At 42.2% G+C, this 144,179-nt stretch overlaps 4 protein-coding genes, 1 long non-coding RNA gene and 2 other non-coding genes across 9 annotated transcripts; 2 read left to right on the forward strand and 5 right to left on the reverse strand.

The window, feature by feature from the left end:
* Positions 1 to 521: 521 nt before the first annotated feature.
* On the reverse strand, positions 522 to 794 carry LOC101140615 (non-histone chromosomal protein HMG-17). Its single transcript, XM_055363610.1, has one exon. It carries the CDS (start codon positions 792 to 794, stop codon positions 522 to 524), a length of 273 nt encoding a protein of 90 aa, XP_055219585.1.
* A 35,481-nt stretch (positions 795 to 36,275) lies between these two features.
* On the reverse strand, positions 36,276 to 36,382 carry LOC115930997 (U6 spliceosomal RNA). Its single transcript, XR_004067572.1, has one exon. It is a non-coding gene; the product is annotated as a U6 spliceosomal RNA (small nuclear RNA).
* A 6,263-nt stretch (positions 36,383 to 42,645) lies between these two features.
* GATM (glycine amidinotransferase) lies at positions 42,646 to 60,339 on the reverse strand. Its single transcript, XM_019011035.3, has 9 exons — positions 59,891 to 60,339; positions 58,107 to 58,325; positions 50,850 to 51,045; positions 49,593 to 49,783; positions 47,897 to 48,034; positions 47,572 to 47,736; positions 46,323 to 46,386; positions 45,425 to 45,541; positions 42,646 to 43,743 (listed from the first exon to the last, which is right to left on the reverse strand). The coding sequence occupies exons 1-9, from the start codon at positions 60,116 to 60,118 to the stop codon at positions 43,631 to 43,633; spliced, it is 1,431 nt and encodes a 476-aa protein (XP_018866580.1). The 5' UTR covers positions 60,119 to 60,339; the 3' UTR covers positions 42,646 to 43,630.
* Positions 60,340 to 61,827: 1,488 nt separating this feature from the next.
* LOC134757243 (uncharacterized) lies at positions 61,828 to 83,903 on the reverse strand. Its single transcript, XR_010130980.1, has 4 exons — positions 83,453 to 83,903; positions 81,064 to 81,113; positions 78,442 to 78,602; positions 61,828 to 62,056 (listed from the first exon to the last, which is right to left on the reverse strand). It is a non-coding gene; the product is annotated as an uncharacterized lncRNA (long non-coding RNA).
* On the forward strand, positions 83,846 to 103,642 carry AFG2B (AFG2 AAA ATPase homolog B). 2 transcript variants are annotated; one of them, XM_019011351.3, is made up of 8 exons: positions 83,846 to 85,030; positions 87,241 to 87,426; positions 92,602 to 92,760; positions 96,786 to 96,995; positions 97,813 to 98,005; positions 99,496 to 99,626; positions 100,781 to 100,906; positions 103,263 to 103,642. In XM_019011351.3, the coding sequence occupies exons 1-8, from the start codon at positions 83,942 to 83,944 to the stop codon at positions 103,428 to 103,430; spliced, it is 2,262 nt and encodes a 753-aa protein (XP_018866896.2). In that variant the 5' UTR covers positions 83,846 to 83,941; the 3' UTR covers positions 103,431 to 103,642. The 2 variants fall into 2 exon arrangements, with proteins under 2 accessions (XP_018866896.2, XP_055219586.2); XM_055363611.2 differs by lacking the exons at positions 100,781 to 100,906; positions 103,263 to 103,642 and having other exon boundaries at positions 83,927 to 85,030; positions 97,813 to 98,035; positions 99,496 to 99,627.
* Positions 103,643 to 112,690: 9,048 nt separating this feature from the next.
* C16H15orf48 (chromosome 16 C15orf48 homolog) lies at positions 112,691 to 115,579 on the forward strand. 2 transcript variants are annotated; one of them, XM_004056123.3, is made up of 5 exons: positions 112,691 to 112,882; positions 112,997 to 113,059; positions 113,228 to 113,313; positions 114,305 to 114,365; positions 115,187 to 115,579. In XM_004056123.3, the coding sequence occupies exons 2-5, from the start codon at positions 113,024 to 113,026 to the stop codon at positions 115,253 to 115,255; spliced, it is 252 nt and encodes an 83-aa protein (XP_004056171.1). In that variant the 5' UTR covers positions 112,691 to 112,882; positions 112,997 to 113,023; the 3' UTR covers positions 115,256 to 115,579. The 2 variants fall into 2 exon arrangements, with proteins under 2 accessions (XP_004056171.1, XP_018866384.1); XM_019010839.2 differs by having other exon boundaries at positions 112,798 to 113,059.
* A 13,105-nt stretch (positions 115,580 to 128,684) lies between these two features.
* On the reverse strand, positions 128,685 to 128,746 carry LOC115930865 (U7 small nuclear RNA). The gene has a single exon (XR_004067459.1). It is a non-coding gene; the product is annotated as a U7 small nuclear RNA (small nuclear RNA).
* Between the last annotated feature and the right edge of the window lie 15,433 nt (positions 128,747 to 144,179).

The following is a 144,179-nucleotide window of genomic DNA, read 5'->3' on the forward strand; positions in this document are numbered from 1 at the left end:
AGAGGTGATGAAGCTAGAGATCACAAGATCTGTAACTTCCTCAGTTGCTCCTATAGATAATTTACTATTGTGGAACCTGAAATTGGTCTTTGAGATGTTTTTCAGACTTTTGCATTCTGGCAACTAACTGAGTCCACCTGGACCCATGACTCATACCAAGGAACTAACTGAATCAGTCCTGTGACTCCCCACTCAGAGACTGACTCAACAAGTAAAGACTGTTTTGGACACACCTGTGATTACATCTTCAACTAATCAGCAGCACTCATTCCCTAGCCCCTGCCTGCCAAATTATCCTTAAAAACCCTAGCTTCCAAGCTTTCAGGGAGATGGATTTGAGAAATGTTTCCTGTCTGCCCACTGAGCTGCCTTGCAATAATTGAACTCTTTCTCTACTGCAACACTGCTGTTTCAGCGTATGGGCTTTTCTGTGCAGCAGGCAAGAATAATCCATTGGGATGTATCAGTATTTCAAACTGTACAGTCACCAGAAGTACAGATTTATCAAAAATGCATACACTTCACTTGGCATCTCCAGCACCTTCAGCTTTCTGTGCCTTCTCTGTTCTGGCATCTCCATTTCCTGCAGGTTTATTCACCTCTTTGTCAGAGTTGGCTCTTCCTTTTTCCCCTTTGGATACTTTCTCTCCCTTCTTTATAGGGGCCTTTTTAGGCTTCAGCTGTGGCTTTGGCAGAGCAGGCTTACCAGACAACTTTGTGGATCTTCCCTGTAGTTTGTCCTTTATCTTGGCCTTATCTTCTTTAGCATCCCCTTCAGCCTTTCTCTTGGGCATGGTGGCAATGGTGGCTGCACACAGGTGCTGGCTGCAGGGATGCAGCAGTGCATGGAGATACGGTGGCACACGGGCTTTGGTCAGCCTAGGGGGTCGTTCTCACCTCTTCTTCTTCACAGTGCTCCTATAATTAATGCTTTTTGCTTTTGAGATGGAGTCTCACTCTGTTGCCCAGGCTGGAGTGCAGTGGTGTGATCTCAGCTTACTGCAACCTCCGCCTCCTGGGTTTGAGCGATTCTCCTGCCTCAGCCTCCCCAGTAGCTGGGACTACAGGCATGCACCACCATGCTCAGCTAATTTGTATTTTTTAGTAGAAATGGGATTTTACCATGTTGGCCAGGCTGGTTTTGAACTTCTGACCTCATGTAATCCGCCCACTTCAGCCTCCCAAAGTGTCGAGATTACAGGCGTAAGCCACTGGGCCTGGCCTGACGGTCTTCTTAATTTCGACTAAACAATTATATTGACAAGACAATTGTAAGGGAGAAAAAATGCTTCCTTCTACCCTTCCAGATTCTGTGACTGCCTGAGAATTAAATTGAGAGGCAGATTAACAGAACAACAGTTTTAATTACATACATATTCATCGGAGTTTCACAAAAATATGAAACTCAAGGAAGCAGCCAGATGATTGAGATTTACATATCATCCTGAGCTACAGAAAGAAATAGGGGTTTAGAGACTTCTGTTGAGAGTGAAGCAAATCATGGGAAAGGGAGAGGAGGAAATGTGTGGTAAATAAAGTTTGCCTTATGCAGATAAGTCTCTCAGGTACAGAGAGTAGCTCTCTTCCTTGTATAGACATTTTTACTAATGAAAATTTCCTTTATAAATGTAAATTTCCTTTACAAAAGGGGAAATTTAGACTTTATTTTGGATAGTTGAGGAGGAGGTAAAGAGCTTTCCTGGAGTCGGCAGGTTCTCATTTGCCTTTAGCTCAGAATAATCAATATGCCAAAATGGCATATTTGGGGCTGGCGTATTCTTAACTTCTTCACTACCATAGGCTTCACTTGGCATCAGGTTCTCTTAGAAGGATATAGAATAGGAACCACAGCTTGCCAGAAGGCAGTGTCAGCTGTGGCTCAGCCAAGACAGTAGTCCTAGCAGCTTTCCGTGTAGCTGTCCACATAGCCATCTAGCAGAGTTGTCAAGTACAATACGGATGTCCAGTTCAGTTTGAATTTTAAATAAAATATATAGACTATATATACATATATACACTATATATATGTGTATAGTATAGTATATACTATATAGTGTATATATACACTATATATACTATATAGTATATATGTATACTATATATATATACTCTCTTTCTCTCTGTATCTCTTTCTCTCTCTCCCCCACCCCATATAACATACATATACACACTATATATATGTATATAATATTTATATACATGTAATCCCAGCTACTTGGGAGGGAGTATATAGTATATATATACACTCCCTATAATATATATACTTCCTATATATATGCTCCCTATATATATAGAACTATAGTGAGTACATATACACACACACACACACACACATACTACACACTCCTTCTCAAGTAGCTGGGGCTACAGGTATATGAATGCCATATACATATTTATAGTGTGTGTGTGTGTGTGTGTGTGTGTGTGTTATATGGGGTGGGAGAGAGACAGAGAAAGAGAGACAGGGTCTTGCTCAATTGCTCAGGCTGGAATGCAGTGGCAGGATCATGGCTCACTGCTGCCTCGAACTGCTGGGTTCAAGCAATTCTCCCACTTCAGCCTTCTGAGTAACTTGTAATACAGGTGTGCACCACCACACCCAGTTAATTTTTTAAAAATTTTTTGGAGATGGGATCTTGCTATGTTGGCTGGTCTTGAATTCCTGGCCTCAAACAATCTTCCCACCTTGGCCCCTCGAAGTATTGGGATTACAATTTGAGCTACAGCACTTAGCCAAATATTTTTTCAGTGTAAGTATGTTCCAGGTATTGCATGGGACCTGTGTTATTTATTTATTTATTGAGAGACAGTGACTATGTTGCCCAGGCTGGGGTGCAGTGGCTATTCACAGGTTTGAACGTAGCTCACTGCAACTTCAAACTCCTGGGCGCAAGTGATCCTCCTAGCTCAGCCTCCAGACTAGCTGGAACTTGTGAAGGGAAATTAAATTTGGGGACCCCAAACTCATTTAGCCAAGGGAAAAGTGAAGCTGGGAACTGGGTTACACAAACCTGCTTGCCCCTTTTTGTTCCTAAATAAGATGGCTACAAGATGAAAAGCTACACGCCTCCCCTACATTTTGTCCACAAGGAAATTTCTGGTGAGCTGTTAAAACTTCACCATGGCAATGCAAATTGATAGCTTATCTTTACAGGTGCAGTCACCCAGCCCGTCAGACACAAATGCATATCTGATTATTCCCCTACCCCGTTTTGTCTGTGTTATCTTGTGTAAAATGCAGATTCCCCACATTTTTCCTCTGCCCCTTTCATTTATGTGAAAACTGTGTGCTTCTCAATATCCCGCCCTTTCCCCTTTAAATTTAGAGCCATCAAAATCATCTTCAGAAAAAGGCATAGACCTGTCTCCCGGGCCTGTCCTTAACTTTGGCAAATAAATCTCCTAAAATGATTGAGACTTGTCTTGTCATTTTCCTAGACTGATAGACTACAGGCACGCGTCACCCCATCTGGCTGGACCTGTATCTTTATTCACTAAATCTGGCATTTCTAAACCAGAAGATACTTTCTTTGGCTTCCAAGTGACATCTCAGATGCAAGAAGACAAGATCCACATTGAATGGGTGTGAGACTACCCATTTAAAAATCTAATGCCTCGGCCAGGCAGGATGGCTCACACCTGTAATCCCAGCACTTTGGGAGGCCTGGGCAGGTGGATCACGAGGTCAGGAGATAGAGACCATCCTGGCTAACACGGTGAAACCCCATCTCTACTAAAAATACAAAACATTAGCTAGGCATGGTGGCAGGTGCCTGTAGTCCCAGCTACTCGGGAGGCTGGGGCAGGAGAATGGCGTAAGTAAACCAGGGAGGCGGAGCTTGCAGTAAGCCTAGATCACGCCACTGCACTCCAGCCTGGGCGACAGCGAGACTCAGTCTCAAAAATAATAATAATAATAATAATGCCTCACATTAGCTACTATGTCTCTCTCTTTTATTTATTTATTTATTTATTTTTTTAAGACAGGGTCTAGCTCTGTCACCAAGGCTGGAGTGTAGGGGTGTGATCATGGCTCCCTGCAGCCTCAACCTCCCGGGCTCAAGTGATCCTCCCACCCCAGCCTCCCGAGTAGCTGGGACTACAGGCATACGCCACCACACCCAGCTAATTTTTGTATTTTATGTAGAGATGGGGCTTCACCGTGCTGCCCAGGCTGGTCTCGAACACCTGGCCTCAAGCGATGCTCCCATCTCAGCCTCCCAAAGTGCTGGGATTACAGGGGTGAGCCACCATGCCCGGCCAGCAACTATGTCTTATAAGAACTTCACAGACAGTTTTAGAGTCCTTCCAAGGGACATATTTGTTACAAGAGACACAGTACTGAGGGAATCTCAAACTAAAACCTCTTAACAGAAATGTATAGTTTAACTAGCTCAGATACAGTTTACCAATCAGGGTCATTTTACCATAAGTAGGTTGTCAAGCAACAAAAGTGACATAGCTTCTTTCTCCTTCTCCTTCTCCTACTACAACCGACCCTTGAACAACACAGGTTTGAACTGCCTGGGTCCACTTATATATGAACTTTTTTCTGCGTTTGCCACCCCTGAGACAGCAAGACTAACCCCTTCTCTCCCTCTTCTTCCTCAGTCTACTGAACATGAAGATGATGAGGTGAAGACCTTTATAATGATCTACTTCCACTTAATAAAAATATATTTTCTCTTCCTTATGATTTTAATAATGTTTTTCTTTTTTCTAGCTTTCCTTATTGTATAAATACAATTGTATATAATACATATAACATATAATACGTATAACATATAAAATATGCTAATCAACGGTTTATGTTATTGGTAAGGTTTCTCATCAAGTAGTTAAGTTCCTGAGAAGTAAAAAATTATACTTAGATTTTCAACTGTGTTGGGAGGTCAGCACCTCTAACCCCCAGCTTGTTCAAGGGGGAACTGTATTACTATGATCTATTTTTTACCCATAGAACATGTCTGACACCAAATATGTGGGTTTTTTTTTTCCCATGCCAACCATCAAATTCTCCTTCTCTCCAGAAACCAACTGGGTGTCCAATAATTCAATTCAATTCAATTCTGACACTAGTTACCTGGTGTTAGTATCAGATGGCACAGTTGAAAGGGCCCAGTCCCACAAGACTGCCCACAAGACTTCAGATGCCAATCACAAGCTGAGCCTCCCATACTTCTGCCTTAATGGCTATAAACTAGGGGTTTCCACAACCCTCTCCTCAGGTTCAATAATTTGCTAGAATGGCTTGTAGAACTCAGGAAATCATTACACCGACATTTAGCAGTTTACTTATAAATGATATTATAAAGGTTACAGATGAACAGGCAGAGGACAAGGTGTGAAACAGGGGAGATGTGCAGAGCTCCAGTGCCCTCCCTGGGCACCCCACTCTCTCGGTGTAGCAGATCCATTGTCCCATGTGCACAGCAAGTCAGTAGGCAGAGACACCAGGGTGCAGCAGAGAAAGAGGTTTAATTGTAGGGTCTCCGAACTAGGAGATGGGAGGAAACCTCAACTCCATCTCCCCAAGCAATCTGGGGCTAGAGATTTTGTGGGCTTTTTTTTTTTTTTTTTTGCGATGGAGTTTTGCTTGTGTCGCCCAGGCTGGAGTGCAATGGCGCCATCTTGGCTCATTGCAACCTCTGCCTCCCAGGTTCAAGCAATTCTCCCGCCTCAGCCTCCGGAGTAGCTGGGATTACAGACTCCTGCCACCATGCCCAGCTAATTTTTGTATTTTTAGTAGAGACAGGGGGTTTCACCATGTTGGCCAGGCTGGTCTTGAACTCCTAACTTCAGGTGATCCACTCACCTGGACCTCCCAAAGTTTACAGGCGTGAGCCACCGTGCCCGGCCTGGGGCTAGAGATTTTAAGGGTTTTGGAGTGGGCTGAAGTGTGAAGATCATTGATTGGTTGAAGAGTGCATGGTAAAGTCATGGGACAGAAAGATGAAGAAGCTGTATTCTCATGCTGATTCCATTTCTCTGTGGGAGTCTTCACACTGGTTGGTGTCAGCTGTTTCACTGGAGTTTGGGATCTGAAAACATCTTGGGCAACCTTCAAACAAAAGCCATATGATTCTAACGGCGGTGATCCTGTCTATAGGAATAATGGGGGTGCAAATGGGCAGTATCTAGTGCTATTGACTTTCAGCAACAAGGAAATGAGCCAAAGTGCAGCCTGATTAAGGCTTAATTATAACGAAATTTCTGCCCAGAACTCAGCATGAAATCCTTGTCAACCCTGTGGGGATGGCTTCATCAGCCGCTCAATGTGTTTTCCAACTCAGAAGCTCTCTGAAGCCCTTTGTTTAGGGTTTTTATGGAGGCTCTATTACATAGGCATGATTGCTTAAATCATGGGCCATTGGTGATTTACTCAATCCAGCTTTTCTCTCCCTCCTTCAGGGTTGAGTAGGGCTGAAAATTCCAATCCTCTATAATCACATGTTTGGTTCCTCTGGCAACCAGTGCCCATCCTGAAGCTATCTATGGGCTTCCAGCCACCAGTCATCTAATTAACATAATTCATGTACACTCGAAAAGAGCTTGTTGAAAATAACAAAAGATGCTCCTGTCACCTCGATTGCTCAGAAAATTCAAAGAGTTTTTAGAAGCTCTGCGCCTGGAACCAGGGATAAAAACCAGCGATTTTAACAAAAGACGCTCCTGTCACTCCTATCACTCGGGAAGTTACAAGAATTTTAGAATCTCTGTACCAGAAACTGGGGGGCTGAAGACCAAATATGTATTTCTTACTATATCACAGTATCACAGTCCTTATCAGGTTGCCAGTGGAAAAGATGTAGAAAGTTAGCCAAAAGTCAAATTTTCATGTAGGAGAGAAAAGGTTTTGCTAACACTTCACCCACAAGCTTCTTTATCAACAAAGTAACTCATCACTGAAACCTGTATGCTGTATTTATATTTTCAGTATACATTAGTTGGCCAAAATTTAGGTATAAAAGTAGGGATAGCAACAAAAAAAGAAATCATTTCTTCACTTCTTTTTTTTTTTTTTTTTTGAGACGGAGTCTCGCTCTGTTGCCCAGGCTGGGGTGCAGTGGTACAATCTCGGCTCACTGCAACCTCCGCCTCCTGGGTTCAAGCAATTCTCCTGCCTCAGCCTCCCAAGTAGCTGAGATTACAGGCATGCACCACCACGCCCAGCTAAGTTTTGTATTTTTAGTAGAGATGGCCATGTTGGCCAGGCTGATCTTGAACTCCTGACCTTGTGATCCGCCTGCCTTGGCCTCCCAAAGTGCAGGGATTACAGGTGTGAGCCACCATGCCTGGCCGAGAAATCACTTCTGTACCAGAGCAGTTTAAATGGATGTGCCTGGCAACCTACTGTAAACCAAAAATAAAACTCTAAGCCCCCTCAACCATCTGAATGGACCCCTCTTCTTGGCCAAGGGCATTCCAAAGTTGACCTGAGAAACTATTCCGGCCATAATGGGAAGTGGGTGTTGGACGTGCCTCATCCTACCCTCCTCCCTTTTGGAATTACTGATAGAATGGACTCTTTAAGTCTGATAAGAAACATTTACAATCTATTCTCTCTGAAGCCTGCTACCTGGAGGCTTCACCTACATGATAAAGCCTTGGTCTCCACAACCCCTTATCTTAACCCAGATATTTCTTTCTATTGATTCTAAGTCTTTAGACAATAACTAAACTCTTTCAGAGAAAGAAAAGACAAAAGAAATAATTCAACAATATTACAAAGAAATGAAGGGCATGAATTCCCAATTTCAAGGGACCCATTGAGAACCCAGCATAACAGGCAAAATAAAGATACACACCAAAGCACATTATTATTAAATTTCAGAACATTGGAGACAGAAAGGACCTAATAGAGAGGAAAATAAAATCACTGGAAAGGATAAAGAATCGGAATGGTATCTGACTTCTCAACAGCGACTCTGGTAGTAGAGGTCAATAAAGAAATGTTTTTTAAAACAAAAATGTTTTTAAGTTCACATTTTATTTAGGTTGAAATAAGCTGTACAAAATTGGTATTTCTGACCAAAAATAACAGCCATATTTTCTATCATATTTATAGATAAACCACAAAACATTTCTTGTAGTCAGTTTTTCAGGTTTTGATTTTAATATAGATAAGGAAGTAGACATAGTTATGAAAAAAGAAGAGAACAGACACATCAGCTGTCTGTATGCAGGGCTTCTGATTCTGTCTTGACCATGAAACTAAAGTGTTCCACATACACCTGATGAAAAGCTTATGACACAGGAAGACATCAGCTCAACAAAGGAATGCAAATAGCAACAAGCAGAAGGAGAACAATGATGCCAGACTCTTCCATTCAAACTTGTTCTTTTAGGATCACTTGATAAAGATCAGACCTACAATGCCACCCTTGTTGGGTGAGCTCAGTGCTTCTCTCACTCTCTGGTAATTCCCATAACTGTGCATTAAAGGGTTTTTTTTGTTTTTGTTTTTGTTTTTGTTTTCTTTTGTTTTTGAGACTCTGTCGCCAGGCTGGAGTGCAGTGGTGTGATCTCGGCTCACTGCAACCTCTGCCTCCTGGGTTCAAGCGATTCTCCTGCCTCACCCTCCCTGGTAGCTGGGACTACAGGCATGTGCCACCACGCCCAGCTAATTTTTGTATTTTTAGCAGAGACGGGGTTTCACCATGTTGGCCAGGATGGTCTCAATCTCTTGACCTTGTGATCGGCCCGCCTTGGCCTCCCAAAGTGCTGGGATTACAGGCATGAGCCACTGTGCCTGGCCACGTTAAAGGTTTTTAACAGTATACTTAAAAGTCCTACTAGTGAAAGGTGAGTTGTAAGATTCACTGTGACATTTTATGAAACGTATTCTTTCCTCCTACACCTACCCAAAATTTATTCCTTCAAAGTACTGATAACTAACTTAACTTCAAAGTACTGGATCCACAGTGATACTAAATGCTGTGTCTGAAATGATTTTAAAACAATTCTACCAGCCTAAGCAACAGGGCAAAAACCCATGTCTACAAAATGTACAAAAATTAGCCAGGAATGGTAGCGCATGCCTGTAGTCCCAGCTACTTAGGAGGCTGAGGTGGGAGGATCGCTTGAGCCTGGGAGATTGAGGCTGCAGTGAGCCCTGACTGTGCCATTGCACTCCAGCCTGGGTGACAGAGCAAGACCCTGTCAAAAAATAAAAAAATAAAATAAATAAATAACAATTCCAGAGTGCCAGCACCAGAGAGTATGCAGAAATGGAATTCGGCGCTTGTACATCTTCCATTTTTTCCCATAGAAGAAAACTTATTTAAAACATCCTTTTAGGGTCGGGGGTGGTGGCTCACATCTACAATCCTAGCACTTTGGGAGGTTGAGGTGGGCGGATCACTTGAGGTCAAGAGTTCGGGCCCAGCCTGTCCAACATAGTGAAACTGCATCTCTACTAAAACTACAAAAAACTAGCTGGGCATGGTGGTGCGGGCCTGTAATCCCAGCTTCTGGGGACACTGAGGCAGGAGAATCACTTGAACCTGGGAGGCGGAGGCTGCAGTGAGCCGAGATTACGCCACTGCACTCCAGGTTGGCCAACAGAGACTCTGTCTCAAAACAAACAAACAAAAAATTAAATTAAATAAGCATCATTTGAGGTATTCTTACTGATTTCTGAATCACCTGTAGGAAGTTCTTACTTGCTGTATAGTTTGATATGTGCACCTACAGTTAAATCCAGATCATGTTTTATATCAAAATTTATGTTAAGTAAAACCAAGTTATTTAACCTTTGGTCTGTCAAAGTTTTCCTCAGCTATAATTTGAGATGCTTTCATTTATTTTCATAGTGCTCATTCTCAATCTTCATTATAGGAAGAATACACAGAACTTTCAACAATGTGTACACATTAGGGAGTTTTACTGATGTCAGGCAGACAGAGGGCTTCAAAAATGCCAGTGGAAGCTCTGCCTCTTTCTGTCTGTGTTTCTACTTGATTCTCCAACAATGAAATTGGCTGAGAGCATGTTCAGATTGGCTCAGTCACTTCAGTTAAAGTCAGCTTAGTGTGTCTCCGATGTGTCGAATTTGAGCTGTCCCATGACAGAAGGTGCCAGAGATCAGCATTTGCAAGCTATGAGACCCTGTTCTGAGAATAAATCTTCAAGTTCCAGAGTAATGCGCTGCACTGTTGGAACACAAAGATTCCTTATAGTAACTCTCAGAGGTTAGTTGAGATTCTAGGTTACCTTGCTGAGCTCTGCAGAATTTCCCAGAGACTTTTATTTGAATATCAAGATTGGTTACCAAATTCATGCCTTCCCCAAATTCATGATAAGTTTTAATATTTTCCAATACTTCATTAGTGATACGATACCACCATGAAGCTGCTGGCTGCAAAGAAAACATCAGAGATTTTCCCCTAGAGATTTTTTTCCCAAAGCCTCTTGTAAGATAAGACATTTTTAAGAACAATTATAAAAATGAAATCAAGGCCGGGAGTGATGGCGCTCACCTGTAATCCTAGCACTTTGGGAGGCCAATGTGGGAGGATCACTTGAGCCCAGGGGTTTGAGAGCAGCCTGGCCAATCATAGTGAGACTCTGCCTCTATTAATTAAAAAAAAAAGAAAGAAATTAAAATACATTAATGCACTGCAGAATACAAATGCTCAGCCAGCTATACAGTTATGTCATCTGAGACTTGTCTCACTATTTATATATTTATATCTCTAAACATAAAACAAATGCTGGCAGGAGATCCAGTAAAATTTCAAAAGCATCATGTCTATCTGTCCATTGAGAATGAAAAATTGCCTTCAGTTCACTATTCCTTTCTTTGTTGTTCTGAGAAAGGACAGAAATTACATAGTCAAGTTCTAAAAGCAGTTGTGGTGAAGAATGAATAAAAGAACAAACTTCCTCAATCCTTCATAATACAACAGATATCCCCATAATAGGCACTGATTTTGCCAACCACATATTTAATTTTTAATTTTTTAATTTTAATTTTTTATTTGTTGAGACAGTCTCGATCTGTTGCCCAGGCTAGAGTGCAGTGGCACAATCTTGGCTTACGGCAACCTCCGCCTCCTGAGTTCAAGTGGTTCTCCTGTCTCAGCCTCCCCAGTAGCTGGGATTACAGGCGATTGCTACCACACCCAGCTAATTTTTATATTTTCACGCCCAGCGGGGTTTCACCATGTTCACCAGGTTGGTCTCGAACTTCTGACCTTAAGTGATCCTCCCGCCTCGGTCCCCCAAAGTGTGGGATTACAAGCGTAAGCCACCATGCCTGGCCTGCCAACCACATATTTAAGGTACAGGAAGAGCAGAATGTGTAGATAGTTTGGGGATATTTCAGTTAAAAATCTTGAAGCAGCAACCTCCATTTTTGAAGAAAATCTATTGGCCATGATGTACATCTGGCCACAACAGCACTCCACATTTAGCCCCACTTCTCGATTTTTGTAGTGTGAGATCACACAACCAAAATGTCTGCTTCAGCTTCACAAGGAAGACGCTCACATATTTCTCTGTCGGGTAAGAGACTCATCAATAAACCTCTCCACCCCGGGCTGGTGTTCCTTCTCTGCTATGTCCACCACAGCATCAGTGATCACAGAAAAGAAGTATGATCCCTCACTTCCTGGGGCTTTCTTCCCAAAAGCAGCTCTCACAGATCTCTAGCAGCTGTTCCTGCTGTTTTCCAACAGAACAGCTGGAAAGACGCTGTTGCCTCAAAGGGTTTTCTCAGGACCTTGTCACCAGAATTTATGTGGTACCTTAGCAGTGTTTGAAAGATATCAGGAGTAAAGAGATATTCCCAGATTTAATCAAACTCATGTGCATCCAGAGGTAGGTTTTGTTTTCTCAAAAGAATAAACATTTAAATAAAGATTTTTGGTATTATTTGTTTTTCTTCTCTTCAGGGATTAAAAGTAAAATGTTTTCACCTTGTTCCTCACTCTCTTTTACTGCATTGAGCTTCTGAGTCTTGCTGTCGTGTGTTTCTTTATGTTTTTGTTCCTGTTCAGAAGTTTTATCAATATTTTTTGTTTTAATTTTTTTTCAGTGTCCTGATTTCATCTTCACTTAATTCTTTTTGATTGACTACTACACTGGAGTGTTTTTTTATTCATCTGAACAAGATATTACAAGTTCCTTTAAATAGATGACATTTGAAAAGCATAAATTGGCTTCTCTGCCCACCCTCACCCTTCAACTATCAGTGTATCCTCATTCTTCTTGGATGCAGGACAAGAGTTCGGGTACGAGTTATAATACAGGTGGGCTGTCTGCTGGGGCGCACCCGGTCCAGCCTCCTCAGGCTGAGCCGGTATGCAAGCCAGACTTGGCTGGGGCGGACCAAGTGGGTGGGGTGCCTCCAGCAGCAGGTAGCGTGGCCAACGGAGGTCCAGGCTGGGGAGTGGTACGTCGCTGGCCGGAGATCCCGGCTGGCAAAGTGACCAAGAAAAAAATATTGTGTCAATATCATCTGGAGGTAAGAAAATATTACACATTCACAGACGCATAAAAGTATATCCAGACCCAGATAGAAAGCTTACAGTTTTAATTTTAAAATTTTAACCAGTTATATTTCATCCAAGCAGAAATACAAAAATCACTGAAGCAATTCTCCCCCAATTGAGTACAAATTCTTAATAGATTTGATTCAAAAAATACAAAATAGACAAACAGGAAAAAAGGAACAAACTGCTGTTTTTCACCTTCAGAGACAAGATTTCTATAAACCATTTAATTAGTTAATAAAGACCACCAAAAAATAAAAATAAAAAACAAAAAGCATAACTTGTTTTTGAAAAAAGGCATAAACATTTTCAATTGAATTAATTGACTCCAACTTTCTTTTCTGAGATTTTTAGCCTTCTTTGTGTGCTCTTAGATTTTTAGTCAGTCCCTGTTCTAGTTATCTATTGCTGCAAAACAAACCACACTTCTATACCTAGCAACATGAACACAACAATTTTATTATCCTTATAGAATTCAGATAGGGCATGGTGTGGATGTTTTGTCTCTGCTCCATGATTTCCAGGGCCTCAGCTGGGACGACTCAAATGCTGAGGGGTGGCTTGAAAGGCTGGAAATGGAACCATCTGGAACCTTCTTCACTCACAGATCCGGTGCCTGGGCTGGGATGACACGAAGGCTAGGCTTAGCTGTGGCTGCTGACCACAGAACTTGCATATGGCCTCTCTCTATGGCTTGAGCTTCCTGCAGAATGTTGGCCAAGCTCCAAGAGGGAGCTTCCCAAGAGAGAAGGTTCCCAGAGATCCAGGCAAAAGCTGCACGGCCTTTTATAGCCTAGTCTCAGAAGTCACAAAGCATCTCTTCTTCCACACTCTGCTGCAGGGATCAGCAAACTATGGCCCAATGCCAAATCCATCTGCGATGTCTTTTTTTAAAATAAAGTTTTGTCTGGGTGTGATGGCTCATGCCTGTAATCCCAGCACTTTGGGAGGCTGAGGTGGGCAGATTACGAGGTTAGGAGTTCAAGACCAGCCTGGCCAACATGGTGAAACCCTGCCTCTACTAAAAATACAAAAATTAGCTAGGCATGGTGGCATGTGCCTGTAATCCCAGCTACTCAGGAGGCTGAGGCAGGAGAATCACTTGAACCTGGGAGGCAGAGGTTGCAGTGAGCCGAGATCGCACCACTGCACTTTAGCCTGGGCCACAGAGTGAGACTCCATCTCAAAAACAAGAAATAACAATAAAATAAAAAAATAAAGTTTTATGGGAACATAGCATGTTTAATCATTTATGTACTTTCATACTACAATGGCAGAGTGAATTAGTTGCAGTAGAAATCGTATAGTTTGCAGTCTAAAATGTTTGCTGTCTGGCTCTTTACAGAAATAGTTTGCAGAGCCCTGCTCTATTGGTTAAAGCAATCACAAGCCTGCTCAGTGCCAAGGGGAAGGAATAGACCCCACCCTTGGTGGGAGGTGTGTCAAAAAATGTGCAGTCATTAAAAAAAAAAAAAAGAATCACCACACTTCCTGTTTGCCTCATATTTTTATTCTTGTTTGGTTTTTTAATTCTGTAAGCTACTTATAAGAGCTCTTCTAACTATTTGAATGTACGCTAAAGTCATTTTGGTTAAGAGAAAGTTAAAAAATGGAAGTCAATTATGTTATTTCAAGTTATAGTCTTTTGAAACTTCCCAATGTCAGCTCCTTTAGGTAAATATTTGGTTAATAATTCTTCCAAAGAAAGGTTAGAAAGGTTAACTTTTGTTCAGAGTTAAAGGACAAAGAAGACCTTTATTTTAGTTCCTTAAAAAAAAAACAGTTCCTTAAAAAAAAAAAAGAAAAGAAAAAAAGGGCTGGGCACGGTGTCTCACGCCTGTAATCCCAGCACTTTGGGAGGCTGAGGTGGGCAGATCACGAGGTCAGGAGTTTGAGACCAGCCTGACAGACATGGTGAAACCCCGTCTCTACTAAAAATAGAAAAATTAGCTGGTCAAGGTGGCACGCTCCTGTAATCCCAGCTACTCGGGAGGCTGAGGCAGAAGAATCACTTAAATCCAGGAGGCGGAGGTTGCAGTGAGCTGAGATCAAGCCACTGCACTTCAGCCTGGGTGACAGAGCGAGACTCTGTCTCAAAAAAAAAAAAAAAAAAAAAAGTAAATGGTAAATAGTAAACACTTGTTGAAACAGTTAAGCCTCTCACTTGGTCAACAAGTTTCAGGTTATATAAATCATTCCCTATTGATGAATATTTTTATTTTTATTTATTTATTTATTTTTGGTTATATATATATTTTTTATTTTATTTATTTATTTTTTTTTATTGATCATTTTTGGGTGTTTCTCGCAGAGGGAGATTTGGCAGGGTCATAGGACAGTAGTGGAGGGAAGGTCAGCAGACAAACAAGTGAACAAAGGTCTCTGGTTTTCCTAGGCAGAGTGTTTGTGTCCCTGGGTACTTGAGATTAGGGAGTGGTGATGACTCTTAATGAGCATGCTGCCTTCAAGCAGCTGTTTAACAAAGCACATCTTGCACCGCCCTTAATCCATTTAACCCTGAGTGGATACAGCACATGTTTCAGAGAGCACAGGGTTGGGGGTAAGGTCATAGATCAACAGGATCCCAAGGCAGAAGAATTTTTCTTAGTACAGAACAAAATGAAAAGTCTCCCATATCTACTTCTTTCTACACAGACACAGCAACCTTCTGATTTCTCAATCTTTTCCCCACCTTGCCCCCTTTTCTATTCCACAAAACCGCCATTGTCATCACGGCCCGTTCTCAATGAGCTGTTGGGTACACCTCCTAGACGGGGTGGTGGCCGGGCAGAGGGGATCCTCACTTCCCAGTAGGGCGGCCGGGCAGAGGCGCCCCTCATCTCCCGGACGGGGCAGCTGGCCAGGCGGGGGGCTGACCCCCCCACCTCCCTCCCAGACGGGGCGGCTTGCCGGGCGGGGGGCTGACCCCCCACCTCCCTCCCCGATGGGGTGGCTGGCCGGGCGGGGGGCTGACCCCCCCACCTCCCTCCCGGACGGGGCGGCTAGCCGGGCGGGGGGCTGACCCCCCACCTCCCTCCCGGACGGGGTGGCTGGCCGGGCAGAGGGGCTCCTCACTTCCCAGTAGGGCGGCCGGGCAGAGGCGCCCCTCATCTCCCGGACGGGGCAGCTGGCCGGGCGGGGGGCTGACCCCCCCACCTCCCTCCCGGACAGGGCGGCTGGCCGGGCAGAGGGGCTCCTCACTTCCCAGTAGGGGCGGCCGGGGCGGCTGGCCGGGTGGGGGGCTGACCCCCCCACCTCCCTCCCGGCCGGAGCGGCTGGCCGGGTGGGGGGCTGACCCCCCCACCTCCCTCCCGGACGGGGCGGCTGGCCGGGCAGGGGGCTGACCCCCCACCTCCCTCCCGGACGGGCGGCTGGCCGGGCAGGGGGGCTGACTCCCCCCACCTCCCTCCCGGACGGGGCAGCTGGCCTGGCGGGGGCTGACCCCCACCTCCCTCCCAGACGGGGTGGCTGCCGGGCGGAGACGCTCCTCACTTCCCAGACAGGGTGGCAGCCAGGCGGAGGGTCTCCTCACTTCTCAGACGGGGCGGGCGGGCAGAGACGCTCTTCACCTCCCAGACGGGGTCGCGGCCGGGCAGAGGCGCTCCCCACATCTCAGACGATGGGCGGCGGGGCAGAGGCGCTCCCCACATCTCAGACGATGGGCGGCCAGGCAGAGACGCTCCTCACTTCCTAGATGGGATGGCAGCCGGGAAGAGGCACTCCTCACTTCCCAGGTGGGATGGCGGCCGGGCAGAGACGCTCCTCACTTTCCAGACTGGGCAGCCAGGCAGAGGGGCTCCTCACGTCCCAGACGATGGGCGGCCAGGCAGAGACGCTCCTCACTTCCCAGACAGGGTGGCAGCCGGGCAGAGGCTGCAATCTCTGCACTTTGCGGGGCCAAGGCAGGCCGCTGGGAGGTGGAGGTTGTAGCGAGCCGAGATCACGCCACTGCACTCCAGCCTGGGCGCCATTGAGCACTGAGTTAAGGAGACTCCGTCTGCAATCCCGGCACCTTGGGAGGCCGAGGCTGGCGGATCACTCGCGGTTAGGAGCTGGAGACCAGCCCGGCCAACACAGCGAAACCCCATCTCCGCCAAAAAAATTCGAAAACCAGTCAGGCGTGGCGGCGCGCGCCTGCAATCCCAGGCACTCGGCAGGCTGAGGCAGGAGAATCAGGCAGGGAGGTTGCAGTGAGCCTAGATGGCAGCAGCACAGTCCAGCTTTGGCTCGGCATGAGAGGGAGCCCGTGGAAGGGGGAGAGGGAGGGGGAGGGGGAGGGGGAGGGGGATTTTTATTTAAACATGCTATATTGGTACTATTTTAATTAAATCCCCAATTTCCTCATCTGTACAGTGAAGGAGTTGAGTAGGCAGTGGTTTTTAACCCTGGTTACATATTTATATCATGGGAGCCGAGACCCCATCCTAGATAATCAAATAAGACCTCTGGAGATGGGGCCACCACAGATTTTAAAACCTCCTCAAATGATTTTAATATACAGCCGGAGCAGAGAAATATGTGGCTAGGTGACTGTAGGCTCTTTCCAGAGGGTAAAATTCTGTGAATGTAAGGGCGATGTGAAAGTGGGAAATTTTCCCATATTTGCTGCTTATACTACTAAGAAAATTATTTGGAATGACCGTTTGTATGTTTTAATACAGTAACCAGCATGACTTCAACATCTCATGGTCATTTGAACTACCTGAGTTAGCCAGAACCTAAGTCAAATGTTTCAATTTTCACATATCTTTTGACCTACAAATTATTTCTGTCATTCTATACTATATGTTTACTCTGAAATAGACCTTGTGTTTTATTTGTTCGTTAATGAACTGCTACTATGGCATCATTTTCGGCATGACATTGACATGTGTCTGTAAATACGTATTAACATTGTGTTTCTCGAACAAGTGTGCCCTTACATCACTTGGGGAATCTTGTTAAAATTAAAATTCTTATTCAGTAGATCTAGGGTGAGAATCTGGCCTAAGAATCTGCATTCTTTTTTTCCCTTATCATTACCTACAGAGGATCTGCATTTCTAACAAGCTCCTAAATTACCTTGATGCTATCTGTCTACCATCCATGCACTACAGCTTGCGCAGCAAGGCATTAACAGATCCATCCAGACTGATGTAACTCAGAACTGCAAGTCAGCCTCAGCATTAATTGAGGAAAAGAATAGGGTCACAGGAAAAAGAAGGGGTGCTAGAGTCATTAAAAATTTTTATGCTTTGCATAATGGCACCGCTTTTTTTATTTTTTAAAAGAAATAACCCATTGAGAAAACTATAGAACTTTGTCACTGGTTCTTTCCATAGGTTTCATCAATTATTTTCTTTGGCCGTGTGACACCTGTCGTCTACAGTATAGGCTCATGCACTGGATATTTCTAAAGGCAGATTTAGCAGCTGAGAGCCCATTTCATTAGTATGGTATAGTGGGAAAATGCACTGGACTGGATTTTAGAAGACCTGAGTTCTTGTCTTTATCACTTTTTGATTGTGTGACCTTGGGCAGGTCACTTAATCTCATTGAGCCTCAGTCTTGTCTTTAAAGCTAGGCTAGTAATCCCTGTCTACCATACAAAGTATTAAGAAGAGCAAATAAGATAGCTGTGAAAGTGCTTTGTAAATTACAAAGTCACTTAGACGTGTAAGTTATTATCATTATTGTCCATGTGGTACTGACTGAAGGCCTACGTGTAAAAACACATTGGCTTTTGATGCTGTTAACCCTCAACTTCCTTTATCAGTAGAAGGAGGATTAGTAAGAATTAGATGATGAATAAGCCACATGGAATCTTTCTCTGGGTTCAAAGAATGAAAGAATCAAAGAATGAAAAGATGGAGTCTTAAGAGTCAGAGAAAGGCAGGGCTTGGTGGCTTATGCCTGTAATCCCAGCACTTTGAAGAGGCTGAGGCAGGCAGATCATCTGAGGTCAGGAGTTCGAGACCAGCCTGGCCAACATGGCGAAACCCTGTCTCTACTAAAAATACAAAAAAATGAACTGGACATGGTGGCATGAACTTGTAGTCCCAGCTACTCAGGAGGCTGAGGCATAAGAAACGCTTAAACCCAGGAGGTGGAAGTTGCAGTGAGCCGAGATTGCACCACTGCACTCCAGCCTGGGTGACAGAGCAAGACTGTCTCAAAAAAAAAAAAAAAAAAAAAAAAAAGAATTCTGGGGAGAAATGGTTAATTCAAATTTCCTTATTCATGTGTATTATATACTTGACCATTGTTTCCTTTCCAATTCCTTGTCTGGCATTGGAAAACACCAGTAATGTTGATGGGAAGGTCTATGCAACTGCTTGTGAATAAAAGCCAATTTTGAATTTAAAAAAAAACAGAAGAAAAAACCAGGTTTCTCTGATCCTTTCACATAACTCAGTGTAGAGGAATAGTTAATACCATGTCTTTCCTTCACTCTGTAGAATGCTTGCTGTAGACTGGTAATTTACTATCATGGTTATTGAGCAAACAAAGAGGCTTGGCTTTCATTACAATAGAGGAAGAAAAATATTGGTGTAGAAAGAAACATATTTGGCCAGGAGCAGTGACTTATGCCTGTAATTCTAGTACTTTGGGAGTCTGAGGTGGGAGGATCACTTAAGCCCAGGAGTTGGAAACCAACCTGGGCAACATGGTGAAACCCTGCCTTTACAAAATATACAAAAAATTAGCTGGGCATGGCGGTGCGTGCCTGTAGTTCCAGCTACTCAGGAAGCTAACGCGGGAGATCACTTGAGCCTAGGAGGTTAAGGCTGCAGTGAGCTGTGATCGCGCCGCTGTACTTCAGCCTGGGTGACAGAGTGAGACACTGTCTCAGAAAAACAAAAGGAAAGAAAAAAACTGATTTAGCTTTTGTGGTTGGATAAAAAGTCTACATGATGAGATAGCTAGTGAGTCCATAAATCATCTCAGGGTGGTAGTCTGCAAGTGGGAAATTGAGTTAACTCTCTTGTGGGTATGGCAAATAGCTTTTTAAAATTTATTTATTTATTTTTTGAGACAGAGTCTCGCTCCGTCGCCCAGGCTGGAGTGCAGTGGCGCGATTTCAGCTCACTGCAAGCTCCGCCTCCCGGGTTCACTCCATTCTCCTGCCTCAGACTCCGAGTAGCTGGGACTACAGGCGCCCACCACCACGCCCGGCTAAATTTTTTTTTGTATTTTTAGTAGAGACGGGGTTTCACCGTGTTAGCCAGGATGGTCTCGATCTCCTGACCTCGTGATCCGCCCGCCTCGGCCTCCCAAACTGCTGGGATTACAGACGTGAGCCACCGCGCCCGGCCGCCAACTTTTTTTTATTAGTTAACCTCAGATATTTTCATAAACACGTTTCAGAGTCCCCCAGACTCTGTTCTGGATGAATATAGAAAGTTTTTTGATAAGTTTCTTGTAAGAAATTTCCACAATGGCAGAAATTCATCCCTACTGTTCAGTTCACCTGAGGCCGGTGATCCACTACCTGATTTTCCAAATTCAGGTTCCACACTAAAATAACTTGCTCCCTCTATCTCTGGGGTTGTTTCATGAGCAGAGCAGACAGTATTCTTCAATCTGTGGTTAACCACATCCTGACCCTGATAATCTTTCTTGTTAGCAGACAGAGATGCCTCTACTGACCTGTGCATACATTGCAGACTGATACTCTCTGAAATCAACCCATGATGGCTGGTGACTTTGCTATCATTGCAGGAAGTGTGATGGGTGCTTTGTGTATTTTGTGATAAGAACGACTTGTTAAGCTTTGAGTGAAAGCCAGAGCCTCAGACACCGTTCCACTAAGAAAACTTTAGACTTCTAATATAACATATCAGGCATGTGATATGGTTATTTACCTGTCTTTTCCAGAGTATTGAATCTGGAACACGTATGTAGGAATTTCCTTACCAGTTTTAGTTTTAACAAGCCCTTTTTTTTTTTTTTTTTTTTTTTTAGAGGTAGGGTCTTACTTTGTTGCCCAGGCTGGAGTGCAGCATTGTAATCATGGCTAACTGCAGCCTCAAATTCCTGGGCTCAGGTGATCCTTCCACTTCAGCCTCCCAAGTAGCTAGGACTGCAGGCATATGTCACCACATCTGGCTTTTTTCTTTTCTTTTCTTGTAGAGACTTGATACGTTACCTCGGCTGGTCTCTAACTCCTGGCCTCAAGCAATCCTTCAGCTTCTGCTTCCCCAAGTATTGGGATTACAGGTGTGAGCCATTGTGCCCAGCCTTAATAAGCACTTTGACCCTTTGGGGAAGACCAAGGTAAAAGCATGAGAACCCCAGGAGAATTTCCTATTGAATTTCTAGAAATAAGTACCCTAATTATGGTGTAATTTTCATCTAATCTAATTTATCCCTGGGAACGTTGCCTGAGTATGACCAGCTATTCTTAAGGAAGCCTAACTTTCTAGTACAGTGTATTCCAGAAGCCACCATCATAAGGATGTTAGAAAACCCCTTCAGTATCCTTGGCCTGCCATTCAGTCCTAATTTTAGGTGGAGGCTGGGGAGTGCTAGTCTGTCCTCAAGCTTGAGGTTGGCTCAGGGATCTCTTAAACCTTCAGAGTAGACCCAGGGGATTGGCCTTTCGTTAAGAGGTTCTGTTTGGTCTTGTGTTAGCTATTAAAGAGAATTCCAGGGTGACAGTATATCGGGTACTCTAGGTTACCCGAGCATTTTTTTCCTTTAAAGAATTCCAGAGCATTCAGTTTGGCTCAGAATATTTGGAGCTTAATTAAAGCAAAAGCAGACCTTTCCTGGGGTAGCCGTGGGCTAGAATAGTTTTACCCCATCTCCACCTCTGTCATCCTGCAGTCTCCTGAAGATTCACTGAGGTCCAATGTGGGTTACCCAAGGACTTATGTACGTTCCAAGGATGACGAAAGATACAGAGCCAGCTGTAGCAGTGCTTATCTTTAATTCCACTAATTAAATTTTACTCACGCCGTGGCTCATGCCTGTAATCCCAGCACTTTGGGAAGCCAAGGTGGGTGGATCACCTGAGGTCAGCAGTTCAAGACCAGTCTGGCTAACGTGGTGAAACCCCGTCTCTACTAAAAATACAAAAAATTAGCCGGGCATGGTGGCGTGCGCCTGTAATCCCAGCTACTGGGGAGGCTGAGGCAGGAGTATTGCTTGAACCTGGGAGGCAGAGGTTGCAGTGAGCCCAGATCGCGCCATTGCACTACAGCCTGGGCGACAAGAGTGAAACTCTATCTCAAAAAAAAAAAAAAAATTTTACTCTACCCAAATGAACAGAATAAACAAGCATCACTGTGCACCATTTGTGAGGTCAATATTCCCATTGCCTAAAATAAAACTTCACTCTTGCTTGATATGCTGACACTAGGAGGGATATGACAAGGCTCAGATATACTGGTAGGGGATACTTCAAGAAAACATATTGAAATAATGTCTTTTAAATTCTATAAAATAAAATAAAGCTTGTCCATTTTTTTCTGTTCTTATATTTATTGAGCTCAATCCCAGTTTATTTACAGAAGTTGTCTCAGACATAGTAGTGGGTGCCAGAGCATTCCCACCAACCAGGAATTCCATGTATATATGGATGTATTTATCTTCTCCCTTACCCACTGTACCTTAGAACCAACCAAGAATTTCAGCATAATAAACCGATCTTTATCACACTGTCCTTGCAGATTGACTTCAGCCTTTAAACTGACTGTATTTGGAGCCCTTACCTTATCAAAACGGATTTACCTAGAAGTGGAAGAGTCCAAATTAAGGATAAAAAGTCAGCCAATGGTAAAGGAATATAGTAGCTTCCACATCCCACTTCACATTTGCATCCCATTATAATAAAATGGTTCTTTTTTGACACAGCCCCTCTGACATTTTGACATACTCTTCTTTGGGTAGAGTCCTCTCTTTCTATTATTCCTAGAATAATCTTCATTTTTGTCAGATAATGGGCCCTGAATTTTACTACATTTTTTTTTTTTTTTTTTTGAGACGGAGTCTCACTCTGTCGCCCAGGCTGGAGTGCAGTGGCACGATCTCGGCTTACTGCAAGCTCCGCCTCCCGGGTTCAGGCCATTCTCCTGCCTGAGCCTCCCGAGTAGCTGGGACTACAGGTGCCTGCAACTACGCCCAGCTAATTTTTTGTAATTTTAGTAGAGACAGGGTTTCACCACATTAGCCAGGATGGTCTCGATCTCCTGACCTTGTGATCCACCCGCCTCGACCTCCCAAAGTGCTAGGATTACAGCGTGAGCTACCGCGCCCAGCAATTCTACTACTTTTTCCCAACTTTTACTGTATAGGGTATTGCAGGGTTTTCTAGCTGAGTTGTTTGTAAGCCCGTTGACTCTTAACAGTTTTCAGAAAATGTGCAATAAAAATAATTTCTAACACTAACAATAGCAAGGCACAGAACCTCCTGGAAGCTGCAACCAATGCAGCATCAACCCTGTCCTCCAGCAGCTGAGATACTGGGGACTGAATTTCTCTGAATAAGCTTGTCATCCATCAGCATCTGTCTCATTATAAGAATAAACATCTCTCTGGAGTAGAAGAATGGGCAGGAAATGAATAACAGTACTTTTCTATAAGTAGTCTACCTGCAGAAGCATACAAAGGTGCATCTATACCAGCCTGTGTTAAGAGTAAAATATGGAAGAGAACAACATAATCCCCTCCAATGTGGCATAGAAGCCACACAGGATTGTTTCGATGTGAAGACAGATCTCAGGGTTTCTTTCTGCCCTGATATTTCTGAAGCCTATGTTGTTAAAATTAGCTTTCTTAGTCTCTTTTTCACTATTGCTATTGTCTCATTAAAGTAGCTTGTTTGTAAGAGTCTTGCAGAGTCCACAAAAGCCTAAAATTGCTTTAGCACAAATAAATATAGAAGTTATAGTAAAATCTAGAAAACTACCTGGTGTATTGTAATTTCTTAAGCTGTAAGTAATTATTAGTAACGAAGGATTTATGGGATTCGAGAAGATGGAATCTCACAAATGCCAAACCAACTGTTTGATTTCACAGACAAGATTGATGGCAACTGGGAAGTTAAATTTTAATGATAGTGAGTAATTTTATTCTTCCATATTTTAGCAAAGCTTCTATAAAAAGGCTTACTAATTTGAATTTTAATTCTTTTCCTTGTTTCAGTCCTGCTGAAGGTGATAATGAGTGCCAAAATTTTCACAAGTAAGTAGAGGGCAAAGAGAAAGAAAAAAGGAAATTGCCACAGCCCTGATAGCCAGCTCTTTAGAACTGATAATACATTCCTTTCCTAGTCAATCCATTCCTTCCCAGAGAATTGGGGATTCTATTGGCTCCAAAAGCATCACATGATAATTTTCAAATTTATAGGGTAAGAAAAGATCAGTTTCCCTAGACTGCCAATAAAGGACAGAGTTGCTATTCTTATCTCTGGTCGTTTCCCATCCCTTAATCTGTGTTTTTCTTAAGTATTTTGCATACAATTAAGATGATAGAGAGGCTTTGGGTGAGAAGAACAAAACTTCTCACTTATATTTTCTCTTTTTCAGGTAAGAACAGAAGTCATCACAACCTTTGTTCTCTGTAGATTCGCCAATCTGTACTCCATTGGGATCATGTTAGAAGACCTCGGTGAATACATGATCAAACTCCCTACTTCTCTTTTCTCCTTTTAAACCTCTGTAGGAATACAAACAATTTTAGAAATGAGAATATTTAGTTATGGAAAAAGTGAAGACCTTGGTGGGAAGTTTGTTTCTATAGAATGAAAAGCATGAATTCTAAATTTATAAAAATTAGTAGGAACCGGAGCTGGATGCAGTGGCTCACGCCTGTAATCCCAGCACTTTGGGAAGCTGAGGTGGGTGGATCACATGAGGTCGGGAGCTCGAGACCAGCCTGACCAACGTGGAGAAACCCCATCTCTACTTAAAATACAAAATTAGCTGGGCGTGGTGGCATATGCCTGTAATACCAGCTACTTGGGAGGCTGAGGCAGGAGAATGGCTTGAAACCAGGAGGCAGAGGTTGTGGTGAGCAAGATCATGCCCGTGCACTCCACCCTGGGCAACGAGAAAAAAACTCCGTCTCAAAAAAAAAACAAAAACAAAAACAAAAAATTAGTAGGAACCAGGGAAATAGAAATAGGAACAGTGTGAATTCCCTATAAACTTCGTAATCAGATGAGTATAAGATTTGTAATGGAAAGGTGGAACAAAAGGATGTTTCTTAAGAATACGTGTTATTCTTCATTGAAAGTTTTTGTTTGTTTGTTTGTTTGTTTGTTTTTTGGTTTTTGTTCTGAGACAGGGTCTCCCTCTGTTACCCAGGCTGGAGTGCAGTGGTGCAATCTCAGCTCACTGCAACCTCCACCTCCTGGGTTCAAGCAATTCTCCCACCTCAGCCTCCTTTGTAGCTGGGACTACAGGCATGTGCCACCAAGCCCAGCTAACATTTTTGTATTTTTAGTAGAGAGGGGTTTCACCATGTTGGCCAGAGTGGTCTCAAACTCCTGACCTCAGGTGACCTGCCTGCCTCTGCCTCACAAAGTGCTGGGATTACAGGGGTGAGCCACTGCACCCAGCCGATTGAAAGTTTTAAGTTATGGACCCTTTAAGTTAAGGAAGATTGACAATCAGAAGACAAACAAGTAAGGAAGAGATAGGAGTTAGATGTTCGGAAGGAATACAACAGGTTTGGACTTTTGCTATCTCATGATAGGTTTTGGCTTAGATTTGCAAAGCTAGCATTCCAAAAGTTGTTTCATTTCCACCTAGGTATTACTTAATCTACCATTAGATGCCATTCTCACAGATAATGGTTAACTGGGTCAAAGATTGGCATGCTTTTGATTTTCTTTTTCAAATAATATTCTGCTAAAGAAGCTAAACATAATTAATTCCTAGAATTATCTCTAAATTGAATTATACACATTAGAAGTGCTTTCAAAGAATATATACTTAGTTATAATTAATTACATCCTATACTTATTCTCAAATACTATAATCATTGCTTATTCTACTGTTATCCTGCTTACTTCATTTTATCTAAAAATTATTTTAGATGGAGTCTTGCTCTGTCTCCCAGGCTGGAGTGCAGTGGTGCAATCCCAGCTCGCTGCAACCTCCACCTCCCAGGTTCAAGTGATTCTCTTACCTCAGGCTCGCGAGTAGCTGGGATTACAGGTGCATGCTACCGTGCCCAGCTAATTTTTGTATTTTTAGTAGAGATAGGGTTTTGCCATATTGGCCAGGCTGGTTTCAAACTCCTGACCTCAGATGACTCACCCGCCTAAGCCTCACAAAGTGCTGAGATTACAGGCGTGAGCCACTGTGCCTGGCCCATTTTATCCAAATCTTAAGGAGAGGAAAATTTTCAAATTTACCGAGGACTATTCATGAATTTGGTCTTCTAAGGGCCCAAGCCAGAGTTCTGGGATCTTCAGCAGCTTTGTCAGGTATCAAAACCTCTCATTTCTTTCATTGAGGCTTTAACAGTGCCAGGCTGGTATCTGCTAAGCTTGAATAAGCTTTAGGGAACCTTCTCAGTGCACCTGATTATGTCCCTGAGTCTCAGAGATTTTTTGCTTCCTGAGCTGAAGAAGAAATAGAGGAACACTCCTTCTTGACTACCTTGATTTTAATCTTATGTGTCAACTTGGCTAGGCTAAGGTGCATGGTTGTTTGGTCAAACACCAGTCTAGATGTTGCTGTGAAGGTATTTTCAAAATAAATCAGTAGACTTTGAATGAAGCAGATCATCCTCCATAATGTGAGCAGATCTCATCCAATCCACTGAAGGCCTTAGGAGAAAAGACTGAGGTTTCCTGAAGAAGAAATTCTCTTAAGACTGCAACATAGAAACCCTGCCAGAGTTGCCAGGTGCAGTGGCGTAGGCCTGTAATCCCAGCACTTTGGGAGGCCAAGGTGGGTGGATCACCTGAGGTCAGGAGTTTGAGACCAGCCTGGCCAACATGGTGAAACCCCATCTGTATTAAAAATAAAACAGTATCCAGGCGTGGTGGCAGGCCCCTGTAATCCCAGCTACTCGGGAGACTGAGGCAGGAGAATTGCTTGAATTAGGGTGGTGGAGGTTGCAGTGAGCCAAGATCATGCCACTGCACTCCAGCCTGGGTGACAGAGTGAGACTCTGTCTCCCCAACCCCCACCAAAAAAAAAAAAAAGAAAGAAAAAAAAATGAAACCCTGCCAGAGTTCCTAGCCTGCCCGGTCTGCCCAGTCTGCCCTATAGACTTTGGACTCAAGCCTGCAAGCCTCACCTCTTACCTGAATTTTCAGTCTGCTGACCTGCTCTGCAAATTTTAGACTTGCCAGCTCCCAGAATTACATGGGCCACTTCCTGAAAATCTCTCTCTCTCTCTCTCTCTCGCTCTCTTTCTCTCTCTCTCTCTCTATATATATATACACACACACATACATACAATGTGTAGGTAGATGGATAGATCTCCTATTGGTTCTGTTATTCTGGAGATCTGTGACTAATACAACTTTTCTAATAAGAAAGTTATTCCTCTGTCTTTACTTTCCGCATTTTTTCTATTTGGGACTAGCATTTCTAATTTGCATCAAATACTTGTATTTATTTACAAGCATTCCTTCATGAGCTCATGAAGCTCTCATATATTTCTGTTGTGCTGCTTCTTATTTTTATTGGAGAACCTTATCATCCATTTATTTTCGTAAAAAGAGAACATTTCAAAATTACATTCAATAGAAAGTAATGTTATAGCAGAAATACAAAGTGAAATCTCCATACTTTGTTAAAAAATTTTTTCAGATGGAACTCTTAAAAACATTTTAAGTCCTTGAGTGTATCTACTGGATAATATTCATTTCCTTTTTTTTAATATAGTTAAGTATATTTAGTGGATTATGGGTGGAGAAGAAGGATATTTGAATATTTAAGACACAAAAGACAAGATTGATACCAAGACTGACAACACAGAACAAATGCCAATTTACAGGAGAGAAGGTAGAGATGTTAATAGTGATAAATTAAGAATCCTTTGGAACTTTTTCATGATAGGCTGGTAGTATATAGAATACATGACTACCTTAAGTTCCTTTCTCCTAATCTCTCTTGTTGCCTGTAGCTTCAAAAGTGTCCCACTGGGAGAGTGACTTTTCCAAGACTGTCATGGGTATCTTTCTCACTGGGGCTTGTGCCTCCCAATGCTTGTGTGGCAGGTAGGTGCTTCTTTGAGTCTTGGTGACAGAAACACATAGAAATATGATTTAGTCCTTTAAGGAATGAAAAGGAACCCATCCAGTTTTCAAGGGGGAAAAAAGTTCAAAACAATCAGAAACTTTTTTTTTTTTTTTTTTTGTACCCAAAGCAAAACTTACTCAGGCTTTTTGGAGCAGGGTAAAAAAAAAGAAAAGAAAAGAAAAGAAAAGTAGACAATATGCTTCTTATCTTTGAAGAAATTACAGACAGGTAGATGGGTTAATTTTAAAAAGGAGAAGACACATGCTACTATTTAAAGAAGCCCCAGAAAGACTTAAACTTGAAATCTACGCAGTGGCAGCAGCTTTCCTCATTACCCTCATTCTTAGGCATCTTCTATGTCCCCAGAGGAATTGAAGTCAACTGTTTTTTTATTCAGTACAGTGTCCAGCAGCAACTACGACAACTATGTGGGCTGCAAAGAATTTTTCCAGAGGTGGGTGTCTCCAGGGCCACAGAGTTCCCTCTCAGCACTTTATAGGGGAAGTTATTCTCTACTCTACACTTGAAAGTAGAGAAGAAAAGAAACACGTGTGAAAGTATTTGGAAGTGCATAAGTGGTGTGTGTAAAGGGGAATGTCATGTTCAGCCTTGTGTTTTTACTTCCTTCTTCCTACTGGAACCCGTTTGAGTCTTTGTTACCCAGTTAGTAGAAGATGTAGATCTGAGTAGAAGCTTTCTTGTTTGTCAAAAGAGCATTACCACTAGTGGTTGAGAGGATGGCATTTCCAGAGAGAAAGAGGGGGCAGCAGCCCTTTTGCAACTTTTAAACACCGATGAGAATTCTGGCCCTTTGTCTTTAAGCATTATATTAAGCAGACTTTGACGTTTTTCTTTGAGCATTTTACTCAACATTACTAACCCCTTTTCCTTCTCTGTTCCCTGGGAAAACATGGACTACCATGCAAAAGCTCCTACCAAATGCTGTGGCATCTTCAATCACAGTTCCTGCCCACCACAAGCAGGTCAAGTCCCTGAGCCACACACCTGAATTGATAAATCTTCTACAGAAGCATAGATTGGGCATCCTTTGCTTATCTCCAGCTTCTCTGCATTGCACCGTTTTGCTACATACCATGGGAATGACTCAACCTTTTGCACGCTCAAGTACCTGGCTTTGAGCAGTTACCTTTCCTAAGTGAAAAGTGAGCATCTGAAAAGAGATCACTTGCTTTAGAAATATATTAAAGATGCCTGTTGTGGGGTGGCGGGAGGGGGGAGGGACAGCATTAGGAGATATACCTAATGAAAATGACCAGTTAATGGGTGCAGCACACCAACATGGCACATGTATACATACGTAACAAACCTGCACGTTGTGCACATGTACCCTAGAACTTAAAGTATAATGAAAAAAAAGAAATATATTAAAGATGGGTTTCCCTATAAAGAATGACTCCAAAACATGAGAGATGGTCCATCTGAATAAATCCTTAAGTGAAATAAAGACCATGATAGACATTACTGATGCTGGTATACTTTGGACAAATGAATCTGGGGAACAGAAGAAACTACATGGACCTGGGTGCAGAGGCTCATACCTGTAATCCCAGCACTTTGGGAGGCCGAAGCAGGTGGATCAGGAGTTCGAGGCCAGGAGTTCGAGATCAGCCTGCCCAACATGGTGAAACCTCGTCTCCACTAAAAATGCAAAAAATGAGCCGGGTGTGGTGGCGTGTGCCTGTAGTCGTGGCTGCTCAGGAGGCTGAGGCACAAGAATCGCTTGAACCCAGGAGGTGGAGGCTGCAGTGAGCCAAAATCATGCCACTGTACTCTAGCCTAGGGTGGCAGAGTGAGACTCTATGTCAACAAACAAACAAACAAACAAAACAGAAGAAGAAACTACAAGGAGACTGGGAGTCTTTATTAGGAGAAAGGAAATTTAGTTTACCTGTAACTAGAAATGGAGCTTAGAATTGTATTTATGGGCTAAGACAGTGACATGTACCCAGGTATGGGAGAAACTTCAAAGCCTTGCTGACCTTTGGCCATACATACAAGCAGGTGTTCTCTCTTACAAGAGCCCCTTTCAAATCCTAGGCACATTTTAGTCACACAACTGCAAACTCAAAATTAATTTGCCTCAGTTCTAGTGGTGTTCAGGTCCAGTGGTCAGGTGGTGGGTGAAGACTGCAATTTTAAATAAAATGGTTAGGGAAGGACTTGCATTTAAGCAAAGACCTGAAGGAGGCAGGGGAACAACTCATGGAGATAGCTGGGGACAAGGCTTCCAGAAGAAAAGCAAGAGCAAAGGTCTGACAGTGAAAGTCTGTCTAGGGTGTTCTGGGGCCAGCGAGGAGGCCTGTGAGGCTGGAATGAAGTGAGGAAGGGAGGTAGAGGAGCTGGAGCTGGGGTGGCAGTGGGGCCCAGGTTGTGTGGAACTTCTGTAAGCACACAGGCTTCCCCTGAGTGAGTTGGGAGGGAGAGGAGTGACATGACTTGACTTTTGTTTTAACGGGATCATTCTAGCTGCTGATGAGAACAGACTAAAAGGGAACAAGGGTAGAAGCAAGGAGATCAGGACGAGGTGTTTTCAGTAAGCCAGGAGAGAGATGACAGTAGCTGGCACCAGGACAGGAGCAACCGAGGTGGCAAGAAGTGGTACGATTCTGAATATATTTCAAAGGTAGATGGATCTGCTGGTGGATTAAATATGAAGTGTGAGAGAAAGAGAGGAGGCACAGATGAGTCCAAGGTTGTCAGCCCGAGCCATTGGAGGGATGGGATTACCTTAACTAAACAGAGGAAGACTCGGGGAGAGGCAGGTCTTGGGAGAAGCATCAGAAGTTCAGTTTGGGATGTGCCCAGCAGAGACATTGAATAGGCAGCTGAATACATGAGTGTAGACAAGTCAGGACTGCAGCTATAAATTTGGGAGTCATATACATGGAAATGAAAGCCACAAGACTGAATGAGTTTCCCAAGAAAGAAAATATAGGCAGAATCTAAGGGAAAGAGCCAGACTGAGCCCTGGAGCACTCCAATGGTTAAAGTCAGTAGGAACCAGCCAAGGAGATGGAGAAATAGCAGCCATTGAGGAAAGAGGAAAGCCAGGTGAGAGGGGTATTATGAAAACCAGAGGAAGGTCGGGCACAGTGGCTCTCACCTGTAATCCCAGCACTTTGGGAGGCTGAGGCGGGCTGATCACCTGAGGTCAGGAGTTTGAGACCAGCCTGACCAACATGGAGAAACCCCATCTCTACCAAAGATACAAAATTAACCGGGCGTAGTGGTGCATGTCTGTAATCTCAGCTACTCAGGAGGCTGAGGCAGGAGAATCACTTGAACCCGGGAGGCAGAGGTTGCAGTGAGCGGAGATCGCACCATTGCACTCCAGCCTGGGTGACAAGAGAAACTCCGTCAAAAAAAAAAAAAGGAAAGAAAGAAAGAGAGAGAGAGAAGGAAGGAAAGAAAAGAAAGAAAGAAAGAAAGAAAGAAAGAAAGAAAGAAAAAAAAAGAAAACCAGAGGAAGAAAATGTTTTACAGGGGAAAAAGGGGACCCACTGTTGAACAGTGCTGATGAGTCAAGTAAGAATGAGGGATAATTGCCTGGGATTTTGCAATGTGGGGAACATTAGTAATTGTAACAAGGGCAGTTTATGTAGAGAGCTGGGGGTAGAAGCCTGAATGAGTGGGCTCAGGAGGGAATGGGATTAGAAGAACTACAGACAGGGAGGATAGATGACTATTTTGAAGAGTTCTTCTGCAGAGAGTGCAAGAATAAAGCAGTAGCTACAGGTGAAAGTGAGGTGAAGAGAGGGTTTTTTTCTTTTTTTAAAGTGGGTGAAATAATCCTGCATTTGCACACTAATGGAAATGTCTAATAGAGAGAAAAAATGTTGATGCATCAGAGAAGCAGAGAATAGCTGGAGGAATTCTTTTCTCAGCACGTCTCATAGAACTGAAGACATTCTAACCTATGCCAAAGTTTGTTCCTATCCTATGCACAGTGAAATGTCAGCAATTCTGGTCAAGGAAATAGTTTCTGCAGGGGCAGAAGTGGAAAGAGTTTCCGAGGTCCTTTGGAAAGCCACACCCCTGTATCTTGGAGCCTGAGGGCAGGGTTTGTGTGGACAGAAGTGCTAACCCAAGGGTCTCAGCTTTGACTCGAAGATAAATTCTTCTGGGCATTCGCATGAATCCCACCCAAGCAACCTTTCTGTACAATATAGCTTATAATAAGACCTCGCTAAAACAGATTTTACCATTTGTGATTATTGGAAGAGACAAAAATCAAAGTTTCCCCTTTTACCTCAGAGACAATTGTTTCCATAGAAAATTAAGGCTGTTTACAAAATTACATGGGAAATTTTACTTCGTTTTGTACAAGGCTTCAGACATTATCTTCAGTGTGATTGCAAATAATAAATTCCAATTTAAGGAGATACCTGGGGTAAGCCTGTGCTTTCTTATACCAAATCAAAAATTTTTTTCTCCATTTCACTGAGGTTCTGTAGTAGGCAATGCTGTCTTAGCATGTTTTGAATTATTATAGCATAGTACTAGAAAATAATAAAACTGCCTTTTCTATAAAAATATCCTATCAGTCTGATTTTTAAATAAGTGAGAAAAATTTCTCTCCTTAGGTATGGTTTGGAGAAATTTTAAATGGTTGATACCTTCCTAAGCACTCCTTAAAAAAAGAAAACCAATTCAATCAGGACTTTTCAATATTTTCCACTGAATTACCCCTAATAGCAGAGGACAGCAAACACATACTCTGGAGAATATGGGGTGTGGCCAAAGAGGCCAAGGAAATCACAAAATTTCTTTGAAGTCTCCTTTTTAAATATTAAAATTCATATGAATTTTTCATTTTATACCATACTAATGCAAAGTGTAAAATACACATTAAAATATGTTTTAAATTATCATTCAGAGGGAAAAGTGTTCTACTTGTCTCACTGGTTCAATGAAGAAGCTGCTTTTCATCGATTCTGTCCATGTCAGAAAACTGGGCTGAACTGAAAGCAGCTAACACCAGATTCATCATTTAGACAACCTGTCTTCTCTGTCTTGGAGAAGTTTTGAACTCAGTGACTCTAGAACCCAGACCTACAAAAACATATTGATAAAATTGCAACAGTTTTTCACTGCTTTATGTGCTATGAAAAGGTAAAACTAGGAAATATTCTTAGAACGCTGCTGGAGAGAAAGTTATGGTGCAATATTTTCAGGTTCCTGTGAAAGAAAATTTCAATAGTTGCATCATCCTACTTACAAGCAAAATAACCTACCTCATATGATGGGGTCTCCAGTCCGGTTACCCTCTCACTGTTTCAGGAACATTCATAAGAGCTGGAATGTGGTACCTTTTTCGTCAGCACTTCTTTTAAAATGGTCTGAGGCTACTTACTAAATCAGAACCTCTGGGTGCAGGGCACTAGAATCTGCATTTTAGCAAGCCTTCCAGGTGGTTCTGGTGCACATTACATGTTTAAACATTTTCTGGAAGAACATAAAATGAAAGAAATCAATTTCAGTGTAAAAAGAATCAGAAGAAACAATAGAGAAGAAAATTGGGACAATTTTATGACTTTCTCCAGCAATGATTATCTGATCAGGCAGAGAGTTAGTTCTTGCTGAGGGTTGTAGCGAACAAGTTAATTTCCTTCCCAGCATCCATTTCCCCCTTCTCCCTCCCAAAAGAATGTAATTTTCTTCATCCCTCTTTCCTGCATCAACATGCCCCAAGTGAATGCCACCCTCCCAATTCCAAAGGTAGTTCGGATAAATCCCATCCTAAATGCCAATGACTGGTCAGGAATGGGCAGATGACCCAAGTGGCCAACAAAATATGATAGGAGTCCTGTTAAGGAGATTCTAGGGAAAGTTTCTGCTTCTATGAAAGAGCTACACAGAAAAAAGTAACACTAGGTTATGATCCCAGGAACTGCTGCCTTCATCTTGCTGTCAGCCTAAGGATAAGCCAACAATGAGGGAGGCTTTCCATCCAGAAAGATGGAAAAAAACTTGGTCATAAGGTAGTTGAATTTCCTTACTGCTAAACTTCCTATCGTGTGCAATAAGTTTTCTTGTTTAACCTACTTTAAGTAAAGCTTCCATTACGTGCAACCAAAAGGAACCCAAATCATGCGGGGGTTATTCAGGGTTGATGTTTTAAAAATGAAAATTTGAATATGGCGTGGCAAAGTGGGTGTGACCACAGAAGGAAATGACAACCAGGCTTGAATGGAAGTTTACTGTACTCACAGGCCCAGAGAGGGGTCACCACATACCACAGAGGTCCACAAGGGAATCGTCAAGTTTTGGTCATGTGACGGAAGACAGGAGCTGGGGGAAGCTTAGACATGAGTCTTTGTTGAGGTTTCCTTGGGAAAGGCAAGGCAGAGCAGAGAAAGCAGCTTGGGATTGACTAGTTTGAATAATTCTGACCAGCTCTGGGCTGTAGGAGTGGTCTGCAGTTGCCTGGTTTAGAGCAGGGGAAATATTGGTTTGGTGTCTGGGAGATCGATAAGGAGATGGCAGGGCTATGGACTTGGGATTAGTTGGTTTGTATATGAAAAATGTGCTCCTAGCCAAGCCCTTTGCTATCTCTAAGAATTAGCAAGCCCTGAAAGGGGCAGTCTTTCTCTGGCCAGCAAGATGTCAAAACATCATGAAATACAGAAAATAAAAAACACAATTAATACAACTGGATATCTTCAAAACAAATAATGGCGGTTAAAAGCGTAAGATTCCAGAGTGTTAGTAAGGGTTCTTCAACTGTAAAAAGAGTCCATTTAAACCAAAGGAGTAGAGTTCTAGGGAGACATGATTGTCTGAGAAGCACATTTATCAGAGCTAACCAAGCAAAAAGGGGAGGTGAGAGATGAAGACAGGGAAGATCAGAGGCATTTCCGGCAAAGGGAAAATGTGTAAAATCCCTGGGGCAGAAGAGAGCATGGCTCTGGGATAGCCAGGGTGGAGGGAAGCCAGGGAAAGTGGCAATGAGACAGGCTGGAGGCGGGCGGGCGCAAGGCCATGTGGGGCCGTGTAGTCCATTGTAAGGATTTGGGACTTTGTTTTAGAGAAAAATGAGAATTCCACTGAAAGACTTTGCGGAGATGGGGAGAAGAGGAGACCAGATTTCCGTACTGAAATCTGCAGTACTGAAATCTGCAGCAGGTCAGTCTGGCTGCTGAGGCTTGAGGAAGCTGTGGCAATGGTTCAGGTGAGAGATATTGGTAGCTTGGACTAGAATGGAGGCAGCGAGGACGAAAAAAATAAGTAGGTTGTTGATTAATTTGTTCTAAGCTGAAGGTGTACATTTGGCAGATTTCCTATAGATCGTAATGAAATCATGGGTAGTAAAGTGAGGGAAGGATCTAGTGAAGAATGAGAAAGAAATAGGGCCTTGAAAAGAGCCCTAAGGAAGCCGAAGACTTTCGAGTCCTTTAGACTCCAGGGCTTGGTAAACCTATCCTGTAAAGGATCAGATAGTAAATATTTTAGGCTTTGTAGCCAAGAATCAGAATCAAGATATTATGTGGGTACTTATATAACAGAGAGGAAAAAGAAGCCATAAAGCTGTTATCGACAAAATTCAAAATATAATAAAAATTGAGGACAACCTTTTTATAATATAGTTCTACCAATGAGAAAAATGAAATTGTATTTTGGGGGAATGATAGTTTTGCTTAATTGGCGTTCAGTGTTAGTGTTCCCTATTATCAAAATAAATTGTAAATGTTCATCTATTAATGTGATGAGATTTTACATCTTTATATATTTCAAATATCTTTTCACACAGACACATAATGCCAAATGCTGATATCAATTCAGGAACGTATAATTTTTTTTTTTTTTTTTTGAGATGGAGTCTCGCTCTATCTCCCAGAGTGCAGTGGCGCGATCTCGGCTCACTGCAAGCTCCGCCTCCTGGGTTCATGCCATTCTCCTGCCTCAGCCTCCCGGTAGCTGGGACCACAGGCGACCGCCACTACACCCGGCTAATTTTTTTGTATTTTTAGTAGAGACGGAGTTTCATCGTGTTAGCCAGGATGGTTTTGATCTCCTGACCTTGTGATCCGCCCGCCTTGGTCTTCCAAAGTGCTGGGATTACAGGCGTGAGCCACCACGCCTGGCCCAGGAACATATAATTTAAATTGAGCATATTCATTGTTTGGAAAGGTATTTATAGAATTGTATTAGATTCTTCTTTTGACAGTTGGTTTTTAGCATGTCATTGCCAATAAATCACTTTCTTTCTTTTCTTTTTTTTTTTTTTTTGAGCCAGAGTCTCGCTCTGTCACCCAGGCTGGAGTGCTGTGGTGCGATCTCGGCTCACTACAACCTCTGCCTCCCAGGTTCTAGCGATTCTCCTGCCTCAGCCTCCCGAGTAGCTGGAACTACAGACACCTGCCACCACGTCCGGCTAATTTTTGTGTTTTTTAGTAGAGACGGCGTTTCGCCATATTGGCCAGGATGGTCTCAAACTCCTGACCTCATGATCTGCCTGCCTCGGCCTCCCAAAATGTTGGGATTAGAGGCGTGAGCCACCACGCCTGGCCTACACTTTCTTTTTCTAATTTTAAAACAATTTTTTAAATTATTTTAAAAAATTTAAATTAAAAATGTCGGAGGCTTCAGGAATTTGCGTGTCATCCTTGCACAGGAGCCATGCTAATCTTCTCTGTATCATTCCAATTTTAATACACGTGCTGCCAAAGCAAGCACTGATAAATCACTTTCCTAAACCACACAGTTAAATGTACTTTGAAATTACCTTTGTTCTTGCATTGAGTTCAGAAAAACTCTGCTGGAATGGTCATTTGAGTTCAGAAAATATATCTGTTGCAAATGGAGACTGGAGATCTTGCTTTTTGTTTTCAGTTTTGACAGCCTGGGAAGTAGGTTAAGTAATTTCATATTACTTGTGATTGAGACATGAGCCATCTAAATGACTTTACCATAAGTTTTGAATATAAGCACTGTTTTGCCTCATAATTTTAGATTGAATTTATTAAGAAACATCCAGTCTGTAGCAAAAGCTAATTCTAAAGTAATTAACAGTGGTTGCGGGCAGTTCTTCTATTTGAAAAAAACTTCAATCCTAGCCCCAAGCTCAAAAGATTGCAATAAAACCTTACCATTGCTGAACCATTGACTGCTGTGGGGGGCGTGGGGCAAGTCAGGATATTCACACAATTCTTCAGTTCCCGCTAAAGACTCAGTATTGATTCCTTGAACAATCCACAACTGAGCAGAATCAGTAACCCATGTTGATTCACCAAGATCGAAGGAAAACCACTCCACATCATTTGTGTTAATTGATTATTGTCGCTCCCATTGTCCTCAACTCGGAGAGCAACCCTGCATGCCAAAGGCTAATACTAATTTTAAGCAGTTTGTTTCTTCTGGACACATTTCTTCAGCAACCAAACATGATTTAATTAACTAGCCATTAGTAAATGGCTTTCCTTGATTAGCTAACAAATGAGCCAGTTGGGATTCTTACCTACAAAAAGGTTGAAGACTTTTTTTTTCATTTTTTTATTTTTGTGAAGACATTTTGCTGTAATGAGATATTTCATTTTAAATTTTCTATTTCTTTCTGACTGTTGCCTTCCTGTAAGTTGGAAATCTTGTGATGAGTACTTCTGGTATTGTCAACATGTATTCTTTCAGCACAGCTATAATGTCATTGTACAATGTTTTGCCGTTTAATTTAATCAGAATAATCCACACTCCACTGTGCCTTAGAAGTATGACAGTAACATTTACTTTTCTTTTCTGTTTTGACATGATGGGTATAGACTGGTAATAAAAAAATAAAATATCACAGGTACAGTGACACATGAGACACTTGAAACCCTGTCAAGTGATAACTGTGTCACTGTGATTTGTGGCATGCCAAGACACATTGCGAAGTAGTGATAGCACCCTACAGTGTCTCTATCACAACTACTCAATCTGCCATTGGAGCACAAAAGTAGACATGGACAATATGCAAATGAATACATGTGGCTGTGTTCCAAAAAAACATTATTTATGGACACTGAAATTTGAAATTCATGTCATTTTCATGCATCACGAAATATTATTTTTCTTTTCATTTGTTTCAACTATTAGAATATGTAAAAAAAAAACATTTTTAGCTTGAAGGACCTGTTAAAAACAGATGGCAGTCCAGATTTGACTGCAGGCCATAATTTGGTGAATGGAAGATTGTTTCAAGATAAAGCCTAGAAAACAGCCACTGGGCCAGGCATGGTGGCTCACGCCTGTAATCCCAGCACTTTGGGAGGCTGAGGCGGGCGGATCACCTGAGATCAGGAGTTTGAGACCAGCCGGGCCAACATGGTGAAACTCCAACTCCACTAAAAATGCAAAAAATTAGCCGGGCATGATGGCATGTGCCTGTAATCCCAGCTACTCAGGAGGCTGAGGCAGCAGAATAAGCTTGAACCCAGGGGGAGGAGATGGCAGTGAGCCGGGATCAAGCCACTGCACTCCAGCCTGGGCTGTAAGAATGAGACTCTGCTTCAAAAAAAAAAAAAAAAAAAAAAAAAAAAAGACAGTCACTGCAACTATCAGTTATTTGTTGAACTCAGAGGAAGCAGTTGGACAATGTGAGAAAAACTGCAGATATAAGTGGATCAAGTAGTGAATTGAAGGTGAGAGAACAAATATGGAAAGTATAAGCCATCTTTTTGTGAAATATGGCTCTAAAAAGGAGGAAAGAAATGATGTAATTTAAGAGAAGACTTTTGGTTAAAATAGGTGCGACTTGATCATGAGCACTTAATCTCCATTTCTTCTTTCTTTTTTAATAAGGAAAATAATACCTATCTTGATGTTTCTTAGAACAGTCAAATGAGATAAAGAATGTTTTAAAGGCACTAGCATGATGCCTAGCATATAGTAGGTTCTCAAGAGTTAATTAATAAATATTCATATATACTTATTATTTGCTTTGTGAAAAACAAGTTTATTGCTTCCCATGTAGCTTTGTTATTTAGTTCTCAAACTATTTTTTCTTTAATCAAGGTTGTATTCCCTTACTGAGGTGCTTTGAAAGTTGTTAAATAAATCAGAAGTTAACTGATCGATCAAGATACTATACTGCAATTTTAATAATTTGGATTTTGTAACTTCCTCAACTTTCCTCCTGCTAGACTGAATTGTAATCTTTTTAGTCTGTCTTCACATGGGAGCCACTTCATCCTTTCGATCATTTTCATTGCCTTTTAAAAATCATACTAAAATTATACAAATAATTATATAAACGAATCATACAAATCATACACTAAGTTGGCATAATAGTGGGCTTATATTTATTCTTATTACTTTTTTAATATAACTTTTTTTCTGTAGGGCATACAGAGTTACCACATAACCCAGAAATTCCACTCCTAGGTATATACCCCAAGAGAAGTGAAAACATATGCCTACGCAGAAACTTGTATGTAAGTGTTCACAGCAGCCTTATCATAATAGCCCCAAAGTGGAAATAACCTAAATATTCAGCAACTGATGAATAGATAAATAAAATGTGTATATCTATACAGTGGGATTTCATTTGGCCATAAGAATACATGAGGTACTGATACGAGCTACAGAACGAAGGAAACTTGAAAATATTTTGCTAAGCGATAGAAGCTCATCACAAAAGACCACTTATTGAATGATTCCATTTACATGAAATGTCCAGAACAGACAAAATGACAGGGACAGAAAGTAGGTTATTGGTTGCCTAGGACTTGGGGGTACAGGCGAGAAATGGAGTGACTACTATACTAATAGGTATGAGGTTTCACTGTAGCCTGATGCTTTATAGTCTGTGTCTGATGATCTGGTATCTGGAGTCCCTGTGGATGTGTCTTTTGAATGTTGTTTTGCTAGAGGGATATTTTCTCCTCCTGCATCTGTCTGTATTTGACTGTGTGGAGGACTCTGTATTTGAGATTTTATAGTCAGAAATAATTTGAAGCCTAGATGAATGTTACATTTTTTCAGGTATCGTCTTTTTTTTTTTCTTTTTTCTTTTTTTTTTTTTTGAGCAGGAATGAAAGTTTATTAAAAAGCTTTAGAGCAGGAATGAAAACAAAGTAAAGTACACTTGGAAGAGGGCCAAGTGGACATCTTGGAGGTCAAGTGCAATCAGGTATCATCCAATCCTAGGCTAGAGGTTTTCTGGGCTACCTGAAAAATTTGAATGGCAGCTGGACAGCGGACCACAAGGGCCGGTTTACTTCCACTTCACCTCTAGTTCCTGGGTACAGTCAGTGCCGTGTCAAGCCACATTGGAACCTGAGGCAAAAGAAACATCAGTAATACTGATCTTGTCTTCATTTAACATTTTGATATTTTGTTCATCATGGATTTTTTCATTAATTTTGATGCTTAAAAAATACTGCATTATTATTATCTGGATTACCGAGGTTTTTTTGGTCCCCCTAAATTTTGTGGACATGGTGAGTACTTCACTGGCCTCACACTACTTCCAGCCTTGGTATCTGCCTTGGGATTTGTACACCCTGGGCAGTTTGAAGAGAGCAGTTGTGGGTCCCTCCAACTTCCTATAAAATCCCATGAAGGTCTCCTCCTTTATGATACCATTTATAATTAACTATAAGACTTCCACAGGATTAGGGGCCAAAACATCACATTCAGTAGGCTTATCAGATTACTTTTCATCCTCAAAGTAATGGGTTAATAGAAAATTGGAAGGAATAAAACCACGTGCTCATGCCTGTAAATCCCAGCACTTTGGGAGGCTGGGGCGGGTAGATCACATGAGGTAAAATTAATATTTTAGAAGCTAATAAAACTTATAATATTGATATTAACAATCAAATATATTGGGATATTGAACTAAATTCCCTTCAGCATATTATCCCTATGGAGCAGGATTGGCCTGAAGCATATTTTGACTTCAGCAACAATAATTATTGTTTGTAATCACTCAACAGATACATACTACACACTGCTACAGATCAGGTAGGCAAATGAATTGTTGTAAAGTTAGTTCAAATATATGAGAAAGCTTATGATAGAATTTTTGGTTGGTTGAGCTATCTGTATAAGTCCAAACCAACTGGTTATTAAAAATGTGTGGAATCTGTATGTACATTTTGATTATCTATTCGATTATATGATATTGCAAAGCAAGTGGTAGCTCTCAAACTAGGAGTGATCATTTTGTCATGATAAGGCCTTGATCATGGATCAGGGATGTAGACTGCACTGTGGATTGTTTTGAGCATGACTGTTTTCTGAGGGGGAAAGCTCCCTCCCACACACACAGAGCGGTGGTGGTGCTGGAGTTACAAGAAAGATAATTGATGTAGCAAATTCTGAAAAAAGAGAAAGATTAGGATCAAAGGACAGTTGTGTGGATTAGAGTTGGTGAGAAGGTTCACCTCTTTTTCTGTAGCAGCGAGAGAAGACCCTTTATACATGGTTGAGAAGCAAATGCATGCAATAAGATGAAGGCCTGATTTTTTTCTCTGGAAGCTTAGGTAGCATAGTAGTCCCTTCATCCAAAGTTTCACTTTCAGCAGTTTCAGTTACCAGTGGTCAACCATGGTCCAAAAATATTAAATAGAAAAATGCAGAAATAAATAATTCGTAAGTTTTAAATTGCACACTGTTCTGAGCTGCGTGATGAAATCTTGCACTGGCCCACTCCACTCCCTCCACCTGGGATGTGAATCCTCCCGTGTCCAGCGTATCACACTGTATATACCACCCGCCCTTCAGTCATTTAGTAGCCACCTCATTATCAGACCACAGTCCTTGTATTCAAGTAACCTTCTTTTACTTAATAATGACTCAAGTGCAAGTCTTAATGCTGGCAATTCGGACATACCAAAGTAAAGCCTAAGTGGCTTTCTTTAAGGGAAAGGTGGAAGTTCTCAACAAGAAAAGAAAAAGTTGTATGTTGAGGTTGCTGAGATCCATGGTAAGAACGAATCTCCTATCTGTGAAGTTGTGATAAAGGAAAAAGAAATGCATGCTAGTTTTGCTGTCACACTACACATGGCAAAAGTTATGGTCACAGAGCATTGATAAGTGCTTAGTTAAGGTGGAAAAGGCATTACATTTTTGTTTGCAAGACATGAAGAGAAAACATGTTCCTGACTGACAGCCATGTGTTGCACCAGATTAACTTAATTAAACTTTATCATAGGTCTGCATGTATAAGAAAAGGCATAGTATATATAGGGTTTGGTACTACCCATAGTTTCAGGCATTCACCGGGGGTCTTGGAACATATTCCCTGAGGATAAGGGAGAACTACTTACTGTAAAGGAAAGGAGAAAGAAACTTAACCAGAATATGCAAATGTGTATAAATCTACAGGGGATTGTAAACTGAAGGAACTAATGCCTGATGGTCTCTCTCTCCTTTGTGAAAAATGAAACAATATGATCAGCTAAGAAAATGTAGTGAAGGTTTGGAATAGCTACTGAGGAGGACGCAAAGAACTGTGCAGCTGAATTGTCGGGTAGTATTTAGGCCTGCAAATATATACCCTAATGTGCACCAATCCACACAACTGGATAGATTTCTCAAGCAGAACTCAGTCCATGTGTAGGACTAACAGGTGTTTCTGTAATGGATGTAAAAGGAACATCAGGATGCAAAGGAGTTCAAGGCATTAGTAAGGGTACGGTTGAAACCTGTGATTCGTTTCAAAGTACACATTCTATGCAGATTTTTCAAGAAAAAAACATGCAGCAACTTAAGAACAGAGACTCTTCCCTTCCGGGGCCTAGGATTACTCCTTATACTCAGAAGATATTCAGATATTTTTGAATGAGTGAATTAATTAATTAACAAACAAAAATCTGACTTTGCTAAACATTTCTGAATGTAAGTATTAGGTTTACTTTTGTGATGAACATGTTGATTATTTTAGAGAATTAGAATTCTGTACCAAGAGCCACATTCCTATAATTTACTTATACTAAAATGACCAGACCAATGCCAAATTCAATCTGGAACACAAGAGTTTATTAGAATAAAAATACACATATAGTATCAACACTAAAATTATTTCACATCGCATTTAGGTTTTACCTCCATTAGTTTTTTTTAATGCTTATAAAGTCTATGCTCTAAATAATTTGCACATTTGTAAACAAATCTTAGATGACCAAAGATGCAGTGTATCTATCAGATATTGAATATCAAAACTTAAGGATGGGAACTGATAGCGAAATCCAATTACACTAAACATTCCTGTAAATTTTTGGAAAGAGGAAAAGATTAAAATAATTCACTTGAAATGAGGTAAGATGTATATGAAAAGGTTTTTAGTAGCATATATCACAATGTTGAGATGAGAATATTAAAAACATTCATGGAAAATTCACTTTGATGTTTTGCATAGTGTAGGTTATTTTTTAAAAAACAAAAAATTAAAAATTACCCAAATTCCTTATTAGAAAAAGAGACAATTACCTGGTTCTACTTAGGATCTGTGTATGTTCTAAGTCTTTCTCTCCTTTAGAAAAAAAGAGATAATCTGATTCTATTTAGGATCTGTGTACATTCTAAGTCTTTCTCTCATTTGGAGAAAAACATTCTCAAGTCTATAGAAGAGGAAAAAAAATTAAGATTAGGACCAACATTTCAAGCTGCCTTTTGGAAAGAAAATTAAAAACAGAGGTAGATGGTTAATTATTAGTGGCCAAGTTACTCAGGTGACTAATTTTTTCTTGGTACACATTCACCAAAATTTTATACTTGAAGCCAAATAGTAAATAACTTTAGGAGTAGAGAGTAATACCTAGCAGAAGTTATTTTCTTTATGTCAAAGAAAAGTAATAGAAGCAAACCAGGCTTACGACCCCTGTTAAGGAGATGATTGTTTAAAGCACTACAGTTCATGCACTTTTTAAAGCAGGAGAATGAACCTTGCCCCTAAGCTTCTTAGGTGTATCTGAGGCCAGCCACAAGCTCCATCAGGCCTGTTCAGTCCAAGTAGGACTGTAGGGTGCCTCGGCGCCGGACATCGCAGGTCCAGCAATGGAAGCCTCCTCCCAGGGAATTGGCATTACGAATGTTAACTTTAATGGTAGTGATACCTGCATTGAAAGAGAGATGAGGTCAGTTAGATGGACTAACATGACAATTCTCATAGAGAAAGTAGGCCTACAGACTTGGAGGAGTCCTGTGGTTCTAATCCTTAAGGATACCCAACCCAGAATAGTATTTTCTCTTCCAATTTTATTTTCACCAACTATATTTCATCTGCTAATATAAAATCTTCTCCAAAAAGTCAACAGAGAACTCTGAAGTTTTGTTCTATTGACTATTCACAAGTCAATAGACTGAGCAGATGTACCTACCAAATGTTCAAAATGGTCAAGTACTAAAATCTCAAGGCCTTTTAGAATTATACATTAACTACTTTGTCAGACTGTTTCTAATTTTACCATGTTAATTTAGTAGGCAAAGCAAAATTTAGCTGACCTAAAAAGTTGACTTTACATATTCACATATAAGGAGAGTTTATCTGATACAGATTAACTTCACCAGGCCACCATAAGGAAACAATGGAACAGAGCTGGTGTTTTAATATCTGGGTTTGTATGGTTATACAGGTACCAAAGCAAATCCAACAATCAGTTTAATCTGGTACCATCTGTAATGACAAGGCTATGATGTGCATGGCCTATTTAACCAATGGTATTTAGGAAGAATCTGTTGTGTTAGATATAGTGGAGTTTTAAAAAGAAAATCTATTATTCTTCCTCAAGGAGCTCATTATTTTGAGAGGAGGATAGGCTACAAAGTCACTAAAGGGTCCATTGGTATAGCCAGGGAGAGGAAGGTGGCATGAGCCATTCAGAAAGACTTTCCTAGTCGCGCATGGTAGCTCACACCCATAATCCCAATGCTATGGGAGGCATAGGTGGGTGGATCACTTGAGGTCAGGAGTTCGAGACCAGCCTGGCCAAGCCCCTCTCTACTAAAAATACAAAATTAGCCAGGCATGGTGGTGCATGCTTGTAATCCCAGCTACTCAGGAGGCTGCGGCAGGAGAATCGCTTGAACCCAGAAAGTGTAGGTTGCAGTGAGCCGAGGTCACGCCACTACACTACAGCCTGGGCGACACAGCTCTGTCTCAAAATACACACACACACCCCTTTATAATAGCTCATATGAAAATCCTTTCCCTTCAACATTTTTCTCAATAATACTAGAATCATTGGTCTAAATTTTGAATATCAGGATAAGTAAACTCCTACTTAAGTAAAACCTGGTCCTGCTCTTCAGTTCAAAACTGAATGATTTACTGATACACTTTCTTGCATTTCGCTACTTTGTTAACTATGCTTATCACACATAAAAGTCACTTCTGCATCCGTACCCTTTTGAGTCCTTTGAAATATGTGATGACAGGACACTTTTAAAGGACCCACAATGATTTCTTATTTGAAGAAGGGCTGAACAAGCTATCTGCTCACCTGAAAAGGGGTGGTTTTCTGCACATGGGCACCAAAACGTTGCCTAAGTCATATAAGATTTATAAACTTATTGTTAAGGGGATGTCTCAGGAGCTCAGGATGCATCTCCAACTTGTTGGGGCTACGTGTGTTGAAAATAAAAATACTGACTTTCTGTGAAATAATAACTTGGTGCCTCTAAAAGGAATCAAAATTGAATTAGACAAACCATTTATCAAACCCAGCATGTCATTTCTTTAGTTCTTCTCATTTAATGTTTTCATGTATGACAACATGTTTCATTTGTTGTACATACCCAGCTTTTCAAACATCTTTTGAATTGGAACTTCATTGGCATCCACCATAACACGTTTTTCATCTAGCATTAAGACATTCATGGAAAGCCATTTGGATGACATCCAGAGTGGATGATCTAAAAACAGCAACAACTGTTAAACCATGTCCGCTATCATTTTTGTTTAAAGCAAGGATTTATAAGTGAAGAATATTAAAGTGACAGCTCAATTCTTTCAGTAGTTCACTTTCCATGTGAACATTTATTTTAATCTTAAAACAATTTATCTATAAATGGTATGAATCAATCTGTACTCATTATACATTTGAATTTCACCCTGTTTTCTTTTAAAAGTCATATCTTGGCTGGGCATGGTATAATCCTAGCACTTTGGGAGGCTGAGGCAGGAGGATTCCTTGAGCCTAGGAGTTTGAAACTATTGCCCAGAGATGGTGTCTCACTGGGGAACACAGCAAGACATCATCTCTACAAATAAAAAAAAAAACTTGCTGGGCATAGTGGCCTGCATTTGTAGTCCCAGCTACTTAGGAAGCTGGAGTGGAAAGATCACTTGAGCCCAGGAGTCTTGAGGCTGCAGTGAGCTGTGACTGCACAACTGCACTCAAGCCTGGGTGACAAAGCAAGACACTGTCTCAAAAAAAAAAAAAAAAAGTCATATCTTGCTTTACGTGATGTTGTTTTATTCTGTCTTCTCCTTACTTCATTTTCGATGGATGAAAAAGTTGCAAACACAAGTCCCAGCCTTATTCTGATGCTCACGGTCCCAAGCACCACTTCACACCTTACTGAGGAAACACATTCTCTAAGCTGCTAACATTTGGGCTGCTCTCTATAGGAGAAAGATCCTTGGTCACTAAAGTAATTATTTTAGTCTATCAGTGTATGAAAGTAAACATACCGTCTGGGATGATTGGTGTTGGAGGAGTAATGATAGTCCATCCTGCTTTCTTGAAAAGATCAATCTGTAAGACCGAAAAAACCCCCCAAAACCGTTAAATCTACATATACTATTATTATTCTTAGTCTCTAATAGCCCTTATCAGTAATAATTCTTTTTGAGAAGCTGTCTTCTCAGCTTCCAAAATAAAGAAATTAAAATTTCTAAACATTTGGGTGATTTTGTCTGAATCCTAATTAAAAATGTACATAAAATCCCCAGATTAAAGTTAAAAAGTAACAGAAATGTTACAGCTTTTAAAGATAGTCTTAACTTTTCTCAGGTTTCAGAGACTTAAAAAACCAAAGATACTGTCCTTAAGAAATTCTCATTTTAAAAATTGAAAAATTTCCTATTTAGTTACAAGAAAACAAAAATGTGACTACATCAAACCCACAGTCCTTCTACTTCTTGCCCATCATTTTGTATCTAGGACCATGGTATAAAGACAGTTGTTAGCTATGCATTCTCAAAGAACCATATTGTCCTTAGCGACCTTTTACAACTTAGCCGTCCCTGTGTTCACATACCCACTTACTATACGAATAAATGATAATAAAATGAAATGAATAAGTAGTCATGGTCATCGGGTCTAAAAATAAAAAACAGAAATGAATAGTGACACAGTATAACAGTGGTTTTTAAAAGTTGTACTGCAGCCTTGCAAGTAACAGAAAATCACTCATCACCTAACTGGAAGTAGGCGGCTATGGACAGAAAGTAGGAGGCTGCAGGTGAAGGGGACAGACCAGCTGCAGTGCAGTGGCTTCGCTTTTCCCTACAGAGCAGGGTTGGCCAAAGGGAGGCTACCCCACTGTAGAGGGAATACAACCATTGCCCAGTGGCATTGCCCTGGCCATGCAAGGATGATCTTGTCCAAAATTCGCTGCTGTGGAACCACTGTTGCAAGTTGTAACACCATCGTTTGATAAAAATACACACATATGCACAAACTTGAGGCTTTGACAACAGCAAGTGGCCAAAGTCTGATGATCCCATACTAATTATTGTGTCAACTATGTATATTTCTGCATGGTGGACATCTTGTAATAAGCCATAAGGAATCCAATGTTTGATCATAATAATGTTGAGTACTGCTGAATCTGTCATTTAGAACCATTAGGAACCATGGAAGTGCTTAAAATAAAAGTGGCAATTATTTTAGTTACTAGATTCTGTTGCTTTTCCAGAGTCCCAAGAAATCTCTTACCTGGTGACATGGTCGGTCAGGGTTGGAAAGCACAATACCAGGTCCAATGATGTTGAAGGTAGCATCAATATGCATGGGATTGGGATCTTTAAAGGAGATGATATGCACTCTGTAGTCTGGAGCAAGATGCCTACGCATCCATTCAATGCCTAGGTAGTTTGTAACCTGAAAACAAAAGAAAGACATACGATCGATAAATATTTGGTTCTATGTCTAGAAAACTAAAAATATTCAATGTGAAAAAAATTTAGGATGAAAATATTTTAATTTGGAAGTAAAGAATACAATAATATAGTGTGAAATTTCAGAGGTAGCCTGCGTTCACCTGGCTTCTCTGTGCAAAAATATCTCTTCCAGCTCGAATGAAGTCAGCAGCATCAAAGCATGGCTCAAACTCAGTTGTCACAAATTTTCCCTGAGCAGCCAATTTGTGTCTGTCTTCTACAGAGTGGATGGGATAATCCTAATTGGAACAAGAATGAACACACACAATGCACTGGATCATGAGAAAATTATTTATAAGGCATACAGTACTAAGAAAATTAGTTTAACATCATTTCCCAAAATATTACTACTCAGTTCTAGACTAAAACATGCCTGGGAAAGAAGCGGGTCCATGATAAATAAACCAAAACAACAATAAAACAAGAAACTAGCATTAAGTAATTTCCTGATACAACAGTCCTCCTTTACCCATGATTTCACTTTCCATGGTTTCAGTTACCTGCAGTCAACCATCGTCCCAAAACATTAAGATATTTTGAGAGAAACAGAGAGACCACATTCACCTAACTTTTAGTAAAGTATATTTATATAATTGTTCCATTTTATTATTCATTATTGTTGTTAGTCTCTTACTGTGCCTAATTTGTAAATTAAACTTTATCATAGGTATGTATATATGTACAGGAAAAAACAAAATACATAGAGTTCAGTATCAGCATCCACTGAGAGTCTGGAACATATCCCCTGAGGATGAAGGGGCACTATGTACTTAGAAAAAAATGGTACACACCAGGTGAGATGGCTCATGCCTGTAATCCCAGCACTTTGGGAGGCCAAGGCAGGTGGATTACCTGAGGTCAGGAGTTCGAGACCAGCCTGGCCAACATGGTGAAACCCCATTTCTACTAAAAATACAAAAATTAGGCATGGTGGCATGCACCTGTAATCCCAGCTACCCAGGAGGCTGAGGCAGGAAAATTGCTGGAACCCGGGAGGCAGAGGTTGCAGTGAGCCAAGATCACGCCACTGCACTCCAGTCTGGGTGACAGAGCAAGACTCCATCTCAAAAAAAAAAAAAAAAAGTGATACAGAGGCAGTAACTGATTCTGAGAATATTCCATGAACCGTACGGAAAGTAAACAGGATGAAGTCATTCTGTTCTTTTAGAAAAGGAATTTGGTCCCGAGCCTAACTCATACCATAAAATGAGATGCCATGTTTCCCCTGCCAAATTTGATTGGGAGTGGCAAAACTAATTCATTATTTATTTCTGTCTTTAAACCCAGAAGCTATTTTGATTTTTAAATTTTTTTCTATAAAAGATCAAATGGTAACTGATTTAATAAGGGACATACATTTCATTTTACTGTGAATTTGAACTGTAGATCAGGTTCTTTTTCTAGAAGAAGAAAGTGAACTTCAGTCTAGTGACTTTTCTGGTTCCACTAATGAACAGTGGTACACCTGTAGGCAAGTTTTTCCCCATCTAATGGAATGATACTACAGTATGATTAGGGTTGTTGTGAAAAACAAACAGGATTGAGGATGTAAACAAAGGGTTTAACCCAGGACCCAGAACAAGGTAAGCACCAAAAAGTGTTAGCCATTATTATTATTATCATAGGATCATTTACTCTTATCATATTCATCATAAAATAATCACTTTTTAAAAATAAGATGATGTTTTCGGTTTCTAAAATGCATAATAGATACAAGGTATCAGAGAATCTCTATCTTACTCTTTGTGGATCATTTAGAAAAGTCAGTAATAAGCTAGCCTATAATTAGGGACTCACCTGGTTATAAAGCTCATCAGCCATTGTGGGCTTAGGAGCTGTTGTCCACTTGGCGCCACGGTGGAAGTAGTCTTTGATAATTGACCTGTACGCTCGGTACTCAAAGAAGCGTGAACGCCATGCCATGGGAGCCTCGATAATCTCATTGCCCACAACTATCAGGATGTCTCGAGGCATTGCACTGTATAAACCTGTCAGACCAAAAAATTCCATGACAACTTCAGCAGTGTTAATTTCCAAGACAAAAAAGGTCTATATAGGGCCAGGCACAGTGGCTCATGCCTGTAATCCCACCACTTTGGGAGGCCAAGACGGGCGGATCACTTGATCCTCTTCAAGAGCAGCCTGGCCAACATGGTCAAGCCCTGTCTCTACTAAAAGAATACAAAAACAATTAGCCAGGCATGGTGGCACGTGCCTGTAATCCTAGCTACTTGGGAGACTGAGGCAGGAGAATCACTTGAACCAAGAGGCAAAGGCTGCAGTGAGCGGAGATTGTGCCACCACACTCCAGCCTGGGCGACAGAGTGAGACTCTGTCTCAAACAAACAAACAAAAAAATGTCTATATAATATTACCTCTTTTTTTGGTTAAAAAAATTGCTAGAAATACATGTGTGTATATATATATGAAAATGGCAAAAAATTTGAATAACACATACTAGATTGTTAACATGAATTGTGTGGTGGGGGGGGAAGCCCAGAAAAAAAAGAAAAGAAAAAAAGTGAAGGAATAAAGTCCTTGTACAAAGAGATCTTGAACCACCAAGCTTTCACCATTTGTAAGCTCCTTTCTTGCTATACAGAAACACAGCTCTTAAAGGACTATCGGTATCACAAGATAAAAATTGAGCCAAGGATCAATCTAAAACTAGAAATTAGAACAGTGACCTAAGGCACAAGAACAGTCCTGCAGCAATGTCAGTTAAAAATAAAATGGAAATGTTTCTATTCCCCTTTTAATTTCTGTTCTTGAGGAAAATTAAATGAATCCACTGTTATTATGTAAGGAAATGACTATAAAGTTTAGGAAAACTTGTCATTTCAAGGAGATTCCACTAGATGGAATGGAGTTTAGAATGTATACATCTTAATCATATCAACATGGACCAAACCATTCCTAAATAAATCTTTAAAGTTTTCAAGAACTAGCAAAGCAAAGGACTCTCCAAGAAATTTTTTGGAGCTTTCCCCTTACACATTAAGAAAGAAATTGAAAATTCAGACACTGGCAGTTTAGTTATCTGACATCACTTACCCGTAGACTCAAAATCAGGAGTTTTATACTTCAATGACCAGTCAATGGGGTCAGGCCTCCTTACTGTCACTCCTTCCGTTTTTAAAATATTGCACATTTCTTCAATTTCAGCAACAGCCTTTTTCAAATGATCTTTGGGAAAATAATGCCCTCCATGCTTCTGGTAAAATGGCCAGTACTTTTCATATGTGTTGGCCTGGAAGTAGAAGCAAATAAACACAATACTTACAGGAGAAAAATACAGCTCATGATAGGTTCATAGGCAGTAAACAGCTCTTTGTATAAGGTATTGTAATTGAGACTCCAACCACTCCATGTTCAGTGCTGATCCCTACAATTGAGCACATAAGCCCTCTGGGCAGACACTCAGTATCTGTTGAATGAAGAACTCTAAAACATCTTGATATTTTGAGGCCTTTTGCTCCTCCTGCCTGAGATCTCATGGCCAACCACTAACAGCATGTTTACCTTCAGACAGAGTTGGAATCCTCTTGGCCAGTTTTTTTGCCACGCTTTGCAGACAAAACAGGACATAGCACTTCTATTAGAGAGCCTCAATAAAATGAAACAAGAGAACACACAAACTAGCATAAGAGAATAAAAGCACTTATACTAAGCCAAAACCATGGGCTATCCATGCATCTCAGAATTCTGTCTAGAAAATAGCACCTCAAGATATTTTGTGAAGGGAAAAAAAAAGATATTTTGCCCCGTTAAGATCAGGAACATACTTTCAAATATGCTTCATTTCTCTTAAAACCCCATTATTGGCCAGGCATGGTTGCTCAGCCTGTAACCCCAGCACTTTGGGAGGCTGAGGCGGGCAGATAGCTTGATGTCAGGAGTTCAAGACCAGCCTGGCCAACATGGCGAAACCCCATTTCTACTAAAAATTCAAAAATTAGCCAGGCATGGTGGCACGTGCCTGTAGTCACAGCTACTTCAGAGGCCAAGGCAGGAGAATTGCTTGAACCCAGGAGGCAGAGGTTGCAGTGAGCTGAGATCGTGCCACTGCACTCCAGCCTGGGCGACAAAGCGAGACTCTGTCTCAAAAAAAAAAAAAGAAAACGAAAAAGAAAAAAAAAACATTATTGATTTTCCCATTCAACAGAATTAACACTTGCCAAAATTGTGTGACAGTGCAAATCTGCCTTTGGTAATTCCCTGTCAATATGCCTCATACCAACCACACCTCTCCTTTTTCTAATCCATTCAGCTCTCACATCTCTTCAAGTCTTTTTGTCATACAAGGAAGTGATATGATAAGCAAATTCACAAATTTTTAATAACTGAAAAAAAATTTAGAAAGTTTCCAGGGCTATGTGTATTTTAGAAGACAACTAAAGAGAAAACATTTGAATGCTTTAAAATGGCTCAATCAGTTTGCTAAAAATTATTGTTGAATAGGGTAGGTGCAACAACTGTTAAATATTGTTGTTTGTTTGTTTTTGTTTTTGAGATGGAGTCTCACTCTGTTGCCCAGGCAGGAGTGCAATGGCACCATCTCAGCTCACTGCAACCTCCGCCTCCCACCAGGTTCAAATGATTCTCCTGCCTCAACTCCCTGAGTAAGTGGGATTACAGGCGCATGCCACCACGCCCGGCTAATTTTTTGTATTTTTAGTAGAGACAGGATTTCACCATGTTGGCCAGGCTGGTCTCGATCTCCTGACCTCGTGATCCACCCGCGTCGGCCTCCCAAAGGGCTGGGATTATAGGTGTGAGCCACCATGCCCGGCCAAAATATTGGTTTTCAAAAATGTAAAAATCTAGACAGATTCTGCATTCAGATTGTTTTCCAAATGTCTAAGTTCTTAGTCAATTTCTCAATCATAAATACATTGAGAAATGTACGTGATGCATCTTCCCATTTTTCAAGCTAAATGAAGCAGAACGCCAATCAGAGAATCCAGACTCTAAGAAAAAGCCTTGAACCTTCATCAAAAGATTAGCAAAGCAATGTACATTGATATATTTTAAGTTTAAAAATGTTTTAAATGTTTTAATTTAAATTTTTGTTTAAAACTGGTTAAAGCAGGTATTTTAAAAATGTTTATTTGTATAATTGATGAACTGACAAACTACTAGTCCTGATCATGTCAGATATGATGGTCTCCACCATAAATCAGATAATTTCAGATAGCAATAAGTACTAGAAAGGTGTAAAACTTGGTAATGGGCTCAAGTGTGTCAGAGTGTGTCTACTTTAGCTGGATATTCTCATTTGGTTTCCCAGCAATCCTATCAAAGAAACAGGGCAAGTTCTCATATGCTTATTTCACATGTAAGGAAAGAGGCTCTGGCAGGTCACATGCTTGCTAGCTATCTGGACAAGCAGGACTAGAACTCAAGTTCTCTGACTGTTACTCAAAGAGTGTCCCTAATACATCATGGGACTTGGCCATGTTATGCTGGTTTGAACACTTCTAACTAGATGTGCAAAAACTTTTAAGACTGGAATTGCTTAACAAGTTCAAATTGTCCCAATGGCTTTTACTCATCGAGACTGATCAAATGTCTAGATGTTTAGCTCTTTAATGTCAAAGACAATATCTTTTCTAGATTTTGTGTCTCGACTTCCATTTTTATCTCAGTCTGATAAATATCAAATATATGAAAGTGTACCCATCTCTGGTTAGTTCAATATCCAGGTTCACATCAGTTACGCTGGAACCCAGCTTGGTGAATAAGGAATAAGCCAAGAAACAGATCTTTAGAAAAACTGAATGATGCCAGTGAAAGTCTTAAACAGAGGCTGGTAAAAAAAGGTCCATAGGCAAATTTGGCCTGCTGCTTGTTTTTGTAAATAAAGTTTTACAGGAAAGCAGGCACATTCATTTGTTTACGTATTGTCTATGGCTGCTTTTGCACTACAATGGCACAGCTGAGAGTTGAGTAGTTGCAACAGAGACCGATGGTCTGCAAAGCCTAAATTACTTATTATCTGGTAGAAAGATGAAGTTTGCTGACGCCTGGGGCCTGAATCATTAATTAGCTCTTTTACTAAGGTCTATATGCAAACAGCAGGCTGAATTTCTGGACTAATGAAAAATGTTATCATCATTAAACATTTTTAAAGACCAAGCTACCCTTTCAAAAAACAAAATAAAAGCACTCCACTGTTTTCTACTCCTAGGAATTTCTGCAACAGCAACCAGAAAGAGGATAATAATGACTCTTTATATTCCTCTCAGATACATGCTGGTACTACTCATCCATTCACCACTTCCTCCTTCTCATGCCAGGCACATCTCCTACAATCCACTAGGGACAAGAAGCCTTTGAAAATTTAACACTGGGTTACAGCAGATGCAGAGTTATACTGTCTTGCCAGACTCATTCCAAAGTATCCTCCGTGACTATTTGTGCAGGGTGAAGCTTGCCTTGATAAATTAAACCTTCCTGGGAGAAAAAGGTTATTTGAACAAATGTTATTTTTTCTTGTAGAGTTTATAATCTGCCAAAGGTTGGGCAAAGTACAAATGATCAGGGCACAATACGTTTTACAAGAGATAGCTAGAAATTGTTTACACTTCCTTTATAACCCTGCTAAATGAGCCAGCAATCATTCACCAAGTTGTTTGCAAGATAATGAACACTATATTACACGCTTAGCACATGATGTTTTTAATAATCTGTTGCAAAGGTATGTCTGCATTCCTTGAACCTTTATATTCTTTCAAAGCCTAAAACCCTTTACAAAGGTTTGCCAAGTGAATTTTTAAATACTGTCTTTGGAAGGCTAAGAAATGACAACAGAAATGTATTTATCCAGCTGTAAGCTTATATTACACTAATCTTGATTAATCTTGTATTTTATAAAAGGTCCTTTATCAAGGGCTTTATTTTTAAAAAGACAAAAGCAAAACAAAAAACATATTTGAGGCTGGGCACGGTGGCTCACCCCTGCAATCCCAGCACTTTGGGAGGCCAAGGCGGGTGGATCACGAGGTCAGGAGATCGAGACCATCCTGGCTAACACGGTGAAACCCCGTCTCTACTAAAAACACAAAAAAACAAATTAGCCAGGCCTGGTGGGGGACACCTGTAGTCCCAGCTACTTGGGAGGCTGAGGTGGGAGAATGGCATGAACCCAGGAGGCGGAGCTTGCAGCAAGCCGAGATCACGCCACTGCACTCCAGCCTGGGCGAGACAGCGAGATTTCATCTTAAAAAAATATCTATCTATATATATATATATTTGATAGCAGATATTTACTATATTTTGCAGAACAAAAAGTCACAGAGCTTTAAAAAATTATGCTTCCTAACAATTATGTTCCACATTCCTTTCCTTAAAATTTCTCTAGTACTTATATCTTCCAACATCTTCTGCTCTGATTGCCTATGGACAGTTTACTACATTATTTTTTCTTTTATTGTTCCCAAACTGATTAATATATGTGTCATTCTTCTCTACTACGAGGCATGGCCTTGCTTGCCAGGATCCATGCATGTCTTAGATTTACTTTCTTCTCCCTCAAAACCAGGCTTAGCACATGGCATGAAACAGAAATAACCATTATTTCCTGTCTAGAATCAAAGAGAGAAAGAGAAAGAAGAATAAACAAACAAAAAGAACCAGACGAATGAAATCAATACTGCTAATGTTACTGATATCTACAACTATTACACCGACAAAGTACCTTTGGAATGTAATTGGCAAACTGGATCCATGCAACTATAATAAGTTGTTGTTTTGTCCTTTAAAATACTTAACATGTAACCTTTTATCTTTAGATTAATCCTTAATCCTGTTAGGTAGATAGCAAACTAGCAAACCTCTTAATATCTTCATTTTACTGTGGCCCAGAAATTTGTGGAATCTTGTACAAGGTCAAATAGCTAAGTAACCGAGACTAGCTAGCAAGTTTTTATCAAATACCTAATTAATCGCAGACTCCTGACTTCAGCATGGTACTTTTTCCACAAGTCCATGAAATGACAAAGTCTAAAGTCATAAATCAAGTGACAAAGAACTCAAAATTACATCTGAGAATTCTGATTCTGTAAAATCGCATGATATGAAAGTCTATCATTTTAAAGACAAGTAGAAGGATAAATTATTGCTTGGATTTAAATTTTAATTTCACCCAATTAAAATGGTTAGGGGATGGGACTTTTCAAGAAAAGACTTAAAAAGACTACTATGCCTTTTAAAAACATGTGGATGGTGTATAAATTAATCTTCTCATCAAATTCCAAATATCAGAACCAAAGATAGTTTCAGAACAATTAGAAGTTATTACTTTTTCTATTTCCCTGTCTTCCCAGTCTAACTCAGGAGTCATTTTCTTCAAGAGGACTTCTTAACTGGCCAGCCCTTGGTCATTCCTCTTTCCTGGCACTTCAACTGCCTTGTCAGTCGACTGGAATAAGATACTTGGTCTTCGTTTCTATGTGAACATCGCATCTCTTCAAATAGAAAGGAAGATCTTTTATATTAATACCTCTAGAGCCCTGGTACATGGTAGGCAATATTTCTGAAGACCACGACAATGCTGTTACAGAACTTCTTTCCTCAATCCACTTTACAAATAAAAGTGTAAATATTCAGGAAAAATTTAAGGACACTAAAGATACATTTGTAACCCATTATTAATAGGAGTCTAGGCTGTGTCTACAATGTGGAAGGTGGTCCCTTAGATATGGAATCCTTATGCAGTATAGAACCTGAACACCAGCCCATAGAGGCCCTGGATATAAGAACGTTACAGATAAAAACCACTAGGAGTTTTTGTTTGTTTGTTTGTTTTTGAGATGGAGTCTCACTCTGTTGCTCAGGCTGGAGTGTAATGGCGCCATCTCAGCTCACGGCAACCTCTGCCTCCTGGGTTCATGCCATTCTCCTGCCTCAGCCTCCCAAGTAGCTGGGACTACAGGCACCCGCCAGCATGCCTAGCTAATTTTTGTATTTTTAGTGGAGACGGGGTTTCACCGTGTTAGCCAGGATGGTCTCGATCTCCTGACCTCGTGATCCACCCGCCTCAGCCTCCCAAAGTGTTGGGATTACAGGTGTGAGCCACCGCGCCTGGCCACCACTAGGAGTTTTTAAAAAGAGAGACATTACTTGTTGCCAGGGAAATCCTGGAAGACTTTGTGAAAGGTGTCATTGAAGCTAGGTGGTGGTAGGTTTAAACTACAGACTAAAGGGCACAGGAAGATGGATGGAAGAGACTTAGGTAGGGGCAAAGATGGAGGGCTTGTGAAGAAACAGTGAGTAGTCTAGTTTAGCTGCCTTATATGGTTGTCTTATAAAGTCTGCTGAAAACCAGGGTGGAATATTAGAGGATAGAGGGACTTGACCAGAAATGAACACCTGCTAATCTGCTGTACTAACAGATGAGTCAGTAACTGGAATGGGGAATCCTGGAAATGCAGACAAGAGCCAGATTGTGAAGGATCTTGAATACCATGAAGACTTTATCCTAAACAATGAGGGGGGTGGTGGGGTAGTGGGGGTCGCCTAGCAAAGTACAGGAGGAAAAGAAGCAGGATGAGTAACATGATCACATCTGAGTTTTAAAAAATCACTTGGATTGCAGCTGCCAGGTAGTTTGCTGAGAAGAGTGAGTAGGAGTGACCAGTTAGGAGTTAACTGCAATAGTCCAGGCAGCAGATGAGCTCCCAACCTTTAGGGAGAGGCAAAGCAGAGGAATGAGGCAAGATTCATTTTTGACAAAAGCCTTGTTACACCACGTGACATAAGGAGAAATCAAAGATGATTCTTTCGTGTTTTAGCTTGATTAAACAGGAATGCCAATAATTAAAAGGCAGGAATGAGGAGAGATCCACTTGAGCAGGGTGGCTGGCAACTGAACTCCAGATGTGCCAAGTTTGAAGTCCTGTGGCAATATCCCGTAAGGAGTTTAACTCGTTGATCTGGAAGGAATTCAATACAGAGATCCGGACCAGAAAGGAGGTGGGAGCGGTAGCTGTGAGAATGGCTAAGAGAAGGGGGCTGAAAGTAATATTCTGTTCAACCTTGCCATTACAGGCTGTGACGGAAGAAGATCTGAGGACAGTGAAAGAACTATTATTCCCAGAAAAGCTCTCTCAGAATCCAAGGGAAGAGCTTCAGGAAGGAAGCAATTATCATTGGTGTAAATAGTGTCAAATACCACTGAGGTGTCAAGTAAGATAACTTAATCACTGGATTGAGAGGTCTGGGAGTAAGCTGAAGGGAAAGCAGTCAGAGGGTAGCAGCAGCAGGTGAGGAGGGAACGCACTTTCAGACATGTGAATAGCCTTCCTTTACCTTCACCTCGATGGTGAACGGTGGAACACAGGCGTTTTCTGCTCTGCCCACTATCACTTCCTCTAAGGGGTCCCATTCGTTGTAAGAAGAGACAGGGCAGTCCTTGGGCAGAGGCTCAGTGGCCTTGTCGTCAGCTGCACAGGAGTTCCGGGAGGAAGCCGTAGCTGCCTGGGTGCTCTGGAAAGTTCGCTGCACCCATCCTGTCACGGTTCGTCCAAGCTTCCAAGAACAAAGAAAAGATTATTGTATTGCATTGCTCTATCAGTACTTACAGAGAGGACGAAGTGGAGATGGAGTAAAAATCCAGCATAACATTGCCACTTAAACCCCTTTAGAATAGCATAAACCAAGACGTTAATAGTGTGTAGGTGGGTAGTGGGATTACAGATAATTTTTTAAACCCTCTTGTTTATCTACAAATTGTCTTCTTATCTATTAATTGCTGTAACTCTTTAAAACTCCTCAGAAGACTGTGTCCCCAGCTACCATACACCCCCATCTTTATCTCAGAATGCAACTCCTGCACTCAAGCTTTAAGCAACTCTTTTGCAGATGGGTCAGTCCTCCTCTCAGAAAACCATAGACAGCTGCTCTAAAACTTCCCGCCAGTCTCAGCTGGGGACGGAACCTCCTTTTCCCTTAAGTATCAAAGGTTACCAATATTAGGCTTTTTATTTATTTTTTTTTACAAATGAAAAGTTGGGAACATTTGTAAAGGACCTTATCTTTCAGAATAACCAGCTTCAAATCAAATTTTTTTCATCTTTGACATACACTTCGCATTCTTTGGCACTTCAATTCTGAGAGTGAGCAACTGCCATCTGCTCCATTTTACAGATGGTCCACAATACCCTAGCCAAGATCAGGATTAGCTCAGGCGTAAATTCAAACAAATAAGAAGGAGATCTAAAAACTTCAAAAGCCTTTTAAAAATGCATGGCCTATAAAATCTAGAGCAGGGAGGGTCCCTCAACCCCTGAGCGAACCTCAACCCCCCAAATCTCTATCCTGCTCTGTTAAAAGCCTTAGGAAGTGGGCAGGAGGGGAACTCGGGTGGAGGCAGAAGAAAGACGGAGAGTGACAGCTGTTCAGGAACCAGTTGCTGGGAGGAAGCCAGAATGTCGGAGCGATTCCAGTACTAGGAGCATAGGAGGGTCTGCTGCCAGGGCAGCCGAGGGCGGGGAGCGCAGAAACTCTGCTTACAGGCTGCACTCGCCCCGGCTCATCTCCAGACGTGGGATCCCATGTTATACTTGGAGTGAATCTGGTCGCTCGCTCCCCGTCCCCGATTCCCACTTTGCTTGCCTCTTCTCCTCATCCATCTACCCCACACGCATTTTCCAGAAATCTCCCCAAGTCGACGCCCACTCAGGCTACTGAACCCCAATAACGCCACCCTTTTACTAAGAGGAGCCTCCGTCGTCCCAACCCCTTGCTCCGAGCGGGAAGCTTGGTGCAGCGCACCAAGGTCCGGTAGAGGGGGGCGGCGCCCCCTGCGCCATGGGCCAGCAGGCCGCAGACGCGCAGACAGCAAATGGACCCCAAGGGGTGGAGCCGCAACGCAAGTTCCCCCTGACTGGGGGACGCCGCCCAGCTCCTGGAGCCTGCGAAGGCTCTTGAAGCTGAGCTTCCCAGGGATACCAGAAGGGACACTCTCGTGCAATTCCGGCTAGGGAAAGCGAGGGAAGGTGGCGGCTCCGGGTAGGGAGCGAGCGAGTGCTCCACGCCGCCCGCAGGACCGAGTGAGTCACGCGGCCGCCAGACGAGGCCGGTGGCGCACGCACCCGAGATCCGATGTAGTGCACCGCCTCGGCGCCGCGGCTCCCGCCGCGCAGACACCGCACCCGCAGCATCGCCCTGGCCCGGCTGGTCCACGCGCGGAATGTTCCTGGCCCCTGGGCCGCGTCGGTCCAACCCTCCCCGAGAGCGCGCCCGGAGCGGGGTGGGCGGGCGCGCGGGGCCCGAGGCCTTTTGTAGCCGCGCTCCGCCCCGGCCGCCCCCCGCGGCCCCATTGGCTGCCGGGAACAGGTGGTGGGGCCGGCGTAGCGCCCCGAATTAGGAACTGTCGGGAAGCGCCGCGGCCGCTGGCTCGAGCCTCCGACGCTTGCCCTTTTTTAGCCAGCGGGGCCACTGACGGCTTCTGTTGCACGTCCGGACCCGGACCCAGACCCGAGCGTCGCAAGAAGGCCCGTTGGAGTCTCGCGCAACTGGGCAGGACGCGACTTCTGACGAAGTGACAATGGTCTATGCATATATTAAGTGAATATTTGAGAATTTAAATATGCAAAGCGTGAGTACAGTGTTACCCTTAAATTCACATATGCGCACTGAACCAGTCACCTCATTTTTCGGTAAACGAAACCACCTAAAGATTAGGTGGTTTCTTAGTGCAACATCGGGTTTGAGACTGCAGAAAACTAAGTCTGGAAATTGGGCCATTTGTTCCCCGGGGAGGCAGTGCTTTCCTTCCACTACCCCGTCGGTTGTTATTTGGGACACCTGGCATTTCACATGGTCTTTGGCCATGTGCCCCTGGCTTGAGAAACTCTGTCATGAAAATCGACAAGTGTGGGTCAGAAATAAGGGAGGACGACAGTTTCGTTCCTTCCATTTCATGTTTTAAAATTTTTGTTTCAACTTGATCAGGATTCTTTTTTAGAAAAGTATTTTCCCTCACAGTGCAGTCTTAATTGCTGTGGGTTTGTGCAAAGCTAGAGAACTCAGGTTAACATTTATGCTCCTAGCAGGAGAGGGGGCAAGAGATTTGAGTATTTCATTTTTGTACTTATAGAATTATAACTATTCATTTTTGATGAGCTGTCTTTTCAATTTTGGTATCTCAAGCTTGTTTTCCAGAGTTCATGGATGGAAAGCACCAGACGAGCAGATGGCATGGTGGAAAGAGCCTCCGAGAGGGAACTAGGATAACTGAGTTCCAGTCCTGAATCACTTATAGACTACTATATGTCTTCCTGAATTGCAGTCTTCTTATCTGCAAAGTGAGAACAATAGAATTTACTGTCCCTAGCACATGGGGGATTGCTGAGAGGCCAAAATGAGAGATTGTACATGCAGAACTTGCTGCGTGGCATTAGAGCTGTATGAGGCCGGGTGCAGTGGCTCACGCCTGTAATGCCAGCAATTGGGAAGGCCGAGGCTGGCGGATTGCCTGAGGTCAGGAGTTTGAGACTATCCTGGTCAACATGATGAAACCCTGTCTACTAAAAATACAAAAACTAGGTCGGGCGCGGTGGCTCATGCTTGTAATCCCAGCACTTTGGGAGGCCGAGGCGGGCGGATCACGAGGTCAGGAGATCAAGACCATCCTGGCTAACATGGTGAAACCCCGTCTCTACTAAAAATACAAAAAAAAATTAGCCGGGCGTGGTGGCGGGCGCCTGTAGTCCCAGCTACTCGGGAGGCTGAGGCAGGAGAATGGCGTGAACCCGGGAGGCGGAGCTTGCAGTGAGCCGAGATGGCGCCACTGCACTCCAGCCTGGGCGACAGAGCTAGACTCCGTCTCAAAAAAAAAAAAAAAAAAAAAAAAAAAGCCGGGCATGGTGGTGGGTGCCTGTAATCCCAGCTACTGAGCTGAGATCGAGCCACTACACTCCAGCCTGGGCGACAGAGCAAGACTCCATCTGGGAAAAAAAAAAAGCTATATGAGGTAATGTGTTACTACTCTAGCAATAAGGAGGCCCCCAAATGCCATAATATGGTGAAAGGAGTAAGTCTAGGTTCATAACTTAATTCTGCCACTTAATTTGCTGTGTGACCTGGAACCAAATCCCTTTATCTTTCTAATCAAGGCTTCATACTTCTAGTGAGGTTTTGGGAAATCTCTAACATTTCTCAAAATTTAAAAAGTACTTACTCCCAACAATAAAATGCAGCCACCTCTGAGGTGTGATTCTCTTAGTGTACTGAGGGCAGCCAGAGATGTGCTTCGCCTGAAAAGAATTGAAGAGTACAGTAAGTACACATAACAAGCCCTTGAGATTACTATACCATTTCTGCTTGAGATTGGAGGACATCCTCTTGCCACCCATTAAAAGCACTATTTTAATTTTGCAGATGTAAGAATTGGGAGTGTCTGGTAATAATGAAGTTTACGATGTTGTTAAGTTTTACATAATGAAAAACTCATAGCCAAAGAGCATACCCTTATCTCCTGGGATCCAGCAGAAAGAGTGTGGATAGCGCCAAACCAGTCCTACTGTTATAAAAGCAAATCAAAGCACTCACTCCTCCTTTTTGCCATGCCTCTGATTTACTTTCATTCTTTGTCCTTTTTTCCCTTTTATACCACACTTTTATTCATTCACTACAATTATATTTTTTCATTGTCTTTTATGTTCTGTTTTTGAAAAAATTTGGTAACAATTTCTAGAGTGACCTCATCAATTTAAAGTACAAGCTTTCCATACTAGATTGTTTGTCTAATACTGGGCCAACTCTGCAAAGTATCTATATAGTGGTAGTTGGCAACTCCGTGGTCTTTAGTTGCTGCCTTATTCAGAAGAAATGGAATAGACTGTGAAGTCTTGTCTTGCCTTCCCCTATTGGCAGTAGATACCATTAAATACTTTGATTGAACCAATAATTTTAGGATCTTGGTGGTCTCATACCTAGTCGTTATGCATATTCAAGTCTAATAGTAGTTCATCTTTGTAGCTTAACTTAAAGGCATAATTTAGGATAGTGTGTGTATAAAGGGGTCTAAAAGGACAGGGAATAGAAAACATACCAGAAGCATGGCAAAAATTCAGCTTTTCAATTCTTCCTCATCACTGTTGCTTTCGAGATATGCCCAACTCTCCCTAGTTCCAACCAACAAAGCACAGAGTTTTTGAAATGTGTCTTGAAATTAAAATAAAAAAGCAAGTAAAGTCATCGGATTAACAAAATAAACAACAAAAGAGCCCGTTGTAAGAATTTATTATTTCTATATCATGGTTGACTTCAGAATCTGTACATAGGGCATAAACAAGTACAGAGGAAGGTGTTCCTAGAACTTAAGAATACAGATACTCTGTGAAATTGGTTAAGCACACACATATACACAGATACACTGGATGAGATTAGCTATCTACAGAAGTCACCTATTCTAAGAGACATTTGTACCTACAGTTTAGGGGAAGGATATCTCTCAAAGTAAATTAGAAACAATAATGTATTACTCAAGTTCAAACAAGGTGACTAAAGTATATTCTCATGCCTGGAATGTAAATAAAGCTGCAGTTTTTTTAGAAAATATTATTTGGGCTGCATCAATAAAATATATTTGGAAGGATACACAGATACTGATAACCTAAGTTGTCCCTGGGGAGGGGACCTGGATGGCTAGGAAACAGGAATGAGAGAGATTTTCCACTGTAAGCCTTATTGTACCTTTGAACTTTGAATATGTGAGTGAATTACCTAATAAACAAAAAACATATTTAAAAGACTGCATTTGCAGAGGTGTGATTATCAACATGGAGTTTTTAAAAAGGAAGCCTGAGTGGCCAACCTATCGGAGTCTGTTCATCCAGATCTACCTAAGGATGGAATCAGAATATTCTGGCCTCTGGAAAGGTTAAATCTATTGAGGACAAGAATAATTCTGTGGGTTTTTATGAAATATCCCTCAGAACTATTCACCTCCTCTAACTTGTGAGCTCAGCAAGCTCATCCCTGGGAACCTTGGCATAGGGGAGTTACCCTGCAGGCTGAGCACAAGTGATCTGATAGCTGGAAAGATGAAGATCTCATTGTAAAGTATTAAATCAGTATTCTGCTGGGGTGGTGGTTCACACCTGTAATCTCAGCACTCTGGGAGGCTGAGGTGGGTGGATCACCTGAGGTCAGAAGTTTGAGACCAGCCTGGCAAACATGGCAAAACCCCGTCTCTACTAAAAATACAAAAATTAGCCAGGTGTGTTGGTGCACACCTGTAATCCCAGCTACTCGGGAGGTTGAGGCAGGATAATTGCTTGAACCCATCTGAGACCAGCCTGGCAAATATGGCAAAACCCCGTCTCTACTAAAAATACAAAAATTAGCCAGGCGTGTTGGTGCACACCTGTAATCCCAGCTACTCTGGAGGCTGAGGCAGGAGAATTGCTTGAACCCAGGAGGTGGAGGTTGCCCTGAGCAGAGATCATACCACTGCACTCCAGCCTGGGCAACAGGAGAGAAACTCTGTCTCAAAAATATTAGTAATAATAATAATAATAAACATTCCAGCTTATCCCTCAGAGTATGGTGAGTTCTAGCTCAGTTCTTGCTTCCTAATTATGTTTCCCTTCTTAATGTTCTCTTTTTCCTGCCTACCTAGTCGATTCCAGGTAAACTGATGGAATTTACTTTCTAAATCTGAAATGCTGTGGGACTGGCCTGATCCCACAATAGCCTGTGTTCCCTGGAATTGCCTGCTTATATGTCTGTCTCTCACTGGGCTGTTGGCTCCTTAAGGACAGGGAGTCTGTTTTACCCACCAATATATCCCTAGCACAGTGCCTGACACAGCCAGAGTCCTTAATCAATTGTTCAATGCCACTCTGATGGCCCAGGCTAGAATAACCAGAGCTCCCTCTTTGGTACTTTGCAGTCTTTGATTTCAAATGAGTTACAAAATCTTGTGAAGGCAGCCTCTGCACTGTCCCTTACAAATCATTTTAGGATTTTTACTAGTTTTGAACAGCTGTGTTATTACTGCTCAACATCTCCCAATGAGGTAGATTCTTTCATTGGAAGACAACGCAAAACACTAGCTCCAGCTAAATTAAATGCCAGCTTTCTCCAAGTATTTAAAATAATCTCAGCTTAGGTTAGCACTGAAACTGATACAGCTTTAAGAAAACTGAGGAAGAAACATTTGAAGTCTGCTCCAAGGGATCTTCTTATTTTTTTTTACTTTAGTCTTCAAATACCCTTCTGGAATTTAAAAACAGTAAACACCATTCTCTTTCTTAAGGTTCTGACTAAACTTAAAGGCAAAGGCCAACCCATTTGCCAAATTGCTTCTTTTTTTTTTTTTTTAATTTAATGTAGTCTCACTCTGTTGCCCAGGCTGGAGTGCAGTGGCATGATCTCAGCTCACTGCAACCTCCGCCTCCCGGGTTAAAGCGATTTCTGGCTAATTTTTGTATTTTTAGTAGAGATGGGGTTTCACCATATTGGCCAGGCTGGTCTCGAACTCCTGACCTCACGATCTGCCCGCCTCAGCCTCCCAAAGTGCTGGGATTACAGGCGTGAGCCACCATGCCCGGCCAGCTTCAATTAATTTTAAAATCATTTCTACTCTAATAATAATAACTACTATTTACTGAGCACTTACTATGTGCCAGATAAGAGCTTCACATGTTATTTCACTTAGTCATCTATGAGGTATTCTTATAATATTTTTGTTTCAAAGATGAAGAAACCGAGCCCTACAGGATTAAACAAATTGTCCTAAGTGAAACAGTGGCCAAGTGGCTAATAGAGCGAAAATTCAAATCCAGGCCTCTAAGACTCAAAAGCCTGAGCCCTTAACTTCTAGGACACTTGATTTTCTCACAGATTCTCAGGAGAATAGCTACTGCATGATGCAGGGTGCATACATGTAGTCCAACTACTTTCAGTGTTCAACACTCTCCTGTAAGCTGCATATTGTGTCGCATGCTGCCATCTTGATATTTCAAGATATCTCTGAGTGTTTTTTCTGGGAGTTATTTATAACTGTCCTTCTTAGGATAATGCTATACCCATAAAGACTGCATGGTAATGAGTCTTTGACAAGCTGAACTTATGTGGGTCAGCTAGAGCTGAATGCTAAAGAGACAGAAAGTCCAGAACTAGTATAAGGCCTCTAAACAAGCTCAGGTATAGCTTAGATCTCTGTCGGGAACTCTACAGAGGCAAGAGAAGGTATTTTAGCATAGGGGTAGCTGTTGCTTCCTGCACTGTAGTCAAAGAAGGGACAGCAGGAAGGGGAAAGTGCCTTAGAAGGGTCTGTCCCATTGCGATGGTTCTGGAAATACAATGTATGTTCATCCTGACTTAATTACAACCCTCGGACTTTTAGTGGTAGCTAAAATAGCTCCACTCACGCCACTGAGAAAGTTGTGCCTTACATTTCCCCTAAACTGACACTTCCCCACCCCTCCTTTGTTTTTTGAGACAGAGTCTCCCTCTGTCATCCTGGTTGGAGTGCAGTGGTGCGATCATAGCTCACTGCAGCCTTGACCTTCCAGGCTCAAGCAGTCCTCCCACCTCAAACTCCCAAGTACCAGGGACTACAGATACGCATCACTGCCTGGCTAATGTTTACATTTTTTTGTAGAGATGGGGTCATACTATGTTGCCTAGGCTGGTCTCAAACTCCTGGGTTCCCATGATCCTCCTGCCTCAGCCTCCCAAAGAAATGAGATTACAGGTGTGAGCCGACCTTTCCCTTTCTTAACCCAACAGCCTCTAGCACTGGTTGTGCTAGTCAGACAGTGCGTATCTAGACAGTGCCCAAAAGTGAGGAAGTCATATTGGCTAATTCCAGAAATGATGCAGAAGTTAGTGAATCTCCATCATTATGTTACATGATATTGGTGCCACGAAGATGCCACTGTCCATAAACAATCCCTGGTATTGCAGGAAATATTTTTGGGGCACCTTAGTGGTAAGAAGGCAGCTGTCACTGGACCTTCTCCCTCGTCTCATTCTTGTAGCCTAAATTCCTTTCCCAGTACTTTTTCAAACATCTTCTCCAAGCTGATTCTCTATTTACACTTTTTGTCTAAAGCCTCAAAAAAATGCTATAAGAAACAGATTGAATGACCAACAACAATTAAAGAATGGTTAAGGAAATTATTACACATTCAGCATTTGGCAAAATGCTTGGGTCTTAGATGAATAAATACATTTTTCTTAATATTTCTTAAGTGAATGAATAAATTTAGGATTTATAATAAATAAATTTCATCATAAGATGAACATGCACCACTAAATAATGTTTAAAGAGAGTTTTTCTTTTAATAAGCTAGGATGTGGAGGATGTGTCATTTTAAAATATGTCAGGTTGACATATTATTTTGAGTTGAAAACATTAGAGAAAATTTAGTCTTAGAAAAAGGAAGCTGACCTGTCTCTCTGTATATAGTAAGCAATAAAGATTTCTCTGGGAGGAGTACCCTCTCCATACTAGGGCGAGAAAACAGCTCTTATCACCAGAGACTTGGAATTGCAGTTGACAATGGACCTAAACAAACATACTTAATGAAGTAACTCTTATCTTTCACCAGTTTTATACCCCACCATATATCTCCTAGTGACTCCTCTAGAAAATTCACTGTCCCTAGCCAGATTGTCTTTGTCCTGTCATTTCTACTCAAATTTATTGTTCCTTGTCTAAAAAAGTATAAAAGCATCTTGCTTTGACTACTTCTTCACACTTCACTCTCCTGTGGAGATCCTTATGTACATGTAAAACTAATAAAATTTGTACGCTTTTCTCTTGTTAATCTGCCTGCTCTCAATTTGGCCTCTACATCCAGCTAAAAAGCCCACTAAGAGCTAAAAGTGGGGTTGGAAGTGATCTCTGGCTTCCTCACAATATTAACTGAAAAATAACCGAATATGAAATTGTATGTACAGTATTCTCTGAACCATGTTGAACATATGTATGCACATAAAATTCTGGAAAGAAATTTACCAAAATTTAAATAGTGACGGTCTTTGCGTGGAGATGTAATGGGTAACCTTTATATTCTTCTTTCTGCTTTTCTGCAATTTGTATACCTTTCTCTATGAGACTTTGCTACATTTATAATCCGAAAAAAACCCTAATCGCTATTATTTTTAGAAGCAAAAGGCCCTGTGTCTGCTTAGAAACAACTCTTGTTGTCACAGATGTTTTCCCTTGCAGCTCTGCCCTAAGAAAACTGTAGATACTGCTCTGGGAGAAAACCTCCCACAGCCACCTGGCTCCTCTCATGTCCATACACGCTGTGATCTGGCAGAACAGGGAGATTAGCGTGGGAAGACACTTCTGCCTATCTCTCTGTTGTGCACTTTGCCCAGTTCTCAGTCTGTGCTTGCTATTTCATTCCTGTCTGTCTTGCTTGTTGCTGGTAGGGAATTTTCCAGAATTATCATTCCCAGCAAAAGGCACTTCTCTAGCTGGGCCCTGGGAATTGGAGAAGTAACATTCACCAGTTTTCTGCATCCCTCTCGAATATTCTTACTTGTCTTGGGCAACATCCCAGGAGGAAGCACTCATCTCCTCCACTTATGGTCATTTAAGTGACAAAACGTCCTCCATAGTCACGTTCTCCCTGCTAAAGAAAGGTCTGTTCAAATAGAATTATTCAGAATTTGCAAGCTTAGAATCAAAGTAGGGTCCAATATTGAACTTTTGCTTAGGAACTCTAAATTACTGTTTACCATGCTATTCAGAATTTAAAAGCAAAACTGAATACGAAGACCATATAAGACTATATATTGCAAAGGCTAAACTAGAAATATTCAGCTATAAGATGGAAATGGAATGACCTGTGAGGCATGAGGTTTTTATGAAGGCTTGATTTAGTAATGACAGACTATGTCAGCCAACACACTGCCTTTTCTGGAAAGTTATGTTGTTCATGTGACAGCAATTAAATCATTTCAGGGGACAGATTTCAGATATTCCCAAGAGAATGCATCTGCAACTTGAGATACTTGTGCTTTTCTGGCACAATTCTGTAGCAACCAAATTTCTGACTCTGCAGCCAATTTAGCACTGGGAAAATCCAGTAATTCCCAGATATTTACAAACAGCCAATGAACATAAATGTTTACTAGCATAGGACTAATCCCTCATTGACTCTGATTAGATCAAACAGTACTATTTCATGGTATTCCTGTTTTTTTTTTTATGTCCAAAGCTTCTGTAACATCTCCAGAAGAATGAAGCAACTTCTTCCTGTGTACCACAGCACACCTTGTTAATACTTTTTTTAGAGCACTTATACATGGCTGTAACAGCTTGTTTACATATCTCTTTCGCCAGACCTCTGGAGAGCAAGGGCTACAGCTCCTGTACTTAGCACAGTGATTATCACTTAATAAATGTTTGTGGAATCAATTGCCTAGTCAAAGTTTTATTTTTTCCCTTGGAATTTGTACCTCACTTTAAAACAATATTTACAATGTTTGAGAGAGGCATATTTACAGAATTTTAAAACTAAGAGAGACCTTATTTTGTAGTTGGGATAACCTCATGGCCCAAGGCTAAATGATTCATCCAAATTCACCACACTCTGCTGAGATAAATTCTCAGTGCAATTCTTTTTTCAAGAGTTAAGTGAACTTTTGGAAAACAGACTTTGATTTTATACTCTGGGAATTCAAATCTGAAAACCTTAAACTTCCAAGTCTAGCAAAATGGTGCTATAGGTCTCAAGAAGGGCTTTAAGTGTGATTATATTAATTTTTTAAAAATTAAAGACAGAATCTTGCTATGTTGCCCAGGCTGGTCTTGAACTCCTGGGCTCAAGTGCTCCTCCTGCCTCAGTCAGCCCCCCAGAGTGCTGAGATTACAGGTGTGAGGTACTATACCAGACTGATTAAGTGTGGATATCATAAGTAGGTATTCTGCACAAGTCGGCCTTCTAAACTTGTGGAAGTCTGTCTGTACTTTAATATATTAAAATAATTTTCATGAGTTTGTGGGAAATTTTGTTTTCTGTTTTTGGATTTACAGAAAAGTTACAAAGATAGTACAGAGTTCCTGTACACCCATCGCCCTGTTTTGGTTTACCCTGTTATTGTCTTCCACAGCTAAGATACATTTGCTAAAACTAAGCTACCAACACTGTAAATCATTATTAACTAAACTCCAGACTTTACTTGGATCTTACCAGTTTTTCCACTAACATTCTTTTTCTGTTCCAATATCCAATCCAGGATACCACACTATATTTCGTTGTAATGTCTTCTGTGATTGCCTCTGCTCTGTGACAGTATCTTAGTCTTTCTTTGGTTTTTCAGGACTTCGTCAGTTTTGAGGAAAACTAATCAGATATTTTGTAGTCTATGCTTTGAACTGGGTTTATGTATTTCTCATGATTGGACTGGCATTATGGAGTTCTGGAAAGAATACTACCGAGATGAAGTGCCCTTTTCATCGTATCGTATCAGGTAGTATGTAATATTCTCATATCACTGATGGTATTAACCCTGTCATTTGCTTAAAGTAGTGTCTGCCGGGTTTTTCCTCTGTAAAGTTGGTTGGTGTTTTTTCCTTTTCATACTTTATTCTTTGGAATTGAGTCTCCGAGACCAACTCCCCTGGAAAGGAAGAGGGGTTTACATACATATATTGCTTGGAATTCTTCTGCAAGGAAGATTTATCTCTTTTCCTCTCCTTATGGAAAATTTAGTTTGATAAGTAATAATTTTCTTAGTTGGAGGAAGTTAAAGTTATAATTGTGCAAGACAGTAATGTTTGGCAGATATAAAATAGTTGGAATATGAGTTTAAAAGATAAAGCCCTCCTTAGGTGATATCATCATGGCCAAGACATTTCATATCAATAAACTTTCCAGATAACTGAAGCTTTTTCCTTTAACACTAAAAGTTTTTAAATATATAAACTTCTCCCATTTGTATGGCTGCCTTTCTAAGATGAATTACTTTTTATCTTCTTGAACAGAATATCCTGAACACAATTTAACCTTTTTACAAAAATTGGTCATTATACTGAAATTCACAGCAGTGATGACGGTTGAACTTGATGACCTCTAAGGTTTCTTCCAATCCAAGTTTCTATGGTTTGATAACTATCCAACAAAATTAATGAAGCTATGCTCCCAAATAATCAAAGACTTCTTGTTTTTGCAGGGTTTTTTGTTTTGTTTTGTTTTTTAGACAAGGTCTTGCTCTGTTGCCCAGGCTGGAGTGCAGTGGCACAATCTGGGCTCACTGCAAGCTCCACCTCCCAGGCTGAAGTGATCCTCCCACCTCAGCCACCTGAATAGCTGGGACAACAGGTGCATGCCACCATGCCCAGGTAATTTGTGTATTTTTTGCAGAGATGGGTTTTTGCCATGTTGCTCAGGCTGACTTCTTGTTTTTAACTTAAGGTTTGTATCTTGGAGTAGGGGTACAGAAAGTCTCAGCCTCACTTCTAGACTAGAAAGAAGCAATAGGTATTCTTACGAAGGCATCCAGGGATGCACATAGGAATCACTTGGGGAGCTTGTTAAAAGGCAAATTCTGATTCAGGCCTAAGATTTTGCATTTCTTTTTTTCTTTTTTCTTTTTCTTTCTTTTTCTTTTTCTTTTTTTTTTGGAGACAGAGTCTCACACTGTTGCCCAGGATGGAGTGCAGTGGCGTGATCTCAGCTCACTGCAACCTCCACCTCCCAGGTTCAAGCAATTCTTGTGCCCCTGCCTCCCGAATAGCTGGGACTACAGGCACACACCCATCTAATTTTTGCGTTTTTAGTGAAGACAGGGCTTTGCCATGCTGGTCAGGCTGGTCTCAAACTCCTGGGCTCAAGCGATCCGCCTGCCACAGCCTCCCAAAGTGCTGGGATTACAGGCATGAGCCACTGTGCCCAGCCAAGATTCTGCATTTCTAACAACCTCCCACGTGATACCCATGCTGCCAGTCCATAGGTCACACGCTGAGCAAGGACTTAGGGAATCCCACACACCAAATATTGTGGTCTGGCTGTTGACAGGGCTGGTGAGTTCCTAAGGCAGTTGGAGCTTTTCTCTCATGCTGCAAAATATTTTAGACATGGATCGTTTTTTAAGTACAGTCGAATATTACAAAAAGAAGGAGCTAGGTGACAAAAATTAAAAACACATTCCTCTAATAGAAACCAAAGAAAGGAATGAAAATTATTTTCCTTAAATGACCTTTGATGCTATGGTTCCTTTGATTCAGTGAAAGGAGGTATCCAGATCACATCAAAATGACAATAAGCTAGTATTATCATCAGTTGTGTGGAGAGAAGGTCTACTTCTAGAACTTGAGGCTTCTTACCCCAAAATTGCACTTGAGGATTTTAGGACAGCATCAATGCACATTTTATAACATTGTTTCTGCTACTATTTTCTCATAAGCAGAAGTCTGTCCTTTAGGATTTAAGCCATAGTAGCCAACCCCTTAGCCCTTTCAAATTAAGCTGATATGATACACAGAATCTACTTATTTAAATATAAAATGAAGTATATGATTCCTGAGTGAAATACAGTGCCTTTATTAGGGCAACTAATAAAGGTCTTTCAACTATGAGAAGTCTTTCACATCACTGTATGGATGACCACACAGCCTGTCTGAGACAGTTCCAGTCAGAAGTGCAGTGCTCAGAGAAGTGCACCATGGATGCAGATGTGGAGATCAGAATTGACCTAGAGATCACTGCTTGACCATTAACTACTTGGATAACCTTGAGCAAGTCACTTAATCTCTCCATGCCTACTTGTACAAACTAGTTAGCCTCAAGGTTCTGTTGAAGTCCTAGTTTCTCACCATTCTATTCTAATACCTTAGAAAGGTATTTTGTATACGTTTCAAAACAACGTTGGCTGGGAGCAGTGGCTCATGCCTGTAATCCCAGCACTTTGGGAGGCCAAGGCAGGAGGATCATCTGAGGTCAGAAGTTTGAGACCAGCCTGGCCAACACGGTGAAACCCCATCTCTACTAAAAATACAAAAAAAAAAAAAAAAAAGCTGGGCATGGTGGCACACGTCTGTAATCCCAGCTACTCTAGAGGCTGAGGCAGGAGAATTACTTGAACCCGGGAGGCGGAGGTTGCATTGAGCCAAGATCGTGCCATTGCACTCCAACCTGGGTGACGGAGCGAGACTCTATCTCAAAAAACAACAACAACAACAAAAACAATGCTCATCTCTTTTTATAATGCCATGAAGAGAGCTGATTTTGCCAACTTTGTGCCTAACCATTGAGCAAGTAGCAGCTTGAATGTTATCTTACACCAAGTAATCAGCAGAGGAAAAATAGCTGAGATTTTGACTTCATTTCTTGAATAGATTTGTTTGTGTTTATAAGCTAGCCAGTGGTTTAGTTAACACTGTGCAGAATTATTGCCCCAGACAATTACTAAAGATCAAAGTTTGTAGCATGAATTATACCACTTGGTAAGATTCTGCATTTCTCATAACTGAGTAACAAATTTATATTAGAGTTGGTGTTAGGAAACAGTGATTCTGGCTTCATTGATTGAATTGTAGAAGGTAAAGAGAAAAACTGCCAATTGCTGCCTAAAAAATTTTCAAGTTCTTCTGCTAAATAAAAAAAAAACACAAAAAATAAAAGGATACAAAAGATTTTAGGTTGGCAGATGTGTACCTCAGACAGTGGCAGGCCCTATGGCAGAGTAAAACACAGTATACCATCATAATAAAGAGTGTGGGCTCTGGAACCAAACTACCCAGCTTTAAAGCCTGACCCTACAATTTAAGCTGTATGACCTTGTGTAAGTGACTTAACCCTTCTGTACCTCAGCTTTCTCAAATATAATAAGGATAATAATAGCATGTAACTCATAGAGTTATGATTAAATGAATTAATACATGTAAAGCACTTAAAATAACCACTCACATGTTAGCTACTGTTGTTATTAGGAACTGAAATGGGCAGAAGGGGAACTAGTCAGGACAGGAAGGCAAACTTGGTGACAGAAAGGAAGAAAAAGATGCTGAAAGCAAGCTTAGAAATGAGGAAGAAAGTACTTTCCATATCTGGTTCCTACAGTGAGCATTCTCTCTACGTGACTACAACACTCTTGTGGAAAACTTTCTGCATGTGTATGCACGTGCGTGTGCGTGCATGTGTGTGTGTAATGTTTCAAAATGATTTCATACATATCTCATTTGATTACCAGCAGTCTACAGAGATAAAGTCTCTATGTAACCTAGCAAATTACTTCTGGCTGTCACAGAACGTGGGGTAGGTAAACACAGGATGAATCCTGAGAGCACCAAAGCACAGCACAGAAGAGCACCCACCACAAGCCATTCATTCCTAGATAGATTCTGAGAAGTAGGATGCTGGGTTTTTTTATGTATCACCAGGGATGTAATGTGGGGCCACATCTTTGTTTCCCAAGATGATCTCACCATACATTTCCCAAAAGCATTGTATTTGATCATCTTCATATCTTCACATTCACCAAATGTACTTCATGTTCCTTTGCAGTAAGCATATTTTGTATGCCTGCCTAGCCTTTACTATGTATCAGATCCACTTCAAAGTAGCCACTCTGTTGAGCCCTGGAAGATACTTGTATTGCTGTTTTCTTGTTTTTCAAATACAATTCGAAAATTTAAAATACAATTAGGGGATCAGTAGAAAACAGCTATATGGTGATGACATAGAACAATCTCTAGCCAAGTAATGGGAAATATGTCTCAGAGAGGTCACTGGCTTATTACTATTAATTAAAATAATAATTAACATTGACCACTTAATATGTGCCTGGCAGTAGCCAAGTGCATTACATGAATTTAGTTATCATGATATTGTGGTACTCCCAGCATGTAGCAAATGGTAGGAGCTCAAGAAATATTTGTTGGATAAATGAACCTATGAGGTAGGTATTAGTTTTATTTCCATTTTACAAATGATTAAAATCAGGTGTAAAATTTTAAAGCCTTGTCTAAGGTCACATAACTATTAATTGGTGGGTGTGGTTTGCAAAGCCAGATTTGGTTATAGCGTAGCATAGTGTAGTGGTTCAGAGTGGAAACTTTGGAGCCAGCCAAGCCACTTAGTTTTGAATCCTAGCTCTGCCACTTACTAGCTGTGTGAACTTGGGAAAGCTACTTAACATTTTGCGCCTCGGTTCTCTCAACTATAAATTAAAAAAAAAAAAAATAGTTCCAACCTCCCAAGGTTATTGGGAGGATTAAATGAGATCATACTGTAAACACTTACAACTGTACCTGGTACTCTATCTGTGTAGCTATTACTGTTTATTGGAGCCTTACATTACATGCCAATAGAGCTTTTACCCTTCAAAAGAAATTTCTATAAATTATCTCATAACATCCTGATAGGTGATAATAATTACAATGAACATCATACACGTTGAGTATCCCTTATCTGAAGTGCTTGGGACCAGAAGTGTTTTGGACTTTGGATTTTTTTGAATTTTGGAATATTTGCATTATACTTACTGATTCAATATCTGAATTCAGAAATCCAAAATCTGAAATGCTGTAATGAGCATTTCCTTTGAGCATCATGTCAGCACTCAAAAAGTTTTTGATGCTGAGCATTTTGCATTTTGGATTTCTGGATTAGGAATGCTCAACCTGTAGTATGTCACTTAATCTCACAATAATCTATTTCAAAGATTTTAAGAATCAGGCTCAGAAAGGTTAAATGAATTGCTCAAGACCATACAGCAAGCCAGTAGCAACGCTAGCCCCTGCTGGAAGAAGGCAGAATGAAAGATCAAAGATGACTAACACATAGCATCAACTCTTACAATCAGGAGGGAGTAGAGCAGAGGTCCCCAACCCTTGAGCAACAGACCGCTGCCAGTCCACAACCTGTTAGGAACCAAGCCACACAGCAGGAGGCGAGCAGGACTGAGCGAGCATTACCACCTGAGCTCCACCTCCTGTCAGATCAGCAGCATTAGATCATCATAGGAGTGCGAACCTTACTATATACTGTGAACTGGCATGCAGAGGATCTAGGTTGTGCGTTCCTTATGAGAATTTAATGCCTATCTGATGATCTGAGGTGGAACAGTTTCATCCTGAAATCATCCTCCTGCCACACCCCATCTGTGCAAAAATTGTCTTCCACAAAATCGGTCTCTGGTGCCAAAAAGGTTGGGGACTGCTGAAGTAGAGGAAAGACAGACAGGAAAACAACTAACTCAAGGCAGAATTAAGCCAAGTGCTAAAAAGGTGGGAAGGTTACACGTTGAGGAAAACCAGAGGAAGAATTGTTGAATTCTATCTGGGTGTAGTGTGTTTGCCAAAACTTCATTCCAAAGGCACCAGGTGGGTCAGGCACTATTTCATGGTTCTGAAACATACTGAGTTCACTCAAAGTCAGAAAAGTTTGCAGGTCTATAAAGAAGTGGGACAAAGAAAATTCTGAAAAATGCCTAGGCATTCATGGCTACTCCCACATATTTTAGGGTGTGGGAGGGAAACAGTGACCTTCATTTCAATGGACAAATGAAACATTCAGTACCAAGGATGGGGTGAATAATGTAATTATTCTAAACAAAGTTCCCTATCTGCTCAGTCTGAGAGGATTCAGAAGACGTATCTTCATCCTTTTGTCTTCAGTTTTGCTATTTTGGAACCCAGCAGATCATTTCTTTTGGAGTCAGCCCTCTCATTCCAAGGCTAAAAGGTCATGAGATCTCTCTCTCCCCTGTCTCTCAGGGCTTGCATTGTTTTGGCAAGATCTTGTCCATCAGTGAGAAATAATGGTGCAGCAAACAGATATTTCTGTCTCCTCTGTCTGATTTTAGTGCCTTAGAAAGAAGAAATCAAGACTTCATCCCATTTTTTGGATGGGGTGTAGCAAAGCACTAGAGGAAACTTTGATGAAATGGATACCTGAAAATTAATATGAATAAGCCATTTGCAGACAATCTCTATCCTATCTGTAGGCTGGCCTTGTTTCTGGCTCAGTCCCCAAGACCAGGTCATATTTAATATTAGGTCAACTACTAGACAAGTCTGAGTGTTCTAAAGATCTAAGAGTTATTATAGCAGGCTAAAATTCTCAACTCTAATATACCTTAGGTATAAAACCCAAACCAATTTTTTTTAGATTTTTCAAGCTCATTCTCCTAGATTCAAATAAAAATTAAGTGGATTTCTAGTATTTGAGTAAACAGACAGATTTAACTATTAAACACCTAGCATTTTGCTCAACACTGGGATGGGGAGCAAAAATTATAAAAGATTAGAAAAAAGAGTTACAAATTCCCAAATCACTTAAAGATCTCACTGGAAAAATAATACAAAGTCACTTTAAACAATTGTCTAGCAATACAAACAGAATGCAACTAGATGCATAAATGTATGGACAGTGCTACAGGACCTCAGATTAAGACAAGAGCAATTTGAACTAAAGATGTGAAATACATCTTCCTGGAGGGAAGTTAAATTTGCATTAAGGATTTATAAATGAACGTCCTGGAGTAAAGCGTTTACTTGGAGGAGAGAATACCATTAACTCTGCCCTGTCCACCATTGTACTATAGTGCTCTGGATGTCATTCCCTCCCATTTACTGCACATTTCCTGGTACAGAATGAATAAAAAAAATGGCATTCAAGGCTTTCCACGACTAAGTCCCATTTTACCAATCCAGCCTTGCTGCTACTCATTCATTCATTCAACATATCTTGATTTTACACTTAAATCCTTTAGGTACTGTGGTAAGTACAGAGCACCTGGAGAAGAGCAAGACTCATTTTCTGTCCTTAAAGGGTTTAGAAAGACAAGGATACCACAACTAAAACACAATACGATAACTGCTCTAAGAGGTACGCACAGGGTATCAAGGAAACTCAGAGCAGGAATACTTATCTTGGAGGAGGGAAAGCGATCGAGGAAAGTTGATAAACTTGCCTTGAAGTTGCTATGAATAAACCATTTCTGGACAGTATCTTCCTTGTTCCTGGAGCCTGGTCTTCTCTCTGGCTCAGTCCCCAAGATCTGATCTTACACAATACTGGGTCAATGCTTAGACAAGTTTGAAAGCTCTATAATTCATTTAGATAAACTAAATTCTCAGATTTAATATAACTCAGATATAGTCCTCAAACCAGTCAAAGTATAAGAGATTTTTCTTGGCTGGTTTAATATAGTTACAATTTAGGGAGAGATTGGAGGGATGGTGTTTAATTAGGACATTTTCGCAATGATCCAATAAAAGTAATAAAAATTCCTATTGATGGTAGAAATAGAAAAGAGTAGATGAATGTTTAGATAAGCTGGCAGCACACAGTTTCCAAAGGTATGGTATAGTCAGTCTTAAGATACAGTATTTGGGCTGGGCACAGTGGCTCACACCTGTAATCCCAATACTTTGGGAGGCTGAGGTGGGCGGATCATGAGGTCAGGAGATCGAGACCATCCTGGCCAACATGGAGAAACCCCGTTCCTACTAAAAATACAAAAATTAGCTGGGCGTGGCAGCATTGTGCCTGTAATCCCAGCTACTCGGGAGGCTGAGGCAGGAGAATCACTTGAACCCAGGAGGCAGAGGTTGTAGTGAGCCGAGATCACGCCACTGCACTCCAGCCTGGGCAACAGGGTGAGACTCCGTCTCAAAAAAAAAAAAAAAAAAAGCCAAAAGTATGGTAAAGATAATACTGACCTTCTGTTAATTTCTTAAACACAAAAAGCATATTCCAATCTCAGGGCATTGGCACAGGCTTTTCCCTCTTCCCTTTCCTCTTCCAATTCTTCTGCTTGGTTTCTACTTATCCTTCACGTCTCAGCTGGAATGTCACTTCCTCAGAGACCTTCTCTCCTTTCCTGTTGTGAAATAAGAAATATATATATGGTCTCTGCCTCTAGTCTCTGGCCTAGAGCTCCCAACACCCTTGTAATTTCCTGAGTTACAGGGGTGCTAGGAGAATCTTTGGTTCTAATGTTTGGTCTTCACTCTCGTTCCTGACATGGAGCTCTTAAATCCCGTGGACTTTCCTGAGTGATAGGAGCAGTCTTTTGTTCTACCAAGGCAATTCTTGCCCGGCTCCTAGATGAGGGCTGGTCACCGGAAAGCCCAACCATGATCATAAACTTGGAGCTTTCAGCCCCTACCTCCATTCTCCAGAGAGGGACGGAGGCTGGAAATTGAGTTAATAATTGATCATGCCTACGTGATGAAGGCCCCATAAAAATCCCTTAACTATGGGGTTCAGAGAGCTTCCAGGTTGGCAAACACACATGCATGTGCCTGGAATGTGGTACATACCAACTCCATGGGGACAGAAGCTTCTGTACTCAGGACCCTTCCAGATCTCACCCTTTGTATCCCCTGGCTGTTCATCTGTATCCTTATTACATCCTTTATTAATAAGCCAGTAAATGTAAGTAATGTGTTTTCCTGAGTTCCATGAGCCATCCTAGTAAATAGAACCTAAGAAGGGGGTCATGGGAAGCCCAATTTACAGACCGTCCCTGGTCAGAAGCACAAGTCACAATCTGGAACTTGTGATTGGCATCTGAAGCGGGGGGCAGTCTTGAGGGACTGGGCCCTGAACCTGTGGAGTCTGATGCTATCTCCAGGTAGATAGTCTCAGCATTGAATTGAATTAGAGGACACCCAGGTGGTATCTGTGGGAGAATTTGCTTGATATGTGGGGAACTCCCCAACCAACACCTGGTGTCAGAAGTGCTGTGTTGAGTGGCTGAGTGGTGTATGAGAGTAGGAAAAACAATTTGTTTTGTTTTTCCTATCCTTAATACCTGTTTAAAGTAGCCCTTTTCCGTTTATTTCTTTCAAAGCAATTTTCATCACCTTTAATTATCAGATTTATTCACTTGTTTACTTCTTCAATGTTTGACTTCCCAGTAGACTATAAGCTTCATGAAGGCAAGGATTACAGTGTTTTTATTGTTGTTGTTTGCCACCAAATACTCAGCCTCTGGTATAGTAACTAGCAAGAAGTAGGTGTTCAATAAATATTTGTTTTAATAAATATATAATTATTATGTTTGTAAGTTGAAAAGTGTGAACCAACATCATAGGGAAAAATTACCTTAACATTAACTTCTAAAAAATGATCAATCAAGCAATTTCCTGAAAATGTGCAAGAACGGACTTTCAGAATGATGTTCTATGAACTACAGTCTGCAGGTCATTTGAAATCCAGCAAATATTTTCATCCTCCTTCTTCTGATTCTATAACTTATTCTATATCTAGAATTACTCTAAAGACTAATTCTAACCTGGCTACAAGATAAAAAGTAAAGATGGAAGATTCTAAAGAACAATTTTAACAATGTCCCATTTAGGGGGATTTTCATTACATACTTTATGAACACAGGTTCTGCATATTAGCTATCCATGGAAATAAGTCACTTACTACATCTACATGAGCATGTTGAGATGAAAGTGTTTGCAAATCATGCTTTTTCAAGGGTGGCTAAACAAATCTCTATTCATCTATTACAACTCATAGTCATTGCTAATGTTCAAATATATTAGGGTGAACATAACACAAAAATGGAAATGCCGGAAAGATTAACATTATTTAATCTACAGATGACTCATGCTACTGGTTTAACCATTTTCTTTAGATTTTTTTCATATACAGGAATATATTTTTATATACATATATAATATGCTGAAGGGACAAAAATATTGCATGATCATTATCCTAAAGAAACAGATTCCAATTATTTCTTTTGAATTATAGACTTACAGTTAATTAAGAATTTTTATAGTTAATTAAAAATTAGACAGATTGTAACCTTGAATGTAACAAAGGACATAAAGAGAAACCATTTGTTACATGTACCTTTTCGGGAAAATCTCACAAAAGATTTTGTTTGGCAAAGCTATTTGAAACAATTTAAAGCTAGAAATGTTTCTAGGCTATAGCAAGATGAATTCCATCGCTTTGGATTTTGACCTACCACTAAATTTTGGATTTAGGAACAGTCTCATTTTTATACTTAACACAAAAATTAAATTTTAACTTAGAAACTGAGTTTTACACAGCTTGAGGCTTGTGAAAAATTATGTGAAAATAAGTCAGTTACTGCTAGGGTCTCAGTGTTTGTGTCCTCCACAAAATTCATTTGTTGAAATTTTAACCCTTGAGATGATGGTAGTAGGAGTCAGGGCCTTTTGGGAGGTGATTAGGTCACGAGAGTGGAGCCCTCATGAATGGGATTAGTGTGCTTATAAAAGAAACATGAGGGAGCTAGCTAGTCCCTTCCACCATGTGCAGGTACAATGAGCTGTCTCTAGACAGGGGGCCCTTACCAGTCATGGAATCTGCCAGTGCCTTGTCTTTGACTTCCCAGCCTCCAGAACTGTAAAAAATAAATTGCTGTCATTTGTAAGCTACCTCGTTCGTCGTATTTTGTTACAGCAGCCTGAACAGACTAAGCCAGATAATATATAGAGACAACAGATGGCTTCATACACCCAGGTGTGAATCCTGGGAAAATTGAGTGGAAACCACAGTTGAGAACACCAATGTCCTAACAATCCTGTAGCCTTCGGGCTTAGTTGGTTCTGGACTCCCTCTAGTGGTTCAATTCTAGTGCTTTAATTGATGTTCTTCAATTCATAGAATTAACAAATTTCTGGTCAGATTAAAAACAACTAAGCAAAAGAGCCACACAACTCCCATTAGAATGGTTTACCACAAGGAGGCCAGGTGCAGTGGCTCATGCCTGTAATCTCAGCACTTTGGGAGGCTGAGGCAGGTGGATCACTTGAGGCCTGGAGTTCGAGACCAGCCTGGCCAACAGGGTAAAACCCTATCTCTACTAAAAATCCAAAAGTTAGCCAGGCGTGGTGGTAGGCACCTGTAATCCCAGCTACTTGGGAGCCTGAGGCAGGAGAATTGCTTGAACTTGGGAAACAGATGTTGCAGTGAGCTGAGATCCTGCCATTGCACTCAAGACTGGGTGACAGAGCAAGACTGTCTAAAAAATAAATAAAATTTTAAAAATAAAAAGAATGGTTTATCACAAGGAGATTATGTCATTGAATGGCATGATAAATATGGATGTTCAGATGGCTGAAATCATAGTGTTGCAAATGGTTAGACCTAAAGGGACAGAATGGATTTTACTGGATGATTGGGAAAGACATTTATAGTTTTGCTCAGAGTGAGTGGATAAGAGCTGAAGGCCCAGTAACAGAATTCCTTGTTGCTTTTGTTTGCAACCTATGGTAAAGACTGGATCTTTTAGAGAAAGAGTGAAGTGAAATAATATTTCCTGTGCATATAGATTCTATAAGGTCAGAGGGTTCTTGTTTGACCTTGTATAAAATCAACCTCTTAGACCAACCAAAAGCAACCTGTAGTTTCCTTCTCATCATATTCCTAATAGCATAGTTTGTGCCTCTGTTTTAAACCAATTCAGAAAACTTTGAGGCCGATTTAACTTTATTGGCTACCTATTTTGGCTTTGGTTATTCCACTCCATTAAACCTTTACTTCTTGGCCATTTCTGCACTGTAAATATAAGTAAATCTACTAACTCTTTTACATGAGATCCCTTTACATATTTAAGACAGTTATCATGTCCTCAGTAAGTCTTCTTTCCCTCTCCCAGATCCTTAAAGCTTCTTGGAACTGAATAGAAGGAACTCGATGAGGTACAGGCTTCTGATAAAATAACTTGATAGGCATGTAATTCACACCTTTAGGGGTCGGTAAAAACGATGGCTTTTTTTTTATTTCAAAAAATGCAAAGCTGTTATTTAAAAGTCCCAAAACCAAAAAGAACTGAAGCCAATGGGATTAAGAGGAAAAAAGAAAACAGGAAGTAATGGGTGACTTACCCATTTCAAGACCTCCTCCTGCTATTTTCTGATCCCTAAATTGTTCCAGAATCGATTTAAGCAGAAAAGTACAGCTGAGACCAGGTAAGTTACTGTCAAGTCAAGAAGTCTGTCATGTCTGCCATGAAGTTTGGACAGAATGAGATCAGGAACTGGCATGTGTCTTAAGATCCCAGATCTGACAGTACTTCCCATTGATAAGATATTACTACACAGTCTGTAATTGATTATTTGCATAGATAGAAAAAAAAAAACTTCCCAGCAACTTAAGCACTCTAAAATATCAGTTTTGTCAACTCACAAATTTGGGTTGCAGTGAAAGTGGGGAAAATAGAGGTAGGAAGATGTAAGTCAAATAAAAACAAGGTATATCTTCTTGTCTTTGAATATCTGTAGTTCTTTTTTAACGGCAATTAAGAGGGATAGAAAATGTATTCCAGCTGATAAAAAGGAATTCCCTGTGCGAAAGGGAAAGGCAGAAAGCAGCTGGAAAAAAAATAGGCAGTTGTCTTAATAATGTAGATAGGTATCGCCTCTAATACAGGACTTAATACTGTTGTGTCCCAATTAGACAGTAAGCATTGATCGCATGAACTTTAGTGATTAACTTGTTGCCAAAGAATATTCAAAAGAATATCAGAAATCAGAACAAATGTACTGTTGGTGTGCTACAAATCCATCAGGTAGCCTAGTTTTCCTTCTTTCCCCTCTACAAGGGATTTTAAGTGCCACCGTGTGCTTCCCTCTTACTATGCTGGTACTTTCCCATAGGAAGGGTTGTGCCTGGACCTCCCAGATTGCAACCCCGATTATCGAAGGTCCCAAGGCTGTATTCTCAGCTACGCCAAGTCACCTGAGACATTTGCACCAGAGCACCCAAAATTCTGTGCCCATGGGGATAGTTGGAGTTTCTTCACAAAATAGCAGTCTCCAGGTTGCTATTCCAACGGCGGTAGTACTGATGCTCCAGTTCGAAGGCCAGGAAAACAGAATGTAAAGCCGGTGACTTCCAAGATATATGTAACCACCAAAGTACATGCTTAATGACCTAGTGAAGTGAGCTTAAGCCGCCTCCCAGACACCTGTAACGAAGACCGTCTCGGGAAAGCTCTGGGGTAGGCAACTCGATTTCACGAAAGCAGACACCAACGCTCTACCCAGAGGCCCGGGCGTCGTCTAACGTTTCCATTGGCCCTTTCGGCCTTCACTCAGCTGCTAGCAACGCAGTCTTCCCTAGCGCATGCGCGCAATCTGCTTCCGGCCTGCGAGCTCGGTGTTCCGCTTTTTGTGGGCCGGGTGGGTTTCCTAATCTGGTTTCGTCTGCCTGGTTCATCTGTGTGCAATGGCTCCGGACTCGGATCCCTTCTCTGAAGGGCCGCTCTTAAAGCTGCTACCCTTAGACGCTAGAGACCGGGGCACCCAGCGCTGCCGCCTGGGCCCGGCCGCCCTCCACGCCCTGGGCGCGCGCTTGGGCTCGGCAGTGAAGATCTCGCTACCCGACGGCGGCTCCTGCCTCTGCACTGCCTGGCCTCGGCGGGACGGAACGGACGGCTTTGTGCAGCTGGACCCGCTGTGCGCGAGCCCCGGGGCGGCGGTCGGGGCGTCGAGATCCCGCAGGAGTCTCAGCCTGAATCGCCTCCTCCTAGTGCCCTGTCCGCCCCTGCGGCGCGTCGCCGTGTGGCCGGTGTTGCGAGAGCAGGCAGGCGCGCCCGGTGCCCGGAATACAGCCGCGGTGCTGGAGGCGGCGCAGGAGCTGCTGAGAAACCGACCGATCTCCCTGGGCCACGTGGTGGTTGCTCCGCCAGGCACTCCTGGCCCGGTGGCTGCCTTGCACATCGTCGGCGGGACGCCCAGTCCCGATCCCGCTGGGCTGGTCACCCCTCGTACCCGCGTCAGCCTTGGCGGGGAGCCTCCGTCGGAAGCCCAGCCGCAGCCCGAGGTGCCCCTGGGAGGTCTTTCGGAGGCGGCCGACTCGCTGCGGGAGCTCCTCCGCCTCCCGCTCCGCTATCCCCGCGCCCTGGCCGCGCTGGGCTTAGCGGTGCCTCGCGGGGTGCTCCTGGCGGGTCCCCCCGGAGTGGGCAAGACCCAGCTGGTGCGGGCCGTGGCGCGCGAGGCGGGCGCGGAGCTGCTGGCAGTCAGCGCCCCGGCGCTGCAGGGTTCCCGGCCTGGGGAGACCGAGGAGAACGTGCGGCGGGTCTTCCAGCGCGCCCGGGAACTGGCCAGCCGCGGACCCAGCCTCCTCTTCCTGGACGAGATGGACGCCTTGTGTCCGCGGCGGGGCGGTCGAGCACCCGAGAGCCGCGTAGTGGCCCAGGTGTTGACGCTGCTGGACGGCGCCAGTGGGGACCGCGAGGTCGTGGTTGTGGGAGCCACTAACCAGCCGGACGCTCTAGACCCAGCGCTGCGTAGACCCGGGAGATTTGACCGAGAGGTGAATGGGCTTGGCGGGTTTGCCCACTGTCGGTGGAACCTCGGCCGCTTCTGGCGCCAGTTGGCTGCCCCGGAGGCGTTTGCCTCTTAGGTTTGAGCATCGGTGAGGTTGGAGTGGGGCTCTTTGCAATGCAGAGAACACGTTCTCTGCCCATATATGATCTATGAGTCAGGACCTGTATTTTCCCAGAGTCAAATTGTGAGGACCTGTGAGTCAGGATCTGAGAGTCAGGACCTGTTTCCCCTAGTCTAATTGTTTTGGGAAGCGAGGTGTCCATTACAGATTAATTTTGTTGTGCAGGTCCTATAATCAGTAATGTTAATTCTTAAGAGAATTTTGGTCACCTACAAGCGTGTTAAACTCATTTTTTGCAATGAGAATTTAAAGAAGAAGGATAGCCTCAAGAAGTAAGTGTGTTGAAATAAAAAGGGAGAAGGTGGGGAAGAACTAAATGGAAGCAGGCATTAACTCTTCTGGATTTATTCATTCCTTGTCATAACACCAGCATCCTATTCCACAATTGAGGAGATACCCACAACTGCTCCCTGAGTTGTCAGGGAGGTTGAATATTCAGAGCTGTCCTATTTTAAGCTTTGGTCCTAAATTGACTTGAATTCTAAAGAATAGTTTGAAATTTAGTGACTGATATTTCTATTTTGTGATAGGATTCAAAAGAGAAATGATAATTACACACTTTCAGCTTAGTTAGTTCAGGACTTGAGTGGATTTCTTCCTTGCACTATCTAGTACCTGTGTCCTCAATGGCAGGGACCTAGCTATCTATACCTGGCTTCTAGAACTTTGTGTGTTCTTAAGAATAATAAAAACTTGTTAAATGACATAGAATTTTCATTGTGCAACTTTCTAGCCAGTGTTACCCCTCTGGAATATTAGGATTTTTGTATATTCAGAATCTAAAGTATACGTAAACTGCACAGTACTAGTTCCAAAATGGTTCACTAAATTGTCGTACATGTTTGTCAGGATAAAAAACATATTATTATTTTGGCCGGGCGCGGTGGCTCACGCCTGCAATCTCAGCACTTTGGGAGGCTGAGGTGGGTGGATCACCTGAGGTCAGAAGTTCGAGACCAGCCTGGCCAAGATGGTGAAACCCCGTCTCTGCTAAAAATACAAAAAATAAGCCGGGCATGGTGGCACATGCCTGTAGTTCCAGCTACTCTGGAGGCTGAGGCACCAGAATCACTTGAACCAGGAGGTGGAGGTTGCAGTGAGCTGAGATGGTGCCCCCTGCACTCCAGACTGGGCAGCAGAGTGAAACTGTGTCTCAAAAAAAAAACAAAACATATATATATTATATATAATATAATATAATATATATAATATTATATATTATATAATATATATAATATATAATATATAATATATATATTATATATAATATATATTATATATATATATTATATATATTATATATATTATATATATAATATATATATTATATATATTATATATATAATATATATAATATATATTATATATAATATATATTTTATATATTATATATTATATATATTATATATTATATATTATATATATTATATATATTATATAATATATATTATATATTATATATAATATATATTATATATAATATATATTATATATATTATATATATAATATATATATTATATATTATATATATTATATATAATATATTATATATAATATATATTATATATATTATATAATATATATTATATATATGTATACACATATATAAAATTTTTTTTGGAAGTAATTCTTTTTTAATTGATCTATTTTTATTGATACATAATTGTGCATGTTTTGGGGTACATGTGATATTTTGGTACATGCATACAATTTGTAATTATCAAATCAGGGTGCTTAGGATATCCATCACCTCAAACATTTATCATTTCTTATCTGAGTGTTGGGAATATTTCAGATTCTCTCTAGTAGCTATTTTGAAATATACGAGAAATTATTGTTAACTATAGTCACCCTACTACGCTATCAAACATTACACGTATTCCTTCTACCTAACTGTATGTTTGTACCCATGAGCCAACCTCTCTTCATCCCCTCACCCCCAACCCTTCCCAGTGTCTGGTTGCTATCATTCTGCTGTCTACCTCCATCCATGAGATCAACTTTAAAAATAATATATTTTAAACTTTATACTTCTTCTTCTTTTTTTTTTTTTTTTTTTTTGCTTTGCATATAGGTGGTCATTGGGACTCCCACACTTAAACAAAGAAAGGAAATTCTGCAAGTGATTACCTCAAAGATGCCCATCTCCAGTCATGTTGATTTGGGCCTTCTTGCAGAAATGACAGTTGGCTATGTTGGTGCCGACCTGACAGCACTCTGTAGGGAGGCTGCCATGCATGCCCTCCTTCATAGTGAGAAGGTAAGAAGTGTTAATTTATGAACATCTATGTTAATCTATTATTGTAACAGATTAATTTGGGGGTTAAAAAAAAGTGGTGAGTACATTTTCCTTAGAACATTTGATAGCTTCCACAGCTGTTGCTTATACATTTTACATCTCAACTCTATATAAATAGTATATGATTGAGGGTGGGGATAAAGGGCTGAGTCCTCTGGGTCTACTGAGTGAATTTGTTCCCTACTCTTATAGTAACTCCCTAGTGCTGAAGCCCAGAGCAGCCAAGAAATAGTGTGGCCCCAGAAGAATCAAAGAGTTTTTTTAATTTGAATTTTTTTATTTTGAGGCAATTTCAGACTTAGAAGTTACAAAAATAGTACAAAGAGTTTCCATATACCCTTCTCCTAGATTCTCCAAATGTAACATTTGCCACATTTGCTTTATCATTCTCTCTTCATGTGTATTTCCTTATATATATACATATATATAATGAAATATTTGAGCATATACTACATCCATGATGCCCCTTTACCCTCGAAAACGTTAAGTGTATATTTCTGAAAAACAAGGACTTTAACCACAGTACGATGATGAAGCTGAGAAAATTAACACAGACACAATACTTGTACTTAACCTAAATAGGCCTTAATCTAGAATCATACTTCAGGCTTTCTTGTATGAAATCAGAACTTTTTAAGAGTCAGTTATTCTGTAGAATATTCGTCAGTTTGGGTTTGACTAATGTTTCTTCATGATTCAATTCAGGTTTTGCATTTTGGGCAGGAATATAATAGAAATGATCCTGTGTCTTTTTCATTGCATCTGTTAGGCAGCACATGATATGTTTCTGTTCTATCACTGGTGAAGTTAACTTTGATTTCTTGGTTAAGGTGGTGTCTGTGAGATTTCTCCATTGTCAAGATACCGTTTTTCCCTTTGTTATTAATAAGTATCTAGTGGGAGAAATAAGCTTTCCTAACCTAGGAGAAGATTGGGCACTTGGAATTGTATTTAAATTTGTCCTTGATCTGCAGGTCTGTAATTCATGACTATTTCCTAACAATATTTAAGATATTAGATTAAATATAATACTTTTCAACATTGTTGGTTGGAAAATCCAGTATTTTGTATATAATAAATAGTCCTGAATCCTTAAACCCATTCAGGAAAAAACTGATTTCAGCAGGCTAAGGATTCTGAAACAGAGTTTTCAATCTCATTTGTAACATCAAAATTGTCTTTTCATCTTAAATTGCAAAAGAATGATTTATTATCCTAAATTTTGAAAAACCTTTTTACCTAAATAATTTATACCTTGCCTCACTTCCTTTCCTTTATTTCTACAGTTACACCGAAGGTGGGGAGGAGTTATGTGATCTTCTAGTGATCTTTTAAGTCTTCATCTTGTAGGTTTAGACCAAAACTACTTGAAGTTTTAAAGTTCTGTGTGTAAAGATGTGAGAATAGATGTCTTTTGAGGGAGAAAATAAGTAAGCAGGAGATGGGAAGGGAGATTTACATTCAGGATTTCCTCTGCTTTGAAGTTCCAGGTTTGACCATAAGCACCTCTGACTTAGGTGGACCAGTCAGCTGCTGTCGTCCCAGGGTGGAGCCCACTGCTACTTCAGGAGGGGCCTGCTCAGGTGTAGTTACCACAGGTGATGGCTGAGTTCAGAAACAACCCAGGGAAAGTGGAAGGAAGAAAGGCAAAAAGCATGAAGGGACAGACAACTGGGAAGGTACTGGCTCCATCTTTTATTCTTTCCCCCACCAGCTGAGGGGCTGCTGCTACCTCTACCTGTACCAGGGCAGATAAGGGATACCTTACACTTTGTTAAACTTTTTGTGAAGTATTCCTATTAAAGGATTAGAACTGTAGTTTAACACTCAGACACACACAGAGGGGAAAGAATGTATAAGCCCAAAGAATCAAGTAAAATAATGTGTACACACATGATCTTGAACTATAAATGAGATTTTCAAATATTAGTTCGTGTTACCTAAAGATTAGTTAATATTTGGACATCAGACACCTAACATAATATCAGCCAGTTAAAAAGGCTTTTTTTTAAAAGTATATAATAGGGTTATTCATGAGAAATGAAGATAGAAAATTATAAAGAACTGCCTACCTGAAATCTCACTTTCCAGAGATGACAATTGTTAACACTTTTGGGAGAATACTTTACAGAATAGCTCTATACATACAGATTCACTTAACATCAGTTTACAAATAGGAAAAGACAGTTTGTTTTTGAAAACGGGAATTTGTGGACAACTAGATGTTTAGAATTGGATATAAGAGGGCAAATACTTTAATAAATACAGTACAGATATTTTTAATAAAATTTTCAGGACTTTAACAAAAAAAATGTGTTTCACTAGAATGATCAAGGAGAATGTAAAGAGTCTCCAAAATATAACCTGAGAGTGAAGATGACTTTTCTAGGCATAACATAAACCTTAATAGCCAAAAAAGAGATTATTTGCTGAGTTGACCATTTGAGGGTGGCAAAACAATACTATAAAGTAGTCAGACTAGGAAAAATACTTTTAGTCCAATTTCCTTGATAGGGAACGAACAAGTCTTACAAATCAGTAAGAAAAGACCAACAGTCCAAGAGAAAATGGGTGATGGGGTATGAACAGGTAGTTGACAATAAAAGGAATGACAATAAACATGAAAGATCTTCAGCCTTGATTTCTTCTAAAATTATTGTCTTTATTTTGAAATAATTAAAACTTATAGGAAAGTTGCAAGATAGTTACAAAGAACTTCCACTAAACCCTTTATCCAAATTCACCAATTTTTAACTTTTTGCCAAATAAGCTTTATCATTCTCTTTTGCTCTCCTTGCTCCCTCTCCTCTTCTCTCTCTCTCTGTCATCTCCATATATATGTATTTATATGCACATAGTATTTATTTATTTTGGACTATTTGAGAGAATGGGTTGCATATATCATGACACTTTATCCCTTAACATTTTAATGTCTATTTCCTAAGAACAGAAATGTTCCCATATGTCACCACAGTATGGTCATGTATAGTGTTGTGTCCTTAGAGCCTCACATGTAGAGGCACAGAGTGTACATTGGTTCCTCATTGGTGATGCTAACTTTTATCAACTAGTTCAGGCAGTGCGCAGTTTCTCCACTGTGGAACTGCTATTTTTCCCTTTGCCACTAATGAGAAATCTGTGGGGAGACACTTTGAGATATCCTGCTCCTCATCAAACTTTCAGGCTGGGCACAGTGGCTTACACCTGTAGTCCCAGCTGCTCAGGAGGCTGAGATAGAATGATCACTTGAGCCCAGGTGTTCGAGGCTCAATGAGCTGTTGCCTCAATGGCACTGCACTCCAGCCTGGGCAGCAGAGCAAGACCCTGTCTCATAAGTGAATAAACTTTTACTCCCCTCAACATAGCATCCAATTCTTGCTCATAACAGCCTTTACTATCATGATTGCAAGACAGGCGATTTTTTAAATTCCAATATTCCCTCTACTTCATTTTGAATTGAAGAAATTTAGTTAACACAGTAATGAATGAGTACCGGTTCTTCCTGTCATATTGGCAGACATTTAAGAGTTTGGAAATGGGCCAGGTGCGGTGGCTCACACTTATAATCCCAGCACTTTGGGAGGCTGAGATGGGTGGGTCAGTTGAAGTCAGGAGTTCAAGACCAGCCTGGCCAACATGGGGAAACCCCGTCTCTGCTAAAAATACAAAAATTAGCCAGGTGTGGTGGCGCATGCGTGTAAATCCCAGCTACTCGGTAGGCTGAGGCACGAGAATGACTTGAACCCAGGAGGCGGAGGCTGCAGGGAGCCAAGATCACAGCACTGCACTCCAACCTGGGTGACAGAGCGAGACCCCGCCAAAAAAAAGGAAAAAAGAGTTTGGTAATGTCCGTATTGGAGAGGTGTGGAGAGAACACAGCTTCATATTATCGGAGAAGAATAAATTATTGCAGCTTCCTTAGAGGACAATTTGGTAATAGCTGTCAAAATTGTATATGTATGTACTTGTAAATCCAGTAATTCTACTTTGAGGAAATTATTACATAAAATACTTGAACATGAGTTTGAACATGGTGGCTCATGCCTGTAATCCCAGCACTTTGGGAGGCTGAGGTGGGAGGATTGCTCGAGCCCATGAGTTCCAGACCAGCCTGGGCGACATAGGGAGACCGCATCTCTACAAAAAAAAAAAAAAAAAAATTATTTTTAATTAGCCAGGCTGGTGGCACATACCTGTAGTTCTAGCTACTCCGGAGGGTGAGGTGCAAGGATTACTTGAGCCTGGGAGACTGCAGTGAGCTATGATAACATCACTGCATTCCAGCCTGGGTAACAGAGTGAGACCCTGTCTCAAAATAAACAAATACTTGAACATGAGCACAAAGACTTTTTCAGTTGCGGCTTTGTTTTTAATATCTAAAGACTGGGGATGACCTAATGTTTGTCAGAAAGGTGTAGTTCGGGTAAATTCAGTAGTGTATTATGGAATTGTCAAAAAGAATGACGTAGAACTGTATTAGTTGACATGAAAAGATCTCTAAGATAGGTGAAAGAAGAAAAGTACAGGCTGATATAGTATGGTTCCATTTGTGTATCTGTTTAAAAGGATATATGTATGCTTACTATCGTAACGTACTGGAAAAATACACAAACTCTTGACATCTTTCGGGGAAGAATTACTGGCGGGAATTGGCAGGGAGACATTTAATTCTTTGTACTATGTATATAAATTGTTTTTTTTTTTTTTTTTTTTTTTGTTTTGAGACGGAGTCTCGCTGTCGCCCAGGTTGGAGTGCAGTGGCGCGATCTCGGCTCACTGCAGGCTCCGCCCCCCGGGGTTCACGCCATTCTCCTGCCTCAGCCTCCCGAGTAGCTGGGACTACAGGCGCCCGCCACCTCGCCCGGCTAATTTTTTGTATTTTTAGTAGAGACGGGGTTTCACCGTGTTAGCCAGGATGGTCTCGATCTCCTGACCTCGTGATCCACCCGCCTCGGCCTCCCAAAGTGTTGGGATTACAGGCGTGAGCCACCGCGCCCGGCCTATAAATTGTTTTTATAATGATAACAAAATAACTTTACAAATCCAAAAGAAGATTTTAAAAAAACAAATTGTGCTATAAAAAAAGACCAACCTAATTTTTGGTTTGATTTTGCTTTTTTGGGTGTATTTCTTCAGAACCAGGACAATCCTGTGATTGATGAAATAGACTTCCTTGAAGCTTTTAAAAATATTCAGCCCTCATCGTTTCGAAGCGTCATTGGATTAATGGATATCAAGCCTGTTGACTGGGAGGAGATTGGTGGCCTTGAAGATGTAAAACTGAAGTTAAAACAGGTAAGACAGATAATCTACTTAATCCATAGGATATTACAGATTAACATTCTGTGCATTTATGATGACAACATACTGCGCTGAAACTGCTCTTGCTCCTATCACTAATGTGATCCTAACATCTAAATCCAATGATTGCTTTTCAGTCCTTATTTAATTGGACTTCTGTGGATGTCTAAACTGGTTTTTATAATTTCCCACCTCGACCCTCTCTTTGTTTTTGCTTTAAAGAGTTTATAACCTAAGGCTGGGTGTGGTGGCTTATGTCTGTAATCCTAGCACTTTGGGAGACCAAGGGAGGAGGATTGCTTGAGTTCAGGAGTTCAAAACCAGCCTGGGCAACATAGCAAGCCCTTGTCGCTATTTAAAAAAAAAATAAGTTTATAATCTAAGGCTGGGCGCAGTGGCTCATATCTATAATCTCAGCATTTTAGGAGGTTGAGGTGGGTGGATCACCTGAGGTCAGGAGTTCAAGACCAGCCTGGCCAACATGGTGAAACCCCGTCTCTACTAAAAATACAAAAATTAGCTGGGCATGCTGGCAGGTGCCCATAATCCCAGCTACTCGGAAGGCTGAGGCAGGAGAATCACTTGAACCCAGGAGGCAGAGGTTGCAGTGAGCCAAGATCCCACCACTGCACGACAGCCTGGGCAACAGAGAAACCATGTCGGGGGGGAAAAAGTGTATAACCTATAGTCTTAGCACTTTAGAAGGCCGAGACAGGAGGATCTCTTGAGGCCAAGAGTTCAAGACCAGACTGGGCAACAAAGTAAGACTCCCCATCTCTATTAAAAAAATTATTTTGACACATGGTTGCTCTGACACCCAGGCTGGAGTATTGTGTCGCAAACACAGCTCACTGCACCCTTGAACTCCTGGGCTCAAGCAGTCCTTCTGCCTCAGTGCCCCACCAAGTAGCTGGGACTACAGGTGCATACCACCACGCCTGGCTAATTTTTAAATTTTTTGTAGAGATAGAGTCCCACTGTGCTACTCAAGCTGGCCTTGAACTCCTGGGCTTAAACAGTCCTCCAACTCGGCCTCCTAAAGTGGTGGGATTATAGTCATGAGCCACCATGCCTGGCCTACAAAAAAATTTTTTTAATTAGCCAGGTGTGGTAGCACGTGCTTATGGTCCTAGCTACTCAGGAGGATCACTTGAGGCTTGACCCCAGGAGACCCAGGAGATCGAGGCCGCAGTGAGCTATGATTGCAGCTTGGGCAACAGAGCGAGATCCTGTGTCTTTAAAAACAAATTAGAAAACAATTTTGACTGGGCATGGTGGCTTACACCTGTACTCCCAGCACTTTGGGAGGCCGAGGCAGGCAGATCACCTGAGGTCAGGAATTAGAAACCAACCTGGCTGACATGGAGAAACCCCATTTCTACTAAAAATGCAAAAAATTAGCCAGGCGTGGTGGCGCATGCCTGTAATCCCAGCTACTCAGGAGGCTGAGGCAGGAGAATCGCTTGAACCTGGGAGGTGGAGGTTGCAGTGAGCCAAGACCACGCCATTGTACTCCAGCTTGGGCAACAAAAGTGAAACTCCATCTCAAAAAAACAAAAACAATTTATAGGCCGGGCGTGGTGGCTCACACCAGTAATCCCAGCACTTTGGGAGGCCGAGGCAGGAGGATCACGAGGTCAGGAGTTCAAGACCAGCCTGGCTAACATGGTGAAACCCTGTCTCTACTAAAAATACAAAAATCAACCAGGTGTGGTGGCGCAAGCCTGTAATCCCAACTACTTGGAAGGCTGAGGCAGGAGAATCGCTTCAACCTAAGAGGCTGAGGTTGCAGTGAGTTGAGGTTGCACCACTGCACTCTAGCCTGGGACAGAGTGAGACTCCGTCTCAAAAAAAAAAAAAATTATAATCTAAAACGGGGGTCAACAGATTTTCTGTAGAGAGAGCCACATAGTAAATGTTTTAAGCTTTGTGATCCACAGTCTCTGTCATAACCACTCACCTCTGCCATTGTAATACCAAAGCAGCTGTAGACCATATGTAAATTAGTAATTGTATTCTGATAAAATTATGGACACTGAAATTATATAATTTTCACATGTCAGAAAATATTCTTTTGATTTTTTTTCAAGCATTTACAAATGTAAAAACTATTCTTAGTTTGGGCTGTACCAAATAAAGTTGGAAGGCCTTAGTTTGCCTGGATCTCTGATCTAAAAGACGTTAAATGGACACAGTACAGGGACTGGTAAAAGCACAAAATTGAAATGAACAACATGGCTACCTGATAGTGGATTTCACAGTGGAAGCTGTGGGACGCAACTCTTCACATCCTCTCACCTGCGTTACAGTTTCAGAAATTGATTTTGCCAATTCGCCTACATGTGATCCTGCCCTAATGAACTAGGTTTCTCTAACCACACACATAACAGACTGATATATAAGTAATAATTATAATTTATTCATCTTAACCAGGAGATCTATCTCCAGTGAACCCTAGAATTTTTGAGTCCATGGATAAGAGCATTTATAATATGCGCCAATATTTTTTATGCATTGTCTCATTTAATCTTCACAAGATGCATGAGAGAAATTAGCCACACCTTCCTGTTGGAAGCACTCTGTTTCCTTAGCTTTGAGACATTAAGCTTTTCTGCCTTTCTGGCCACCTTCTCCCCTCCCTTAAATGTTAGTGCTCAAGAGGCTCCCAGAGTCCTCCTCTTGTTGGAGCTGTGGGTGATTTTATGATGATCTTGATGTCCACAGCATCCCTGAAAACTGTTGACTCAGAAATCTGTATATCTAGAGTAGACATTTCTTCTGATCATCAGAACTACTTCACTGCCTGCCTACTGGATAACCCTGGGGATGTCAAACTCAGCATGTACAAAGTTCAGCTAGTCAGCTCTGCCCCCACACTTGGATTCCCTACCTCGGTTAATACAGCCAGCCACCCCATCCCCTAAGTCAGAAATCTGTCTTCTAAAGGCATAGCATCAGAACTTTGTCCCTATGTAAAGTACAATTCTGTTTTATGTTTCAAATATCCATCCCTTCCACACCATCTTCACTGCTTGTGACACTCCAGCCTTATTATTTTTGTAGGCTGAATCATTGCAAGAAACTTGTAGCTGGTCTCCCTGCCTTTAGTTTAATTTCCTTCCAGTCCATTCTCCATACTGCTTCCTCAGTGCAGACTAAAGCTTTCAAGGCCTGTTGTGATCTGACTCCTACCTCCACTTCAACACCGTTGCTCCTTGCTGGTGGTCTTGAATTACGTTGTCTGGGGTCAGTATTGGTTCTGCCACCTCATTAGCAGTAAGACCTAGGCAAATTACTTAACTTTTTTTAAGCCCGAGTTTTTTTGCATCTGTAAAATAATGATTAAAGTGGTTAAAAACCATTTACCTTAAAGGTAATGAGGACTCATTCATTATTCGGTTTACTGTTACTGAGTGCCTCCTTTGGGTAGGTGTCATTCTAGCTGCTGGGGATTTTGAGGTGAGCTTTGCTTACGTTCTAGCAGAGCAGAATGACAAACCCAACGTGGAAAAATAATAATAGTGAATACGTGCTTTAAAAGTAAAGGATGGGCAGTAGCATAGAGAGTGAGTAGGAGGAGGGGGTTCTGCTTTAACCAGGTGGTTAGGAAAGACCACTCCAAGGATTTGACACCTGCACTGAGACCTGAGTGATGAGGGATAGCCACACGAAGATCTTGGGGAACGTTCAGGCAGAGAGAAAAGCAAGGAGAGGCTCTGAGATGGGAACAAACTAAGTGTTTAGGAGACAGTCAGATTATATAAGGCCTTGTCAGCTGTGGTGAGTAAGGAGTTTGGATTTGGATTTTATTCTAGTTCTAATAGTAAATCATTGAAGGATTTTAAACAGGAAGTGGTATCACCTGACTCAAATGATAAGATCTCTGCAGTGTGGAGAATGGACTGTTTCCAGCTCATAATAGGAGGCTGAGAATTGTTAAATGAAGAAATGAATTTACTGGATGATTTGACATTTTATTATTATACTAAAACAACTCTTCTCTTTTTGTGTACTTTCAGAGCATTGAGTGGCCTCTGAAATTCCCTTGGGAATTTGTTAGAATGGGCCTGACACAACCAAAGGGAGTTCTTCTCTATGGGCCCCCTGGATGTGCTAAAACCACTCTGGTGAGGGCCCTGGCCACAAGCTGTCACTGCTCTTTTGTTTCAGTGAGTGGAGCTGATCTGTTTTCACCGTTTGTTGGAGATTCAGAAAAAGTGTTGTCTCAGGTTTGTTTATTTCCCCATATGTTTAAATTTACTTTTGAATTTTTATTTCATTTCTTATGGACAAACCTTTTTAAAAATATTACTAGTGTTTTTTCCAGTTAAAAAATTTATACGTTTATTGAAAAATTTAGAAAATATAGGAAAGTGTAAATATGAAATCCTTCATAATCCTCCTACCTACTGTTAACATTTTGGTGAATTTCCTTTGTCTTTTTTTCTGTTTTAAATAAAATCAAGGGTAGGTTTTATCTATCTATAGCTTTATCCTGCTTTTTTAAACTTAATATTACTACTTTTGAAATTTATAGTATTCTTTGAAAATATGGTTTTTAACTCTTACATAATTCTCCATTGTTTCTTGTTTTATTTACTCATTCCCCAATTCATAGACATTCAGAATCTTTTTTATATCTATTTTAAAAATTATAAATAGTGGCCAGGCATGGTGGCTTATGCATGTAATCCCAGCACTTTGGGAGGCCAAGGCGGGTGAATAACTTTAGGCCAGGAGTTCAAGACCAGCCTGGCCAACATGGCAAAACCCCGTCTCTACTAAAAATGCAAAAAAATTAAGTGGATGTGGTAGCGCATCCTATAATCTCAGCTACTCGAGAGACTGAGGCACAAGAATTGCTTGAGCCTGGGAGGCAGAAGTTGCAGTGAGCTGAAATCGCATCACTACACTCCAAACTGAGCAACAGAGCAAGACTGTCTCAAAACAAAAACAAAAACAAAAACAAAAACAGGATTATAAATAGTAATATCACATGACTAATGTATAACATATAGCTTTTTAATATTTTTTTCCTAACAAAAGATATTTCGACAAGCAAGAGCAAGCACTCCAGCAATTTTGTTTTTGGATGAAATTGATTCAATCTTGGGAGCTCGCTCAGCCAGCAAGACAGGATGTGATGTTCAAGAACGAGTTCTTTCTGTTCTCCTGAATGAATTAGATGGTGTTGGACTTAAGACAATAGAGAGAAGAGGAAGTAAATCAAGTCAACAGGGTAAATACAAGGAGCTGAAAAAATGAAGAGGTATTTATTAGCCAGAATGCACCTAAAATCCAGGCCAACATTAAATATAATGCATATATGCTATAACTTTGCCTATGCTGAATTCATCTCATAGAAGGATTTATATAATTTCAGTTTGACTTTGTTAGGACTTTTAGAGCTAATAAAAATTGTGATTTGGCTAGGAAAGGTGAGGTACATTTTACAATAAATTATCTTAAATATAAGAATGTGAATTTTATTTTTCCTAAGAATGAGAAATATAATTTTACTTATTGCTAATAGAGAAGGCAGTTTATTCTTGTTTGCATGTCCTAAAAACCAGTATTCATTTCTTTCTAAAAATGTTTGTGTAGGCTGGGCACAGTGGCACACGCCTGTAATCCCAGCACTTTGGGAGGCCAAGACAGAAGGGTTGCTTGAGGCCAGGAGTTTGAGACTAGCCTGGCCAACATAGCACCATATCTGAATGAACGAATGAATGAATGAATGAATGAAAAACAAAGGAGATTATTATTTCCAATAGTCTTAGTAATGGAACATTTCCAGTTTTCTTGAGGAATGAGTTTCTTTGGTTTTAATGAATTAAAATGGCCTTTGGAAGTCCCCTCCCTCTTTCTGAGTCTCTTCTCCAGATGAGTTTGGTATCCTTAAGTTGTCCCTGATACTTTTTCTTTTATTCCTCTCTCGTTCTCATTCTTTTCCTATTTTAAAAATTGTCATATGGAATTGTTGCATACACTCCTTAGGAATATGTCACACTAGAATTAGGAGGTATCCATGAGGTTATCTAATCAAATCATTTCAAAATGCAGGAATTTCTTCTATAGCATCTGACAGGTATTCACCCAGCATCTGCTAAAATACTTGCAAATATAGGGAACTTTGTACTTTGAGGGATTACGTCACTGGAGAGCTGCCTGATTATTCAACAAATGATTTTGAATGCTTAGTATATGTAAAGCCTTTCTCTGTCTGCTTTTAGACATTTCTTTATCCAGGATTTGCGTACCTGCAACTTAGATTGTCATTTCAAAGAAAAATAAAAGGTCAAGTAAATCTTCCTCTTTAGGGATATGAGAGTCAAGACTTTCTGTAGCCATGTATCTCCACCGGTTGGTCATATGTATCTGTCTTTTTAAGTAGCCTGTTTAAGGTGTAAGCCTTCATTGGAGGCTCAGGTGCACTCAAGTCACCAGATGAGTGTTCTCCCCTTTGGGATAAGGCTTTTCATAGGTTCTCATATGGAGAATGTCTCTTAGCTACTCCCTTAGCCATGCACACAAAGTAGCTCTTCGATGAATGATTTGTTGCTGGGATATCTTGATATCAAGAAGCTGGTCTGGAAAGCGGATGTAAGCATTCTGGTCCCAAGAAAAGGATATCCCTATTTGAATTTAAATAGACCTTCTGATTTATAATTTTTAGAAAACTTATTAACAACTGATTGACATTACTTTGTGTTGTGTGTTTGCCCTCAGAGTTTCAAGAAGTTTTTAACCGAAGTGTCATGATTGTTGCAGCAACAAATAGACCTGATGTGTTAGATACTGCTTTGTTACGACCTGGAAGATTAGATAAGATCATCTATATCCCACCTCCAGATCACAAGGTAGTCATTTACACATTTACTCTGTGTGAGCTCAGCAGAATTGAATTCCAACTTGGATATAGGTGTCCATGGTGTTTTACTTACCCTGGGTTCCACCTTCTTCCTTGCCTGGTGGCCTTTCATGACATCATAATTTTGATCTGCGTTTGTTGGATACTCTGATCTTGTTCACAGAGAAACATAAGCCTAAATATATGGTGGTTATTTTTTGTGTTGTGGCAGACTCTAAATACTGAGTCTACTCAGCATTATTTTGCAACTAGAGTGGAGGAATCCTAAAGTGTTAAAAGGGCTTTGAAGATTGAGTCAGCATCCTTATCATACAGTGCAGAAATCTGAAATTACAGAGATTATGCAGTGTATCGTGGTCAACCAGTAAATTTGTTGTCCTTAAAGTACGGTGCAAAAATCTGAAATTACAGAGATTATGCAGTGTATCATGGTCAACCAGTACATTTTTTGTCGTTAACATCCAGAGCCACTGACAGGGAGGGTGAAAGGCACAGAGTGAATTTTTTTGTTCCTTGGGCTTTTATCAAGTTTTGAAGGGATAGAAAAATAAAATTTAATATCTATTATACCTTTAAGTTGTATCTGATAATTCATGCATTTGCTTCTTAAGCCATGTCTGATAGTATTATTTGTACCCAAGAGAGATTTAGCCGGGCGTGGTGGCTCACATCTGTAATCCCAGCACTTTGGGAGGCCAAGCGGGTAGATCACCGGAGGTCAGGAGTTCGAGACTATCCTGGCCAACATGGTGAAACCCCATCTCTACTAAAAATACAAAAATTAGCTGGATGTGGTGGCAGGCACCTGTAATCCCAGCTACTTGGGAGGCTGAGACAGGAGAATCACTTGAACCTGGGAGGTGGAGGTTGTAGTGAGCCAAGATCGTGCCAGTGTACTCCAGCCTGGGTGACAGAGCGAGACTCCATCTCAAAAAAAAAAAAAAAAAAAAGATTCATAAGTTTTTTATGATGTCGTTATTTTTACCATTGTCATATAAGCCATTGATGACTTAGTCTTTCTAACCCCTATATATATTTTCTCGGTAATGTGAAAGAAAACTCAAGCTAAAAATATTTTAATAAATCATTGTGTCAAACATAAATGTTATAAGATTTAAAATACTGTTTTTTATTTTGTTCCAGGGCAGGCTTTCTATTTTAAAAGTCTGTACAAAAACCATGCCAATAGGGCCTGATGTCTCCTTAGAAAACCTAGCAGCAGAAACCTGTTTTTTTTCTGGAGCTGATCTTAGACACCTCTGCACAGAAGTAAGTTAATTAGTGAAGAAATTTGTGGTTCAAAACATTTCTGCATCTTTTCAAATCTTCATTCACTCAGCAGTATTTACTAAAAGCCTGTGTGGTACCATGTGATGTGAAACAGACAGATGTGGCCCCATCCCTCACACAGCTTATTGTAAGTGTGGGGTGGTGAGGAGGGTGGTGCAGAGAGGCAAATCTTAATGCTGAGTTGGCAATTGAAAATATGTAGTGAGTTGCGGAAGTAGAGGGTACTGTGGGAGCACCTAGGAAAGACACCAGCCCAGATTTGGCACATCAGAGAAGGCTTTCTGAGAAAGGAGATGTATAAACTGAAATTGGAAGGACAAATCGGGAGTTAGCCAGCTAAGAAGGGAAGGGGGAATGTTTGAGGTGGAGAGAATAAAATGTGCAAAGGATTGAAGATAAGAGATGGTGTGACATTATTGAATCTTAGAGTGGAGAATGGCAAGAAATAAAGCGAAAGAAGTGGGCTAGGCGTGGTGGCTTGCGCCTGTGATCCCAGCATTTTGGGAGGCCAAGGCGAGAGGATTGCTTTAGCCCAGGAGTTTAAGATCAGCCTGGGTAATACAGTGAGACCCCATCTCTAGAAAAAATAAAAAATTAGTCGAATGTGGTGTTAGTCCCAGCTACGTGGGGAACTAGTAGTCCCAGCTACTTGGGAGGGGGAGATGGGAGGATTGCTTGAGCCTGGGAAGTGAAGTTTGCAGTAAGATGAGATCGTGCCATTGCACTCCAGCCTGGGTGACAGAGTGAGACTCTGTCTCTTAGGAAAAAAAAAAGCTGAAGGAGTAGACAATGGCCAGGACACACGGGTCCTTGTAAACCACTCTAAGATACCCTTTTTCGTAAACTTTTACTAAATATAACATTCAGAAAAATGCACGGATCATAAGGGTACAGTTCATTGAATTAAAGTGATCACATTTTTATAATCACTACTTATGTCAAGAAATAGAACATTATCAACACCCCAGAATCTTCCTTTGGGCCCTTTCCCAACCTCTGTCACCTACCTTCTTCCAAAAGAGAACTATTGGCTGGGCTTAGTGACTCATGCCTGTAATCCCAGCATTTTGTTGGGGCCAAGGCAGGAGGATCATCTGAGCCCAGGAGTTGAGACCAGCCTGGGCAACATGGGGAGACCCTGTCTCTACAAAAACTTTTTAAAAATTGTCCCGGCTACTCAGGAGGCTGAGGTGGGAGGATCACTTGAGCCTGGAGGTCAAGGCTGTAGTGAGCCATGATTGTGTCACTGTACTTCTGCCTGGGTGACAGAGCAAGACTCTGTCCCCCCCCCCCCCCCCCAAAACAAAACAAAACAAAAGGGAACCACTCTCCTGACTAACAACAGTGGGGATTAGTTTTGTCTGCTTTTGAACTTTATATGAATGGAAGCATGTGGCATATGTTATTTTCTGTCTGGTTCTTTAACCCAAAAAGAAATTTATCCATAGTTTTGTGTGTAGCATAGTTTATAATATTCTAGTATATGAATATTCTACATTTGTTTATCCATTCTTTTATTTTGGAATATCTGGGTTTCTACTTTTTTGCTATTATGAGTTATGCTGCTGTGAACAGCCTTGTACATGTCTCTTAGTTCCTGTGTCTATTTATGTCTATTTGTAAACATAGTTAGCTACAAGGAGAATTGCTGGGTCATAGGGTATGTGTTTGATCTATTCCTTTATAATCAGTGCTGGCTCAAGACTCTTCCCTACTTAACGATCAGGAAGATATTCTCTCATCTTTAAAAATACATATGGGTTCATAAAATATATATTAATCTGCAACTTGCCTTTTCTTTCTTCCCATTTAAGGCTTTCTTTTTTCCCATTAATGTAAAAGAGGTTATGGTCTACAAAGTGGATTTCTAATCACCTTATTTAACTTTTTAGCATAATGTTTTTAGTGACATGAAAATTAGAATCCTATAAAGTGAGGCTGAGATTTTCCATTCAGAGTTTAAAGTATTACCATATATTGTTAAAAAAAAAAGAAAAGAGGCCAGGCACTGTGGCTCACGCCTGTAATCCCAGCACTTTGGGAGGCTGAAGCAGGTGGATCATGAGGTCAGGAGTTCAAGATGAGCCCGGCCAACATGGTGAAACCCTGTCTCTACTAAAAATACAAAAATTAGCTGGGCGTGGTGGCAGCCTCCTGTAATCCCAGCTACTTGGGAGGCTGAAGCAGGAGAATTGCTTGAAACCAGAAGACGGGGGTTGCAGTGAGTCCAGATCGTGCCACTGCACTCCAGCCTGGGCAATAAGAGCGAAACTCCATCTCAAAGAAAAAAAAGCAAAAGAAAAGAAATTGTTTTCTATTGCTTGTCTCTTAATAGGCTGCTTTGCTGGCTCTGCAAGAAAATGGACTAGACGCAACTACGGTGAAACAAGAGCACTTTCTAAAATCACTTAAGACTGTAAAACCGTCGTTAAGTCGCAAGGACTTGCCTTTATATGAAAACTTATTTAAGAAAGAAGGATTTTCTAACTTGGAAGGTATTTAAAAATCACCTTAAACTCTTGTTCAGTTGTTCACATTAATTGAAATGTGAACTTGCCTGTCATTTGCAACTTCACACTTTTAGAATTTGTGTTTATATTTCCTGTAAGTAAATAAATAAAACAAAACAAAACAAAAAAAACTTGTGCCTGATAAGCTAAGGCTCATTTATTTTTAAAAGGCATATTAAATAAAATACTGTAATTTAGGAAGAAAGTGTGTGTGTGTTGATTTTGTTGTAAGGGGTGGTTGGTTTTGGGTGATTGCTTTTTTATTAAACCCTGAAATAATTTCATACTTACAGAAAAGTTGCAAAAATAGTACAAAGAATTTTTATGTGTTCAAACCCAGATTCACTAATCTTTAACATTTTGCCACATTTGCTTTCTCTGTCTTCCCCACCCCTTGTACATATACACATACACACATTTTTTTTTTGAGTGGTTTGAGAATAGATTATATACATAATGTCCCTTTCCCCCCTTAATACTTGAGTGTGTATTTGTTACAAATAAGGTTATTATATGACCAAATTCAGGAAATTTAATACTGACACAGTATTTTAATCTGTCATCCAGTGAATTTCATGTATGGTCACAATAATGTCCTATATGGTAATTTTCCCCATTACAGGATCCAGTCTAGGATCACATATTTCATTTAGTCACCATGTCTCTTTAGCCTCTTAACTTGAAACCGTTTCTCAATCTTTCTTGACCCTGACATTTTTGAAGAGTATAGACCAATTATTTTATTGAGCAGTTCATTCCTGGACTTGTAGTTGATGTTTTATCATGGTAGATTCAGGTTATGTATTACCATTCGAGCACTACATAGGGGCATTGTATTCTCAGAGTATCACAGCTGAAGGCACATGACATCTGTACGTTCTTGATGATGTTAATTTTGGTCATTTGTTTGCAGTATTGTCTGGTTTCTCCACTATACTGCTATTTTTCCTTTTGTAGTTGTAAGCAGTTAAAAGTTTTTAAAGAGACAGGTTACATGTACATTTTTATTTTCATTTATTACAGAATAATTTAGAATACTAGAAAATACAGAAACATAAAAAAATCCTTTAGTGTTTAACCTTCCAGTCCTTCATGCATGTATAGATAATTTTTAAAACCAGAAAGGAATGATACGGCATAACTCTTGTTCTTCTCACCTAACAATATCTGGTAAACATCTTACTAGGCCATTCTCCACCCACAAGGTGCTAAGTTGGGTGCTGGAACGTCCAGTGAACAAGGCAGGCATCAGACAAATTGTCAGTGAATTAATTACAATGGTCAGAAGTGCTTCAAAAGAAGTAGAGGGTACGATGAGAGACTACTGCATGAAATGTATGAAGTCATAAAACGTTAAGCAGTTATTGGAAAGTTTCCTATTTCTGAGTGCAGCCAGGACTATTGGGAATAATTAAAGAAAAAACCTGATTTGTAGGTATAAAATATTCAATTAAAATAACACACTGACCTTTGCTTTTGAGTAATATGAAAATACCTAGAAAACTTACTGGAATTCTTACTATACATTTTCTTTGTTGGTTATTAATCTTATTGAACAAGGCAGCCATCCTGCGCCTGACAAACCCTGGCCTGAACCCCTTAACTCAGACATCTAGCTGTGGGCCCCTGGTCTTTTCCAGAAAGTTTCTACTAGGCTGGTAATTTAGCAACCATGCTTGTTCAAGGCTGAGCTGATTTGAAGATGTCTTTTTAAATTGTAATTAAAGTCAGTCCTCCTCATCTGTGGGTTCCACATGGGCAGATTCAGCCAATCGTGTGGGTTGAAAATACTTGAAAAAACAAACAAAAACAATACAACAATAAAAAATAGGCCAGGCGTGATGTCTCACACCTATAATCCCAGCACTTTGGAAAGCCGAGGCGGGCAGATCACCTGAGGTCAGGAGTTCAAGACCAACCTGGTCACCATGGTAAAAACCCATCTCTACTAAAAATACAAAAAATTAGCTGGGGCATGGTGGTGTGGGTCTGTAATCCCAGCTACTCTGGGACTCAGGTGGGCCCCAGAATTGCTTGAACCCAGGAGGCAGAGGTTGCAGTGAGCCAAAATCACACCACTGCACTCTAGCCTGGGCGACCAAGCAAGACTGTTTCAAATAAATAAATACAAATTTTAAAAAATCACAAAATACAATAGTGTAACAATTACTTGCATAGCATTTATATTATATTATGTATTATGAGTAATTTAGAGATTTTTTTAAAGTATAACCAGGAGGACGTGTGTAGGCAACCCGCATATACTATACCATTTTATATCAGGTTCTTGAGTATTCGTGGATTTTGGCGTCTGAGGGGTCCTGGAACCGATTCCCTGCAGATATAGAGGGATGACTGTAACTTCTCAACAGAACATTGGAAGCTTCCTGAGCATAAAGACTATGTGTCTCCTCTCACTGAAATGCTCAACAGATGACAAAATGAGATCAAGAATTTCTTTGATCCTGTTCGAATCTGATTTTAGAATGGCTCTGGGCAACTTCCAAAAGCTGTATTCTTGATCTGCGAGAAAATTAAAACACCAGCTTCTGAACACCTTCTTTCTGGTATACTGGGGAGTGTAAACAGTCTTCCCTATAAACTGAACTCAAACTGCTTTCTGGGCCACATTATTGCTTAAGGCTGACTAACCTTAAACAACATAGAACATCCCTGGAACCTCCAAAATTCAGCAAATCCAGTGCTATAAGCCTGGTCATAAGGCAGCCACTGAAGGATGAGGTGTCAGGATTAACACATCCATCATCAGGAACAGGGAGAAAGAATGTCAACAAAAAATATTTAATAATGAAATTTCTATTTTTCTCAGAAAAGCCTGAGCTGGACTGATTAAATTCCTGGCCAGGCATGGTGGCTCACGCCTGTAATCCCAGCACTTTGGGAGGCCAAGGCGGGTGGATCACCTCACCTGACTCAGGCTGGTCAGGAGTTTGAGACCACCCTGGCCAGCACGGTGAAACCCCGTCTCTACTAAAAAAAAAAGATAGCTGGGCATAATGGCTCACGACTGTAATCCTGGCAACTCGGGAGGCTGAGGCAAGAGGATTGCTTGAACCCGGGAGGCAGACGTTTCAGTAAGCCAAGATCGCACCACTGTACTCCAGCCTGGGTGACAGATCGAGACTCCATCCTAAAAAAAAAAAAAAAAAAATCTAAATTCCTGGGGTATGAACCAAGCAGCCATGTCTCCATGCCCCTGCAAGCCTGAGTGGCAGTAGCTAGAGAAAGGCTCTACAAGTTGCTGGTAACTGGAGGTGGGTGGGGAAGACCCCCCAAGGGATTATGGGCTCTGGGGCAGCCACAGAGGGTGATGCTGGTGAGTGGCCTGAGTGGGCTGCTTTGGGGGCTGCCAGGGTCTGAAGGGCTGGGAGCTGTGCCTGTTTCTCATCCTGGTCACCCAGGCAGTACTGGCCTGGCGGTGCCTTCTGGGCACCCTGGCCAGTACACAGGGCTTGGGGGCAGGGAGGACCCTAATTTCATGTCTATCCTCTGGTTGCTGGTGGTGAGGCTATGAATTCCATTACATTTTGGAGTGGGAAGTGTTCTTATTGCTAAAGAACTGAATGACAAACTTCTTTTCTGGGGTCTTGCCTTCACAACCTCAGGCAAAAGGGCAGAAAATCTGAAGGTTCTTAAGTCACATACAGTTGACCCTTGAACAACACAAGTTTAAACTCCTTGGGTCCACTTATAATTAATTATTTTTTAGATGGAGTCTCACTCTGTCGCCCAGGCTAGAGTGCAGTGGCACGATCTCGACTCACTGCAACCTCTGCCTCCCGGGTTCAAATGATTCTCCTGCCTCAGCCTCCTGAGTAGCTGGGATTACAGGCACCTGCCACCACACCTGGCTAATTTTTGTATTTTTAGTAGAGACGGGGTTTCACCATGTTGGCCAGGCCGGTCTCGAACTCCTGACCTCAGGTGATCAGCCTCTTGGCCTCCCAAAGTGCTGGGATTTGCTTGGGTCCACTTATATGTGAATTTTCTTCCACCTCTGCCACACTGAAGCAGTGAACCAACCCCTCCTCTTCTTCCTCCTTCTCAGCCTACTCAATTTGAAGAGATGGAGACCTTTCTGATGACTCACTTCTGCTTAATGAATAGAAATATATTTTCTCAGCCAGGCCCGGTGGCTCATGCCTGTAATGCCAGCTACTTGGGAAGCTGAGGCAGGAGAATCACTTGAACTTAGGAGGCGGAGGTTGTAGTGAGCTGACATCATCCCACTGCACTCCAGCCCAGGCGACAGAGCAAGACTCCATCTCAAAAAAAAAAGTGATATTTTCTTTTTATGATTTTCTTCATAACATTTTTATTTTCTCTTGCTTGCTTTATTGTAAGAATCTTACCTATATAAAAAGTAAAATATGTGTTAGTCAACTGTTTAGATTATCAGTAAGGCTTCTGGTCAACACTGGATTATTAGTAGTTAAATATTGGGGGAGTCAAAAGTTATATGCAGATTTCTGACTATGTGGAGAGCAGGGGTGTGTAAGTTCCCCTAATCCCCAAGTTGTTCAAGGGTCAACTGTACTTGTTTTGGTGACAGTTTTTTATTGTTTTTTTTTAAGAAACAGGGTTTTGGGCCAGGCGCAGTGGCTCACGTCTATAATCCCAGCACTTTGGGAGGCCGAGGCGGGTGGATCACTTGAGGTCAGGAGTTTGAGACCAGCCTGGCCAACATGGTGAAACCCCGTCTTTACTAAAAATACAAAAAAAAATTAGCCGGGTGTGGTGACACATGCCTGTTAGTCCCAGCTACTTGAGAGGCTGAGGCAGGAGAATGGCTTGAACCCGGGAGGTGGAGGTTGCCGTGAGCTGAGATCACCCCACTGCACTCCAGCCTGGACAACAGAGCAAGACTCCATCTCAAAAAAAAAAAAAAAAAAAAAAGAAAGAAACAGGGTTTTGCTCTGTTGCCCAGGCTGGAGTGCAGTGGCACAATCATAACTCACTGTAACCTCAAGCTCCTGTGCTCAAGCAATCCTCTCGCCTCAGCCTCCCACGTAGCTAGGACTACAGGCCCACATCACCATACCCAGCTAATTATTAAAATTTTTTGTAGACTGGGTGCAGTGGCTCATGCCTGTAATCCCAGTGCTTTGGGAGGCCACGGTAGGTGGATCACCTGAGGTCAGGAGTTCGAAACCAGCCTGGCCAACATGGTAAAACCCTTTCTGTACTAAAAATACAAAAAATTAGTTGGGCGTGATGGGCCTGTGATCCCAGCTACTCAGGAGGCTGAGGCAGGAGAATTGCTTGAACCTGGGAGGCGGAGGTTGCAGTGGGCTGAGATTGCACCATTGCACTCCAGCCTGGGCAACAAGAGTGAAACTCTGTCTCAAAAAAAAAAATAAAATTTGTAGAGTCTGGCTATGTTATCTAGGCTGGTCTCAAATTCCTGGCCTTGAGTGATCCTCCCACCTCTGCCTCCGAAAGTGCTGGAATTGCAGGCCTGAGCCACGGCATCTGGCCAACAGAATTTATTGAGTAAATAATTCAAAATTGCTGCATTTGCCTTAATATTATTAATTGTAAAATATAAATGAGTCACCCAAAGCACAGTGTTATAATTCTTGAATCAGGGAAAGACCAAACTACATATTGACTTTGATATCTCAAAAGCTTGATATACCCAGGCATTATGAAAAGGAAGAAAAGTGTGGCTTTCTGGGTTTAATTTTTATTGCTGCAAATAGGAATAAGATCTTAAAGGTTATATGGGCAAATTATATCTGTAACTAACTACCTATAATTTGTGAATTTTAAAAATGTTTATTTTAAACATTTCCAAACATACATAAAAAGAAGAGTACAATAAACCCACACATACCTATCACCTACGTTAAATAATTATTATTTTGTAAAATATTCCTAATTTGTTTTTTAGTTGAAGTGTTTTTGTTTCTGTTTTTTTTTTGAGATGGAGTTTTGCTCTTGTTGCCCACGCTGGAGTGCGATGGTGCTATCTCGGCTCACTGCAACCTCCACCTCCCAGGTTTAAGTGGTTCTCCTTCCTCAGCCTCCGGAGTAGCTGGGCTTACGCAATTACAGGCGCCCACCACCACACCCGGCTAATTTTCTGTATTTTTAGTAGAGATGTTGGCCAGGCTGGTCTCGAACTCCTGACCTTACGTGATCCACCCACTTCGGCCTCCCAAAGTTCTGGGATTACAGGCGTGAGCCACCGCACCTGGCCTAGTTGAAATATTTTAAAGTAAATCCCAGACATCATAATATTTATCCCTTAAATATTTCCACATACAAGCTCTGAAAAAGGGAGAGGCCATTTAAAAAATATAATCGCCGGCCAGGCACGGTGGCTCACACCTGTAATCCTAGCAGTTTGGGAGGCCAAGGCGGGCTGATCACGAGGTCAAGAGATCGAGACCATCCTGGCCAACACGGTGAAACCCCCTCTCTACTAAAAATACAAAAATTAGCTGGGCGTGGTGGTGGGCGCCCATGGTCTCAGCTACTCGGGAAGCTGAGGCAGGAGAATCGTTTGAACCTGGGAGGCAGAGGTTGCAGTCAGCCGAGGTATATATATATTGCAGTTATTGCAGTTATATATGTATTGCAGTTATATATATATATATAAACTGCAATACTATTATCACACCTAAGAAACTTAACAATATCCCTTTAATATCATCTAATGTCTGGATCCTATTTAAGTTTCCCACTTGCCCCCAAAATGTCTTTTTACAGTTGATTTGTCTTTTTGTATATTCAAATAAATACCCCACCTTTGGTAAGTTTTCTCAGACCCCCTTAGTTAGAATTAATCACCTGTCTTGGCAACAGATCATGCCTTGCATTAGAGTTATTTAGAGTTATTAAATTGCAAGCACCTTGAAGTAAGTGATTTGTGTCTTATTACTCTTTTTAATTCTGCTATGCCCCCATCCTCAGAATAATGCCTAGACTACTAAAAAACTGCATTACATTTTGAAAAGAAATGATACTGGCAAAGCACGGCTCTGTGTTTAAGGTCATTAATAGGCAATGGCTACACATTTTAATTTCAATTTTGGGCTCATGAAACACTAATGTAAAATTTCTCTCTTCTCTCTCTCTCTTCGTCCTGTTTCTCTTTCTCTCTCCCTCCCTTCCTTCCATCCTAGAAAAACTTCTGTTTCTTAATAACATGAGGTTTTTTTGTAGAATCTTCTGACAGAAGTAGCCTTAGAAGTCTTTCATTAAAAGGCTTCTCTGATTCTAGGTAATACAAACCAAGGAGAATTAATGTTGAATTTTCTTTGAAGTATATAACGTAGATCCATCCAATTAGCAAATGTCTCTAGTTACAGTTCTAGGGTTAAACAGTAAGAACGCTTGCCAGAGTAAGGGAGTGGGAAACTACATTTATGATCAGCCTTACATAAAACAAATCTTTGAGGCTGGGCGTGGTGGTTCACACCCATAATCCCAGCACTTTAGGAGGCTGAGGGGGGCGGATCACCTGAGGTCAGGAGTCCAAAACTAGCCTGGCCAACGTTGCAAAACCTGTCTCTACTAAAAATACAAAAATTAGCGGGGCGTGGTGGCACATGCCTGTATTCCCAGATGCCCAGGAGACTGAGGCATGAGAGTCGCTTTAGCCCATGAAGCAGAGGTTGCAATGAGCCGAGATCACACCACTGCACTCCAGCCAGGGTGACAGAGCGAGACTCTGGCTCAAAAAACAAAACAAACAAAAAACCAAATCTTTGCATATAGTAACTATTTGTTGAGTGCCTACTACAAGCAGGACAGAATGCTTTACATATATTCTAACATTTTTTCCAACTCTCTCCCCTGCTAGGTTTGCCCCCATTTTGCAGATATATAAACTGAAACTCATGAAGGTTAAGTAGTTTACTTAAAGTCAGCTATTAATAATAAGTATAGCAGGGGCAGGCTCTGAACTCAGGTCCATTTGACTGCAAAACCCAGGTTTAGAACGAAAATGGGGTTGCAACAGAGCAGGGTCTAGCCAATTTCAGGGAACGTTAAGATGTTGCCTTTTAACTTTAACTTACAGCTTGAACTTCAAACTGTTTGTTTTAAAATAACTGGTCCTTTACTTATTGCAGTATTTAACAGAGGGGTGCAGACAGAACCATGGTGTTGGGCACCAGACAGACCTGCGTTCTGATGGCATCGCCGCCACTTACCAGTGACGTGACCAGAGCCTCTCTGAGTCTTAATAAGATTTTGCACCCACCTTGCCGAGGGGAATCTGGCTCAGTGTCTGGCACACACACAGCCCCTGGCTCTGTGAAATTGTTACCATTGCAGCCGCCTGCAAACTGCAAAGTGAGGTTGCTGGTTTAGAGGAGAGTTAGGAGGGAACCCAAAGACTAAACCAGCCGGCAGGGTCGTTTGCAGAAAGACCTTCTCCTGACAGCGTCCCCAGCTGATTCTTTTGTTTGTTCTCCCTCGACCTCAGGTTTTTGTTTTATTGTGTTTATTTGTTTGTTTTTGTTTTTTTGGTTTTTTGGGTTTTTTTTTTTAGCAGAAAAAGTCAGGACGCCCTGGGAGTTATTCTGAAATAAACTTTACAATTTAATTTTAATGATCTCCATAGGTGCACAGACCACATTTTGGAGCTTTTAATGTGATTGGATTAATTCTAATTTACCCGCCTGCACCTGGGAGCCTCTCCTGGGACCCTCCGGTCTGCAGCTCATTTTTCCGGACCCCCTTTTATTGTTTGCTTATTTGCTTATTTAAATATTTTGTTTTCTATTTTATTTAATACAGGGTCTCGCTCTGTTGCCCAGGCTGGAATACAGTGGTGTAATCTTGGCTCACTGCGACCTCAAAGGCCTGGACTCAAGCGATTCTCCTGCCTCGCCCTCCTCAGTAGCTGGGACTGCAGGCATGCAGCACCACGCCCGCTAATTTTTTTTAGTAGAGACGTGGTTTCGTCACGTTGGCCAGGCTGGACTCGAGTGATCCTCCTGCCTCAGCCTCCCAAAGTGTTGGGATTACAGTCCTGAGCCACCGCGCCAGGCCCGGATACCCTTTTAGAAGGGTTGGCTTTCCCTCAGGCCTCGGCTGTCAGCGCTCCCCTCTTAGGGGGTTCCACCTCCTACTCCCCAAACCTCCAAACTCCTCACAAGCACCTAGGGGGGCCAAGAGCGACCGGGGTCGGCAGGTAAGGAAGACCGCGGCGAGCGGCAGGGGGCGCCAGCGCCCGCGTTCGGGCGCTTCACGTCAGCCGCACGATGTCCTGCAGGGGGCGCCCGGGAGCCGCGTGCCCAACGGGGAAAGCGAGTCAGGTCCCTCGCGCTCCCCGCCCCACGCGCGTGACCAGAGCGCGCTGGCCCGGCCCACCCGGGGCGGTTGTGGTCGCTATATATAAGGTGGGGAGGCCGCCGGCCCGTTCGGTTCTGGGCGTTACCATCGTCCGTGCGCACCGCCCCGCGTCCAGGTGAGTCTCCCATCTGCAGAGACGCGGACGCGCCGGCCCGCAGTTGGCCTGCGGCGCGCGGTGGACGGTTTGGCGCCCACCAGGCGATCAATACTTTGGATTTTTAATTTCTAGATTTGGCAATTCTTCGCTGAAGTCATCATGAGCTTTTTCCAACTCCTGATGAAAAGGAAGGAAGTAAGTTTTAAAAACAATTGAAAATCTTGACTAAAGTTTTCATTTTTAAAGATGAAAAGATGGCACAGATTTTGAAAAAAGTATAAAATAAATATAGCCGTTTTGCTGTGTTTCAAATGTTTCATATTGAAGTGTCCGAATGTGTCCCCTCCACCTGTTATTTGTTAGCTCATTCCCTTGGTGGTGTTCATGACTGTGGCGGCGGGTGGAGCCTCATCTTTCGCTGTGTATTCTCTTTGGAAAACCGATGTGATGTAAGTAGGTCTCAATTTATAAAAACGTTTTTGGCAGTGTTTGGATGACTTTTAGTTTATGAAATGTATAAGTTTCCTATTTTTTTTTCCCATGGATAAGAATGCCAAATTGTGAACTGGGAGTCAGGGTTAAAAAGCATCTTTTATCAGAAAACTCTTATGATATTGTCTACCAATGGGTCAGAAAATGAAAATTAGAAAAAAAAAAGACAAAAAATTAAAAAAAACCCATGATATTAATCAAATTAGTTTGTTTCTTGTGTTTATTATTTTACCCATTGGCCCTTCTCCACTCTCTGGCAGTGAAGTAAAGCTTGTTTTTTTTTTTTTTTGAGTTTTGAAATTTAAAGTTCTTCAGTGGTTTTGGGAGATATATATCATGAAACAATCATTTTAATTAAAATTTTAAATTTTAGCTTATTAGATTTTTACTAATGTGGTAGAATTGATAGATTCAGTTGTCTACGATGAACCTAATCTCAACTTTGGGTAGAAGAAAGTAAAAAACAAAAACATGTATCCTGGAATATGAGGAAAAGATAAACTTGAAACTGTTGGAGGCTGGTGCAGGGCTGGAGAGGGCAGTCCTCTAACCGCTGGCAGAGGGGCCCAGAGCCCTGGAGTTCACCACCTGCAGAGTTCAACCTGCCCCTCCCACAGACTGAGATAAGAACATTATTGCATGTCCTTGGCTTGGCAGTTTTGCTCCCATGGTTATTTGGTTTGTGGGATCCTTCCCCAATGCAGCCCAATCAAGAGAATACAGACCTCCTACCCTTTAGAGGAACTGATGTTTAATGTTTGAGCCACACCATGAAACTCCCTTAGAGAATTTTCCATCAATTTTAGTTACTACTGATGGTTCCTGATCATTAGCAGACAAATGCCTTAGTATGAGACTGGTTTTGTCCCTAGCATGTTTATAAACCCAGTATCAGTGTTGGTTTAAATTCACATATTTTAATGTTTAATTGGCTTTCTTTAATTTTAGCCTTGATCGAAAAAGAAATCCAGAACCTTGGGAAACTGTGGACCCTACTGTACCTCAAAAGGTATTGTTAAATTAAAAACAAATGATTTATATTTTGCCCAAACCTTAGCACCTTTGTGAGCAAAATAGATTTAGTACCTTACCCTTATTGTGTAACTTAGATCAATTGTGCCTTCATCGAGTAATTAAAATGAGGAAATTTTAAGAGCCTACTCTATGCCAGGAGCGTTGTCCATCCACTCATGAGAAGCATATACACTTTTGGAACTATGGCTCACATAATACCTGGCAAACTTAAAAATCTGGATACCGGCCAGGCACAGTGTCTCACACCTGTAATGCCAACACTTTGGGAGGCCGAGGCGGGTGGATCACTTGAAGTCAGGAGTTCGAGACCAGCTTGGCCAACATGGTGAAATTCCATCTTTACTAAAAATACAAAAATTAGCTGGGTGTAGTGGAATGCACCTGTAAACCCAGCTACTGGAGAGGCTGAAGCACGAAAATTGCTTGAACGCGGGAGGCGGAGGCTGCAGTGAGTTGCAATTGTGCCACTGCACTCCAGCCTGGGCAACACAGCAAGACTGTCTTAAAAAAAAAAAATCTGGATACTGCTAAGTGAAAGTAGGGCACATGTGTTTATCTTTCCCTCTGATCTCATAACACTTAGGAGCCCAAGGGCTTTGTAAAAAGATGGACTGATAGAAACCAGCTCACATTACTATTTTGTGCATGTTTTAGATATGGAAAGAGGTAGGTACAAACACAATGGTGATGCTTTTTCTAAAGGGGAGTGTGGACAAATCCGAAAGAGGGACATGCAAATGAAAGTCAAATTTTTAACAAAAGGTTTTTTTTTTTTTTTTCCTTTTTTCCCTTCAGCTTATAACAATCAACCAACAATGGAAACCCATTGAAGAGTTGCAAAATGTCCAAAGGGCGACCAAATGACGAGCCCTCGCCTCTTTCTTCTGAAGAGTACTCTATAAATCTAGTGGAAACATTTCTGCACAAACTAGATTCTGGACACCAGTGTGCGGAAATGCTTCTGCTACATTTTTAGGGTTTGTCTACATTTTTTGGGCTCTGGATAAGGAATTAAAGGAGTGCAGCAATAACTGCACTGTCTAAAAGTTTGTGCTTATTTTCTTGTAAATTTGAATATTGCATATTGAAATTTTTGTTTATGATCTATGAATGTTTTTCTTAAAATTTACAAAGCTTTGTAAATTAGATTTTCTTTAATAAAATGCCATTTGTGCAAGATTTCTCAAAGATTAGGTATATATTTAAATGGAAGAGAAAATATTTTTATGGGAGAAAAATACATTTGAACCATGAAATTTCATCTTTTAAATAACATCCAATACAGATTTCTGTGTAAGCTTTTTTTCCCCAAGTTTATTCATTCACTAGTAGTTTATTGAGCATCTACTATTTGCAGTATAGCTAACAAAGCCAAAATTTGGTGGGATATGAATAAAAGATGGTAAGTACAATGAGGAAAATGAAGTGGGGATGAGGTTGGAGACTCGCATGAGGACTGACCTTGGAGGAAGTATAGGATTCTGGAGGTGAATTGGAATGCAAGGCATACTGAGATCTGCCCTAAAGATGCCAAGCCAGGCCGGGCGTGTGGCTCATGCCTGTCATCCCAGCACTTTGGGAGGCTGAGGCGGGCGGATCACAAGGTCAGGAGATCGAGACCATCCTGGCTAACACAGTGAAACCCCGTCTCTACTAAAAATACAAAAAATTAGCTGGGCGTGGTGGCGGGCGCCTGTAGTCCCAGTTACTCGGGAGGCTGAGGCAGGAGAATGACGTGAACCCAGGAGGCAGAGCTTGCAGTGAGCTGAGATCACACCACTGCACTCCAGCCTGGGTGACAGAGTGAGACTCTGTCTCAAAAAAAAAAAAAAAAAAAATGCCGAGCCATACTGTGATGTTCCTGTGGGGGCTAGGGAGGGGAAGATGGGGAGCCTTGCCAGCGCTCTTCAGAGTTTGGGGCCACTCTTCCCTCTGGCCAATGGTAACTTGAAGGCTGAAGATACATTCATATCCAACATGCCGCTGGGCTCCCCTGCCTGTCCCTAAAAATGAGATAAGAAGAAAGTTGCTTTTCATTAACTTTTTTTAAAAAATGGAGATATAATTCACATGTCATAGTATTCACCCATTTAAATTGCACAATTCAGTGGTTTTTAGCATATTCACAAAGTTGTGCAACCATCTCCATCTACTTTCAGAACATTTTCCTCACCCCAGAAAGAACTCTGTACCATTAGCAGTCATTTCCCTAGTCCCAACTCCTCTGCTCCCAGCCCCAGGGAAATACTAATAAACTGTCTCTATGGATTTGCCCATTCTGGACATCTCATGTAAATGGAATCAGGCAATATGTGACCTTTGGGTTTGGTTCCTTTAACTTGGTATAGTGTTTTTAAGAGTCATCTATGTTGTACCATGTTTATATTATCAGTATTTCATTACTTTTTCTGACAGTACTCTTCAAGTGTAAGGATATGCCATTTTTGTTCATTGGTAAGTTGATGAACAGTTGGGTTGTTTCTACTTTTTGGCTATTATGAATAATGCTGCTATGAACAGCCATGTACAAATTTTTGTGTGGCCATATATTTTCGGTTCTCCTAAGTAGGTACCTAAGTTCGTTAACTTTTTTTTTTTTTTTTTTTTTTTGAGACAGGGTCTTGCTGTGTCACCCAGACTAGACAGGCTGGAGTGCAGTGGCACCATCTCATAACCTTTGCCTCCTGGGCTCAAGCAATTCTCGTGCCTCAGCCTCCTGAGTAGCTGGGATTACAGGCATGCACCACCACCACACCTGGATAATTTTTGTATTTTTAGTAGAGGCAGGGTTTTTGCCATGTTGGCCAGGCTGGTCTTGAACTCCTGACCTCAAGTGATCCAACTGCCTGATCACTTGAGGAAAGGAGTGATCCCTTCCCTCCCCATTGGATCATGGCTAACACCCCTATAACAAAAGACAGGTTAACTAGAAAAAGCATAACAAACTTATAGTTTACTTGACATGGTAGCCTTCAGAATGAAGACCCAAAGATATAGGGAAAACTGTTCATTTTTATGCTTATGTTCAATGAAAAGTCGATGTAGAAATATGATTGGACATGTAGAAATATGGACAAAAAGGAAATGGTCCTAATGCTATCAGAATAGACTGCATGGGGAAGCTCACCAAGGCCTGTCTGCAGCATTTCCTTCTGCTGGGTGTGGGGGTGGGATCCCTCTGGAATGAGTGTCTTAATTTCTTTATGGCCAGCTGTTACATAGAAAGGTGGGGGAAATTTAAGAGCAATATATTTAGGTTTTATGGCTGGCTTTCAGGAAATGGGATTCTGGCTTCTATGGCCGGTCTTGGAGAAGAGGAATTCTAGTTTCTATGGCTCACCTGGGGAAGAATCAGGGTCAACAGACAGGAGGGCAGAGAAACTTTGCTTCTGCGGCCTTCATTTGGGGTATCATTTTTTGGGCTCCAGCGTTACCTTCACAGCAATAAAAAATAGGTTTTGCCAGGAACTTGGCAACTCTGAGAGGATTAAAGCAAGACTGCTGCCAACTTCTGTTGCTTCCTTATCACCTCAAGTCGTCTCAGATGAAAGTCTCTGATAGTTGATCTCAAGGAATTACACATAGCAATTGGGAAGCACATTTTTATTTGCTTAAGCTTCTAAAGTCTAATGTAATGTCATTTGCACAAATAAAAATTAACAGTTGGTCAACTAAGAGAGCAAAGTATAGAGTTTTTCAAGGGATGACTGTGGCTTTCAACTTTAAAACACAAACCTGATTGAAATGTGGTGGTGTGAACATGGCAATGGGAGGTACTCTTCTGCAGGTTTAGGAGGGAGAGAGGCCAAAAGCAATGTTGATGCTTAAATTTCAAAAGATTTGGGTTTTGTTGTTGTGTTCTTAGCATTTCCTTCAAACATTTTATTTTGAAATTTTTCAAATATGCAGAGAAGTTGAAAGATACTCACACTTCTTATCAATTAACATTGTGCCACATTTGCTGTATCTCCCTGTGTATGTATGCTTTTCAAAAATTAACTCATTGAGGCCAGGCGCAGTGGCTCATGCCTGTAATCCCAACACTTTGGGAGGCTGAGGCGGGCAGATGGCTTGAGCCCAGGAGTTTGAGACCAGTGTGGACAACATGGCGAAACATCTCCACTAAAAATGCAAAAATTAGCCAGGTGTGGTGGCACACACCTGTGGTCCCAGCTACTTGGGAGGCTGATGTGGGAGGATCACCTGACCCTGAGAGGTCAAGGCTGCAGAGAGCCTTGATCTCGTGCCACTGCACTCCAGCCTGGGCAACCCAAGTGAGACCCTGTCTCAAAAAAAAAAAAAAGTGTTGAGAACAAGTTACAGACATGAGGCTTTTTTCCCTAAAAATTTAAGCATGTACTCACTGCCTAAGATAAAGGACATTGTAGCTGACTAGAATACCATTATCATCCCTAAGAAAGTTAACATTCATTCAATAATATCACCTATCATAAATATGATAGTGATATCATAAATATCACCTTTTTTTCCTCTAATTGTCTCAAAAATATCCTTTATATCTGTATTTTAACATCCAGAATCATCTAATCCAAGGTTTACTTGTTGCATTTGTCTAAGTTGTACTGAGTACTTGACTGACTTGTGGTCATGAAAATGACTCCAAAGCAGCTTTTATAGAATGGCCATCTCTACAGATAACGAGAACATTACCCGGATAACATTCTCTTACATGCAGACTTTACAATTTTTTATTTACAATCTAATAATGATGTATTTTCATGTAGTTTATAAGAGGTTGTACAATTGATGAGCACTCACTATGTGCTAGACGCTGTGCTGGCCTTGAGGCTCTTACAGCTTAGGAAAGGGAGACACACATGTAAACAGCATGAGAGCAATGCTAGGACAATAAAGCAAGGACAGGAGTAGGCACATGGTATGAAGGAAAGCTTCCCAAAGAAGGTGGATCCCTGAAAGTCTACTTCAGCTGATTTCTTGAAAAAAAAAAAAATCATCATCATTACAAGTCAGCAAGGCAATTGAAGTAGAGGCACATTTTTACCAAGACAGAGCCACCTAAAGTAGCATGGTGTCTCTTGGAAACTTGGAGTAGATTAATACAGGGAATTTTTTTTTTTTTTTGAGACAGGGTCTCACTTTCATTGCCCAGGCTGGAGTGCAGTGGTGCAATTACAGCCCACTGCAGCCTCGACCTCCCCAGCTCGAGTGATCCTCCCACTCAGCCTCCTAAGTAGCTGGGACTATAGGCTAGAGATTGAGTTTCGGCATGTTGGCCAGGCTGGCCTCAAACTCCTCGCATCAAGCAATCCTCCTGCCTTCGCCTCTGAAATTGCTGGGATTACAGGCATAAGCCATCCTACCTGACCAATACAGAGTATTTTTAATATTAAGAGAGATAATTGGAGAAAAAGAAGTAGGTGGAATGTGTAGGACATTTGTGCTATTATCTTCCAGGCACAAAGGAACCAGAAAAGGATTTTAAGTTGAGGGAGGAGGTAATAGTCTACTGCCAGGGGTGTCCAATCTTTTGGCTTCTCTGGGCCACGTTGGAAGAAGAATTTTCTTGGGCCACACATAAAATACACTAACAAAATCACAAAAAAAAAACAAACTCAATGTTTTAAGAAAGTTTACAAATTTGTGCTGGGCCACACAAATACTACTAAAATAACAACTACAAAAAAAAAAATTAGCTGGGTGTGGTGGCGCACGCCCATAGTCCCAGCTACTCAGGAGGCTGAGGCAGGGGAATTGCTTGAAACAGGGAGGTGGAGGTTGTAGTTAGCCAAGATCATGCCACTGCACTCCAGCCTGCGACAGAGTGAGACTCCACCTCAAAAAAAAAAAAAAAAAAAAAAAATGGGCCAGTTCAGGCCAGGCGCGGTGGCTCACGCCTGTAATCCCAGCACTTTGGAAGGCTGAGGCTGGGTCACTTGAGATCAGGAGTTTAAGACCAGCCCGATCAACTTGGTGAAACCTCATCTCTACTAAAAATACAAAAATTAGCCCTGTGTGGTGGTGCGCGCCTGTGATCCCAGCTACTCAGGAGGCTGAGCCAGGAAAATTGCTTGAACCTGGGAGGCAGAGGTTGCAGTGAGCTGAGATCGCGCCACTGCACTCTAGGCTGGGCAACGAAGTAAGACTCTGTCTCAAAAAAAGAAAAAAGAAAAAAAAACTGGGCCAGTTCATACCTGTTTAGGTTAGTAGTAATGATTACTTACAGGAGATAATAGCTATAAAGTACCTAAAATGGTGCTTAACATGGACTAGCGGTTCAGTAAGTATTCCCTTCTTCCTAAAGAAAAAAGATTATCCCTGTAATAACAGCACCTTGGGAGGCTGAGACAGGCAGATTGCTTGAGCTTAGGAGTTTGAGACCAGCCCTGGGCAACATGTGAAACCCTGTCTCTACGAAAAATAAAAAAATTAGCCGGGTGTGGTGACGCATGCCTGTGGTGCTATTCGGGATGCCGAAGTGGGAGGATTGCTTGAACCCAATAGGTGGAGGTTGCAGTGAGCCGAGATTGCACCACTGCACTCCAGCTTGGGTGACTAAGCAAGACCCTGTCTGAAAAAAAGGAGATTATCACTATTAAAACTGCCATACGTGTTTAGGATTACATTCCATGAGTGGGAGCATTGCCTGTTTCAAATCCATGCATACCCAGCTCTGTTTGAAATCTATGCATACCCGGGGACTCCTGGCCCATCTTTGGTTCACAACGCCCCAGTTACAAACCTTTTAGAGAGAGTGCACACACAGCTGTAGATAAATGCATCCCATATTCACTCTCACCTACGTAGATACCTAGCTTAAAATAAGAACCCCTGCACACATAACACATATAGATAATCTCACAACCAGAAAAGACATAACAAAAACATACATATCTCCTTAGAAATAAGGCCCGGCACGGTGGCTCACAATCAGTAATCCCAGCACTGTGGGAGGCCGAAGTGGGCAGATCACTGCAGCCCAGGAGTTCGAGACCAGCCTGGCCAACATAGGGAAACCCCATCTCTACTAAAAATACAAAAAACTAGCTAGGCGTGTTGGCGCATACCTGTAATCCCAGCTACTCGGGAGGCTGAGAATTGCTTGAACCCAGGAGGTGGAGGTTGCAGTCAGCCAAGATTGCACCGCTGCACTCCAGCCTGGGTGAGAAAGCGAGACTATTGTCGCAAAAAATAAATAAATAAATGTGCATATTTTAGTAATTACATATATTCTCACATTCAAAAGTAACAATCTGTGGTTTGAATAAGGAAATGAAGTTGAGTGCATGTACCTAAGATAGCGGTAGGAATTTTCGACCTAAAGAAGGACACTGAGGCAAAATTAACAGAGAGAATTTATTGGGGCCAAGGTTGAGAACTGCAGCCCGGGACACACTTCCCAGTTGCCTTGCAGAGTGCTCCCGCCAGGGTTTGCTGCAAGCAGGTTTTTAAGGGCAAAGGGAACAAAAGGTGGTCTGACAAAGTTGTTTGACAGGAGTGCTCATTGGTTTATAGAAACTGCACTGATTAATGATTAACTGTACATTGTTGAACTATAGGGTATGCACGATGGTGTCCAGTGTATGGCATTTTATGGCTGCTTGGCGTTAGTCTAGAGCCCACATAGCAAATGGCTTCAAGAGGTAGTCACTTAGCTCAAGGACGTGACTGCTGTCACACTCTGTCACATTTCAATGCCTCTCTGGGCCCGATAACTAAAGCATTCCTCAGATAAAAGTTTATTTTCTTTCTCGGAATGGAATTAGTTTTTCTAGTATGATTGTCCCTTAAAATGTCTTTTTACCATGCTTAGAAAATTGCCTCAGATAATTACATCATTTCTCTGTAGAAACTAAGGCTGTTTTTTGTTTTTGTCTTAGTCATGTTTGACTATATCAGTTGCCTGTTTGTACACTACTTAGCTTTAAGATGAAAATTAGAATAAAATTAAGGAAAATCCCAAATGTTATAATTCTTGCAGACATGTTAAAACCAACTTGCTCATTCACTTGGTGAATATATAATAAGACATTATATTACATATATTACATGTATAATAGCCTATTGCTTATTTGGAGAGTGGGCATACTATTTTAAAAAATAAGGCCAGTGGCTGGGCACGGTGGCTCATGCCTGTAATCCCAGCACTTTGGGAGGCTGAGGCTGGCAGATCACCTGAGGTCAGGAGGGAGTTCGAGACCAGCCTGGCCAACATGGTGAAATCCCGTCTCTACTAAAAATACAAAAATTAGCTGAGTGCAGTGGCATGCACCTGTAATCCCAGCTACTCGGAAGGCTGAGGCAGGAGAATTGCTGGAACCTGGGAGGCAGAGGTTACAGTGAGCCGAGATCGTGCCATTGCACTCCAGCCCAGGCCAACAACAGCGAGACTCTGTCTCAAAAAAATAAAAAAATAAGGCCAGTCTTGGTGGCTCATGTCTGTGATCCCAGCACTTTGGGAGGCCGAGGCGGGTGGATCACCTGAGGTCAGGAGTTTGAGACCAGACTGGCCAACATGGTGAATCCCCGTCCCTACTGAAAATACAAAAATTAGCCGGGCGTGATGGTGCATGCCTGTAATCCCAGCTACTCAGGAGGCTGAGGCAGGAGAATTGCTTAAGCCCAGAAGGTGAAGGTTGCAGTGAGCCAAGATTGCGCCACTGCACTCCAGGCTGGGCAACAGAGCGAGACTTGGTCTCAAAAACAAAAACAAAAAAAACTCAGCTTTTTTGTATTTACATCAAGTAATATATATGATGTTTTCTAAAGTGTGTGATCACAAAGTTGATACTATTCCTTGGTGTATATTAAGGCTCTATTGCTGCAGGCAAGTTAACCTGACTTATAATGTCTTTGGTTATCCCAATTCTCCTTAACAAAAATGAGAAATGGATTTGAGAAATGAACGAACACCACAAGGCAAATGTGACCTATTGTTTGCATATTAATTTGGAGACTATTTCATTGAGTCAACCACTGTATGTTTCCCACATTTTAATCGTGCCAGATTTTTTAAAAAGTAGTGCCATTTGCTTTTAAAATTATTATTTAAAAATTATTTAATTAAAAAATAATGTTTAATTACATAAAATTAAATTTAATTGAGTTAAAATAGCATTTTAATTTGATAATTAAAAATTACTATTTTAAATTGAGATGTAGTTTAGATACAATAAAATGAACAGGCCTCAGTTGTTCAGTTTAAGGAAGAATTTTGATGGAATAGTCATGCAAAACTAGCTGTGGAATGTTTCTATCACTCCAGAAAGTTCTCTTCTGGTGCCATTTAAAAGGATGAATTTTATGTGAATTATGTCTCCTCCCCTCAACCCCCACACACAAATTTGACCCACATTTACCTGCTGTGTCACTTCCAGAAATAACAGAGGTTAGCATAATTTTTTAATACCATATAAAGTACCTGACTCTTCTGTGTGGGAAACACATGAAGGGAGAAGAAAAGACACACACACAATACCTTTAAGGGTAAACAACCTTTATCCCACGTAAATGGCAATGCAGATATAAGAAGCAAATGATATAATAATAAACAGTTAATAAGCAGATTGATATAATAAGCAAATTGCAATGGGAAGGGAAGAAGGGAAAAGATATTTACACTTACCAGACTATGGACGATTCACCACCAGACTGGGAAGCAATAGCCTGGGCTCCAGAGTTGGCCACTCATCTGTGCAGACGAGGGGAGGTCTCATGAAGCTTAGGCGCAGTCTGGAACTCTAGCTTCTTTGTAACTAGTTTTTTGGCATGAGGCCCAGTCATGAGGGCCCTTCCTGACTGAGCTCAAGGAACACAAAAAGGTGAACTTGTTTTGTGATTGTCTATTGTTTTTCAATAACTAACTTATAGGAATAGATTGAAATAGATTTCTCCGAAACAGTGCGGATGAACGTCTCAAGGGGCTCGCACAACCTGTTCTGGGAATTGGTGATCATCGTTTTTGTCCATGTTTAATTGAATTCAAATTTAATATTTAACTTTTCTTCCACACCGACCCCACATATAACATTCAATTTACTTTTTTCCTAAAACAGAAAATTGGGAGTTCCTGAACATTGTAAGAAATACACCAGCCGGGCACAGTGGCTCACACCTGTAATCCCAGCACTTTGGGAGGCTGAGGCGGGTGGATCACCTGAGGTCAGGGGTTCGAGATCAGCCTGGCCAACATGATGAAACCCCATCTCTATTAAAAATACAAAAAATTAGCCGGGCATGGTGGCATACACCTGTAATCCCAGCTACTCAGAGGCTGAGGCAGGAGAATCGTTTGAACCCAGGAGGCAGAAGTTGCAGCGAGCTGAGATCATGCCACTGCACCCCAGCTTGGGCAAGAAGAGCGAAACTCAAAAAAAAAAAACAAAAAAGAAAGAAAGAAAGAAAGAAATACACCAAGGCCAGTTGGGCCAGGGCAGTGATTCGGTCTACCACTGCAGTGACAATAAATAGGCTTCCCTGGGCTCTGGGGAACAGAGAAGGGCATTGAGTTTACCTAGTGTCTAAGTGATGTAAATTTATCCCCCACAGAGGAAGGGCCTGGCCTGAATGCAAGAGTTACCACAGCAGCAAGACTATCCTAGCAATAAATCCCCTCCAGGGCAAGGCTGCAACCGATTGAGGCAGCAGTGTGCAGTTGACCCCACAGCTAGATTATCACCATATGCTTCACAAACTCCTCCTCCACTGGTGAATGTCAGAGCTAACCCAGAGAGCAGGGAACCCTCCATGCCACCAAATCAAAGCCTTCCAAGCCATACTAGGAACCTGGCTAATTCTCTCCTGAGAAGGGCAGTTCTCAAACCTTAGCTGTGAGTCAGAATCCTGGAAGGCATGTTAAGATGTGGGCTGCTGGGCCCTAACTCCAAAGTTGTTGCTTCAGTAGTCAGGGCTGGGATCCAAGTGTTTGGGTTTCGAACAAGTTCCCAGGTGAAGCTGATGCTCCTGGTCTGGGGACCACAATTTTTTTTATTTATTTTTAAAAATTCTTTAATTATTATTATTTTTTTTTGAGACAGGGTCTTACTCTGTCAGCCAGGCTGGAGTGCAGTGGCCTGACCATAGCTCACTGCAGCCTCAAACTCCTAGGCTCAAGCGATCCTCCCACCTCAGCCTCCTGAGTAGCTGGGACTACAGGCGTGCACCACCATACCCAGCTAATTGTTTTAAAATATTTTTTAGAGATGGGGGTCTCACTATGTTGCCCAGGCTGGTCTTGAACTCTGGGTCTCAATCTATCCTCCAACCTCAGCCTCCCAAAGTGCTGGGATTACAGGCATGAGCCACTGCACCTGCCTGGGACCACACTTTGAGAAAGTGCTAAACCCTTGGTGCTAAAGCTTTCTACTCCTTATAACATTTGGTGCTTGAGAATTCTCACACAGTCAGTAATATTCTAGGAAAGTCCTGACCTATCAGTCATAGTCATGCTATATGGAGGGCAGGATCAAGCCAGACATGGAAGACCCAAGCGTGGGAATGCCTCTCTCAGCTAGGCTGCTCCGGCCACTGTTCAGACACACTAACCCCAGCACCCTAACCTGAGAAGCAGTGGGATTTATCAGGTGTATAGATAGCTGCATGTGCATTTGTGAACACTGTGTGGGTAGCAGAGATGACAGTTTTCACCAGCCATGTCACCATGTCTGGTGATGGTTCTACCAGTGACAATCAATCTCACATGAATTCAGTGACTCAGTGGGCCAGGACCAAGCAGACAGGTTAGCACTTGGATCCAGGCTGTGCCAATCAAAAGCTGTGTGATATGGGCAAATTTCCTTACTTCTCAGAACCTTGCTTTGCAAAGAACTCATTACTTTGCAAGGGTAAACCTGTGGAGTAGGTCAGTATTTGGGAATGTGTTAAGTGAGATATTTCTTGCCTGCATCTTTTCCTTCATTCCTCTTCTCCCCTTTGACTTTAAGCTGGGAGCATTCCTTACTTTGGGGTGAGGGCTGAGGTTTCGAGGACAGTCCTGCTCCAGGTGGAGTTGGTGGACTGGCAGCATCAGCATTACCTGAGAGGGAAGCAAATTCTGGGACCACACCCCACATCTACTGAATCTCAATCTCAGTCTCTGGGGATGAGGCCAAGAAATCTTTTTTTTTTTTTTTTTTTTTTTTTTTTTTTTGAGATGGAGTCTCACTCTGTCACCCAGGCTGGAGTGCAGTGGTGCAATCTTGGCTCACTGCAACCTCCGCCTCCCAGGTTCACGCCATTCTCCTGCCTCAGCCTCCCAAGTAGCTGGGACTATGGGCACCCGCCACCACGCCCAGCTAATTTTTTGTATTTTTAGTAGAGACAGGGTTTCACCATGTTAGCCAGGATGGTCTTGATCTCCTGACCTTGTGATCCGCCCGCCTCAGCCTCCCAAAGTATTGGGATTACAGGCATGAGCCACAGCGCCTGGCCAGAAATCTGTGTTTTGACACATAAACTCCTCAGGTTATTATACACAGGTAAAGACTGAGCAGCTCTGGCCTAGAACAAAAAAAGTTTCAATGTAGAGGCTTCAAAAGCCATAGCTGACAGCATGGTCTGAAAACCAGCATGCATATGTTGTATGCAGTATGTTGAGAAAGGGTTTTTCTCTGGAGGCCAAAGCTTAGGAAACCAAGCACAGAGTTTATGTTATAAGCCATGGTGTCAGGAAGCATTTGTGTTGAAGCCCTCTCTATCCCTAAAGGAAGAACAGTTGGATCAGTGGGAAGCAGAGCAGGACCAGATGGGGTGAGATTAGATCTTGGAGGACTTGCAGGGTACAGCACCCTTCTCAGCCCACCAGATCCTGGCTTGAAAAGGTTTACTGGGTGGGTCAGACTGTCCCCCAAGAGGTGAAGTAAGAGGCAGAGTTCCAGCCAGAGACACACAACTGAAGGAAAGAAAGGGCTGAGAGACCATCACAGGGGCACCTGGCGCCCCAATTTATGGAGGGAGTAGAGACGGAAAGGGAGCCAGTCTGGAGAAAGAACTGCGCAGAAAACCAGAAGGAAGCCGAGGTGGGACAGCACGTGTCCAGGGCTGGCGGGATTATTATTATGAGCCAGGAGCCCTGAAAAGCAGTGAGGGCAGCTTCAGAGGCAACGCGTGAGTGAGTGGGAACAGTCATCGCCCTATCCTGAGTGGTGAGAGACATGTGGTCTATGTGACTCTTCTTGCTGGTCTGAGGGTCATTCCAGGCCTGCCTGTGATAACCTCACCCTGTGCTGATCCTGGGGAAGGTTCTATCTGGGTTTGTCACCTGCAGACCCGTGGCTGTGGAGGAGCTGGCACTGAGGAGGGCAACCCCACAGGGCCCTCCGGCCCAGAAAGGGGCCTGGGAGGCACTTGGCTCCACTGCCCTGAGGGATTGGGCAACCTGGGTGTGTCCCCGCAGTTCCTGGAGAGTTGGCTCATTCCCTCCCTCCTCTCCAAAAACAAACTCAGACGCCCATGGTGAGGTCAGTTTCAGTTGAAGCTGCTTTGCATAAAAAAAAAAAAAAAAAAAAATCTCCTTCCTCTTGATGGGAATACTTACACCAAAAAGCTTTACAAGCATATGGTTTTGACAGCTTTGAGGTCAGGAGATGGGGGGTTTTCCTCTTGCTCTGCAGGACCTTGGGGAAATCACTCACCAGCTAACGTGTGTCAGTGCTCACCGTGCGCCAGGCACCTTTGAATCCTCCACAGCCCTTGAGGCTTTTTCAGTAAATGCCGAGAGGCGGGTGCTTTGCCTGGCTGCCATGGCCCTGTAATCAGCAGAGCTGGGATTTGCGCCTGGGGGTTCAGGATGAAGCCAAGTGTTAGAGCATTTCTGAGATCCTTCCCAGTGCCCAAACTTCCCGCTTCTCTAGTTCTAAGTCACTGGCCATCTGACCGTGGGAGACTATGGCTTAGGCTGGCCACACTTGTTCTAATCTTGGGGGCTAGGATGTCCCAGATGGCTGCATCCTGCCATGACCATGGGTAAACAGCTTCACTTGTCCCTGAAGCTTCCTTTACAGGGAGAACAGGGCACAACCCCACAGCAGACACAGCAGACGCGTGGGTCTCACCACCAGCCTGTGTTTTTAAGGGCAGAGACCTTGTGTTCTCACTTTTGCATAACTGACCCCCTACCCCATGCTACAGAGTACATGGCACATGGTAGGTCCTCCTTAAACGTTTCTGATTAAGCCCAGTGACAAATTCTTTTGCAAAGATACATACCACAGTTGAGCTCTGGATACTTACTCATGAGATTTTCAAGTATTCATTTATTCAATGAATATTTATATATGTATGTATTTCATTTTTTAAATTACTTTTCTTGGGGGAGGGGGGCTTTCCAGCAAAAACCAGAAAGCCTGCTAGACAAATTCTAAAAGAGCTGTAACACTTCAGCAAATATTTAAATGAATGCCTACTGTCGGCCAGGCACACACCAGGTGATAAGTGATCCAATGGTGAGCAGAACAGTAGGTCCTCATGGGGTTACAGTCTTGTGGGGGAAGAAATAAACTAATCAGTTTCCCAAATGCACATAAAATGACAGCTATGAGAAGGTGACTGAAGGAAAGGGTCACAGGACTGTGGAAGCATAGGCAAGAGGCCTGCCTGGGCTTCAGGGAGGCATCCCTGAGGTGAAGGCTTGCACATTGATCCACCCACCTACCATCCAGTAGGGACCACATTCCAGAGAGACCGACCTTCCTTCCTTCCCTTCCTTCCCGTCCTTCCTGTCCTTCCCATCCTTCTTGTCCTTCCCATACTTCCTGTCCTTCCCTTCCTTCCCATCCTTCCCTTCCTTCCCTTCCTTCCATTTTTTTTGAGACAGGATCTCACTCTGTCTCCTAGGCTCAAGTGTAGCAGTGAGATCCTAGTTCACTGCAGTTTTGAACTCCTGGGCTCAGGCAATGCTCCTGCCTCAGCCTCCTGGGTAGCTGGGACTACAGGTGTGTGCCACCACGCCCAGATAATTTTTAAAAATTTATAGTAGAGATGAGGTCTCACTGTGTTACCCAAGCTGGTCTCGAACTCCTGGCCTCAAGCAGTCTCTGCCCGTCTCTGCCTCCCAAAGTGCTGGGATTACAGATGTGATGCACTGTGCCTGGCCCACAGGAGCTCCTTTTCTAGTAGGCAGGTGGATCCTCTATGCAATGATAGAAATTAAATAAATGTCCGTTCAAACTATTTGGAGGCCACACTGCACACCCATTCGTTATCAAAAATAAAAAAAAATATGAAACCTACCATTGGCAAAGCTATAAGGAAATAGGTACAAATCATATACTGCTAGGAGCACTGCAGCTTAGTTTTGAGGACAACCTGGCAATAGGTAGCCAGAGCTTTGGATACTGTACCCTAGGGTTTCACTTTGGAGAGTATTTCTTTTCTTTTCTTTTCCTTTCTTTCTTTCTTTTCTTTTTTTTTTTTTTTTATGAGACGGAGTCTTACTCTGTCGCCCAGGCTGGAGTGCAGTGGTGGGATCTCAGCTCACTGCAACCTCCACCTCCCAGGCTCAAGTGATTCTCATGCCTCAGCCTCCCAAGTAGCTGGGTTTACAAGCGCGTGCCACCACGCCCAGCTAATTTTTGTATTTTTAGTAGAGACAGGGTTTCATTATGTTGGCTGGGCTGGTCTTGAACTCCTGACCTCAATTGATCCTCCCACCTCGGCCTCCCAAAGTGCTTGGATTACAGACATGAGCCACCACACCTGGCCAGTTTGAGGAGTGTTTCAAAACAAAATGCAGTGGTATTTATAATAACAAAAAAAATTTTTAAAGGAAATAAGACCTGATACACGGGAACACTATATTAATATATGAAAAACAATAATATATAAATACATGGATTCCAGCAGGCAATGACAGGTTGTCATTGTTTTTGCGCCTTCCTGATGTTCATGAACATCACCTCCTTGGATGCTCATGTCACTTCTATGAGGAACAGGAAGCTCTGGGCACCCAGCTGGTGAGAGCAAGAGTCCTGTGTGCCCCACATGACACCAAGCTGCCAACTTCCATCTTACCGGCCCCCAGGCTGTCTGCTCCTGAGGGGGCTCTGGGGCATGGTGACACTCCCCAGTGGGCGAGGAAGCTGAGGTCACTGTCTGCTTTCAGCACTTGTCCCTGAGTCACTGCCTGGGCCTGAGTAGGGGAAATCCAGCCCCTGCCCGTTGCAGCCACACGGCCTGGCTCCCCTGGCTCTGGGGAATGTCACCATTCTGAGGGCGTCCAGCAGTGTGATGGTGAAGCCAGGTGCCCTCTCCTGACAGCCACCCTTGCCCCACAGAGCCTGCCTGCTGGGATGCAGAGTGGGGGGGTTCCAGCCCCTCCTGTCCCGTGTCAGGTCTGTAGCACACAAGCTGCCTGCCCGGGGTCCTCAAATCAGCTGTCTTCACTCTGATCTGCAGGTCTCGGCTCCTGCATACTGCAAGCTGGGTGCCTTCCTTCTACAGAACCCATGCCCCCTTGCAAGGAAACCATGGAATTTCCCCAGGAGTCTTCGACAACTCCAGGCCACAGGAAGGTCACAAATGGTCAGAAAAGGAATGAATTTGAGGGAGGAAGCACCAGCCCTACCCACGTTGTCTGGAGCCCCTCCCAAGGGGACAGGAAAGCTCCACAAACAGGACCTGGAACATCCAGGGAGCGTCTGGGCTGCAGGTAGGTGTCACCTTATACACTTTACACCAGGCCCCTCCCCGCCTCCCCATTTAGAGCCTCCAGGACCAATCGTATCAGAATCTCCGGGGCAGGACCTGGGGGCATCCATGCTTTTTAAAGCCTTCCAGGTGTTTGCAGTGTGCAGACAAGGTTCAGGGCCACTAATTTAAACCCTAAAAGTCTTATACCAGATCTTTCTATAGTTTGGGGTGTGCTACTTTCCCATCTGTGGAAATCCTGCTTGTCCTACAGGGCTCATCTCAGCCGCCCCTTCTTTGGTGAAGCCTTCCTTGACTTCCCAGTTTCCTGAGGCAAATTAATTGCTTCCCCACCATCATTAATTCTGGTGGGGTCCAGGCCATGCCTGGGTGCAAATCCTGCCTCCATGACTTCCTAGTTGTACCGTGGCCACATCTCTCCACTTCTGCAAGCCTCAATCTTTTTATCTGTAAAATGAGGCTAACAATAAAAGTACCTATTTTATGGGGTTAATGTTCAGTTAAATGCAATAATCTGCTTGTAACAGTGGTGGTCAGTAAATGCTAGCCATTTCTTATAACTCAAATTCTTTTCTGCCTTTTCTATACTTTCAAAATGCAAACTCCTTGAAAGTAGAGTGAGTCCACCCCAGCCTCATGCTCCCCATACTCTGTCTACACTGTGCTCTGCACGTAGCAGTATTCAATAACTATTTGATGAACAAATGAATCAGAAGGGAGTCCTTATGTGACATTAGAACTTGCTTCCCAGTTTAGCTCTGGCATAAATCCAGAGTCCATATATTGATTTGTTGAGCAATGTTTTCCTTTATTGAGTTCTTACTATATACTGGGCTCTGAGAATTTAAAGATAAACACACAATTGCTGTCATTGAGGAGAGTCTGGAGGAGGACACAGATTCATGACTTTGTTATTTTATTATGCTTGTAACATTGTCTCAGAAGTGCCACCGGGGCACAAAGGAAAAAGAGGGGAAGGGGAGGGAGGAGGGAAGTGTTAGTGCAGAAGATACAAAGAGAAGGAGCTTGTTGGGTGGAGAGGCAGGGAAGGGCATTGGAGCTGAAGGAACAGCACCTGCTAGGCCAGAAAGGCCCAAGAGGGCGAGCTGCAATCTGAGGATGGTGTGGTACGGCAGGAAAGCCGTAGGGGGATGGAACTGGCCAGGCAGACCGTGGCTGGAATGGGAGAGGCTTGAGGGCTGGACTAAGAGGCTGGGACTTCAGCCAGCCAGCCAAGGAGGGTCTGGTCATGTTTGTGATCCGAGAAGGTAAACAGAGCACACCTGGGCTGGTTTCCTTCTCTCAGGCCATCCTGGCGGCCACGCCTTACCGAAAGGAGTCCTGACTCAGAGCTGCTGTGCCATCCCTTCTCCTGTCCCTGCCTGGAAGAGGCCTATCAGGTTGACCAAGCTTTGCTCCCACCTGTGGGTGAGAAGGGCAGGTGGCCGAGAGTGGGCGTGGAGGAGGAGGAAGACTGGATGCCAATGATCCTGTGAGTTTCATTCATTGGAGGTGTAACTTTCAGGCTCAAACTAGAGGCAAAAGATGAGGCAGTCCATGGGAAACAGGGGAGCAGGCGTAGCAGAGGGGCTCCGGCTGACGACAGGCAGGGGACTTGCCTCTTCTGTTTGTTTGTTAGAAATCATGACTCTGCTATTATCTGCTGTGACATCTTGGGTACTTAACCCCTCACTCGAGACCTCAGTGTCATCTTCTGTAAACTGAATGGAGTGGTCCAGGTGATCTTTCAACTCTGTAATTCCAAGGAAGAAGGCAGTTCAGGGAGCGGTGTGGATTTTATAGATAAGGGGCCGAAGGTGGGGACTCCCAGACAGGACAAAGTCTCTTCTGGAGGGAGCAGCAGCCTTTTCAGAGTGGGTGGGTGGCGGAGCTCACCTTCCTTTGCTGCTCCTAAGCCTGACACAGCCTCAAACCCCAGCAGGTACTGAGGAGGTGGGGGAGTGGAGCTCCTCTGCTGACCCAGCAGAGAGGAGCGGAGCAGCCTCAGCGAGGCGGCCCTGGGAAAAGTGCTAGGGTACAGCTGCCCTAGGCCCCTCTGATCCCGATCCCAGCTGCTCTTCTCCTCCCAGCACTGTATAGCCCACAGGAGCTAAATCCAGGGGCAGACCCCAGGCTTCTGCCGAAGGGTAGAGGGTGGCAGTGGGAGGTCAGCCAGGCTTCTGGGCCAAGAGCCCAGAGAAGAGCTGGTGGCCATAGCACAGGCTCTGTGAGGCTGGGCAGCGGGCTCACCTCCCCTCAGCCCCCACCCACCTCCTGCTGGCCTGAGGCATCCTGGAGACCCCTCAATCCCAACATCTTAGTCACAGTCCCTGAAAGTCCTCGGGTTCACAAGCATTCTATTTTAAGTAATGGTTCTCTCTACTTTTATTAGCACCCAGCATTAACCTTTTGTGAAGATATAAAATCAAAGTAAAAAACTCTATAATTATTATTTTTTAAAGCAAACACTCACACATGGATTAAGAGGACCTGTTCACCATTTGTGCGGCAAACATTTACTGAGCATTTATTATGCCAAGCCCTGTGCTGGGCTCAGGAGGACCCAGGGTGGGAGCAGAATCCCATGGAACCGCCTAGGAGGTTCAGGAAACACTCCTTTAGAGAGGAGAACCTTGAGCTGAGACCAGGAGGGTTGGAGAACTTGGCCAACTGAAGGAGAGAGGCCAGCCTGAGCCAGGGCCAGGAGGCAGGGACTATGAGTAGTTTATTGTGGCTGAAGCAGGGAGTTGACAGGAAAATGTTCCTTTTCCTGCACTCACACAATTGTAATGATCTGTGTCGCTATTTGTTTACTGTCTGTATCCCCTGCTAGACCACAAGCTCCAGGAGGGGGTACAGTGTGTATGTTCACTGCTGCATCCTGGTACCCAGAACGATGCCTAGCACAGGGGTCCCCAACCCCCAGGCCAAGGATCAGTACCAGTCATGGCCTGTTAGGAACCAGGAGCACAGCAGGAGGTGAGCCGCGGGCAAGCTGGCATTACTGCCTGAGCTCCGCCTCCTGTCAGATCAGCAGTGTGGCATTAGATTCCCCTAGGAGCTTGAACCCTACTGTGAACTGTGCATGGGAGGGATCTAGGTTGCACACTCCTTATGACAATCTAATGCCTGATGATCTGAGGTGGAACAGTTTCATGCTGAAACCATCCTGCCCCATCAGTGGAAAAATTGTCTTCCATGAAACTGGTCCCTGGTGCCAAAAAGTTCAGGAACCACTGGCCTAGCACATAGCAAATGTTCACTTAAATTGGTGTCACAGGAACAAGTAAAAGAAATAATTCTCATGCTAATTTGGGTTAGATCAGAAAGGGCTGTGAAGCCATGCTAATGAGTTTGGATGGTATCCCAGGGCCAACAGGAACCACTGAAGGTTTTGTTTTGTTTTTTTTTTTTTTGTAATTATTTAGAATTTTGGCTGGGTGCGGTGGCTCATGCCTATAATCCCAGCACTTTGGGAGGCTGAGGTGGGTGGATCACTTGACGTCAGGAGTTTGAAACCAGCCTGGCCAACATGGTGAAACCCCGTCTCTATTAAAAGTACAAAAATTGGCCAGGCATGGCCTATAATCCCAGCTAGTGGGGAGGCTGAGACACAAGAATCACTTGAACCCGGGACCTGCCCCGATAATCATGTAGGTTCTTTTCTATTTTTCCTAAGTGTCAGCCGGCTTGAGAAATAAAGGGACAGGATACAAAAGAGAGAAATTTTAAAGCTGGGTGTCCGGGGGAGACATCACACATTGGTAGGATCTGTGATGCCCCACAAGCCACAAAAACCAGCAAGTTTTTATTAGAGATTTTTCAAAACGGGGAGGGAGTGTGTAAATAGGTGTGGGTGACAGACATCAAGTACTTAACAGGGTAATAGAATATCACAAGGCAAGTGGAGGCAGGGCGAGATCACAGGACCACAGGACCAAGGCGAAATTAAAATTGCTAATGAAGTTTCGGGCACCATTGTCATTGATAACATCTTATCAGGAGACAGGGTTTTGAGATCAACCGGTCTGACCAAAATTTATTAGACGGGAATTTCCTCTTCCTAATAAGCCTGGGAGCGCTATGGGAGACTGGAGTTTATTTCACCTCTGCAGACTCAACCATAAGAGACGACCACACCCCTGGGGGGGCCAGTTTAGAGACCCACCCCCAGGGGCACATTCGCTTTCTCAGGGACGTTCCATGCTGAGAAAAAGAATTCAGTGATATTTCTCCTATTTGCTTTTGAAAGAAGAGAAATATGGCTCTGTTCCATTTGGCTCACCGGTGGTCAGAGTTTAAGGTTATCTCTCTTATTCCCTGAACAATTGCTGTTATCCTGTTCTTTTTTCAAGGTGCTGAGATTTCATATTGCTCAAACACACATGCTGTACAATTTGTGCAGTTAATGCAATTATCACATGGTCCTGAGGCAACATACATCCTCCTTGGCTGACAGGATTAAGAGATTAAAGTAAAGACAGGCATAGGAAATCACAAGGGTATTGATTAGGGAAGTAATAAGTGTCCATGAAATCTTTACAATTTATGTTTAGGGATTGCAGTAAAGACAGGCATAAGAAATTATAAAAGCATTAATTTGGGGAACTAATAAATGTCCATAAAATCTTCACAATCCACGTTCTTCTGTCATGGCTTCAGCTGGTCCCTCCATTTAGGGTCCCTGACTTCCCGCAACACTGAGACACAAGAATCACTTGAATCCAGGGGGCAGATGTTGCAGTGAGCTGAGATCGTGCCACTGCACTCCAGCCTGGGCAACAGAGTGAAACTCTGTCTCAAAAAAAAAAAATAATAAAATAAAATGATTTTATTTTTGTTTTTATCGAGATGGAGTCTCACTATATTGCCCAGGCTGGTCTCGAACTCCTGAGTTCAAGCAATCCACCCACCTGAACCTCCCAAAGTGCTGGGATTACAGGCATGAGCCACCACGCCTGGCCCACTGAAGGTTTTAAATAGGGGAATGACACAGTCATTTTTGCCCTTTATGAATCCCTTTTTGGCTTTGGTGTGGAGAACAGCCGGGATCAGAGAGTTCACTTGAGACCTAAAGTCAGTGGTGTCTCTGGAGATGAGGGGGCAGCACAGATTTGAGAGTTTAAGGAAATTTGATCCAGGGGTACAGGGAGTGACTGGATGCAAGGAGTGAGGGAGATAGAGGTGGCCAGGAGGACGCCAGGCTTCTAGACCTGGCAGGTTTCCCACCGTGGCCCCTAGGACGGTGTACACGTCCACATTGTCATCCTTACCTCAGGGCATTGTTATGACTGATCGTCTGTTTATGGGACTCTCCCCAGCAAGTGGGCCAGGGTGGGCTCTGTTCACCTTTGCAGCTCTCATGCCTAGCACATGAGAGTAACTGCTCAGTTAGTGTTTAGTGGATGAAATTCTGGTTGGAATTTGTGTATACAACTTTGTTTTCAGAAGGGTGAGAGAAATTACTGTTTAGTAAATGCAATGTCATAGACATAGTGCACCCAAAAGAAAAAAATCATTTCATGACCAGGTGTGGTGGCTCATACCTGTAATCCCAGCAATTTGGGAGGCCGAGGCAGGAGTATCACTTGAAGCCAAGAGTTTGAGAATATCCTGGGCAACATAGTAAGATCCCATCTCTACAAAAAAACAAAAATATAAAGTCATTTCCATTTGTGAGCTGTGTTCAGAGGTCTGGGAGCTGGGTTGAGCCAGGGAGGGATGTGGGGAGCCCAGGGTGTGGAGGAGGCAGCGGGGCTCCCTGGGCCGTGAAGGTCGCTGAACAAAGGAGACCATCCAGGTTTGGCCACTGGTGCTTGCTGCTGTCCCCGAGATGAGATCGGAGGGGAGGGGCAGGTTTGGAGGAGAGGTGACAAGTCTGAGTGCCGATGGGACATCCAGCTTGATATATAAACCAGAAGGTGCTGGAAGCCTTAGGTGTGAGTGAGAAGACACAGAGATGTGGAGAGGAGGGCTGGGGGTGACCTGGAGAAACAACTGTTAAGGAGGGGGCAGAGAATCAAGTGGCCAGGAAGCTTGGGGACACGCTGCGAGGGCCACCTCAGGCCCGAGAGTCCTGTTGCCTCTTCTCCTGTGCTGTTACCCAGCAGGGGGACCAGGGGCCTGGGAGAGGCGCCAGCACTTTACTAACAGCCCAGCGCCTTGGGGTTTCGTTTCTGCTGGGTTCTGGCTCACCTTCCTCTTGTGGTCAGAAGAATGCAGAATCCTGTGGTTTCCCCGCTGTGTCGTCACAAGGCCTGCTGCCGGCCTGCCGCACTTTTCCTCAGCTCCATCACTGAACTTCTTTCATTTTTGCAGACGAACCTTGTCACCCTCCTCATAACCCAGGTTTCCCCTGCCTCCGCCCCACCCCCAGATCAGTCCTCCCACCCTGTAAGTGAGCCAGGCTCTTCCCAGCTGTGCCCTGGGTGGGCTCAAGGGTGTTTCCTGAGCATGGTACCACCTCTCCCTCCCACTGCCTCCCTGCTCCTGCTTCCCTCCCCTCTGGTCTGGCTGAGAAAAAGGTCCGGAGTTGGCAGAGCAGGTGGAAAGCTGGGGGCTGGCTGTCCCAGCTGCTGCACATTCAGGTTCTGGGATCTGTGGGCCAGGTGCAGTGGTGTGCTGCTAAATGGATAACAACAGGCTCTGGGGGCAAGCAATGCAGCATTAGCTGATTTCTATGACACAAATACTCCCACTACGGGCAATTTCAGGCTACTACCAAGATGTTACTGAAGGCAGAATGGGAAGAGGTGTGCAGCAGCACCTGCCATACGATAGTTCCACCCTACAGACCCAATAGACACGAGTAGCCTCAAGCGTATCTATAACTGCAAAACATACTACAAGAATTAGGAAGTGATATGTTTTCAGTATTCGTTGCTTTTTAAATAATTTATTTTCAGCCGGGCATGGTGGCTCACGCCTGTAATCCCAGCACTTTGGGAGGCTGAGGCAGGAGGATCACCTGAGCTCAAGAGTTTAAGACCAGCCTGGGCAACATGGTGAAATCCCGTCTCTACTAAAAATTTAAAAATTAGATAGGTGTGTGGCATGCACCTATAATCTCAGCTACTCGGGAGGCTGAGGTTGGAGGATCGCTTGGGCCTGGGAGGCGGATGTTGTAGTGAGCCAAGATTGTGCCACTGCACTCCAGCCTGGGCGACAGAGCAAGACTGTCCCAAAAACAAAAACAAAACCTTATTTTCTCATGAGTTGTTATAATTTAATTTTTAAAATGATGACAATTTAATAACTGCTTTGCAAAATTTCTGAAAATTCCACAATTAGCTCTTGCAAGCAGTACAAACTGGATCCAGCAAACCATTAGCACCAGGAAGAAAGGAAGAGGCTCCAAACCCCAGACTCCAAGAGATGCATTCACAGGGCTGTGTACCCTCTCCCAGCATCCATCTGTCACCCTCCCTCTGTCTGGACACCATCAGTCTGAGCAGCAGGTTGTGGGCAGCAGGCCTCAGAATCCCTGTGTGGTCAGCCCCAGTGGGAGCAGAGCCTGGCCCCAGGCAGCCCCTCCCACTCAGCAGACCTGCTCTTTCGCGGCCTGGACCTGAGGACCTGGTGCCGGCCCAGAACGCAGCCCCCGGACACCTACCCTGGCAGGCCTAGAGCAAGGAAGTTTCATGGTGCAATATTCTTCCCCATGAAGGTGTGAAGCCCTGTGAGGGCTGGAATTTCCACATTGCTCAGATAGTGGGCTTGCTCAGTCCTCCGCAGTGAAGAAAACAAAAGAGAACAAGTGGCCACGGCCTCTTTCTAGGCATCTCTTTATTCCTCTGGGCTGCAAGGGGCCTACATTGGGTCTGAACAGAGGTGAAACAGAGGAAAGCTTTGAGGGTGCAACTCAGCCTGGAGCCATTTCTGGACAGTGAGAATGAACAGCAGTGATGACGTCATTCACCACATTCCACATGCGCTCGTCTTTGCACTAGGCCTTGGAGGCATGAGGGTGGTGACTCACAGCGGTAAAAACCCTGTCTTGGCTACCCCAGGAAATGAGTGGAATGTGTGGCTTGACGTTCCTGTGTTCTTGCTGATGAACCACTCACGATGTCCACGTAGTGGCTCCTGCCAGGCGCTTGTGAAAGTTGGAGAAAAGAGGTCGCTTTCCCACCATGCCCACAGTGTGCCTCGGCCCCTTGTTCATGGCCCTCGGCAGCAGATGCCTTTCCTTTCTTTCATGCGCACAGGCCAAGCCAGCCCAGCCCACCAAGCCCCCTCCCGAGCCCCCTCTTGGAGGAGCCTCCTCTACACGTAGGGCTCTCCCTGGGAGTCTTCCTTTGAGTGTGGGGTTTATGTGCACTGATTTCTAAGATCAAGAAGGCTAAGACCTTGCCATCCATTCATTCATTCAGCAAGGGGGGCGGGGGTGCTGGGAGGAAGCAGGAGGACAGAAGTTTTAAGCAGTCACAAAATATAATGAATGAAAACAAAACCAAAAAGAGGACTAAGGGAAGGGAGGTGGAAAAATACCAAACCCCTGTTCTACCCTCTTCTGAGACCCTTCGCTGGCAGGTGCCCTTGTAAACAGTGAAACAGCCGTCCCAGGGCCTGCGAGGTAGTGCCACTGTCTTAATCGGTCCGCAGGTTACTTCTCAGAGGGTGTTTCCATGGATTCTACTGGGTCCTCACCTGTTTCTGGGCAACCTCACCCCAGCTTCCTGCCTTGTGATAAAGATCTTTTTATTTCTTTATTTTGAGCAGTCACTTTCCCCTAAAAGATTAATATGTTGTTCTCACCAAGAGGTCCAGCTCTAGCTATATACTACCTGTTTATAGTGTTTGAAAGTTTAATATCTCTTTAGCATCCCTTACAAAATATTTTGGGAGGTTTAGTTTAAATTCAGGCACAGCCTGTGGAAGGCTCAGACGCAAGGCTAGGGCGCCATCTCCTGGTCGATTTTGAATATGACAAAATTGAACTTGGATTGAGACTCGTGTTAATAGAGGTGAAAATCAGCTGATTTAAGTTATAGGTGGAAAGGCGTGCGCAGAAACACATGTAACTAATAAGGCACTTTGTCAGAATCTATAAAGAGCTCTTACAATTTAATATAAAAAATCTTAGCGATTGGGCTGTTAAAAAATCAGTAGAAAAATAAGCAAGAGGCTTAAAGGGGCAATTTCTAAAAGAGGATATCAAATGCACAATAAATATATGAAAGATGTTCAACTTTTTATTCTTCGAGACTACTGGTGGAGGACAAGGCGGAGGAAAGCCCAGGAAGCCTGTATACGCTGTAAAGACCCTTTAAGGTAATTCAGATTTTACCCACTAGAGGGCGTGCCACTCACTTTAGTTGTTTTAAATTTGCCCTAGGGAAATATGCAAAATAAAACCGCAATGAGATGCACTGCACTGCAGCCTGCCAAGTTGGCAAAAATGGGGGCAGCGGGTACTCTCATACACTGCTGGAGAAAGTGCAAATTGCTATAACTTTGAAAAATTGTTTGGCATTATCTAGAAAACAGTTAACACATAGGCGTATTCTATGTCATAGCAACTTCACTCCTTGATATATGTTCAACAAAAATGTGAGTCCATGGACACTAAGAAGCATACAAGATTGCTTATAACAGCATTATTGGCAGGTAATAGCAAGAACTGGAAACAATTCAAATGCCCAGGAAGAATAGGCTGGAAAAATAAATGGTAGTATATTGATGCAGTGGAATATCTAACGGAAAAACAGACAAGCCAACAGAACCTGCAGCTACAAACGGCAACAATATGGATGGATGGATTTTATGAACATAATGTTGAGCAAACGAAGCCAGGTATAAAATAATCATAATCATATATAAAGGTCAAAACAGAAAAAACATTTTATAGTGCTAGATGTCAGGATAATGGTACATTTAGGCCTAGAGAATGAAGGCAGAGATTGGGAATATATTTAAAATAAATTTTAAAAATACATTTAACACTTCAATTATAAAGTTTTAAAAAGTTACAGGTGGAATGGTAGAAAGGGATTTCCAACCAGTAGAATTAGGCAAGAGTGAGGGAAGAAATCGAAAACTTGGGAAAGAAGAAAAGCAGGTGTAGGGTGCAAAAAACAAAACCAAAAAAACAAACCCCAAAACACCTCCAGGTAATTCGGATTCTCCCCACTAGAAGGCGTGCCTCCCTCTCCTCGCCCTGAGTGTTCTTGCCCTATGCAAACATTTGCTTCGATGTTGTTTTTTTCCTCCCTTGAATTATTAGGTTAGTACAAAAGTAATTGGGTTTTTGCAATTATTTTTAATTTAATATATCCGTGGGAAAAATCTTCATAAGAGGAATAATTTGGCCAAAAGATATAACTATTTTAATGCCCTATTTTACGAATGTTGCTAGATTGTTCTTCAGAAAGACTGCACAAATTAAATTGATAGCCACCCAATAACGCGTCAAAATGCGTTCCTAAGTCATTCAATGGTAGACTTTTAAAATGGTAGGTTTTAAAGAGTTTGTTGATTGAACATTTGCAAAACAGTAGTACCAAAGTGGATTAATTTACATTTCTTTAGTTATTAGTGAAACAAAACATTTTCCTTTAAAATGCTTGACAATGATTTCCTCTTATACACACTGCCTGGTCAAGGTGGCCTTTGCCTATTCAGACAATTAGGTTAAATGCAAAAGTAACTGCGGTCTTTGCCATTACTGTTAATTACATAATTACTACTAATGCCAAAACCACAACTACTTTTGCACCAGCCGAATATGTTCTCTTTATGTAACTATATTTGATCTCTATATATTTATTAGTAAATTTTTTAATCTGTCAAGGTTGTCACAGTTTCTTCCATTCTAATGGTTACTTTTTTTTGTTTCTTTTTTTTGAGCTGGAGTCTCGCTCTGTTGCCCAGGCCTTGTAAGTGCAGTGGCACAATCTCAGCTCACGGCAACCTCCAGCTCCTGGGTTCAAGCAATTCTCGTGCCTCAATTTAAAGAGTAACTGGGAGTACAGGCGCCTGCCACCATGCCTGGCTAATTTTTGTATTTTTAGTAGAAATGGGGTTTCACCATGTTGACCAGACTGGTCTCGAACTTCTGACCTCAAATGATCCACCCGCCTCAGCCTCCCAAAATGCTGGGATTACAGGTGTGAGCTGTCATACCCGGCCTATTTTTTAATCTTAATTTTTATTATTTTCTTTTGAAATATACTTGAATGTTCTTGTGGTTACGCTTTTCCATTTTTAACTCTAACATTTTTTTTCTGTTACCCATAGTATTACATATATTTCTTCCAAAGTTGTGATAAGTTTGTTTTCTTCTGAAGAGTGTTTTCCAAACTGATTTTCTCTTATTTCTTTGGGTGTGAAAACTTTTCTGAAGGAGTTCCATGGTCAAATAAATTGGGAAAATATTTAGACGAAAATAAATCCCTTCCTTTATTACAGCAATTATAAAACCTTAAAAATGGTAATTTATTCATTGAAGAAAATATTTATTGAGCATCTACTATGAGGTACTAGGGGCTTGTACAGCTCTGAACAAAAGAGACAAATGCATGCAGTGTATTTCCAAGACAGGGATATCATATACAGATTTTTTTCCAATGTATTTGAGCAAAACTTTTTAATTTTTATTTATTTATCTATTTTTAGAGACACAGACTCACTCTGTCACCCAGGCTGGAGTGCAGTGGTGCAGTTATAGCTCACTATAGCCTCGACCTCCTGGACTCAAGTGATCCTCCCACCTCAGTCTCCCGAGTAGTCAGGACTACAGGTATGGCAGGCTAAGTTTTAAAAATTTTGTAGAGATGGGATCTCACTATGTTGCCTAGGCTGGTCTCCAAATCCTGGCCTCAAGCAGTCCTCCCTCCATGGCCTCCTAAAGTGCTCGGAGTAGAGTTGAGAGCCACTGTACCTGGCTGCTCCAAAATGCTTTTTTATGCCTCCCCTACTTAGTGTTTTACACTGTTCCACAGAATATCGGAATCTAGAATTTGTTCCAGCATAAAGTGAAAGATATGAATCAACTTTCATTTTTCCTCATCAATTCACCCATATTTTTAGCAGAATTTATTAAATATGATTCCTCTTTGGTTTTGCTGTCTTCTGTTCATTGAATAGAATTTTTTCTATAACTTGGGAATTTCTGGCATATTTATTGTTTCATTGGTTTATGAAGAATAACTGTATCCAAAATGAACAAAACTCTCACTTTCTTCGCCGCTAATTGTTGCTAAGATTAAGTGGTACCTGAGGCTTCAGCTTCCCCAGGTACCTGCCATCTAGAGGCATAAGCATGACAGCAGAGGGTGGAAAGTTATTGGAAACACTGAGCCACCACGGACCCATCTGGCGAAGAGGACAGCTAGCCCTAGCTGGGGGAGGAATACCTGGGAGATGGGGAGGGTTAGGAGTGGAGGGAAAACGTGTAGTTATTGAGTACTTGTGATGTGCTGATCACACTGTATTAATATATTACTCAGAAGCCCGCTGTGCAAATGTGGGAACGGAGGTAGCTTGTCTAAGCTAGCCCAGAGGCTGATCCACATCAAGCCCAGTCACAGCTGCTGCTCCTGCCCTGTACTCCCACTTGACATCTACCACCACCACCACCACCACCATCACCACTACGCCATCACCACCACCACCATCATCACCACCACACCATCACCACCACCACTACCACCATCGCCACCACCATCATCATCACCACCAGCACCACACCATCACCACCACCACCACCACCACTACCATTATCATCACCACCACGACCATCAATAGCACATAGCCACCATCACCACCACCATCACCACCAACACACCATCAACACCACACCATCACCAACATCACCACCACCACTACCATCGTCATCACCACCTCAACCATCACTGCCACCACCACACCATCACCACCATCACCACCACCACCATCACCACATCATCAATGCCATCACTACCACCACCACACCTTCACCACCATCATCACCACCACCATCACCACCACCACCACCACCACCACACCATCACCACCACCATCACCACATCATCACCACACCATCACCACCACCACCACCACCATTACTACACCATGACCACCACCATCACAACACCACCACCACCACCACCACCACCACACCACCACCACCATCACCACCACCACCACCACACCATGACCACCACCATCACCACCACCACCACCA

Source organism: Gorilla gorilla, chromosome 16, assembly GCF_029281585.2.
Source record: "Gorilla gorilla gorilla isolate KB3781 chromosome 16, NHGRI_mGorGor1-v2.1_pri, whole genome shotgun sequence".
Classification (NCBI taxonomy): Eukaryota; Metazoa; Chordata; class Mammalia; order Primates; family Hominidae; genus Gorilla; species Gorilla gorilla.

Bases quoted from the DNA above. Each gene is read 5' to 3' on its own strand.
- C16H15orf48 (XM_004056123.3), top strand. From the start codon at position 113,024: ATGAGCTTTTTCCAACTCCTGATGAAAAGGAAGGAA. The intron at 113,060-113,227 runs GTAAGTTTTAAA...GTTATTTGTTAG, and splicing joins TCCTGATGAAAAGGAAGGAA to CTCATTCCCTTGGTGGTGTT. The intron at 113,314-114,304 runs GTAAGTAGGTCT...CTTTAATTTTAG, and splicing joins CTTTGGAAAACCGATGTGAT to CCTTGATCGAAAAAGAAATC.
- GATM (XM_019011035.3), bottom strand. From the start codon at position 60,118: ATGGGGCCGCGGGGGGCGGCCGGGGCGGAGCGCGGCTACAAAAGGCCT. The intron at 46,387-47,571 runs GTAAGAGATTTC...TCGGTCTTACAG, and splicing joins CTGACCGACCATGTCACCAG to ATTGATCTTTTCAAGAAAGC. The intron at 43,744-45,424 runs GTATGTACAACA...CTTTCAATGCAG, and splicing joins AAAGATGTTTGAAAAGCTGG to GTATCACTACCATTAAAGTT.
- AFG2B (XM_019011351.3), top strand. From the start codon at position 83,942: ATGGCTCCGGACTCGGATCCCTTCTCTGAAGGGCCGCTCTTAAAGCTG. The intron at 85,031-87,240 runs GTGAATGGGCTT...CTTTGCATATAG, and splicing joins CCGGGAGATTTGACCGAGAG to GTGGTCATTGGGACTCCCAC. The intron at 96,996-97,812 runs GTTTGTTTATTT...TCCTAACAAAAG, and splicing joins CAGAAAAAGTGTTGTCTCAG to ATATTTCGACAAGCAAGAGC.
- LOC101140615 (XM_055363610.1), bottom strand. From the start codon at position 794: ATGCCCAAGAGAAAGGCTGAAGGGGATGCTAAAGAAGATAAGGCCAAG.